This window comes from Lemur catta, chromosome 4 (genome assembly GCF_020740605.2).
Source record: "Lemur catta isolate mLemCat1 chromosome 4, mLemCat1.pri, whole genome shotgun sequence".
NCBI lineage: Eukaryota > Metazoa > Chordata > Mammalia > Primates > Lemuridae > Lemur > Lemur catta.
The window spans coordinates 68,290,744-68,404,474 of NC_059131.1; the positions used below are offsets into that span (position 1 = coordinate 68,290,744).

A 113,731-nucleotide genomic window follows, 5' to 3' on the forward strand; every position below is an offset into this window, starting at 1 on the left:
CCGTTTCCAGGCTTGGGAGACTTGAAAGAGGTGAGCCACGTGGAAAAGCATCTAGCACACAGTGCGGGCTGTTGGTTAGGAAAAGCAGCCTCCCTTGAGTTTCCCTGGCAGTGATCTTGGCCCCGGGGCCCTGGGCAGGGGTGCTGGGCTTTCAGAATCTGTGCACAGCCTCGCCACCCCCCGCAGCCTGTGATCCCGAGCCAGGCTCTCTGATCCCAGCTGTCAACGCGAGCACACTCCAGTGCTTTCTGCTTTGCCTTTGGCCTCCCTCGGGAAGCTTTGAACACAAGTGAGATCATCATTGTCAAGCTCTCTGGGCCCCTCGTACAAGGGCAGCCTGATAAGGAGAGGCACGAGGTGCCAGCCCTCTGCTCCAGCCACCAGCCCCCCAGCCCCGCTCTGCCAGCTGCTGGCTCCTGCTTGGCTCAGGAACTGGAGGCTCAGAACAAAGTTTGAGTTTCTGCTTCTCTGATTCACCCCTTTCTCCTCCGCAGCTGCTGGCATGGAGCTGAGCACTGCAGGGGAGAATTCAGGTAACTTGTAGGTGGGTGGAGGGAAGTGGTGCCTGTGGAGGCCTGCGTTGTTTGGGGTGCCATTGTCAACTGCATAAGGACCAGGCTCACAGAACTGTCCCCAGACAGCACAACACTGGCACATGGTGGACCCAGGAAATGGATGAGATTCATTTGATATCGTGAAAATGCATTCACTCATTCATGCCTTATAACTGCAAAGAAGCTGTTGATATTCCATTTTATGGAAAGGGCAACTGAGATGCAAAATCGCTGAGGCAGGAAGTAGCAAAACTGGGGCTTGAATCCAGAGCAGTCTGTCTCCAAAGCATGTGTTCCTTCCACTGCAGCCCTTGGCCCCTTGGCGCCTGTCCATCAGCACGAACAGCCCTTGTTGGCTTAGGGCCCCTGATGCCTGAGGTACCTGGGGCCAGGGACGGCAGAGATCTGTGTTTCCTGCCCGACCTTCTCCTAACCCTCCTGATTCGGGAGAGGGGACCCCACAGGGTACTCCATTCGTTCATTTCTGGGCTCTTTGCCCTTGATATTGTCCTCTAGCTCTGGACGTCAAGCTGTACCACTTCCAGTCCCTCAACCGCCACCCTCTGCCCTGCTTGGGGCTTTGAGGATGAGGTCACGTGCCTCAGAACCTCTCTCACCTCAGCCCATAGGGCCCCAGCCATACCTGCTCTGCTCCCCTCCCCTCTGACCCTCCAGCAAAGTGGGCATTCTCTGGGGACCTCATGTCCAACCCTGACAAGGAACAGAGCCCAGGGGAAAGAGAACCAGCTCCTGCTCTCCTGCCATGGACCAGCTAGATGACTCTGGGCAATTCTTTCTACCTCTCCAGGCCTCGGGTTTCTCAACTGGAAAATGGGAATTTTAAAAAATCCATGCCTAACCCCCAAGGCTGTGCCGAGAACCAATTAAGGCAAAAGCTGTGAAAGCACTTTCCAAATGAGGAAGCCTCTTGTCCTTCACCTCCTTCTGATGGCAGATCCCCAGCCTCCTTCCCGAGGTTCCTGCCCTCCCCGCGCCATATGCACATGATCACTGATTCCAAGATGGGATCCTGAGGACTGCAGATGCCTTCCCACCTTCCTGTCATGAAGAACCGTGGCACGTCACCATTTAAAACCCAAACAAAGACTCATGAGTGAACAAACTAAACAGAGGCAGAATAATGCAGTGACTAAGAGCTCTGGCAAGAGAGAAAAATCAAGTTTCCAAATTCCAGTTCTTCCACTTACTACCAGTGTTAACTTTGAATAACCATTGTACCTCTCTAAGCCTCAGCTTCTCCATCTATAAAATGGGATAATAATAATACCAGTTTTATAAGGTAAATAATGCATATATAACACTAAGCACATATTAAGCACCCAGTAAGTGGCTAGTACTTTTATGTCCCCTTATTTTTGTCTTGACTCCTGAAAAATGAATCAGTCGCCAAGCTGTGCAGCTTCTTACCTCTTTGTCATCTGTCCTGGTGCCAGTACCTCAGTGCATCTCCTTGTTTTCTTTTCCTTCAGTGATGACCACAGCCTCCTCCCCCAGCCTTCAAACCACCCATCCCTCTGGTCTGGTCTTATGGCCACCTTGGATTCCCCGGGTGCCAGACACAAGAGGAGGAGGGGAACACAGAAGAGGTGAGGGGACCTGCCGAGAGTCACAGGGATGCTACATGGGCAGAGCCCTGGCAGGGCAAGGAATTCCTGGCAGCCCGGAACTGCTGCCCACTGTGCACCCTCCTCCTCAAAGCCCCGTGCAAGGTGCCCCCTCCACCCCTGCTGGAACCCAGCCCATCCTTCCAGCCCTTCCTATTATCCTGTCAGGTCCCCGACTATCTCTGCCTGCCTGCACGCTTCCTCCCAGTGGTTCCTTCACAGCGCATCCGTGGGTGCCAGGCCCCAGGCTGGCTCCCAGGGACAAAGGAGGGTCTGAGGTACAGTCTTTGCTCTCAAGGAGCCCCAGTCTAGTGGACGCCACTTGCCCACTGTACCTCCCACCCAGACCCTCCAGCTCCAGCCATCTCTGTGAGTCTCTGAAGCCCGCCCTCCTCCACGAAGCTCTCCCGGGTTGGCTGACTGGTTGCAGACTGTTTCCCAAATCCTCCCAAAGGGCACCGTTCCTCTTTGGAAACTACACGCATGAAGTATTTTTATCTCCTTTTTAAAACTGTACCTCTCTCTCTCTCTCTCTGTTGATATATATGGCTGACATTTTAAAGTCCATTTTCAAAAAGTATACTATCTCGTCTGTGTTTGCTGAATATGGAAGTCCACATCACAGTCTGAATTGCATTTTAAACCCCTGGAGGCAGGGCCCTCAGTTCTCTATGAGTCTCAGAGGCCATAGCAGGAGGGGACAGCAAGGCCTGACTCTGAGAGGAGAGGAAGGAAGTCACAGGGCTGCTAGAGCCATGCAGATGCCATCAGAGAAAGGAGAAGCACTGTGGGTGTTAGGGAAGGAAAAGACCATTTCTGGATGTGGAGAATCCGGGGCTGTGCCCATCCTTTGAGGATCAGCTCAAATGCCATGCCTTGCACAGTAGCTTCTCTGATCCCTGAACTGCATTTGAACTCACTGCATTTGAAGCCTTCTAAGGAAACACCCCACTTTGCCTCAACCTGCTTTGTGACACTTGGTGGATTTTCTGTGGGAGTCTGGGACAGTTACAGCTGTGCATGACTTTGCTGTCTCTCTCTCTCTCTGACTCACTTGGGCAAATTCTTCCTGAAAAGAGATCAGAATCTATTGACTTTTGTATGACCTCCCTCTGCAACACCCTTTCATTTAATGCCTGGTACTTAGTAGGTGCTCAGTAAATGGTTGAGGAGGGGAAGAAAGGAGGAAGGGAAGAAGAGAAAAGAAGAAAGAAGAGAGGAGGGGGAGAAGAACAGAGGAGAGAAGGAGCATGAATGAAGGGATGGAGGGAAAAAGGGAGGGAAGGGGGAAAGAGGAAGTGAAGGGAGAAGGAGGAAGGGAAGGGCATGCTCTCAGGTGGAAGCAGTCCTCTACAGACAACACTGGCTCTTTTCTGTGATCCTGCAGCATGTGTCCCCTCTCCCTCCCAGTGCCAACAAGGGGGCCTGGGGAGCAGATTTAATTTCCCATTGTTGCCCTGGGAATAGAGCCCCTATCTCCTCAGCACCCTGTGTGGAAACCAACACTTTATGGATTGCACTGAGAATGTGCTTCGATGAGAAGGAACAGCTGCAAACTCATTTGGATGATTAAGATGGCTCAGATCAACAACCTTGAGCAGGATCCAGTAAACTATAAGAAATCCATCAGCACCACCACCCCCTTTCAGAACAGGAGGTTGCCAGGCAGAGGGGAGTGCCAGCAGCCAGGGTCCGCCGGCCCAGACACAACTGGAGCTTCCAGGTGAGAACACAGCTGCCAGATGGCAGACACATGGCGATGGCTGGAAGGTCTGGGGGCTTTGAGCCTCATGCAGGGGGTAGCAAAAATGCAGCCCACTGAAGTGTGAACCAAATGGAACTGTATTCCCACATTTCTCTTCCTTTTTTGGAGAAGTGGGGGACCTCGGGTTTCCATGCTCATTTCTCTGTAGCAGGGTAGGGATTTGCCACAGAATGCCAGGGTGAGACAGGCCCAGGAAGGGCAGCAGGCCGGGCCAGAGGCCTTGGATTCTAGTTCCAGACCTGCTGCAGCAGACAGCATGGCCTTGGGCCATTTGTTTGCCTGACCTTGTCCTCATCTGTAAAACCTATTTTCCCATTCAAGGCGGTCCCATGTCCCAGCTTGTCTTTACAGATGCTCTTCTTGGGCTAGAAAGAAGCTTCAGTGGGATTTGGAAAGATTTTTCTTTTTTCCAAGAAAAGCCTTAGGTGGCAGCTCTCTTTATTTCAATTCAGGATGAATTCTTCTCCCACTCCACACACTTTGGTCTCTCCTCAAGTGTTGCCAACCACAGAAGAGTCTATGCTACTCTAACTCACCATGTCCTCTGTGTCAAAGACCTGGTTACTCTTCACAGACTTTCAAAAATCTCCAGCTATTCATTCATTCAGCAAATATCAATATTCTATTGAGTACATGCCGTAAGCCAGGCTATAGGATAAACAAAGATGAGTAACAGTCCCTGTCTTGAAGAAGCTTCTTTCCAGGAGAAAGAATTTAGACAAATGAGTAAATTATTATATGTATAGTATCCTGCATTTCACATAACATAATGCCCTAGGATGAATGTCAAAGTTGATTAAAATTTTAGAGGTCATCTAACCTTTAAAATATACGATTCTCATGAGTTGGCCTAACAAATCCCATCACAGGGTCATCTTTGCACCTAGCGTTTGGAAGGCTTATGTTTTGTGGTTATAGAAAGAGATCAGAGCTGCTTTATTGAATTGCTTGGGAGACATGCCTGCCCTTCTTGGTGTCTCCATGCCTGTCTCTATCTTGCTGGCTATTTTAATCCAGGGTTCAACCTCCCCCGGCCTCAGTTTTCTCCTCTGTTAACCAAGAGGGCTGGACCACATGGCTTCTGAAACCCTTCCAGCGCTAACGTTTTATGATCTATGATTAAGACTGAGATGACATTGTTCAGCCCGCTGTCCAGAGGGTGACCCGCCAACTTTCATAAAAACAATCATCATTAACCTATGTTAATTGGTCAATAAAACCATCATAATTTTATAGCATGAAACTTGGGACCTGCTGAGATTAACGCTACTGATGAGCCCGGAGGAAGTTCAGCCTCAGAAATGAAAATAGCTGACTGGTAACCCCAGTGTCATAGTAGTCAAAGTGACATAGACTCGAACTTATTCTTCTTGAAATAAGAACAGTTGACGGAGAAGCAGAGTGACACAGGAAACAATCTCGGGGTTGGAAGAACACAGGCCAATCAGACTGGGGAGGTGGGCTTCCTGGGCTAGGGACTGGTACAGAGGGCTTGCTTAATCACAGAACTATGTTCCCGTCTCCTTAAAAGACCACCGCCATCACCACACCAGGGCCCAGGCAGCCTGTGCTCAGTGGATCAGGGCTGGAGCCTCCTAAGCTTCTTCAAGCTTAATCCTTTCATCTGGCCCATCTCAAATTTGGGAATCATCTGTCATCCTGACTCTCCACTTTCCCCTTGGACTTGCTAGAATTCTGCCAATCTTTTAGGCTCACTCTCAAGGTTTTTCTATTTTATGCCACCCACCTTGTTCCTAATAAAATAAGAGTTATTAAGTGTGCCATCCATTTTGTGCCAGATGATTTATGTACTTTACCTTACTAAATCCTTACAACAATTCTATGAAATTAAAATTTTTCTCACCATTTTATAGGTTAGGAAACTGAGGCTCACAGAGTTTAGACAACTTGCCAAGGTCATGCACTAGTAATTCGTGGAATCAGGGTTCAAACTGAGGTCTGCTTGCTTCCAAAGCTCTTTCTTCAACATCTAGATTCCTACCCTATTAAGTACCTGGCACCCCTCAAGGAAAAATGAGTTAGGCACACTGTGAATTATCAGTAACTTCACCTTGTCCAAGAGGAGAGACAAAATGTCAACAAGAGGGAAGTAGGGGTTGAAAGCTGTGAGTTGCATTTGAGTGGCAAGACAAAGGGCCTAGACAAAAACCATGAGGGCACAGAAAATGAGTTTGGGAGTCACCAAGGAAAAAGGAGCCAGAGAGTGCAGGTGAGAGCTGGCAGCCTGACAAACCAAAGGCAGAACGTTTGAGTCTGCAGTGAGAAGTGGCTTTAAGCACAAGGCATGTCCTGCCAGGGAGAGAGAAGTTCATTAGGATGCTGCACGTGGCTGGACAGGACGAGTCCTTGAAGATCAGCAGCCCAGTTTCCACCACCCTGGGTCATCTATGCCAAGAAGGCTTCCAGACCAGCGCAGAAAGCCAAAGTCATTCCAGTTATACACAACATTAGATATAGACCCTGGTAACTACAAAGTTAAAAAGACAAAGTATACACGTAGACTTACAATCTATACACCTACCATCTTCTCATATGAAGACAGGAAAATTGTTGTCTCAATGTTCAAAACTTAGCCCTCAAATGCAAATTCATAAATGACTTGAAACTGGGTACAATGCTGAACACCTGTAGTCCCAGTTACTCAGGAAGCCAAGGCCAGATGATCACATAAGCCCAGGAGTTCGAGGCCAGCCTAGGCAACATAGTGAGACCAGTCTCTAAAGAACATAAAAAATAAATAAGTAGAAGACTTGACAACATATTATAGGCTCTGCTTTAAGAACACTTGTTATATAAATGTGTAAATGCATCAAACTTTGTTCTGAAGGAAGGGTTCTTCAGGTTACCTGTACATTTGGAGTTGCCCAAATTCAACTTGGACTTGAGCTTTCTAGAACATATCTATTGTGTAAAGTGATGATGATCTGTAAGTATACAACCCTGGAGAGGTTTGCAGATAGTCACACTGTGATAATCTGCCCATGCCACTGAAGGTGCTCTTTTCAACTTAATATAGCAGTAGTTATTCTTGCTATTGTGATATCACTGACTAGAAATACTCCAGAAACCTATGTTAGGAAGTTAAATAAGGATATGACTGGTTATTATGTACATATTTAATTAATGCTTCTATTTATGTAAGATATAACCTGGTGTTATAGGTGTACTTGAGATGCTTGATTAACAATACATAATATTGTTAATGTTTTAGCAAGGGATAATAAGATGGTCTTTCCCAAGCACTCACATTGAACAAAGTACCTAATATGTGAAAAATGTTAACTAGGGACCACAGGCTTTCCACACTATGAGGACAAATTCCGTCTCTGGTTCTTTTGAGTTTTGTGATGTTGCTCCAATTACATAACCTCTCTGAACCTCAGTTTCCTCCTCTGTAACTCCCAGATGGGGTCCGCCTCCCAAGCCCCACATTCCCCGTACTTTCCACACAGGAAAGTAATTCCCTATGCTGGGAGTAACTTGAAGTCCAAGTTGGCCCTTGTCTTCATGCAAGAAAGAATTCAAGAGCAAAGCAAAAATGAGTTTTATTTAGGAAGTAGAGAAAATCTACCGCACAGAGTAGAGGCTAGTTCTCCCTGCGGAGAACAGCCCCATGGTTCCTTTAGCGCCCTATTTAAGCAACATCTTAATTTAGGCTAAACAAGAAGATGAATATTCATGTTATTTCTTAGAAAGGGGTGGCATTTCCTGGAATTAGGGTGACACCTCCTTTTGACTAAATATGGTCAAACCAGAAGTGTCATGGGGTCAGGTGCATGATGAGAGTGGGAGGTTTTCTTAGAAACTTTTATGGTAATTTATGGTAATGAGGATATAATGAAGCTGCAAGGTCAAGAAGCAGTCAACTTGTCTGCCGTCTTGGTTCTGGCCAGTTGGAACTTGTCCTATCCCCATCTTATTTTGATCAGGGTAGCTGGAAACCTCCTGAAACATCCTGTTTTGATCAGGGTAGTTTGAAACTTTGTTTAGGGACTCCCTGACTCAGGTAAGCAATGCCTGCAGTTCCCTATCTCACTTTCCTCCCTTCTTAGCGATCCCCACCCTCTCCAGGTGCCCTCCCACCTTGCAGCCTCTGCACCTGCCTCCCACTCTGCCTGCTGTTCTTCCTTCTCAGCCCACTCAGCTCCTGTCGTCCTTCAGGTCTCAGTGCAAGCATTATCTCCTTTAAGAAATCTCACTGCAGAAAGGACCAAGTCAGACCCCTCCACCGTCGATCACATTCCATCGCATTATTAATGTAGATTTCCGTGAATTTTCATGATGATTTGAGTGATGATTTCATTCCTGTTTGTCTCCTCCACTGGATACAAGCTCCTGGATGCAAGAGAAGAAACATCATGTCTGTTTATACTCACCACTGTACCCTAGGAGTTACAACATAGTGGGAGCTCAGTCCATGTGTGTTGGCTGAGGAATAAAATTAATCAATCAGTTGACATAAAATGGGATGGCACCCACTTAATGATAATAATAATAATCATCATAATAATAAAAGAATAGCTGACTCCCACCACCACTATGCCCTCCCCAGTACATGACCCCAACCTTCAGGAACATGTAATATCAAATTATAGACACCTGACCTTGCAAGTGTTTCATTCCTTCTTCCATCTGCCCAGCACCACCACTGATTTACCCAGCCAGCATGTCCTGAATGAACAGCACCCTTAATGTCGGGCATTGGTAACCTTCTGCCTCCAGGCTTCTCCTCCACTGCTTCCTTTCGTTTCCCAAGTAAACATTTTGTCTTCCTTCCCCCTTTCTCTCTCTCCTTCAGGATCTAGTGCAGCAGAAGAACCTAAACTGTTTTGTTTATCAAATCAGCCATTGTTTAGTATCTTTAAAGAAATCTGGGTGTTTCCCTCCTTCCCTCTCATTTTACTTTTCCCCTCTCATCATCCTTCGCCCCCTCCCCCCCTGCCCCACCATCTTCTCCGTCTAGTCATTCTATTTGCGTGTCAAAAATTGACTTTAATCATGACTGATAAATGCAAGAGCAGTGCTCAAGTGATCCATCCAAACAGATGAAAAGGAAGGTGGAATTAGATGTCACAAAGAAATGGTACCACCAACCTCGTAAGCCCTTGAACATGCCCACATCCTTCTCCAGAGTCCCTGCAAAAGTCTACCCCTTCAAAATCCCCTAATCAAGTCTATTGCTTCAAGAGGTCAGCATTCAGGGTAAATGCAAAAACTATTTAATAGTAGGTTCATTTTTCAGGTGCGTTGCTTATATGTTGGTTCATTTCATTGTAGGTGTGGAAGGTCTTATCTGCACTGTGAGCAGCTGATTAGGGAATTCTACGGGCGATTTATAATATTGTTTCTATGCAAAAAGTCTGGAGCTCCTTTGTAATTTTCATCCCCCTATCTGAGAAGCAAACTGCTAATCATGGAGAAGGTCTAGCAGTTGGAGGTAAGAGCACCCAGATTCTAAAAGAATACTGGTAATAGCCTGAGAATGTATGGTCTTTGGTTTAGGATCTAGACAGAGCTTCCAAACATTTGACCTGGAACTAGCTTTCAGCAGCATGGGTCTGGGGATCCATGATAAATTAGGCTCATGCAAAGTCTGCAGCGGCAACAACAGTAATACTTCCCAGAACTCCATCTCCACCGCCCTGTGGGTATTTGCTGTGCCTGAGTCCTCTGCCTGTCTCTCTGATAGAGCTGGGCTTCCCCTCTCTCACCATCCAGCCCTCAGGGGAGCAGGAGCCAGCAGTGATAGGACAGACAGTGAAAATCACAGCAGCAGCAGCAGCCACAGCCATCTTTCAGGAAGTGAATCCAGAGTTTTTGCCACGCCCTTTGCAACCACTGCCAAACAACCCTTAAGGTAGGGATGGCTGTCCCCACTTATAGATGAGGAGACTCAAGTTAAATGACAGGCTGGGCCAGAGAGCTGAGGTTTGAGCATTTCTGGCAGCTCTCTTTAAGCCCCCACACCTCCCTCCTGTCTATTCTCAGTCCTGAGAGCTGACATTTGTTCCTTATCCAAGGGGGTACGTTATGCAGAATCCAGAGTAGACAAAGTGCAAGTGCGAGATGCTTACAGAAGGGAAGCCAAGGTGAGTGCTAGAGAAAAACAACCAAGGTCCAGTCAGAGGCATGCAAGGTAAGGGGCAGCCATGGGCCTGGAGCCCGGAAGCCGGGGAAAGGGGAACAGAGCAGAGCAGGCATCTCCAGCCAAAGACGTGGGACTCAGGGTGGGGGCCATGGAGAAGGCTGGGGCTCCACGATGCACACCTGGTCAGACATGTCATGGATTTCAGGACAACTGGGACACCAAAGTGCCAGAAAAGGAGCAGCCACTTGCAGAACATGCAGGCACATACAGCTTCATGTAGTAGGTGGGGCTGTGAGATATTTTAGAAAGGGACCAAGTCCAATTTTCAATGCACCAGGGAGAGTCACTTGTTAAGAGGAATAAAGGAATTTAAGATGACTAAATAACGAGCCATTCCCAGCTGTCCTGGCCTGTAAGCTCGTGTTCTCCCAAAGCAGGTCTTCCTGAAGTGGGACAGCTGGGCTGACCCTGGCAGATACTTTACAGCCCACCTGGTTTCTGATGAGCAGCGAACCACTGATTATTGCCACTGATGGCTGCTGTGTCCTATTTGTAATGGTCTCCAGGGAAGAAGATCCACTATGTTCTTCTCAAACTCATTCCAACTCCTAACCTCCTTCCAGTCAGAGTCTTCTCCTCTGCCACCAATCCCACACCCTCCCTTTATGATGAACAGAAGGAGTCACCATCCCCTGTGGTCCCTTTGTGGGCTGGCAAGCCATTTCAGCTTCATAATTCTGCTTTTGCTTCTTCCATGGGATGCTCAGGTCTACCTTCTTCTTCCCAAAAAGAGAACTTCCGGCTAACGAGCAAGGCATTGGAGCATAGGGTTGGCCCAAGTCAGACTCCTGGGTGGGGGTCCCAGCTCTGTCACTTATCAGCTGGGCCAGCTTGGCCTTGTGACTTGACCATTGTGAGCCACAGTTTCCTAATCTGTATAAGGTAGACAGGAGCAATTGCTACCACGCAGGGGTCTCAAGATTACAGAAGATCATGTATAGGGCACCGTCACAAGGCAGCTGGGACTATTACTGTGTCAACCTCAGCTGCCCCCTCCCCACTCCATACACTAGAATAATCTCTTCATGTGGTTAGGTTTAAATCATGTTGGCAAACTTCCACTGTGACCTGCCACACTAAGCCAAGGCACTATTTGGGAAATAAGAATAAAATATTAGACGTGGTGCTTGTCCTGAAAAGCTTCTAGGTGATTTGGCAGAGACACCCAGATACACACACTCTCTTCCATGCCCCTGCAGCAAGATGGCCAGGCTAGGTTGTTGAATAGAAGCTGGCTCTCGGGGCAGTCTGGCAGAGTTCCTTCCCTCTGGTCCTCTGAGCTCTCTGTGAGATCTGTGGATTGTAACCCCTGCAGATTTACCTGACATGCCAAGCGGACATTCCTTACCCAAGAACAGGAGGTGAGAGGATGAAGGGGGAGGAGAAGGACCTAACATCCAGTGGGCACGTTCTCTGCCCTAGTCTCTGTACTGTATGTGCATTCCAATCATTTACCTTAATCCTCAAACAACACTGCAAACTATTACAGTGGGCACTGTCCTGCTTCACCCTGACCCCCCTTCAAGACTAAAGGACCCATTTCCCAGCTCTCGAACCTCTCTGGAACTGCCCTTGGCTGGAGAAAGCCAACTCACCCAAAGTCAAGCCCCACATCCAGTGAGTGGTCAATATGGGGCTTTAAAGGCCTGGCCCTGTTGCCCCAAGTCAGGACAACGCTGCAGAGATGCCCAGCCTCAGAGCTCTGCATAAACTGCATTGCTGTTCAGCTTCTTTCCCTGCCCAGCCCTGCTTCCTTCTCTTCCCCCACAGGTGCTGTCCCTGAAGCACTCCACAATAAACGTCCTGCATGCTCACCTCCCTATCAAGAAACAGGCTCACAGCAGTTAAGTAACTTTCCCTAGGTCACACAACTTTTAAGTGACAGAGCTGGGCTCAGACCCAAGTTAGTATGACAATAAGACTCTGTTATTGTCAGCGCACAAGATGAAATCCTCCATTAGCCTTTAGGGATTCAATATATCCTTTGAAGTCTAAAACTCTTTGAAAAAAGCAAGATGTGTACTTCAGGCCAGTAAAACCCAAATGTCTTCAGATCTTATAGTTTAGAACAGATTATGACCTTTAGTCCCCTCCCCCATTGTGAAGCTGACCGTCCCTGCAGGCTGTCTCATGTGACTAACAAGTGTAGGAAGGCCCAGCTAGACAGTCTGCAAGAGAAGTCCAAGGACCCAGGTAGCAGTGCCCACCCAGCCACTTACTATTCATGTGACTTTGAATGAGCTACTCTCCTTCCCTGGGTGGACTTCAGTTTTCTCACCTATAAAATGGAAATAATGGCTCTGCCCCAAAACTGATTTTAGGGTTAAATGACATGATAAATAAACGACATGATAAATATTCTTAAACTACTTTGAAATACACAAAATCTTCCAGTTCAGTGGGAATGCAGAGGCTAGAAAAGGTGGGAATAAAAGGGCTTATAGCCAGAAACCCAGGCCAATTCCACCAGCTTCTCCTTTTGCCAGCCCTGCCTTGGAAGGCTGTTGATGCTCTACATCCATGGCCCACCCTGGAGCAGCGTGGGACTCTGGGGTGCATAGGGGGTTGGGGGTCAGGAGACCTGGTTTGCGGTCCTAGTTTTCTCAAAAATGAGTGCTGTTAACTTCATAAGCCACCTCCCCTCTCTGGTCTGGTTTTCTATTTATTGCAATGAGGAAGTTGGACGGGATGCTCCTTAGTGCCCCTTCCATCTCAGGCACTCAGAATTCTATGATGCCTGGTGCCTCCTAGAGAAAGCGATCCTCCTCTTCCACTCCACCCCTCACATTCACCAACCTTCAGGCTCCACCTTTCCCCTCAGGGGTGATGTCCTTACAGCCCAGGCAAGAGGCCAGGGGTGGCAAGAAAGGGAGGGAGAGGACAGCCAGCAAACACAGAGTCACCCAGAGTCCCTGGTACCCCTGGACAACAATGAGCCAACGCTGGTGGCTCTTTCCAGGAGGACACTTGAATGCTGCTTACCTAAATGCCAAGCCCTCGCCAGGTGGGTGTGAGTGTGCACTGATGTAGCCAGTTCCCACGTGCTGCCCAGTCGTGCATTTATATCAAGCCTCACAACACACCCAACTGTTGACCCTATAGAGTATCTAAGGAATTGCAAGTCTTAGAATAAGTCAAAGCAAACACAATTAGGAAGGAAAACGTACCAGAGAAGAGGTGAATGAATACACACCAAAGCAAAATAGACCACCATTGTTCAGAAAGTCAATTTACAAAGTTAATAACCAAGAATTCTGCCCATGCTGGGCCCTGCTGCCTCACCCCTGTGCACCTTGGCACGTGGCGCAGCAGGAAGAGAGAGTGGCTATAACTGTCACCCCGTGGGGGATTGGTGCCCCTTTCCTGCAAAGCCCCATTCTGTGCTTCCCAGAAAAAGCAGGTGAGTCACTTGGTTTGCAGGCACAGAGAATGTTCCTACAGCAAAAACTCATCACCAACGTGCTGCAGCTTACAGAGAGATTGTTTTCAGTCTTGAAAACATTTTTCAAGTAATGGGAAGGTTTCAGAAAAAAAATGCAGAGCACTGAGATGCCAGAAAAGACTGGCAGGGCTTTCAGTTCATTCATTCTTCACTCATTCATTCAAAAGTGCTTGGTAAGTACCTGCTACACACAGTTTACTGGACTGTCAACCAAAATGGTGTGAATCCCCACATGATTTCAAATTGCTCTTTTAGGAATTTAAGTAGAAAAGTGACGATAATGAGTAACTTTTTGTGATTGACTTCCAAGGAACCACTTATGGATTTACTTTTGTGCCAGTATTATGACAATAGGGCCATCAGACATTTTGTATTATCCAGGCCACTCCACATGGCCAGTAGAGGTGATATTTACAGATGATGCTGTAAGGTCACCAGGGGAAATGCATCATACGTGTAAACCCAAGCCATTTGCTAGTGTTGGGTTTAATCCCTCGTCTAGAGATGGTCGAGGGTTAATCTTATGTGGCAAGTCCACAGACGGGGCTGCTGTTGAGGTGTATTCTGAGGCCATCCTGGGGCAGCAGGAAAGAATGCCTTGGGATCCGGGAGAGAGAGGGAAGCTTGACATCCCGGCTTTCTCTTTCAAAGGTTGCCTCCCAGCATCCTTCAGGCCTGTTGAGCAGGAGGGATCTCCAGCTGTTCGCTGTCTCCTAAGACGGCATTCAGATTGAGGGCTGGGCTCTTTCTTCAGGGGAAGATCTGAGCTGGAGTGATGAGTCGCACAGCTAGAGCAAGGTGCTCAACTGCTGTGGCCCACACTGTCTGCCACTTCCCTCTCAGTTCTACAGGGCCAGCCACGGAAGCAGCTCTTCCCTCCCAGCGGAGAGCAAGTGTCAGGTGTGGCGTAGGCGAGGCAGGGCAAGCCTGGGAGTGGTGGAGGGGACCCAAGTTTGGGTGGACCCATTACCCCCCACCCCAGGATGTGAAAAGCCTGTCCCCCACGTTTGGCTGGGAGCTAATTGCAGAAGTTGCAGCTCCTTGTGAGTTAACTCCAGAGACAGCTGCACTCCTCACCTCCTATCTGCATAATTAAGCAGCAGTTGTTCCTGCTTTGTGGAACATGGACCAGGCAACCCCTGTGAGGTCCTGTGGGGATGTTCTCAGTCTGATTGGCAGACAGTTGGCAGGCAGGCACAGCTTCTGCAATGCTCCACTGCAGGGACTAAGGACAATCCAATTTTTATTTTCCCCACCTCAAATCACCCTTCTTCTCCTCTGCCCCCTTCCTCAGGACCCTCTCAGGGTAACGAAGTCCTGCCCTGCTGGATGCTGATCCTACCACTCCCCTAAGCTGGTCCAGCTCAGCCCTGACGTCTGCTGCTGGATGGGAATTTGGATGGAATCCTCAGAACGTTAGAATTACATATTCTAGCATGTCTAAGCTGGAAGAAATCTTAAATATCTTGAGGACAATCTCACTATTATGCAGAAAAGGAAACTTACCCTTGATATACTCAAGTATACACATTTGGCCAGGGCAGGGCTGAGGCCCACTCCCACGGCTGGTCGTGGCCAAATTCCATTCACATCTGATCCTCCACCAAACCCTAGAAGACATTCAATCCACAGTAATCTGGACCATATGATCTCCCTAGATAAGCCTCACTCTGTTATTTTAACTCCCATTTCTCTGCCTTCAACACTAACATCTTATTTAAATTTCAGACTTACTTTTTAGGTACCGAAGGCCCCTCAGATGTAATCTACTAGAACCCTGTTGCCTTCTTCTTTCCTAAACCTACACATTCTTCTGTGTTCTTGCCAGTGTCCATTAAATTCTGGATGTGGATCTCTTCTGGGAGTCAAATGAGGTACCTACTCCTCTGGGAGGCAAATGAAACATGTCACCTGGCCAGGTGGCCACAGGGGAAATTGCTATGGGAACCGCACGTTGGATGCCACGATGAGCACGAGGCCACCAATGGCTTCCGCTAGTGGATTCCCAGCGGGGTGGAAACCCAGAGGTCTGACATCTCTGTCCTTCTCCAGCCCCAGCTGTCCACATTCAGGGACTGAAATCCCTTCCTCCTGGTGTGGTTCAGTCTATTTCCAAGGCAGGGAGGGGTGTTAGAACCTAGTTCTTGCTAAGGCTGAAATGAAACTGGCCTCTGTAAATTCCACAGTGCTAATTACATCTTCCATGTGATTGCCTTTCTAATGCTTAAACGTGGCCCAGGTCCCCAGGCCATGTAGCTTCTCTTTTCTGGACCAAACATCTCCAGGTCCCAGTCCCATGGGACCTAATCCCCAGACTACCTCGGACACACACGCTTTTATGTTCCCAAATGTCAAACCCTGCATGAGGTGCTCAGACCAGACCTGGATGGAGGATACTGAACCATCGCCGCCCCTATTCTAGCAGTAAGATCTATCCACAGCCCAAGGCTGTGTCTGGGCAGCCAGGCCCACAGGACCTCTTCCCTGTCCTCTGAGAAAATGGGGCCCAGGTTCCATCAGCAGTATCTCCTTCCTGCCCTCAGCCAGGACGCCTGCCTTGTCCTCTCATTACTTCTCCTATGCTTTGTTCAAAGTCCTTCTCCAATCCCTCCTCTTCTGTGAAATCTACTCTATGTGAGCCTCCTCTCTGGGTTTGGGAGTGTGGATCGCTCCTCCTACACATTATCTGTAAAACCAGGGAACGGAGCTGGGTGATCCCCCCTCATATCTCCTGTTGTTCCATTGCCTTCTCCGTCAAGTTAACCCAGCTTCTGGTTTGCCTTCCTTCTTGGGGCAGGATCGGATTCAGTTTACTCATTGAATCGGATTGATACGTTCTGAGGAGTGGAGTGGGCTGGGAGAGAGCAGAGAGAGATTACGATGGCCATGCCTGGTGTGTAGGATACAGGGTTAGGGTGGTAATAAAAAAGAGAAAGATTGAAGGGCAAGGTGTTTGCTCGTCATTAGTCCAGGAGCTTCAAAAGCAGGATTTACAATTCACTCACATCAACACTCTGAGCCTCAGTTACCTCATCTGCAAAATGAGAAACTGGGACCACAGCCTTCAAGTGTCAGGAATGCAGGGTCCCAGGGTGGGACTGAATGGACATCTGACCAGATCCCCAGGTGAGGCTGTGCATGCTAAAGTGTGAGAAGTGCTGCCCTGGACGGCCTCTCTGAGACTCCAAAGCAGAGATTGTCAGAGTGGGAGGTCAGGCTTCAGTGGTGCTGAGAATCTGCTGCACCACAAAATCGCCCGGGGAGCCCTGAAAGTGCCATGCCCGTGAGAGAACTTCCTGAGGTGGATTATTCTATATCTTCACTGGGCCAGTGGTGACATAGATATATATATTAAATATTTGTCAAAACTCATGAGCTGTGCTCTTTCAATGGGGGCATTGTAGTATATTGCAAATTATACCTCAGTAAAGTTGATTTAAAAAGAAAACTGTCCCCTAAACCTAAATCATTTACTTATAGTAAAGCCATCGTAAAGAATACTATATTCAAGAATACCAAGACTGCCTTAAAATACTGTCTATTTCTCCCCCAAGAGAAGGGCTATGCTCAGGCATAAATGTGAGTTGGCATATTTCCTAAGGATACAAATCTGTGTTTCTTCACCTGCATGTTAAAATATTCCCACCTGTCACTCGCACCCAGAGTTCAAAGCCACAGCCCATGGGTAATGCCAGTGGGCAGCAGGGTGAGAACTGGTTGAGAGCCTCTTGGGTGTGTCGGCCATCAATTCTTGCAGCTTCCTTGGGATCCCCCCGAGTGCCCAGCACAGGGCAGGGTGCAGATGGCAGAGAGACAGAGGAACGGTTTGGAATACAAGACACGGCCCTGCATAAAGAAAAGCGCAATTATTAATATTACTGAAGCAGGGCCACGTCCACAATTCGGAGAGTCCGAGTCACCCGCAGAGTGGTAAGGGCATGGCTACTTCGGAGGTTGCTTTAAGGAGTCCTCCTCTAGGATCCCATGCCCCGCAACCCCTGCTTTTATAGATGAATACATGGAGACTCAGAGAGGTCAAGCAGCTTCCCCAAGGTCACACAGCTAGAAAAAAAGAAGGAAAACCTTGAACCCATGCCTGCTGGCTCCAGAGCACATGCCATATGCTTCCCATCAGGCAGCAGGCTGAGAGCTCCCCCCTTCCTTATCGATTTGCCAGAACCGATCGATTGCCATACTCTGCGGAAGTCTGACCAACTCACAGTCCCCAGGACATGGGAGCAGAAAAACAAGTCAAAGTAGCGGTGGTGTGTGTCGAGGGGGAGGGGGTCTCTGGGTGACATCCACCCAGCGTGCAGCCACAGGGAAATGCAGCCATCAGAGGGCACAGGTGCCTGGTGCCTCCTCAGAAAGAGGAGCCACCATGTGCGAGGGGAATAATTCAACTCCAGGAGGCGAGGGCATGGCGTGCCCCGCGGCCCCTCCTCCTTTGCCAGGGCAACGTAGGATGTCAGACAACACTGTGGCCGCCTCATTATTGGGCTGCTCGGCCATTGTCCCCGGGACAATGGTTTCCGGCCCTGGCTTTGTGTGGGGCTGCCGGCCGAAGTTATTAACCACAGGAGCTGCCTTTGAGGGACATCCAAGGGAGGGGTGAAAGGTCACCGGAGCAGCGAGGGGAGCGGAAGTGGGAGGGAGAGGCAGCACAAAGGAAAGGGATGAGCCTCTGTCCCCCTCCCCCTCCCCCTGAAGGAACCCCAAACAGAGCTGCCCCCGCCTGGAGGGAGGCATGGGGGGTGTCAGAGGAAGTTCTTGCTCCTCTGCAGGACATAGCAAGCCTGGGAGGTGCCAGCTTGGGTGGGGACGTGGGCTACCTGTGGACAGGACTGAATCCCAGGGGTGGGAAACAGGAGGAGGCAGCAGGGGCTGCACTTCCCAACTCACTCCTTAAACAGGTGTCTGCCACCCCAGCCTGTGCCCTGGCCCTCAGGGAGGCAAAGGAGATGGACCAGGATGTGGTAGAGAAAGCTGCCCCCGCAGGTCTGGGCGGTGCTGGTGAGGACACCATGGTTTAACCCAGTCTGGGCAGGTGTCCATGGATAGAGGTTTGTTAGTCATCTGGTGACAGCCCCCTTTCCACAGGACGGGGAAACTGATGCCCAGACAGGGAGAGGCCCCTGTCAAGGGCACAAACCCAGTGATGGGCAGAACTGGAACCTGGTACACTGTCCACTTCCTGCCCTGGGGAAAAACTGGGTCTCAGGCTTTCGGCTGGAGCCTCCATCCTTGCCCCCAACTTCCCAGGTTCCCTGGGTTCCCAGGCCAGTCCCAGCCTCTTGGATAATGTCAAAAGGCACAAACCCCTTCCCTAAGATGCCAGGCCCCAAGGAAGACAGGGCCTGTCCTGCCTCTCAAACCAGATGAAGGCCGAGAGCCAGCCCCAGAGCTGCCAGGGCTTCCTCCCGCTCAGCCCGCCCTGGAGACACCCCGGCCACAGTGTGGCAGCCGGAGCAGGGCTGGAAGGCCCAGAGCTTCAGGTTGTGAGGCCCAAGGAAGCCTGTGGCTTATCCAAGGTTGCAGGGTCAGGGCCAGAGTCGAAGCCTCTCTTCCAGCCAGCACAGGAAGATGGGAGCACAGGCACAGGGAGGGGGCAATCAGTTGAATTATTACATAAGAAAAGCATTAATAGCTTCTCTATTAAATATAAGTTTGGGTAGGTACAGACTTTTGACAGGAAAGCATGAATTATTCCACTCAACTTTTATATTTAAGGTTATATATATTTTAGAACCAGGAAGAATGTTTCAGTCCCAGGACATGGTTGCTTGGAGGAGAGGAAAAAAAGAAAACACCAGAAAAAGAAAATAGTGCTGCGTGGATACAGGACATGAGGATTCGGTGCGGCCCTGGGAGAACAGAGAGCGGCTGGCGGGGAACGTGGAAGGCCCGGGTCCCATCGCCATTCCCCACGGCCTCGTCCCAGATCCTGTTTCCCTGAATCAGACTTGGTGTCCCCCATTCTCCCCTCCCTGTGTGCCGCCCTGCTGGTCCTCCCCAGCTCCAGTGCCCACTCCCCCACCCCAGTTCCAGACTTTGACCTGGTGTCCTCCCTCCCCACGACTCCTCATCCCCCAGGCTCTGGTTTCCAAACACCAGCCTGGGCTCTGCTGATCTCTTTGCCCTCTCTCCCTGCCCTACTCCCGGGCTCCCCCTGCCTGGTGAAGGCTGCCCAGGGGACCCCAGAACTGCTCTTGCCCCGGCCAGCGTGGCTGACCTTAGGGGGTAAGCATGCAGGGGAGGCCTTCATTTTAACAAACTCAGAGCGAGCAGATCTAGCTAAGGTACAGGTGGAGCCCCCACCCCTCTCTCACACACACTCACACAAATGGCTGCACCACACCCCACAGATATTGCCTCCATTTCCTCAGTTGTTCTGCCCATCTTCCTTGTCTGTCCAAAGCCAAGGACACCATGCTCCTGCCCTCTGTGCTAAATTTCCTGTCCTAAACCCCCAAAGTACTGTGACCCTCATCTAAAGCATGCAGCTACCCCAGACTGCAGCAGAGGATACAGGGACTTCCACTTCCTCTCAGAATGCTCCATCCTTTAGAGCACACCAGCTCCAGGGGCACCAAGAGCTGTGCATGGGACAGGGCTCTGCTTGGGGGCCTCGGTCCAACTACTGCCCAGACACACCTTGGCACTCTCCTCACTGACCCCCAAGAGGCCCAGACATCCCAGGGTTTGGCAACAGATTAAAATCCAAGCCAACAACAACAGGACAGGGTGGAGTGAGTAGAAAGCAAATGAAATATTAGGAAAAAAATTAAGCATACTTGCATTCTCATTAGTAGGAACATGTGAGATGAAGCACGTTATGTTATTAGGCATTCTCTCGATTCAGTAAACACAAGCTGAATAAATTTATAAATATCAGCATTAAGTGAGATTTAACGGGGAGCTGTTTATCTTCTGCCTGTCAGGCAGGAGGCGACGCTCTCCATGTATCACTCGCCAGCCGTGCAGTCTCCACTCGCCTGCCCAGGTAAGCCGGGCAGAGCCTGCTACGGCCCAGCCTGGTGGCGGGAGGAGCCCCCCCTCCCTTCCCCTTCCTTTCCCTCCCCTCTCTCTGCAGGCTGTGAGGCAGCTGGTGCACGGATGCTTAAGAGCTTGGTGCTGCATCCCACTCCCCCAGCAGCACCCCAACATGTCCTGGGTGACTTTGAGGACGCTATTTAACCTCTCTAAGCTAAAGCTCCTCAGCTGCAGCATCAAGAAATCAGCGCCTACCTCCTGAGGCTGTTGAGAGCATCAAATGCTGCTATTCGGCAGATGCCCGGCACATAGTAGGTCCACAAGCAAATGGTTTCACCGCTTGCATCATTCCGGCACAGAGCTAGAGGAAAAGGTGGGGTGCACGCAGCCGCTAGGCACTGCCGTCTTTCATGGGAGCAACAAGACAGCCACCGGGAGGACGTGGCCTCATGCAGCCTGGGTGTGCGCCCCGACCATGCTAAGACTACATGTCGGTTACTCTGGCTCCCTAAGCCTCTATTTCTTCCTGTTATATCTTTAGTGTCCCACTGAGGCCAAAGCCTATGTGACAATTGCCAAATGAGTCCATATGCAGTCAGTATTGTGTTGAAGGAGGACAAGGTCACCGAGGGCTGTGGAGATTTCTTCTAACAGGTGAGACCTGCATGTTTAGTACATGGAGGTCCCTGGTCACTTTGTGTCTGATGCCTGCCTCTCCCTTGCCTGGGCCCCACCTGGGCTCAGCACACCAACAGCTTAGATTCCAAAGGCCTTCCCAGACCACTCCACGTGTCCTGGAGCTATCCACTCCCTGTCGAGCCTGGACTGTAGACATGTCTGGCGCCCACTCCCCCGCCTCCCAACACATATTTACGAATAAAATAAATAAAATATCAGATGACTTATGTTCTGCACTCCTGCTCTGGCTTGCTGCATGTAACTGCTATGACAATACAAGGCACAGTGGCAGGCATCCAGTAAAGAGCTGTCGAGTGTGTGACTGACGCCAATTTTCGGCCATCCAGGAAGGCTTGGACCTTACAAGGCCCGAGAAGAGTCCTTGAGAACAGTTGCGAATACTTGTGTCACATATGAATACAGCAGACACCCAAAGGCTTGTGTTTCCCCACACATGACCACCCCTGAACACTCCTTTCCCTCCTCCCTCTGCTGAGGCCTCCAGACCCCAAGGCTCCAGCCAGGGCAGTCTCCCCAAAGGTACCCTGAGATACTCTCCCGCTGGCCAGCATTTCCATGGAGCTGTGGGTGGATGTCACAGGATGAAAATGTGCAATAGGACTGTACCTCCCACCAACACACTGCGAGCAGTGGGCTCAGAGAGCATTCCCTCTGCCCATCCTGGGAATGGCCATCTGAGCCCGACGCTATCATTTCTAAGGAGAAAGTATTAAAGGCAGGTACCATGTAAGGAGGCCCCAGGGGGACTGTGGGGATATAGCCCTTAATGCCTCAAAGTGTCTGCCTCTTTGTCGATGAAATGAAGGGTTTGAAGCAGGTCATCTCTAAGTCCACTCCAGCCTGAGTCCTAAGCATCACCATTACTGTGCTATCTGGCTGTGCAGGGAACGAAGGTTCTGGGAGCTGAGTTGCAGAGAAGCAGCACCAGCTGCCTATTTACAGATCTGTGCATGCAAGTGTACTGGGTTTTGTCGCTGAGATTAGCACCCGGCAAATTCCATCATTCAGCCACATTTATAGGAAGCTGGCTGTGTGTGAGACTCTCCCAGAGGCTCAGAAGAAAATGCAGAATTCATGTAAAAATCACATATTCCAAACGTGTGAGAGAAAAAGTGTCCAAGGATACTCCTGGGTCACATTGGATCTAAAACCAGGATTAGAGTTGTCTAATTGTCTAAGTCAGTTTAGGCTGCTATAACAAAAATACCATAGACTGGGTGGCTTAAAAACAAACATTTATTCTATGCATTTCTGGAATGTACCAGCATGATCAGGTGTTTGGTGAGGGCCCTCTTCTTGGCTTGTAGGTGGCCATCTTCTTGCTGTGTCAGCACATGAAAGAGAGAGACAAAGAGAGAGAGAGAATGAGAGGAGACAAGCTTTGCCCTCATAACTTAACTACCTCCCAAAGGCCCCATCTCCAAACACCGTCCCACTGGTAGTCAGAGTTTCAACATATGAATTTGAGAGGGACACAAACATGTAGCCTGCAGTGCTAATACCCCAGGTTGTCTGCCTACAAATGCTTTTGATAGTGTTGCTTTGAGGTCAGACAACAAAGTCAGGTGTAAATGGAACTTTCCTAAACTTTGCTAGGCTGAGTCTAAAGATTGGGTCACAATAATGGCAATAAGCCATGTTTCACTAGATCGACCCCACCCAGTCCTTCAGGAGTCTATCTACATTCAAAGTTCTACAAGTATTTCTGGAAGTCTCAGAACAGTTTCCCAAAGATTGATGTGGATATAAGAAAAACAAAGAATGGATAGATGGGGTGTGTATATGTGTGTGTGTGTGTGTGCATGTCTGTGTGTGTGTGTGTGTGTGTGTGTGTGTGTGTGTTTAGGCAAAGAAGATGTGTTGTGTTTGGGATATATTACCTTTGAGCTCTTCAGTGACAGTGCTTGCCCTGAGCTCGGGAAACAGGCCAGGGAGATATATCTGCTCCCTTCCGAGAAGAGAGCACTGACGCATGAAGGTCGGGAGGAGGCCGGAGGAGAGTGTGTTGAAGGAAGAGAATATGACCAGGGCCCCAACATTAAAATGCATCTTGAATTGGAGGTGAGGGAAGAAGGACAAGTCAGAGAAGAAGGCACACATGGAAATATCTGGAAGATAGGAAGAGTCACATGTGTGCACAGTGACCTGCATCAGGTTAGTGGAAAGGAGGTGAAAAGGCAACCATGACAAATGCTGTAGGACAGTCACAAGACAGGGATTGAGAAAAAGCCATTTAATTTGGCATGGATGACCTTCAGGGGAGCCATGTGAGGAAGAAGATGTGGAAAGAAACCTGAATTCAAGAAGCCAAGGAATGAGTTAGCAGTAAGGACACGTAGGCAGTCCTCTGGGTTAAATCATGTCTCACAAAAAGACACGTTGAAGTCCTAATCTCGGTACCACAAATGTGGCCTTACATGGAAATAAGGTCTTTGCAGATGTAATCAAGTTAGGATGAGGTCATTGGGATGGGTCCTTAATCCACATGATCTGTGTCCTTGTAAGGGAGAGGAGAAAGCCATGTGAAGACACAGACACACAGAGGGAACACACCCATGTGAAGAGGGAGGCAGAGACTGGAGTTTTGCTGCCACAGGTCAAGGAACCCCTTGAAGCTGGAAGGAGTAAAGAAGCATCTTCCCCTAGAAGCTTCAGAGGGAGCAAGGCCCTGCCAGCATCTTTGTTTTGTCCTTCAGGTCTCTAAAACTGTGAGAGAATAAATTTCTGTTGTCATAAGTGACCTGACTCATGGGACTTTATTATGGCAGCCCTAGAAATCTATTATAGGCAGTAAGTATAACTTTATAAGAAATTTGTTCATGGAGAGATGGAATTAAACACTTCTAGTAAAGAGAATGTTTGCTTTTCATGGACATACTTGAGTATGTTTATAGACTAAGAGAGAGGAAACCATAGAGAGAGAGAAGTTGAAGGTTCAAAACAACGGAAGAATGATTAATGAAACACAGAGGAGGGAGAAAGGGATGGAAAGGAGAACCCAAGTGACATATTGGCCTAAACAGGTGGGGGATGCTTTGTCATCTGAGGCCAAGTGTCTTAGCCTGATCCTATGGAAAACAGAGCCTCAGGCAAAGACTGAAGTGCTGACTTCAGTCTGGAGGAGGGGTTCAAGCCCAGGACAGCGAGGGTGAGGAATAAATGGGAGCCAGGAAAGGGAAGGTGCAAAGCCCTGTGATGAAACGTGTAGTGTGCTAGTGGCAACTTCACAACAAGCTGTGAAGACGCTGTATTAGTCAGAGTTTTCCAGGGAAACAGAACCAGTACAACATTATAGATATAGATATAGACACACACATAGGTATGTAGATATATCTCTCATATATGGATCTAGATAGATAGATACAGAAATACAGAGATAGAGAGACACAGAATGAGACAGAGAGAGATTTATTTTAAGGAGTTGGATCATGTGATTACGGAGGCTGAGAATTCGCAGGATCTGCCATCTGCTAGCTGGAGAACCAGGAAAGCCAATGGTGTAATTACAGTCCAAGTCCAAAGGCCTGAGAACCAGGAGAGCCAAAGGTGTAAGTTTTAATTCAAGGGCAGGAGAAGACGGAGGTCCCAACTGAAGGAGTCAGGCAGAGAGAGGGAATTCTCTTCTTCCGCCTTTGTTCTATTCAGGCCTTCAATGGACTAGAACTTTTACACTGGGGAGGGCAATCTACTTATTCAGTCTACTGATTCAAATGCTAATCTCATCCAGAAACAGCCTCACAGACACCCCCAGAGATAATGTTTAGCCAGGTATCTGGGCACCCCCTGGTCCAGTCCAGTTGACACATAAAATTAACCATCACAGACATACAACAGTGACTCCTGAGACATGGTTGCTTGCCAAGCTGGGTTTCTCTGTAAGATTTTCAAGGAGAAGCCATACCTCGAACTACCCGCTAGAAGGAGAAGGGAATTTATCTGACCCTCCCTCTCCAGCCTCCCTTTTGCCACCAGCCAAGATTTACCCAAAGCGAGCTAATGCCCCTGGACTTCTGGATCTTCCAGTCTCCATCCACCAAATCTCACGGTGTGACCAAGTCTGGAAGAGGAGGGATAACTCAGAATGGTCTGGGCACCAAATAAGAGACAGGACGGAGTCAGTTGAAGGAATCCAAGAAAGCACGTGATATTTGTGTCCAGTATACCAGGGGAAAAGAGAAAAATGAACGGGTGAAGATGTGGAGACATTTCTTAAATGAAGAGGAGAGAAGCTGAGGAAATGGACTTTGAGTGGTAGTTGATGTTAAGACACAGAGCTCAAATCAGCTGGGGGAAAGGAAGGGATGGGAATGGGTTGTGACCCCAAAGCCTTAAGGAACTAACATAAATAAAAAGTAAGTAAAATAAGCCTGTTATAAATGCGATGCTGTGGACTCCTAGAAATGCAGAGCTGGGCATTAGAAACCACTCTCCTCAACCCATTCAGCTGAAAGATGAGGCAACAAAGACCTGGAGAGGATTAATGATAAGTAACATACATACATTTCCAATGCTTGCTGTGAAAGAGCCCTTTCTGAGTACTTGGTATTTTGTGAGTATGTGTTTAGACATAGTTTTAAGCATGGTGGTTAAACCTGTCTCTTCAGTTACCAACACCTCTGGGACATCACTAGTCCTTTGGTTGTAATCCACACACTCCTCCACCTGGTGGCACCTGCCTAAATTACAGGCAGAGTCCAAACAATGGAAAGAAACAACAGAGGATGATCTTGAAATCCCAGAGGGAAATTTTGAGCGCTGAGACCTCCTTCCCAGACCCAGACCAGCCTCCATGGGCTTGCCTTCATGCTCAGGGACTCAGCATGCTTCCTGCCCTTCTCCCCGACTCTGTGCTCCCTCCTCTGCCTCTCTCTTTCTGGTGAGAGGAAATAGGAGCTGGAAGAAAAGTAACAAACAAAACATGCAAGGTTGGACCAGGGTTGGTCCTGGTCTCTGATTCTTTGAACACTTCCAAGATGCGAGTGGAAAGAGCATCCACACCCATGCACATCCAGATATGAAATGCAGGGACTAAGAGTTGATTGACCACCTCTCTTCTTTTACTCTGAAAGGGGAGGTCTCCCTTCATTGGCCACCCCACCCCCTCAACAGCCACACTTTCTGATTTGTCTATAGAAAAGACCATGTGACCTCTCCCAGTATAATGCAACCACTGGACCCAAAGGAGCACCACTGATGTTTCCTCGCTGGTGCTAGGAAGATCCTTTAGTGAATTTGATCATAGTCACATCTAAAATGCCAAGAACAAATTGAGGTGTGCATTTACCAAATCTCAGTGTCAGCACTAGATGCAGGTTTAAAGCTCAAAAGAAGTCAGTTTAGGACAAAGAAAGATAGAAGTAAAAATTCTAGTTTCTTCTCTAGCTATGAAAACATACTCGAGCAGTCTCTGAACACTCTCATGGCCAAGAGTTGAGTTTCTCAGAGCAGATAGGAGAATAAGAGTCTAGTATTAGTTTTCTACTGCCGTGTAACAAATTATCCCACATTTAGCAGCTTAGAACAACAGATATTTATTCCTGGGGGTCAGGAAAGCAAGAGCTGCACAGCTGGGTGATTCCAGCTGGGTGTCTCATGAGGTTACAGACATGCTGTCCACCAGGCTTGCGATCACCTGAGAGCTTGACTTGGGCTGCAGGATCCACATGCAAGACATCTCATACTTGTTGACTGGAGGCCTTGGGTCCCTTTTTTTCTTTTCCTAGAGACAGGGTCTCACTCTGTCGCCCAGGCTGGAGTACAGTGGTGTGATCACAGCTCACTATAACCTCAAATTCCTGGGCTCAAGTGACCCTCCTGCCTCAGCCTCCCAAATAGCCAGGACTACAGTTGTGTGCCACCATGCCTGGCTAATTTTTTAATTTTTTTGCTGAGATGGGGTCTCGCTGTATTGCCCAGGTTAGACCTTGGATTCTTAATGGCTGTCAGCAGCAGGCCTTTGTTCCCCACCACATGGGCTTCACAGGGTTACCTGAGTGTCCCCTTGACATATCAACTAGGTTCCCCCAGGAAATATGATTCAAGAGAGAGCAGGACAGAAGCCTTGTCTTTCATGACATCACCTCAGAATTGATATACCAGTATTCCGCTGTACTCCAGTAGTCCTGTAGACTAACCCTGATAACATGTGAGGAAGAACCACACAAAGGCAGGAGTAGTAGAAGGCAGGGATCCCTCATCTTTGGGATTCTTTAGGGGCCACTGGTAAGACCGGCTACAACATAGTAGATGATAAATGCAATGGAACTCATCACTCTAATGCATAGACTAAAACTAACCATGGGATTATTAATAAATACTGAAGATTGGTGGTCCTCAGATGTGAGTGGGCATCAGAATTACCTGTTTTAATACACAGATTGCTGAGATCCACCACCAGAGTTTCTGACTCAGCAGGCCTTGGGTGGGGCCCAAGAATTTGCATTTCAAACAAATTTCCAGATGATGTTTCACTGGTCTGGGGGCCACATTTGGTATAGATAAATTCATCAAAATTTAGTATTTGAAGGTACCCTAAAGGTCTTCTTATTCAATGGTTCCCAAATCCAGATGATCATCGGAATCACCTGGGGGAGATTCTAGAAACCAGAGCACTCTCTCCCTCCCCTCAGCTTAAGAGTCCATGATTTTTTAAATTCCCTCAAGTGATGGCATGATCAATCAGGTTTGGGAACCTTCCATCCCAAAGGTCTCCTCTGCCCAGCACCCCAGCATCCAGCCTCGTCTTAAAGAAGACTCTTAGCTATAATAGGCCATTAACACCCTTCCCAAGCCATGTCTGTGCCAGTGCAGGCAGATCAACTGCCTCCAAACTTCTTGCTCAGACTTAACCAAAACCGACTTGTCCAGAATGTCTGCACACTGCTCACCAAGCACATGGATTCTCTCTCCCCATAGCCACTGTCTAGTGTCCTGGAGAGGACTTTCATTTCGCCCTCAGTCTTCTTGTTTCAGGCAAAATATTCTCTGTCCTTTTAATTCATCCTCAGTGGGCATAGATTAGAGTGCCTCATGCTCCCTAGTCCCCTCTGTGTCATTCCCAGTCTCCTTTTTAAGTAGTCCTCAGAATGGAGTGCCTCACCCAAGAGTGGTGTGACTCAAAGGAGCATGGGGGACATCCCCACCTTCTACTGTTAGTACCACCTAAGAGTATGCCAAACTTTTAGTCAGCCCCCGTGCACTGGGTCCGTAAATTGTGACAAATGGGTATTTAGGACACTCCCAAGTCTTCTGAGAAAGCATCCTTGGTGAGTATCTTTGAGGTGTCTAAGCAGCCCAAAAGACCTTGACTTCCCTTTCTCTGAGACCTGCAATCTCCATTCACAAAGATGAACCCCAATAGCCTCAGTGAGAGCTGACTGGACCAAAATGTCCATCAGCACAGGTAGGGGCAAGCAGATTCTCTCTGATGAAGGGAGAGTGGTCTCTTTTGTCATGAGGATCTAATGGGTAGTCTCAGGACCTGCCTTGTGCATGGTGGAAAAGAGAAGTTCTCTGCCAATACAGAGAGAAAACCCAGTGTTCTGAAGGCGAAAAAAGAGAGAAGCAATGGCAGCCAGCCCAGTGGCTTTCTGGGCCCTGGTTTTGATCATTTCTGAAGCTTAGCTGCATTCTTGACCCTGAGTTCCATAACCCATCCTTGCATCTCTAACCCATCTTTTATGTTTTTTTCCAGTTGGTCCTAATTGGTTGCCTTTTTTGCAACTAAAGAGTTTCAATGAATACTACTCCAGAGACCTTTGGCACTGCTTATGTTAGTATGTCGATGCTGGGTGGTGACAAGCCTCCCTCATGTAGGGTGGGTATTTCTTGGGCCTCTAGACCTGCCCAGACCTTTCCTTTCACCTCAATCAGGGAAAAGCTGTCGACATTCTACCAAGCCAACACCTTTACCACGCTCAGCGCAACCCTATCCAGGCCAAGCCTAATTGGATATTCACCATTAAAATCAACTAAACCTTTTAAAACCTTTTAGAAAATGTCCTTTGTGGAGGCCAAGAAGGCACCAAGAGAAATTGGGGCTCCAGTTCATGCTGATACACATGCGGTCCACCCCACTCCCTCTCTCACACAGATCCAGTCCCAGATGGAATTCACCTCCACAAAACCTGCCTTCCAGGCTCCTGTCCTGCTCCCATACCTTCTCTCTCAACCAGTTCTTCTTTGAACATTCAATTAATACTATTTCTTAATATTTATTGAGAACCTACATGTGCCAGATAGTGAGGATGCAGAGGAAACAAGGCAGTCCCAGGCTCTGCCCCCAGAGAATTCCCAAGGCTGCCCTCCTTGCAGCCCTCAGAATCCCTCCACTCACAGAGCTCACTGCTCAGACCCTTGTCCTCATCCCTTCCCATCCCCAGCCCTCCATCAAATTGTACTTGCCCTAAAGCTCTATCCCCTGAGGGTCATACTTTCTGCTATCTGGATGACAGCTAGCTTGCTGAATGGCCCACTGTCTGCTAACAACTCTGTTGGGCCTTTGGGTTGATACTGTCACACTCCTGACCTATTAGATGCCATTTCAAGCAAGATGCTTACCTTGTTCTTCCAGCATTCTATTCAGGAAGATTCCAATTTCCTGACTCCAGTTCCCTTCCAGATCATCTTCCCCAGTCCCCCTAGTCTCTGGAACCAGAGGGCCAGGGTCCAAGTCCTGATCCCAACACTCAGTCATTAAGTGACATTGGATATATTATTTAGCCCATCAGAGCCTCACTTTGCTCATCTGTAAAACAGGTCAGCACTAACGTCACTGATTGCTCACGGGGATGATATGAGGTAATGCTATTAAAAAGTGTGTTGGGGAAGTTAGCGCTGCCATTATTCCAAGCAGGGTCCCCATGTTCCCCCAACTCAGCAGAGCACCCAAGGCAAAGAAGCTGTGAGGAAAGAGAGCTCACCCCACTCCAGGGTGCATGGCTGAGAAAGTGCTAATGAAAGACTTTCATCTTCTGTGTGCTTCACCAGCTGGCAGGGAGAGAGAATGAGAGACTGACAGTGCACTGAAAACACACTTGTAAAATAAATCCTGAGCCCATCCTGCCCTCCTCTGCCACTAGACCTAGATCTAGATCTACCTTGGACCTAGAATAGTGTTAACTGCCTGTTTGTCTGTCTTCCTGGGCTGACTCCAGAGAGCAGAGGAGGTCCCTCAGGCTCCCAGTGCCAGAGGCTCCAGAGAGTAAAGTGAGAGGAAACGTTGGCTGCTCTCCTCGTGGTATCACAGGAGGGGCTGACGGCACGTGAGCCCTGGAAGGCTAAAGAATTAGTGGGAAGTAAGTGAGTGAATCAGGGTTTCCACATTCCTCCCACATTTTTGTCCACATTCTTTCCTTCTCTGTCTTTAGCGTGGGAGTCTAGGTCTACTTCTGGGCCCCATCTAAGACCCGTCCACCCACTCATTCAGTGTGCATTGGCTGTCTGCTCTGCAGCGAACACTCTGCATGGGGCTAAGACACAGTAGCTCCCTTGGACCAGAGTGCCTGTCTCCTAGTCCGAGGAAGAGGGGCTTGTAGAAAAGAATGATCTGAACCAGCTCATGGAATTGGGGGCAGGGGGTTCTGAATCGGTCTGGGATAAGGGATAAAAACATAAGCAGAGATGAAAGAGCCCTCTCTGCATCTCCCTTTCCTTATCTGTAAGAATCAGGCCCCCTTCCTGCTCCTTCCTCCTTGGCCCTGAGACCCTGGGGCAGCTGGAGGGGTGGATCTTGGCCTGGGGCTGGAGAAGCACTGGAGTGGGCCGGGGGCAGGCTGGGGGCAGGTTACAGGGAAAACCAGTCTTGGGAGGAAGCGGTGACTCTGGAGTCTCCCAGGTCTGTGTCTGGGCCTCCATCAGAGCATGAGCACCTGGATGGAAAGGAGTCTGGTCTCCCCACCATCGGCTTCCTCTCCTGCCTGGGCCTAGGTTTAAACACCCCGCTTGCCTGTCACTATCTATATGACCTTAGTGAATTTGCCTGATTTTCCTAAGCATCAGAATCGTCATAAAAAACAAAACAAACAAAAAAAAAAACCTAATCTATAAGGATCTAGCACTGACAGTTCATGTTTTGCTTTCCTCCAATGGCCAGTGCCCCATTGTGTGAAACCTTCCTGCAGTTTTTAACCACCTTCTACCCAATATCATTGTTTTTTGTGTAATCTCCAATACAAATTTCTCCTGATTAGCTGTTTGTTCTGCGCAGGAGCTGTGACTGTTCATCCCTGAAATACCGACGGGAACTCAGTCCAGTGTCTGGCGCACATAGGTGACCAGAAAACACCTGCCTTCCTCGTCCATTCACATACGTGCCAGGAGACCCGCCCCGGCTTTAAGGACGCACGGAGCCGAGGTCCCTACCGCGCCGCGCAGCGGGAGGCTGGGGCCAAGCCAGCGCGGGCTGGGGACGCCTGCGGAGCCAGGCAGGCGGCGGAGGGGCTGGAAACCTGACAGCTCCCCGCCCGCGCCCGTGACAGCTGCTGCCTGCGGAGTCCCAGGGGGCGGTGCGGGGAACCAGGGCGCGCGTGCTCGGCCCGGTGTCCTGGGATGCGGCACGACGACGCTCCGTTAACCTTCTGGCTGGGTCTGATACCGAGGCTGCATAAAGGGAAGTATCCATGCAAATGAAGGCCAGTGTAGCGGAAGGCTAAATACTTTTAATTAAAGGAAGGCACCTGGAGACCCAGCCAGTGGGAGGAGGGAACTAGAGCAAGCCGGCTGCGCGCTCCTTGGCGGGGAGGGGGAAACACAGCCTGGCCCTTGCGGGCTCGCCCCTTCCTCAAGGGCGCTTCTCCACACCCGCTTTCTCCTCTCTACTCCCCCCACCTTCAGCAGGCAGAGATGACCCAGAGGAATTCGGGGTAAGGCCTGGGTGCCTGGAGAAGAGCGGTCTTTCTGTCCTTTGGAATAACTCTGACATTGTGCCACTGGCCCGGAGCCACCAGGACTCAGCCCTCAGACACCAGAACTGAAAGTGTTCTGAGAAGTGACTGGTCCCAGACCACCAAGCAAGTGAGAAATGAAGTCAGGTCTCTCAGCACTGCCAGGGCCTTTCTGCTGCCTCACTGGAAAGTTCCAAGCAGCAGTGAAGCCAAGGATAACATCTAGGGGGGCCTTTAGAGTTCTCCCTATCTCACCATCGTCATCATGATCATGCCAAAAATTTGCCCAGCCCTTCACAAGCCCTGTGCCATGGGCTTCATCATTTCATTTAATTTCACACAACCCTCGAAATGTAGATGTCCTAATTATACCCATCTCACAGGGGAGGCAACTGAGGCTCCAAGATGGCTAAACCACTTGTGAGGGCCCTAGAGTGAGTGGCATAGAGGAGTGTCCGAGACAGTCCAGCTCTAAAGTTCAAGGTCACAGGACCCTTTTCCTTAGGGGTAAGGGTATCAAGAATAGTGAAAATGGTGGACACACAGACACCTTGGACAGCAGCTTACACATAGTTGGTGCTGTGCTCACAAAGTAGGTACTCAGTCATTGTAATGCCCCTCCTCCCTTGCCCAGACCTCCCTTTGCGTGGCAGGGGTATGTGTGCTTTCATGGGGATGACTCTTAAGAGACAAAACATAAGAAACAAAAAATCACCTGCTGGGCCCCAAGAGCCAGGGTCATGGGCAAGGGCCTCTCAGGTGCCTGGGTCTCGACCTCTAAAGCAATGTCTTTCCTGCTGGGGAAGGTGGTAAAGTGTGAGAGCTATCACTGTCTCTTCCTCTCTCCTTGTTAAAAGCTATGATGAGAATTGAGGACAAAGCAGAACTTGGGATCTCTGAACTCATAACAAATATCCAGGACCCAAAGTGGCCCTGGTTGGCCTTAAGAGTCTTGATTTTGATTCACCTCTTTTTGGTACTCACTGCATACAGGGCACTCAAGAATCTTGCAACACGCCATGCAAAGGACTATTCCTTCTTTGCCTGCCTGCTAGAATCAAAGCTGCTGTGGCCAAGCTGAGTGCTTCCATATCATGCCTTCTCCTTTAGAGTCACTTGCCATGAAAAAACTAAACAACCCAAGCAGAGTAGGACTTCCTTACAGTCACCTAATGGGCCTGTGGAGTGAAATCCACCGGTGTGCTTTGAGTGCTACAGGGCGCAAAGCCCTGTAGAACTCCTTGCTTCTAGGAGGACAGTAACAAATGCACTCTTGTTGTGCAGGACAATACTTTGTAGACCTCACCCTGTTTAAGATCATCTGCAATTGTGTATGACAGACATCATTGTCCCTATTTTACAGATGAGGAAACCTAAGGCTCAGAGAGGTTAGATGGCTTGCCCAAGGCCACCTGGTTTAAAATTGGAAAAGCCGGAATGTGTTTCTTCCCAGTTCTGTTAGCCTCTCCAGAAATGCACCCACTCTGCAAGTTTGGCCGGGGTCACTCAGAGTTCAGTAGCCCCAAATCTCTTTTTAGTGGCCTGCTGAGAACCAGTTCTGTGAAGGAAGATTCCCCTCCAAGAGCAGACAGTGACTTGACGGAAATGTCTGGACCCAATAATGACAGGAGGAAAAGACTTCTAAAAAATCAGTAAGTGCTCAACAATTTTCACCACCCAAAGCAAATGTTGGGAGAACAATGGTTAACACCAAACTGTCACCAAGAGTCAAACAGTAATGGTCTTGTCAGTGACTGCTACTCTTCATAAGTTCTGGAGCCAGAATGGGCTTATTTATTCCATCTCCCATCTACTTCTCCCTGGATCTCAGAGCAGGCCACAGTCGGTGAGTCCTGCAGAAGAGACCTCATCCTCCCCCAGGGCCATTTGGACACCTCCCCCAGTATGGGGCCCCTATAAATCAAGCCCCAAAAGTGTCTGGCAGTGCTGGAATGGGGTGTGGCTTGGCAAGCGGATCTGCATGGTTAGTACAATGACCTGATTGTGCAGGTTGTTCCAACCCAGCAGTGCTTAAGTGGTCACATGTTCCCCGGGCAGCAGGTGCTCTAACCTTTGGCCAGAGATTTGGAGCCCTCGGTGGCAGGACTGAGTGCCAAAGACGAGGAAGATGGTCCGGCTGTCTCCCACTGCCCCTGGGATCTGGGGAGGGCCACTCCCTGGCCCTGCCCATGAGCTGTGCCCAAATCCAACCAGATTCCACTCAGAGGATCCTCAGCTACCCAGAAAAAAAGAAGAGAGAGGCAGCCAGCATCTCTAGGTAAAAAATTAAGAGCTACAGAGTTTCTACTTCTGCTACTAGCTGCCAGGAACCAATGAGGGGCAGGCACAGCTGCAACTGCAGTCCAGTGTTTGCCTTGTTAACTGCTGTGTGTCTCGAACCTAGCACCAAGCACCACACCATCAGGAGAATCGTTGTGTCACCCTTGCTGCTCACGTTCATGCCATCAGACACTCATGCAAGCACAAGTGCTTATCAGTTGTTGCCAGTGTGTCAGGCACTGTTCTAGACACTGAGGGTACGGCAGTGAACAAAACTGACAAGAAAGCCCCGCCCTCGTGCAACTTACCTTCTACTGGGAAAGTCAGAGGATAAACAAAGAAGTCAAGCATGTGATGTGTCAGATGGCGGAAAGAACTAAAACAGAGTGACAGGGATAGACACTGGGGGGAGAGGTTTGCAAGGGGAAACCGGAGAGGAGCTCCCTGAGAGGGTGATCTCTGAGCCAAGGCGAGGCGGTGAGGGGTGAGCCTCAAGCTAACTGGGCCAGGAAGGGGGCAACAGAGCAAGTCTGGCATGCTTGAAGAAAGCAAAGAGGCCAGTGTGGCTGGAGCGGAATAGAAGAGGGGGAAGCAGAGGGAAATGTATTAACGGGAGGAAGGTGTTGGGGGGCACACAGAGCTTGTACTTAGGGAAGCCAGGCTCCGGCCCATCAGAGGACATGGGAAGCTAGAATGGGGCTGGCGCTTACACTTCCTCTGCTCTTCACAGCGCTGCGGCCTATCACCATCGGCCAAGGATAGAATCGAGAAGCAAAAGCTGACTATGGCAGTATTTCCCCACCCCACCCCAGCACCACTTCCCTCCGTCCTTGGGGAATTTTGGGAACACGTCCCCCACTCCACCCCGCCTGCAACCTGGCCTCCTCCGATCTTCAGCACACTGCAGCCAGGAAGAGCTTTCCGAAACCTAAGCCTGTTCCTTCCCTTTCCCCCACTAAAACCTCTTTGCTATCTAGTACAAAGTCCACATTTTAACATGCTGCAAGGAGTCCTGTGATCTAACCCTGCACTTTCCCAGACCCATCTCTCAGCTCTCACCATACACACACCCGCCCCCCCACACAATACACACATCCTATTATTGTACTTTTTCCCCCACTATAGTGAACTTGGTTCCCTAGATATGCCTGGCTCCCCTGGTTTCTGGGCCTTTTTTTGCCCACGCCAGAGCATTCCACTTTCACTCCTCCCATTCTTCTGTTCGCCTGGTTGATTCCAACTCCTCTGGTCTCTGCCTAGAGGTCTCTTTTTCCGAACAGCCAAGAGACTGTGGGGTGTACTTCTCTCCGCATGCCTCCCACTCTGTACCCCGGCCCTATCTCAGAGCGCAGCACACCTCCCTGCAGGGCCCTGTCTATTTGTTGCATGAGGGCGTGGTTCTTGTTCCAGTCACCACTGCATTCTCAGGTCCTAGCAGAATGCCCAGCACTTAATAGATGCTCAGTAAATGCTTGTACAACTAAAATCAGAAGGGAGGGAGGAAGGGAGGGAAAGAGAAAAGGCGCTCTTGCTGAGGTGGCCCTGGTACTATATTCATCATCAAAAGTCCCTCAACGTCATCACCCCTGACATTTCTCCATTTCTTAACAGTACACAAATCACTTTTGCATCAGCCTGCTGATAGGATGTGGATATTGGTTTTACTAAGTAGGAGGAGCCTGAGAATCTGAGTGACTTCCCCAAGGTCACACAGCTCAGAGCAGGGCTGTACCACAAACACAGTTCTCTCTCACTTTTGTGTCCAGGGTTCTTTCCATAACCCACAACTCCTCAGGCTCTGGATTGGAGAGACTGAGTCCTGAGCATGAGGGCCCAGCTCTCTTGAATCCTGAAGGAAAGACCACAAGACTGAACTCAGTCACCTGTAAAGGTGGCCGTAGGATCCTAGGGGGCCGAGGTGCAACCATGCTTTATTCCCTGGTCACTTGTGGGCAGTTGGGGATGCTTTCAGGATCAAGGGCATTTCCCAGTCAGGACGCCCACCCCGAACTTCTATACCCCTTGGCCACTGCCTGGAAGAGAGTAATGGCCCTGCATAAGTGAACTTCTCCAGGTACCCCCTTCTTACTCTGCCCTCCCTGCCTACCTCCCATCTTTAAAGAGATAATCAAGAGCAATGAAAAGAGAAAGACTAGGCTTGCGGGAAGCCATTTTGCCCACGCTGTTCTAAAGGTGCCCAACCTATGCTCCCACAATCCCACCTCTCCAGAAAAGTATTCACACAAAGAGCTCAATGCAGAACAATTTTGATAAGAAAAACTAAGAGACATAAATAGCCATTGGTTATTTATGGTTAGACTCTATCATATCCACACTTTGGACAATAATGGAGCAGTTCAGAAGAGCTGGGTAAAGCTTTCTTATTCTGACCTGGAAAGATGGTTGAGACATTGCTGAGTGAATAAAAGTAGCTTGCAGAGCAAGACTTACAAACAGGATGCCACTATTTATGCTAAACACACAAACCCCAAAACAAAGGTCATAATTTCTGTGGTAACAGATGCATGAGTATAAACAGAAAAAGGTCTAGAAGGATAAATATCAAATAGATAACAGGGTTACCTTAGGCTAAGGGCTGGAAGAAGGGCTACATTAATCATTTGTGTTTGCATTATTTATGATATATTGATATTATGTATATATGCTAAAAAATAAAAAGAGAAAGAAAACTAGAGAAGATGTTGGCTTCTCAGTGATTGTGATGAATTCAGCTTGGCCAGACATCGGCCAGTGGGAAAGGCAGCCCAGAGAGTCACAGCTCTGGAAGCCACAGGAATGGTGTTTTGTACTCCAGACTCCACTCTCTAAAGACACAGGTCCCTGGTGGCATGGAACACTCTCTGGGAGGAGAGTTCCCAGGGTGTAAAACTTGGTGGCCCATGGAGGTGATGGAGTAGGCCGTAGTCTATGTGTGTAGTCTTGGCACTCTGGAGGGCAGAGGCCTGAGCCCCAGCGAGTGCACACTCAGAGATCTGGGGTGGACAGAGAGGACACAGCTCACACACACCTGGGAGACCTCGTCCTCTGTCCTCCTTCTCCCCAGCCCCCTCATCCCATTGCCACCTCTGGGACTTTTCAGTGTCTCCCCATGTCCCTAGCATAATGACAGTGATGCCACACCGAGGTCTGTGAGCAATACTCCTCTGTCGTCTTTATCGTGGCAGTTTCACTCTTAGTCACTAACATTTACTGAGCACTTACTGTGCTCCAAGCACTTTGTCTGACCTAAACATCACAATATCATGCAAAAGAAGTACCAGTATTAGTCTCACTCTTAACTTAGAAGCTTCGGCTCAGAGAAGTTAGGCAATCGGCACAAGGTCACACAGCCAGTACAGGAATATGCCAGGATTCCAGCTTCGGCCACTAGCTTCCCAGCCCGGCAGTGTGACTCCTATGGCACCTTTGCTTTATGGAAGAACAAGTACCAGGATCCACATGGGGAAAAAACCCTTCTCCCAGGACTCCAGGCTCTCTCTACTCTGCCAAGGGATTCTACTTGGAAAAATGCAATCTCAGAGCAGATGGGATCAAAATCTACAAAGCGACAGGGAATGTGGACAAAGTGAGCAGAAATCACCAGGGCCACAGCGCACTCCATGAGGCTCAAAGGAGAGGTGTTTCAGGACACATAAAAGGAAATGCTACCTGACATGAAGACAGCATGCCTAAGAATGGAAAGAGTTTTACAACAATGTTTAGAAAATGTGTAAGTGGATGGCTCACTCACGTTTGCCACGAGTGTGTTCCGTGTCTGTGCTTTGCAAGTGCAGCCGGAGTTCAGCTGGGGAGCAGTGAGACTCGCCGTGACCAGACTCTTTGGTTTTCTTTTCGTTCTTCATGCGCCCAGCCTCTCTGAGGGCCTAGGTGGTGTAAGTCTTGTTACTAGGGGTCAAACTTCCTCCTCACAGGCCACTGGTGGACTCTGAAACTGGTAGAGACCCTTTTTCAGTTTATTTTCTAGTTGATTCCAATAGCTTTCTTGGAGATATGAAGGTTGTCCACATCCCGGACAGACCCCACGGGGTAGTGGACAGAATGCTGCTTCAGGTGTAGACGGGCCTGAGTTCAGATATTGACCCTACTGCTCAGCACCTGGGTGACCCAAAGAAACCCCTGAGCCCCAGTTGTCTCCCTGGGTGCTGTGAAAAATAGATGGAGCTATACATAAGGCTCACTACGGTTCCCAGAGCTTAGTAATACTTAGCAAATAGCAGGAGTGGCAGCTGTTGTTATTAGAAGGAAATGCCATGCCTAGCACTCCCTTGGGGTAATGGTATGCCCACCCTGATATGGGGGCCCCAGAGTGGCAAGGATGGGCACTGCAGCATAGAGGGAAAAATGGGGGGCTGGAGCCCTGAACCCTCAGGGATGATCCTCCAAACACAGGGAAGGCGGGGGCTGTGTGGGCTACAGCACAATGCAGGAGTCTCACCAGCAGGAGATTGTCTTGAAGTGAGCCCAGGCCCACAAGGGAGTGGGCAAAGCCCCTGAGATTGCTCTGCCTGGAATGTGGCAGAACAGAGAAGGCTGGGGACAAAAGGCAGGTTAGAGCTCTTGAATCTTCTCTATCCCTCAACCTCTTCCCCATACCCCTTGCCCCACCCCAACTACTAGGGTCCCTGGTCCTTTTATCAGGATCCTGGGCACTGCCAGGGGTTGGGGAGGAGTTGGCCCTGTTCTGTGGTTTGTGCCAACTGCAGGAACCTCTAGCATTCCAAGGCCACAGAGAACAAAGCCAACCCGAGTCTGATGAAAAGCCCTGGGTCTGGGTTTTTCCCTTGGCGGCTCCCCAAGCTGTCGGGAAGGCAGCCCACTCCAGTGCCCTGGCGCTGGCCGGAGGGGGTTCCTGTGTCCTGACTCCCGCTGCTCTGGGCTGGACTGCAGGTGTCCGGCTGAGGGGACGGAATTCCTGCCCAGTGGACTGCTCTCCTCTCCTGTGGCAGGAAAGTTTTCCAGCCACAGGGGTCTGACCTCACTCTGGCCACTCCCTAGGTTCCAGAACCTTCCTTCCTGATGGGAGAGGGGTAGACACTGGGTAGTGGGAGGAACCAGACCAGAATGAGCAGAATTTCCAACCTTTAAGGCAAGGCCTGGGTCACTAGTGCTTATTTGGCCACCAAGTTGGCCACCTACCAGCTGGAGGACCTTGCTCATGTTACTTACCTATCCTGGGACTCGGTTTTCTCATATGCAAAATGGGTTGCCAAAAGGGCCTAGCTCATTTTGTGTAACTTTTAAAAAACTATTATTACTAGAGAACAAACTCTATATATCCTCTATATATCCCCTCTATATATCCTTCCTTTCCTCTCCGCCTGTCACCTTCCTTTCTGCTTTCCCAGTGATGTTTTGTCCCACCCTTCCAGAAGCACCAGGGTCTCCTCCTAGCAGCCAGGTGGCTGCCACCAAGAGGCCTCAGGGTGGGCAAAGAGCCCAAGAGACAAGTGCCCAGGACACATCTCCAACCCAAAGCAATTGGACAAATTCCATGGGTGGCTTTTTCCAAACTGTCTTCCGCAGCCGGTGGCCCTTTTCCTTTCACCTGCCAGGACCTGTATTTCTATTTCTGTGTTTTGAGAGCCTGGGGGGTGGGAGACATGGAGTAATTAATGATTGATTCTCAGGAGCAGCCACCAGGAGGCCCCAGGGCAGGCTGTCGGCCATTTCCTGAGTGCAGGGCCAGGGTAGAAATCCTGTGTGGCCCTAGCAGGACTGGGCAAGTCTGTGAGGGGAGAGGATGGAGCGAAAACTGCTGCAGCCCCGAAGGCTTCTGCCCGCTGCCAAACGTGAGGTCGCGCTGGAAGCTCTGCCTTGGCACCAGACTCCTCTTCTGCCACAGGCTGTCTCCCCTTTCTGGGTCACAGGCACCTGTGCCCCCCCCACCTCTGCACCTGCCCCTGTGCCCACAGGCACACAGCCCTCTCTCCAAGCTCAGGCAGCTATTTGCAAAGCTCACCGTGGTTGGGGAAAGGGATTAAAGGAACCGGCTTCCACAGCAAAATTTCAGAAGCATGTTAACTCTGTCCTTCTTGGACGTATTATTGCCCCTGCCTTTGTTGTCTAATAATAATTAACTTTTGTACAGAGCTGTAGTTTTCAAAGGGCTTTCACATTCATAATTCTATTCATCCTCACAACAAAGCTATGAGGTGGGTCTTAGCCTCCCCACCCTCCACCTGCACCCACATCCTACTAAAGAGGAAACTGAGGTTCAGAGAGATAAAATGGTCCCATTCCACACAGACAGGGCTGGAACACTCACATTCTGATGCAAAGCAGAGAGCTGTTGTTTTCTTCCTGAAGGATGCACTGCACTTTAATCCCAGCAGTGGTTCATCATGTAGGGGAAGGTGGCATGGCAGGTAAGCAGAGAGGGTTGTTGGGGGCAGAGGTTGTCCCCCAAGGTTGGCCCCTGGGCAGTCTGCACGGAGAAGCTAGGCCACAGGGGAGTGAGGGGAAGAGACCCACAGACCATGCCGGAGTTCAAGGGGCTCAGATACCTGAGCAGGCAGGTGGTAGGATTCCACCTGTGCAATCAAACACCCACCCCAGAGTCAGTTGAAACCGAACTGCTTATAAAAGACCCCAAACCATCCCCCTCCCCTGTTCAGCTAGGATGACCAACTTATCCTGGTGTGCCCAGCACAGTCCCAGTTTAACATTGAAAATCTCACATCCAGGGCAAACCAGGACAGTTCACCCTGCCACCAGCCCGGTGGATGTCAGCTGAACCTGGAAGGAAAGACCATCTTTTGAAGGCTCAGCAGACCAGCACAGAATTTTTAAAGTCACAGAATATTACGCAAACTCAAAACCTTACCATAGTTAGGCAATTACCTAGGATTGTTGGAATTTAAACCTGAGAGAATATTCATTTCCACAAAGAAACACTCAGATCTGGGGCCAGGGCTTTCACATTTTTAAAAGCAAGACAGAATTACTCCCTCCTCTCTACTTACGTATTTCAATACTGGCGATGAATTAAATTTCCTCAGAAAAACACTGAGTTAAAAAATTGTAACAGCCAGTTGATTAATCTTAGTATGAAAATCTTAGGGGCATCAGGTCAGAGAAAAAGAGATAGAGAAGGTGTTGGTTTTAAAAAGTGAGTTCTAAATTTCCCATGGAACTGGAAATCTCTTAGTCATGACGCAAATTTATTTTGAAATTTCCAATAACATCAAAGGAAGGCTTGTGATTTTTATGTTTAACTAAAAAGATCTTGGATTTTTTAAAGTTTGAAGAAAAACCGTGAAAGAAGGCATTTTTAACAAATGTATGTGTTTCAAACTCTTCATTTTGCAGAGGAGGAGACTGATGCCAAAGAGAAAGAGTTAAGGTACTGGTTAATGACATTTCCTTGGCCTTGGTCTCAGAGAATTAGGAAGTACCAACAACCCAGGCCTGATTTCTGATTGTAATAAGAAAGCAGGGTCAGTCCAGGAGGCCCATGTTTATCTCTGAAGCAGGGGCTCCCTGGGTTCTTACTGCTTGTTGGTTCTAGAAGATTTCTGCCGAGTCTCCTGGGCATCTGCTGTGTCACCTGCAGTCTGGAGAAGGGTTTCTCTCAAGGTGTGTGCGTGTGTTTTTCCTTGAGGAGGAACCCTGAACAGTTGCATGTCTGAGTTTTCATATTAAAAAGAATTTTGTCAAATGAACTCATAAATGGGACAGGAATGTTTTGATAACTTGCTGTTTTTGTCCTCTGAGAACTTTTGCCCAAAACGGGGAGGGAGAAGGGAGCTTTGTTTTGTTGGTAAGCAAAAGCAGTGGCAAGAATGAATGCAGGAGTTTAGATGGTTATCTGGTACCTATCAGACCCTTGGTTTGGGTAAAACCTCTGAGGTTTTTGGAACTGTTTGGATGGGGGCTTGTGGGACTCACCCTGGAGCTCTGCTGCCTCCCTGGTGGGTCGGGAGCCTGGGTGAATGAGGACAGTCTCTGTTGTGGCCTACACACTTCACTGTTCCCCCGCAACAGCCAGGGTGGCAAACTGGCCCCTGGGGTCAGCAGGACCTATGCCAAGATGCGTTTCCACCCTGATACCCTTCGATCTTCTTTCTCCAGGGGTGTCTGACCAGAGAAGTTGAGGATCTGGACCTTTGGAAACCACACAGCAATTTTAAATAACAATTTTGGAGAAATATTTAAAACAATAAAACACTGTTTTTCTTTAGAGTCCTTTGCAAATGTGGAGGATCCATTTAGGAACACATGCATTCTTTTTCTTTTCACAAAATAATTCATTTTTCTTCAACTCAGAGATGAGAAAGGCTGGGTGGAAGGAGGTAATGGATTAATGTGAAAGATAAAACTTTTTCTTTAAGTAAGCAAAACTGTGTGTTTTCACAAATCCCTGGCTTGCCCCCCCTCCCTCTAGAACCTTACTTGGCCTCTGTGTCCCAGAGCAGCTGCACCAGGCCCACAGAGCTGCCTCTGAAGGGAGCGGGCTGTCCTCTCGGCTGTACTCCTGAGTCCAGAGATTGGGTCTGGCTCGAGACTGGGGGAGCACCCAGGCTTTGCTCCACGTGCCTGCAGATGCTCCAGGACATTTGCTCGCACACACCCGCACAATAGCTTCTCTGTACCCCAATTTCCTGGTAGAGAGAAACACCATAAAGAAGGATGGGGCAGCGTTGGCCATCACTAAGGGCCTCTCATTGGCACCCAAGAGACCCTTTCTTATGCATACCCAGGCCCCCACATTGCCAAGGCTGTTGATCCTGCAGACCAGGCCGGAGGTCAGCTCAGTCCTGTCCCTTCCATGTGGAGGTGAAATCTAGGACCTCACTGCCCTTCCCCTGAACTCTTCTCCAAGTTCAAAATCCTCAAGGAGCAAAACAGAGGGCAGGTGGCTGTGTGTGTTAGGGAGGAGAGAGGAGTCTGGGTGGAATGGGTGTATGACCACTTTATTGACCCAATACAGTGACGGTTCGGATCTTGTCTGTGTGGTACAGAGGGGACCAGTTTCAGGGGCCGATCAGGGTTCTGCCCTGGAAGAGGGCACACCTGTGGGGAGAAGGGGGGACAATCTTGCCTGCAGTTCTGTGAGCAGGCTCTACTTTAAGAACCAGGCATAAACAGAAGTTCCCTCCTAGAAAAGAAAAGGCCGCATCCTGGTGAGCAGACCAGCGGTGAGGGGGACACACAGGGTGTCCTAGAGAGACATGTCTCTCACTTCTGGTGGTCAGTGACCCCAGGAGGACCCACAGAGCTTCATCCTCAGGTCCTGAGGCCTCCACCTCCTACTCCTCGAATATATCCAGGCCTGCTGAGTTGGGGCTCAGCTGCCTTCCTCTATTCCCTTCGCTGGAAACAGAAGCTCCAGCGAATGTTTCTAACTCCTGAGTCCACTCAGCCATGTCCCCCTTGCAAAATCCTCCCCTTCCTGCACCCCCCTGCACCCAGCCAGCCAATCCGCGGCCTGCGAGCCTCGCCAGACCCATCTTCCAGGGCCTCGGCGGGATAAAACCGGTCGGCGATGCCGGGTGGATGGGAACTAACTTCGGACGAGGAGAGACGCGGGGCCCAGGGCACCCTCGCGGGAGGACCCAGGCACTGAAGGCCTGCGGCCGGCTGGCCAGGTATGTCGCCCAGGGGTTAGCAGGAAGGTGGTTGGTAGAGATGGGGGTTGCGAGAAAGGACAGGGTCCCAGGAAGCCTGGCAGCCTTTTCCCTCCCAAGCTAAACGGGATAATGCTGAGGCAGCGGAGGGAGAGGGCATTCGAGCTGGAGTTTGGCGCTTCCTCAGCGCACCTTCAATTTCGGATCCTCCGGGCAGGCATGATAGCTAGGCCAAGCTGAGGTTGCCCCAACTTTCCCTAAAAATCCTCCTGGCAGGCGATGAAAGTCTAAGGGAAGGACCCTGGGAAGGGGGTCTAAGGTTGCAGGCATCGAATCTCATGTCCCTTCTCTGGGTCTGCGCAGGGCAGCGGCGTGGCGGCGGGCGCGGCCAGGACCTGCATCAGTAAGCCCGGAGCCCTCTGCGGGCTGCGAGTGACTCCCGGCGATGCCTCACAACTCCATCAGATCCGGTAAGAACGCGCCGTGGCCAGGACCCCGAGCCCCCGCGCTGCCGTGCGTCTGTGCGTGCGCCCCGGCCGCTGGGGCTGGGAGTGTACGCGCAGGGCTCACGGGATCCACCTGCGTGGGGGCGCAGCTGGGGGCGCCTTGGGCCTGGCTCTCCGCTGGAGCTCCTGTGCTGTTTTCCAGCATTAGGGTCCCCTTGGCCAGCTGAGCCTCCCTCCCCAGGCCTTGGTTTCTGCGGACCACATGGAGCGGTGAGGGGCTCTCTGTGGAGTTATAGGGGGTGTCCGCGCCCCACGCGCCGTTTTGCACTGCCCATTAGGGTGGACATCCTTCGCACTCTCAGTTCCTGGGCCGCACCGGTGCTGGACTTGTGGCTCCCCTGCCCCCGACCTCCCAGCCCTGGTCCTCGGGTGCGCAGTCCTTGCCAGTGGCTCTCCCGGCGGGACTGTGAGCTCCCCGCATCTCTCAAGCCAACGGGAAAGGAGCCTGTGGTCAGGGCCCTAGGAGCCCGGAGCGCACTCAGACTCTCGGACTCTTCCTTGCCCAGCACGGGACAGGCGGGGAACAGCGAGCGAGCGAGCGGGGCATCTCCCTGGTAAGGACTAAACTGCCCGCCGAGCCGAACCCCACGCCCCACCGGGGCCCCGGCTCAGGGCCTTCAAAAGCGCTCGAGCTCCCAGGCCGCGGTGCCTGCTCTCCCCGCTACTAGCCAGGGCCAGGAGGGGTCTTTGCCGGGAAGGAGCCCCAGGGTTGCGGCCGGCGGGCACGGCCGCCCTGGTGCGAAGAGAGTGCGGACAGCGGGCGGAGGCGCGGTCGGCTGGCGGTGATGGATGGAGCCTGGCCGGCCGCGGGGAAGACAATTTATGGGGCCAGGGCGCATCGCTATCGATTTGGGCCGGCGAAGTGAGAGGAAATCAATATTTCAGATGAATTCTCGGCGAATATGAAGTCCCGCTCGGCAAACGGGACATTTATTATAATAAAGAGGGTCGGATCGGGCGCGGCGCCGGGATCTGAGATCTCTATTTAGCTGAGTGCGCCACGGGGTCGGGCTGTGTGGCGCAGTCTCGGGTCCCAGGGCTGAGGCTCCACTAGAAGGGGAACTCCCTGGGGCGCCAGAAGGTTTTCACCCGTCTTCGCGCTAGAGCCTCATACCGAGTCAGTAGAAGGATCCCTTCCTGCCCCCCAAACCCCTTGAGAGCGGGGCCGAGCTGTCCCGCCGCCCTCAGTTGCTTCAGGGGCCTCGGGTAGAGACCCAGTGGCTCTTCCCTGGAGCCGCGGGACTGGTGAGCTCAGGGACAGAGCGGAGCGGAGCTGCCTGGCACCCCTTTCCCCTCCGCACTCGAGCACTCCTGGGCCACTTTCTAAGGTCAGGACCAGGTTTTAACCCCTTAGTTTTTAGCCACACCGAGATACAATACCGGACGTCGCCCCGCCTCATGTTCAGGAGAGTCCCCGAGGCGGAGTGCGCGGTGCCGGTACCGGATCCCACGGGAGGCTGGTCCCGGCCACTTCTGCTCGGCTCCGGGGTTCAGTCTTTTCCCCCTGACCTTCCCCTGACCTTTTGGGTGGTGGCAGGAGGAGTGGATGCTTTCGGACCTTGAATTTACCCGGCTGGGCCAGACTCTTCTCCTCTGACGCTGCCCAAGAAATAAGACCGTGTCACAGTCACTCGGGTTGGCTTCTTATTTTCCCCCTGGCTACTTATTTTTATTCTAGGAGCACTCATTAAAATAAATGGGAATAAAAGGGGAAAGATTTAAAAGGCACAATTTATTTTTACTTTAGTTTTAATCAGTATCAGTCCCAGATGATGAGACATCGCGCTTTCCCATTAGTGCAGATGCAAATCGCCCTTGGGTTTGGGGAGGGAGCCATCTGCCCCTGGCCCTGCCAGGTATTTTATTTATTTATTTACTTATTTATTTACTTTTATGTCTGGGGGAGGCAGTCGGGCTGCTTCTACCCCCTTCCCAAAACAAAGAAAGAAATAAAGCTGTGAGGGAGGATGAGATTTTCTTCTTTAGTTTAATTTAAATGCTAATAAAACAGAAGAAAATTGCCTATAACACAGCACAGACGGTTCAAGGCCATGCCCTGTTTCTTTTCTGAACCATTTCTTGGCAAACCTGAGCAGGAGACCTTCTGTCTTTCTGCGCAGTTCACTTGGCACTGTCGCCTATATTTACAACTAAATGCATAAGCTGACCCCTCTAGTTTTTTTTATAAGCACATTCTCTCTTTCTCTCTCAGGTTTTAGCAGTTTTCCTCTTTTCCTCAGGCACTTCCATTTCGGAGTTTGGCTGTGCATTTAAGTTTTCCTCTGGAGTAGAATCGGGGAGCAGGCAGCCGCGCGGCTTTTCGTGGGAGCGAGGCGGAGAGCGCACCCTTTCCAATAACCCCAGACGCTCCAGAAAAGTTTCCTGCGCTGCCTCCGCCGCCCAGGCCGCCAAGGCTCATCCTCGCTCACCCTTGGCCAATCTTGCTTTGCAAACACATCTCACTATTTTTCTTTTCTACAGCTTTATTCTGAAAGAATGTTGAGAGCGAATTATTTTGATGTCCGCAGGTCAGCGATGGCTAAACGTTCGGTAGAATCCGCTGGGATTTTTGTTGTATCAGGGAACAAAATCTTCTAATGCAAAAACCTTTTCTAAAAATATGCAAAGATGCATAAGAAGTGACAAATGCCACATAAATATTAAAGTGGAAAAATACTGTATCAATGAGGAAGAGAGTTTAGTAAAAGCAAGCAGGTTGTCATTAAAAGTTATGTGAAATAATGTGTCGCAACCCGCTTCCTCTGGTCCTGAAAATAGGTCATTCAAGTGGTAAAATGAGACTTAAGATCCAAGAGGGAAGATGCCTCTAACTTCCCAGATCTGAGATCTAAAGCCCCTTTCTCTCCTCTTGATTTTAGAATGGAGGAAAGGGGAATAAATGCATTTGGGAAGAATCTGTTTTCTTCCCGTGTTTCTTGCCTGGGTTGAAAATACGGTCTTCTGGGGAGGGGAACCAGTCTTGAGGAACATAAAGAGGTATTGGGCTTCCTCAATTCATCTTTGTTTCAAGATGGTCTATCCTCCCACCCTCCTCAATGCAAGTTAATTAGGAGATAATTTAGCTACCTTGTGAATTAGTTTTAAGATAAGTATCTTTTCAAGCTTTGTCACTTTAATTGCCCCATTGATTGATAAGAAGTAATTATTTCTAATTGACACTTTTTTGATGTCTATTGGAAGCATTTATTTGGGACTTTTTGGGGGGTAGAAGGAAAGTTAATTAATTTTATCGGTCTGTACCCAAAAGGACTCTGCCTAATTTTGCTGAAGAGGACAAAGGAAGTGAAGGAAACAAAATAAAAATCAATCTCACAGAATTTTAATTACTAAGAGATATTTTGGTTCAAATTAGAGGGGATCTACTAATATAATGTGTCAAAACTTTCTATTTATGGCCCCAAATCTCTAATTTTAATGAGCTGCATGTTTCATAGGTATACTTTTTCCCATGGCTATACTCAAAAACGCTGTATGTGCTTCCTTCGTTTTGGAGCGGGTTCCTCGGCTTTGTAATTAATATTCGTGAAAAGTAAAATCAATAGAACTCAGTGTGCTCAGAATAAATGAAATCATTTTTGTAAGAGCTAATTGTAAGAAAGATTTACTAATAGTTATCCTTGTTCTGTAATTATTGATGGAGTTGGGTTTAAAGGTGAAACTTTACTTACAGTGACATGCCTTTTCATACCTAAACCTTGGAGTAAACAGTTTAATCATTCACATCCTCCAGAACATTTTACTGGGAGAGAGAAAGAAGTGAAAGAATAAAGAGAAAAAGAAAGACACTGAAAGAAGGCAATGGGGGAGGGGGAGGAGAGAGAGGGAGAGAGTGTTGGGAGAGAATAAAAGGAAAGCACTTATTTCAGAAACTAGGGTAGCCAGGTGCATGGCATCTCTGCCATTCAATGTAATAAAATCAAAATCCTGCTTTCCAGGTACATTTTTTGAATGCAAAAATCTCTACCACAGCCTTTAAGCAACCCCTAACCACCACCACATACCCCCACTTTTATATGCGTAAAAAAGAGGCAGAGACTTCTTCCAAAGCTGGCCAGTCCCTGATCTTGGGTGTTTGGGTGTCAAAATCATGATTTGGATTCCATGAAAAGGAAGCAAGAAAATACACATTGTGCTCTGGGAACTTATAAAGAGATTTGAGGACTGTTTATATTTTTATTTTATTATTAAACACCCTGTGATGTTCTTCCTTAGTTGTACGTACATGATCTGTTTATGGATACATTTGTGACTTAGTGACACAGGAAAACATTCCCACATTAACCCAAAGGGGAGACACCACACAGGCACACACACTCATGCACACCTAGAATGGGAGAAACACAAGCACACAAGAGGCACTCCTGTCAGGTTAATTTCAGCCCGTGCCTTTTCCAAACATTTATGTATAAAATCTTGTCTGCTTTTAATGATGTTTCTCCCAGATTACATGGAGCTGCAAGAATGAGGAAACATTTTAAATGAAAAAGAAATTTAAGACATACAAACAGCAGATAATATCACATACCAACCTCACTATTAGTGAAACTGAAAAAATATATAAATAATGCAAAAAAAATCAGCAAGGGAGAGTTTAGTAATGGAAAATTCCCCTGCAATTAAATGAAACAGTAATTTAGTGGAGATATGCCTGAATGAATTAGCATTTATTAATTGGTTCTCATAAAAACAATTTGTGTGTATATGGGTGTGAGAGAGAGAGTTGGGAAGGGGGGTGTTTAAAGTATGTATTTTCCATAGGAAAAGTTCTTGAAATGTTCATATCAAATTATGTCATTATCACATTCTATTTTGTGAAAAATCCCAAATCTTTCACTGGCAAGTTTTACCTGCTCACAGAGAGCTTGGGGGCAAAGAAAAGGAGCCCCTTTTAGATCAGAAAGAATGAAGCTGGTCTCCCCCTTTTCTTGGTACATTTCCAAAAGTGAAACCAGTGGGACGTGCTGGCAGAGTCTGCTCTGCGTAGGAACATACAAACCAGGTCCCGGGAAGACGCCCCAGGGACCCAGCTCCTCTGGGATACAACTGAGGCAGAGGAGGCTGCTTTGTGGTTCTGGTCCCCTCAGCCCACTCCAGCATCCTCCCCAGCTCAGGCAGGAACTGCAGTTTGTAATCTCAGCGAGGAGCTTGCTAGGGTTGACTGGTGCATGGATGTGTTTACTTTCTCTCGCCACAGTTGGTCTGTCTTCACTTCTAAGCATTTTAAAGCTGCTCTATTTATCAGTCCAAGAGGTGCTGAGTTCTCGGTTGAGCTGAGAAGCTTTGAGCTCTGTGATTCTGAGTACACAAGGAGCCAAAAGATAAAAAGAAACCGTTTCGTTTAAGGGAAGAAAAAAGATGATTTAAAGTGGGGGAAGGCGGGGGGGGGGGGTGGGATACAGGAGAATAAGCTCCCCTTCAAGACTGTAGATTATTCTCGCTTTTGTTTTAGTTGAGACTTGGAGAAAGGCTGAGGCATTGACCCCCAAAGGTCCTTACTCTCTTCAGAGGTGGAATTTGGGGGTGGGGGGGTGGGCATGTAAAAACACCCTCTGTAAGAGAGGAGACTGTGCCCCCATGCTCAGAGTTCTTTGAGGGAGGGATTCTTTCTGGGTTCAGATAGGAACACCTTAGTTAGCCCAGGTTCGTTTGGGAAGAGAGCTAAAAGACATTCTGTCTAGGAAATGTTTGCAATGACTGCTTCCAACTGGGGTGCTAGACGTTGCTCTTTAGGGGAAGGAGTACAGAGAACAACGGGGTTGGGGGGGTGCTCCACGCTCCCAGGCCAATCCTAGTTCCTCCAGTCCACAGACCCTGAGTCTCTGGATAGGGGTGGGGTGGGCCAGAGGCATCCACCCTTCTTTATTTATTCACTGTCATGACACTTGTAAGTAGATCTTTGAGGGTCCACAATTATTTCCTCTGGTCCAGAGTTAGAGCTGACGAGCCCATTTGGGTTGCTGAAAACCCCTCCGGCCCCCTCCCCTGGCCAGATGGGGACATGATGAGCAAATGTCTTTTGTATGCTCCACCAGGCAGAGAAAGCTTCATGGGAAGGTTTCTGTTTTACACCCGTAGTTCACATCACTGAATCTGGGCTTTACCTTGGCTGGGGGTTCTTCCCCAGGAATGGGTCTAAATAGAAACCAACATCTTTTTACTGAGGCATGTCCAAGACCAAGGGAAGGGAGGTTCAGGAGTCCCCCAGGGTTACCTGGGTCCTGTTTCTGTGTTTATTCCTGAGGATCTCCCTGTAGTCCCAAAAGCCATGTAAGATGCCAAGTATGGCCAGGGCTCAGCACAGCTTCCTGCTTTGCTGTTGCTACTTCAACATTCAAAGAAAGAACAAGAGCTGAGCACACCCTGGCACTTAGTGAGCCCTCAGTAATGGAAGCTGTGATTCTCATCTCTGAGGACGGTTACAAGTGTGGTGTTGTGCTGATGGCAGGCGTAGCCACCGTGTCATGTAATGCTCACCACTCTGCCAGGCAGGAGTACGAGGGACCTTTTGTATAGAAGAGGAGGGAACTGATGCTCAGAGAGGCTGCTCTGACCCCTTTCTGCTGCCCACCCAAAGTCCAGCTCTCTGCAGCCATAGATGGTCCACACCTGCAATCCTGGTGGAAACTCCACCCAGAACCTTGGTCAGAAGACGCAAGTGCCTGGGGCTGCAGCGACAATCTATCAGCTTGTTTTCTTTATCAGTGTCTCCAACATTCCAGCTTAATTAAAACACATCCCTTTTCAATATGGTTCTCAGTCTTCCCATCTGTGAAATGGGGGAAGCAGTTCCTATCAGATGTCCCTCCTGGAAGCTGGCTGTGAAGAGGAAGGAGATAATGAGCCACTAGGACAGGCAGAGGGAGGGAGCCTTCCTTTAACACATTCCCCGAGGCAGCCATGTCTCCACCTGCACCAAATTCAAGCAGCTATCCTCGGGCACCAAAACAGGTTGAAGGCCCACAGGGAACTTGCTTCCCTCCCTTGGCATCTCCAAACCACACTCAACCTCCCTGCCTGGGTCCATTTTGGATGTGATGAAAATAGCTTCAGAGTTCCCGGGAAGTCCTGCCCACGCTGTCAGGGGCCCACGGGGTGTCCCGTCCATGGCAGTACAGCCAGGAGGTGCTGGGTGTCACTTCCTCAAGGTTAGCTCATTCCTTCTGCTGATCCCTCAGGGTCCCTCTCACTCAAAGACTCAAAACAAAGGCATCTGCTCTTTTGGAGCCTCTGCAGAGGTTCAGTTGGTAACGCTGGCTTGAAAGGGCTCTCATTTTATGTTTTCACTTTTTCTTTTCCGTGTAGAGTAGCTGCTTAACTCCTGGGATGATTGCATTTCTCCGATGAAAACCTGTCTTTAGTTTAAGCAGAGAGAGAGATTGAGAAAGAAAAAACATTTTTCTCCCTTTTTTAACTCCTTTCTTTCTTCTGTCTTCAGGCACAATGCTCGTGGGGTTTGTCTTCTTTACTTGTTTTGCTAAGTGGCCTTGGAGTGACCTGAGTAGTTAGTGCTAATTAGTCTGCTGGAACATATTGTCACTGTCAGGGCAGCACAGCAGAAAGGTCCAGGAGCTGGTTGGGTGACGCACCTAAGGGAAAAATGGCTTAATTTGCTGTCATCATGTGAATTGTGTGTTTGCACACACCAAGGCCCTCTGCGTCTTGCATTTTTCTTCTCCGGTGTCTCCAGGAAGACAGTTGAACTAGTATTATTACTGGGATAAACTCAGGGGCTGTGAGGTATCAAGAGGGTGAGATGCTTTTGAAGATACTATGAAGCTAGGGCCATGTCACAGCCTCATTATCAGGAAAGCCCCCTGGCCCTGCAGGCAGAAGGAGGGGGCTGAGCCTTGGAGGCTTTGCTGTTGGCCTAGACCTTGCTGTTTTCTCCCTGTGTGACATTAGGCAAGTCAGTTGTCTCTCTGGGCTTGCATTTCCTCATCTGTATAAAATATGGGGATGTAGGGCTTCTGGGAAGTAATGTGAGTAAAACCAGTATCCTCACCCGGCACAGGCAACCACTCCAGACATCTTTTCCTGCTCCATATGTTAGTGACCAGGGAGGAGAGTCTCCAGGGCACATTCCCAAACGTCCCATTGACTTAGTGTTTCCTGCCAAACTCACCGTAACTGAAAGCCAGTACTGAAACTTTATTCCACTTAAAATTTAGGACAGATCTTTTAATATTCCATGTGTACAAAATAGTAGGTCTACCACATAGAGGTATTGGGATTAAATTAAGGGACACATAGAAAGTGCTGGCTAGGATCCCTGTGGCCATAATCAGCTGTTACTGTAGCCCGATCTGGAAAAGGATTACTTATTTCGTTTTACTGGAAAACCCAGGCACAGGGGAAGCACTGGGCTTTTGATAGAATGGGTCGTCCATGGACTTTATATTGGAATCCAGAACATTCTAGGGATTCAGTAGAATTGGTCTTAGAGCAAAAATGAGCTCACATGGGTTTGTCGTTAGGCTCTGTGTGCAGCTAAGACAAGACCATGGAAGACTTGTCTTGGGTACTTGTTTTTAATTAGCACATAACCATACACTGATTTTAAAAAATTAAGATCCTCTAATCCTCTGCCTTCTTCTCTCTTCTCTTTTCCTACCTCCCCACCCAGCTCTGTCATACATTTTCCTGCTTTGTATAATAATAATCCAGCTTTGATATGATAGCAAACCCCGGTTGATATTTAAAAGTCTCTGTGATTAGCTGAGCACCAAATCTCTGACTTAAGCTCTGTTTTGCTCTTTTGCTTTGACACTGAGATTCATTCTTGAAAAGTGTCAAAGTGGAGGTGGCAGGAATGGGGCGACCTCCTGCCACTTACTGGGGCCCATTCTGTGACGAGTGTCTGGCTGGGACTTCGAGGTGGGAACCAGGAGGAGGAATGAGGTTGGGAGGAAGGGTGTCAGGGCGGGAAAGGGGCTGGAGTCAAGCAGGGAACCAACTGCGATCCTAGGGTCAGCAGTTTAATGCAATTTAACAAGCCCTCATGGAGTGACACTCGCCATGGGCAGAGTGTGATGCCAGTGATGGTGGCATTTGTTCCCAGGGCAGTCAAGGTAAATGACTGGGCTTCAGTCATGAAATGAGGTGAGAGGCACCTCCTCAGTGCAGGGAGCTGGGAGTCTTGTGATGCTCTTTCAAGAAGACAGACCCACAGCACCGGGAGAGGAAATAATGAGACAAAACAGTCCGTGGCGGGATGAGGACTGAACACTAACAACTCGGTCGGTGGGAGCACCAAAGGTCATTGATCTTGAACAGCCACCCAACCACAGCTATGTCATCACTGCTAACAGATAAGCCTCGTCTGACTTTCTTGAGTCTGGCCAATCCCTGGAGCCTCCACTGTTCCATCAGGGCAGCATGTGAGCCTGTGTGGGATCAGCCAATTGCATGGGGGTCTACAGTGGGGCTCCATCTCAGGGGGGCTGGCCAGCTCCTGACAAAATGTGGCAGAGCTGTAGGTGCAAGTGCCATGGAGACCTGCCCACGTCTGCCAAATCAAAATGCTTGCTGGACACGTCTAATGTTCATCCCTATTCCTTGATAGATGTGCAAACTTTGTAGGTCTTTCCCCCTCCTGGCCTCCTATCTCCTTGGCAGTGCGGCAAGGCCTGGGTCCTTCCAGCCGTGGGGACCTTCCTGGGTCCCTATATTCCCTGAGGACCTGGCAGTGCCCCATAGCAGGGAGGCCCCTGTGCCCCGCTTGCCACACCTCTCCTGCTAGCCACAGGGTTACTGGATAGGTGCCCCATACTGCAACAGGCCTGCCTGGGCCTCTGGGCTCACACTTTTGCAGGCGGCACCTGCTCTGAGGAGTCCTGTTGAAAGTGACATAGCTGCTGTCCTCTCCTTTCCTCAGGGCCTGGCTGGATCCTGCTGGTGGGAAGGTGTCCATCGCCCTGGGAGATCTGAAGCCCAGGAGCACATTGTACACCTGCCCACGCAGCTCTCCATCCCCAACTCCCTGGAAGTCACTCTCTGTACCCGTAAGTGTAGACACAATTATGCACAGCCTTCTATTGTTTGCAGGCTGTTTTGCCTGTGTCCATCAATCTGCCCCACTTAGATGGTGCTGTCCTGAGGCCGGGGAACCTATCTTTCCCCTTTGGTGTGGGATAAAGGGAGACACCTCTGGCTTTGAATCCCCTGTTCGATCACTTTCCCCTGTGTGGCCCTTTCCCTCGCCAGTCAAGTGGGGCTTGGCCTGAGGGCCGCTATGAGGACGGGTCCAGGCCTGTGTGCAAACACTTGGTCACATGCTCCCCAGTCCAGCTGTCCTTGTCTGGCCCAGCTCCAATGCCGCCTCCCCCTACAGCCTTCCGTGACTGCTCTTCCTCCTCCCCACCTCCCCAAGACTGCCTAGCGCTCTGTTTGTATGGCATGGTTTGCAGTCTACTTTGCATAGGAGTATTTCTCTCTGTGGCTCTTGCCTTCCAGACCTCAAATACTTAAGTGCCTCACATATCTCAGGAGCTTCACCGGTTTTCTCACACCAAACAGTCCACCTAGACCCAGCGTTGTTGGAGGCTGGAGGGGACTCACAGATGAGGCCCTGTCATCACATTTTACCTCGAGGAAACTGAGACCCAGAGATGTATGCATTGCCCCAGGTCCCACTGCCCTTGGGGAGAGCAGGGACGGTGTCTCATCACCAGGGCTCTCTCCATGACCCTGGGTGCCTTCCAGAGTATGTTAAGGGTAGAGTAAGGGCTGACCCAAGCCGAGGGAGTACTGGCTGTGGCCCATTCTGAGCAAGCAGGACCCAGGGGAATGAGAAGGGGAGGCCTCGCTCACCTGCTGATGGAGACTGGGAAGCCCAGTGAGAGCTACCAGGATGGACAGACAGACACCCCCCACACACACTCACATGTGTGCACACGTATACACGCACTCACATCCAAACATAGAGACACACGTGTATACACAGCCAGGCCTGAGACCAGGGTGAGGCATGAAGGCACGCAGGGTGCAAAATTTAAGGAGGCTGTCCCTCTTGGGCTCATGCAAGGCCAGGGTTGGCCCTGAGTGCAAGTGCCTCTAGAGACTTTGTAGCCTGAATGCCTGGCTGTCCTCACTCTAGTCCCCTGTATGTGATACACACACTCACGTAGCCAGTTACTCCCACACTCGCGCACACACCACAGTGCTCACAGATATACACATGCACACATGCATGCGATACCCTCTCACATTCACAGACGCACTAGGAATAAGCCTTTCCTAGGTACCTGTGTACCTGCAGACGACTGTCGTAGGTCTGTGGGTGACAAAAAAGAAGACCAGAGAAGCTCCTGATCTCAGAGACCTTGAGAGATGCAGTTGGGAAGTTACAGGTGCAGTTGATGAGTCCTGGATGAATCCTCCATGGCTAGGAAGGAAGCAATAAGGGATGTGGTCGGGAAAGAGGGGCCTGGGTTATCCAGGGAATGTACTCTGTGTTGTGGGTCCATTTAAGCATGAGGTCACCGACCTGTGACCTCCTGTCTTTGCAACTATGGTTTGAGGTCTGAGTAGAGGAACACTAGTGTCCAGCCATGACCCTCTCCATATCCCCCAACTGGGCCCCTCCTCTCACCTTAACTTTCCTGATAAAGCCCCCCTTCTTCCATGGCACATGGTATAGCATGTGAGGGTTGGTGATTTAAGGGCCCGGGTGCTTTGTGGCAGAGTGGGGACACACACAGCAAAGGTGGGCTACTGCAGTAGGGTCTCCCACTCGTTACTCAGCATCTGTGGAGCACACCTGGAGCATGACCTCCTCCGTGAGATTTCCTCTGAAGACCCTGTCACCCCTGAAGTTTCCTTCACAGCCCCCCACAGAAACCATGATTTCTTTTGTCTCCTTCTCAGGTGCAAAGACTTCTTGGCTCACTACTGGGAAGGCGTCTTGCCCCCACCCCCCACTGTCGTCTGGTAAACCTCTCTCGCTTCCCCTGGCTCATTTCTCCCCTAAGTGAGTGCTCAGCTTGCACCGTGTGGCCAGATCATGTCAGGTTTCACTCCAGCTTTGAAAGAAGCACCCCATGCCCCTTCACTGTCTCACCCTCACTGCCCAGCACTTTGGCCTTGCTGCCTCTAGTGCCTGGAGGTGACCTGTGCAAATCTCTCACCCCAAACCCTGGCAGGCCCGATCACCCGCAGTTTTTATGACATGCCCTCACCCAATCATGCTTCCCCTGGCCACACAAGTTCTAACTCCAAATTATTTCAAAGAGTATTATCCCTCAACTATTCAATGCAATAAATAAATGTGTACCAAGCCCTTCAGTGTGGCAGGTGTGGAGTTAGCTTTGGGGTTTCAGAACTCAAGAGACTGCGCCTCTGCCTTCATGCTGACATTCTCAAGAGAGAGGAAAGCAAACTGGACTTTTAACCACAATCGAAGAGTGAAAGCAAAGGCTTCAGTGCAGATAGACACAAAATGTGGAGCCAGTGGGAGGGGAGGTGCTGGGCCGTGGCTGGGTGGGTGGAGAGGGCGGCAGGGGCCAGCCCTGGCGGACGGGGAGTCCCAGGAGGGTGTGCAGCTTCCAGAGACCAGCAGTCAGCCTTGTGTGAAGCAGACAGCAATGGAAAGATGGGTGGGGTTCAGCCCAACTGTGGGGGCTCGACAAGAGGAGCCAGGCCACGGTATTAATTCCAATCTGCCGTCAGAATGTCTGAGTAAAGTGCACTCAGTGTACGTGTTCCAGGGCATTTTACTCACTTGTGCGGGAAACTTCCATCCTCACCTGGCTTGACCTCACACTGCTGTTGTCAGCAATTTTCTTATCCCTTTTGGCTCTCTTGCCAAAGCCTCATACCTACTGACTCTGCCCTCTTTGGGCTTTGTGATGTTTTTATTAAGTGGAACAGCCATGGCAATAATCGGTGATAGCGAGGTTATTCACATCATCAAAATGTTCTGATTTCTCTCCTCTCCTGGCTCTGTTCCAGAGAAACTTAGCCTGGTGATTTTCCAAAATAATCTTAGATTCCTGCTTGTACTTCCTTTTCATCCAATCATTAACGAGTATTTTCAGGCAAATTGCTGGGGTCCAATCCAAGAAGTCTCTATCCCACCTCCCTGACTCTAATTCCTACTATTTCCGTATGCAAGCCCATGTTCCAGCCAGCTAGTCATTGTTTCCAAAACACACCGTGTGCATTCTCACCTCTGTGCCTTTGTGTGTTCAGTGCCAGCTGCCCGAACCCCATCGCCACTCCCACCCCTTGACAAAGCTCCGCTCAGGCTCCCTCTCCTTCAGAGACCCTTTCAGACACCCTCGGCCTTTAGTGACCCTCCCTTCTGACCTCCCACTGCACCTGCCCTGTTGGTAGTTTTCACTTAATTCTCCAATAACATGTTTTATTGTTTTTATTGGTTGACTTAACTCACATATTTGATTTTTGTATATGAAGTTTTCCCAACAAGAAGTATACCTGATCTTTTCCCTTGATGTTGCTATAATTACTTTTCTATTTTTTTTTCCCCAAGCACAATGTCTTAGGAAAATCTATTTCCTTTATAATAACTGGCAGCTAAGGGACTGAGGAAACAAGGAATGCCTTCTTCTAGGGAACCTGATGCAGCCCTTGAGACCAGAGCTGCCCCAGTGGGACACCCGCCTGGTCCTGGGGACATCGTGATGGCACAGAAGCCCAAGCTCGAAGGCAAGGCAGCCCGGCTGGCAGCAGAGGCCACCGGCAGGCCTGGGAAGTTCTAAATCGACAGGGGACCTTCCTGGTGGGTGCTGGGTGTCAGCTTGGCAGGGTGATCAGTCAGATTTAGGGTGAGAGCATCTGTGGGGACCAAAGATGACAAGATTCTTACAATTCCTATAGGCGGAGAAGAAAACTCCTAACAATATCTAGCATGCAGTAGACATATACTAGATACTTCATAAATATTTGTTAAATAAAAGAATCTTTCTTTTCACCCTCTTTCCTTCCCCTCTTCCTCCCTTCCTTCCTTTTTTTCTTTTTCTGGTTTTAGAGAAGTGTTTCCCAAGTGTGGTCTCTAGTCTGGCATTATAACCTCCTGAAATTCTGTTAGCAAATGTGGGGCCTTGGATTCTGTACCCTTCACAAGCTCCCGGGGATTCTTCTGTGGATAAGCATTTGAGAAACTCTGATCTAGAGCTGGCCTGCCTGAGGCCCAAGCAGAGGCCTTTCCCGTGTGGAGTCTGTCGTGCCAGCCCACTGGGGACACAGCCCTTCTCTGTGGGGCTCCTCCTCCCAGAGACTGCTCAGCTGGCTGTAGGCGTGAGTGGATCAGACTCAGATGTGGTCTCAAGTCTGCCCCTCGGTGGCTGTGCACAAGCCATTTAACCCTCCAATATGGTGCCTTTATCCATAAAATGGGCCAAAGTGCCAGCCCCACATCCCTCATAGGGTTGTTGTGAAAACCATCCCTGATGCAACCAAGGCATAACTGGCATTTGTTGATTTAAATTGAAGAACCACTTACCCAAAAGCACTTTGAAAGGGCCCTGTGGATGGTAGGTGAGTGTGTAACCAAACTTTAGACTGGATCCAGGGTCGGAAAGTTCTTGAAAAGAAGAGAAGCCTGGAGGTCCTGGTAGACTTCGGGGAAGACAGCCTGGCATGGCCAGAGTGGTGGACGCCCGCCTGGAGGCTTTGCTGTGCTGATATGTTAACGTTCTTCTATTAAAGAAAAAAGTTGCCATGTGATAAAAGGATCAAGCGAGGAGACAAAATGGTGGCTCTGCAGTGGGCATAGTGATGTCAAGAAAGCAGGTGTGCTTGGAGAGGGTCAGATGTCAGAAAGCATTTCAAAACTGCCTAACTGAAACCTCCTTATACTGAGGAGTCAGGTGGCGGGAACTAGAGGGGCACGTGGCTTGGGAGACTGGCCAATTCCGGGTTAGAGCCCTGTCAATCTGTGCATTGGTTTGCCAGGGCTGCTGTGACAAAGTACCACAAACCGGGTGGCTTAAACAATGGAAATTTATTGTGTCATAGTTCTGGAGGCCAACAGTGTCTAGTCACTGTGTCAGCAGGGCTGGTTCCTTCCAAGGCATGGGAGAATCTGTTCATGCCTTTCTTCTAGCTTTGGTGAGTCTCTGGCAATATGGTGTTCCCTGGCTCATGGTGGCATAAATCCAGTCTTCACGTGGCATTCTCCCTTTCTCTCTATCTCTGTGTCCAATTTCCCCTTTCACAAGGACATGGTCATATTGGATTAGGGGCCACCCCAATGACCTCATCCTAACTTGATCATCTGCAAAGACCCTGTTTCCAAATAAGGTCACATCCTGAAGTACTGGGAGTTTGGACTTTGACATATGAGTTGGAGGGTAGGGGAAGACACAAACTCGTAACAACCTCAGTGTTGCATGTGGCTGATCTGGCCCAGACCCCACACAGCCCTGACCTGATCCTTAGCTGCTTTGGGTGCGAGTGACACCAGCTGCAGAAGCCCTGGTTTGGGACTGACAGAGGGGAGGAGAAGCTGACACCCATCCTCCAGAGCCTTTCCAGCTGCTCCCACAGAGGAGGGGACTCTACCTCCCAAACCCAGAACCCCCAAAGGAGAGCTTCAAGTCTGGGTTCAACACTCAAGAAAATAAAAATGACAAGCAAGCAAGCTGATAAGAGAAACCAGAATCTTTCAGAGTGGGCCTTGCTTCAATTCTGCACAATCCCTGCCACCCTTGCTCTCACCTCTGCCAAAATGGCCCCAATTGAGGTGGCACTGAGGGGCCCCTGGGCTGACAGAGGGAACAGGGACTTGGGTCAGAGCACTGAAGTTCTATCTTGGTTCTGCCATAAAGTGAGTCTGTGGCATTAAACAGGTCACCTCTCCTTCCAAGCCAGGGACACTCTCAGCAGTGCCCTGCAACTCTGCCACTCTGTAGACACTGCGCATATGCCCCTCAGTGGTCTGTTAGCTGAAGGGGCCTGTCTGTTACCATGTGGGTCATGGGGCAGCCCGCAGGGCTGGACACATATTCCTAGGGTGGCCTCTGGGTCCCCCTGGTAGTTTGCTACAGCGTTTCCCCATAGAGCTTTGTCTGCATCCCCTTCTGGGGGTCTGGCCTCTGTTCTCTCGACCGAGGGCAGTCCTGGGGTTGTAGGTGTTAAAGTTAGGAGGATCACTGGCTTCCAACAGACCAGATGACAAAACTGAGGCACAGATCAGCAGTGTCACAGAGTGGGCACAGCCCAGGCCTCCTAATTCTCAGCACCCTCTGTGTCTTCCCCTGAAACCACAACCTGCAGGCTGTGTATGTCACCCTCTGTGCCCTCCCCTTTCCTTCTGCGGCAGTGAGGGTGGCATCTAGAGTGGATAATCTCCTTTGCCACGCTGCCTGCTGCAGACAGGTGTGGAAACTACAGATGCACGGTTTTGTCACAGATGTTGTACATTTGTTCTTACCTGTTTTGCTCCTCAGGATGGCCAGGCCCCCTTCTGGCGCCCACCCTGGTGGCTGTGCAACGCGCGCGCGCACACACACACACACACACACACACACAGTCAACCTTCCTAACGGTGCCTCTAATTCAGGCTAAAACCCACCCTGCCTCCTCCCTGAGCCAGTCAATCAGATCTTATCTTAGCTAGGATCTCAGAAGGAAGGATCCCAGAGTGAGAAGGAACCTTTTGAGGTCATTTAGTTCAACCTCTGGGTGAGGGAAGAGTCCTTGTGTAACTTCATTATGGAGGATCCCCTCATCCCCTGGCCCTGCAGTTGCCCAAATATGCTGTTGTCCCCCTCTTCCCCCAACTCTCATGTATTCCTGTCCCCAACAGGGGCTCTTATAGCCACCTCTCTGTTTCCCTCCTGACCCATCTCTGGGTGACTTTTAAATCAGTGCCCACTAAACCCACATTTATAATGTCATAACTTTGCACTCTGGAACCCAGAGGTACCTTATAACATGCGTCATCGGGACCTGAGTTATTTACTGTCCACTCCCGTCCCCAACACACACACACACACACACACACACACACAGACACACATGCTCACACACATGCTCACACGTACATGCACACACAACCTCACGGTATTCCACGGGCTACTTGTGGAAAGAACTGAAGGAGATAGGGCGTGTGGATGGACTGAAAACCTTTAAGGTCCTGTAACATGTCAGGGGCTATTAACTTGTAAGTTTCTCAAGGGCAAGGACTTTCTTCTACTCAGAAACCATCTCCCCACATACACACAGCCTGGAATATTATTAGACATAGAGTGGGTGCTCACTGATTTGAAATCTAATGAACTGAAAATTGCTTTAATATCAACCCATTTTTTTAAAAAGCAGTGTTAATAGCCATAGGCCTCTGACCCCAGGGAGAGTGGAGAGTGTAGCACAGTAATGTGTGCAGATGCTGAGCTAAATGTGTGTTCGGCAGGTGCTGGCATGCCTGCCTGGCACGTGCCCCCTCCCACCAAATGCAGAGGCCCCAACCTTGCTACTGCAGCCCAGAGGGTCCCTCCTCAACCCCAGGAGTCTGCAGGTGTCTAGCTCAGTGGGAAGGAGCTGGGGATAGTGACCTCTAGCAATCCTCCAGGGAGCACTGGTAAGCTCCATTTGCAGCCCTTGACTGGAAGTTCATGTTTAATCAATCAATTATTGCTTTCTGTATATGTTTATTGACATCTACAGAGTGGATATAAACTCTGGGAAGTCCACAGAGAGCTTTTTGTAAGTGCAGTTTCAGGGACACCATGCGAAAAGATTCTGACTGGGGTGGGAAGTTACTGAACTGCCCAGGCGATTGCAGTGTGCGGCTGGGGTGGGAAGCTCTGCTCCACACCTGCAGGGCACGTGGCCGTGGCCGCAGGTAAGATGGTACTGCCCTCAGGGAGCTGGCACCTGGGGGCGGGCCTGGATGATGACACTCAGGGAGAAGGCAAGGCATGGGGAGGCCGGTGGGAGGATGGAGAAGGTTCCTGAGTGTTGATCCTAGGAGTCTTCTCTTCCTGGGCACATGAAGGCCATAGTGCTGGGCATGGATTAGCCACACCCAAAGCCACATCCACAGAGGGGAGCTTCATCTCTTCGGAAAAGGAGTGTTTCCCCTGGTTGGGAAACAGTGCCCAGTCTTAGCCAGAGAGAGAAAGTGCTCCATTTGCTGTTTGGCCTGCTGATATAATTTATAGGATCTCAGAAAGCTGGCAGAGGCCTCCAGAAATCTTTGAGAGAGCCCCAAAGGCGACCCTACCCAGGGAACCATTGGGCCTGGTGACCTTCAGGCTCAGAGCAGCCCCTGTTTGTCCCACTCGCCTCCCGCTCTGTGGCACCTCTGTGTTCCTGAGGTCTCTGGACTGACTTCAGGAAGAGGCAGGGCCTCATGTCAAGCAGGACTCTTCTTAGGGAGCTTGGAGGTCTATTGACATGTGCAGCAGCTCCATCCCTGGAAATCCACACACTGAAGCCCTTCCTGGGAGGGAGGTGACAGGGTTAATCTAAGGACCGGGGGAGGCGGAGAAAGGCCTTGAAACCACACAGTGAAGCCAACCAGATTAATAGAGGAAGAGAGAGGGGGGTAGACCATTAGGAAGACAAAGAGAAAATCATGCTGGAGCAATAGAAAGGGAAATCTAATATCAACTAGGGAAAAATAAATGGAGATTAGGGCAAACAAATTAGCTTTAATGGGTTCAATGCTAATACAAGAATAACAGCCGAACTGCGAATGCCTTTGAGGGGAAGATGGGATAAAGAACCTGAGCAGTCATGCAGGCGATAAAGATTATGCAGGGAAGGGGCTGGCCAAGGAGCCTGGGAGGGAGGGAGAGGGCAGGGAGACTGGGGTGAGCGGCAGGGGAGAGGTGGCCTGGGAGGGGGCTGCCGTGGACAGGAAGGGACAGGGCAGAGAGCAGGAGAACTGAGTGGAGGTGAAAGAGAGCATGCAACTAGGAGAGGCTGAGGGCAGGAATAAAAGCCCAGGCAGGAAGGACTGGGCAGAAAGGAGGCAGAGATGGAGGTAAGCAGGGGAGTGGGAGAGAAGCAGCCAATGTGGAAGAATGAGGGAAAATACAAAGGAATAGTGTTCAGTCTCTGACCAGAGAAAATCAAAATAGGAAAAATTAGTCCCCAAGAAGATGAAAACCTGGAGAGCATTTTGAAGTGGGCTTTGGAAAGGACCTGCACTGCTCAGGTGGCTCGAAGTGGTGCTTGCCCTGAGGGAAGGGTCTGGCTGTCCCTGGAATGCCATGCTGCTGCCAGGGTGCTGCCAGGACGGGGTGGGCAGGAGCTCAGCAGTGCAGAGACCTCAGCTTGAGTCTCAGGTCCACCTCTTTGTGCTGGTACAACCTTGGGCCAGTACATGCTGTCTCTGCTCCTCGCCTTCCCATCTGTGAAATGGGGATGGTGTGCTTCCTACTGCAAAGGGATGTTATGAGACATAAGTGAAAAGATGCTTTTATACTGCTCGACTTGGCTCAAGAGTAAGTACATCCCATAATACTGGCTAAAATTATTATTTCTATGCATTGACTAGCTGGGGAAAGGGGCTGAATCCTGAAAAGAGATCTTCCTCCTTTATTCTTTGAGGTCCAACCTTGGTGACATACCAGCCTAGTTTGGTTCTTTCCCAGCTGTAGTCTAATCTAAAGGAAACCTCTTTGTCCATCCCTGTCTCCCTCCCTCTGCCCGCAGCCAGGCCTCTCTCCCTGTTGGGGATTAAAGACTAGTGCTAAGCCTTCCCTTCTCAGCCACCCTCTGGGCTGATCTAAGGCAAGAGCATCCAAGGAAGTCAAACTTCTTATCCTGCTGGGAGACCTTCTTAGATTTGCCCGAGCCTCAGAGTATAGGGGACAAGGAGCTGGAGCTGATCCCCATGGCCACATGTCCTGGGGTCCTCCTGGGATGCATTACAGAGTATGGACACCGTACCCGAAGAACAGAGCCCAACAGACCAGAAAAGCACAGCAACAAGAACAAGCCCAGGAGGTGATGAGTAAAGGCCTGGTCATGGGCTCCAGGAGGGGGAAGAAGGAGCTGGGATAATCTCCTGCCCCTCAGGGCATCCCAGAGCCCTGCCCTTTTCTCATTACTCAGGATCTTGCAAGAGTGAGGACAGAAAACAATCCTGGCAGAAGAGGGGAAGATGGGTGGGGAGCTTTGTCACTTGCTAAGAAATAAGTTAAGTAAATTGAAAACATTACAAAAAGAACCTTCCCCTAAAATCATTACCTCCAAGAGGGCGGAGACCCATCTGTCTGATCCTTCTATATCCCCAGAACCTGGAGCAGTGCCTGGCATGGAGGTGGTGGAGGTCCAGGTGGTTATGGTGATGGTGAACACGTGTGGAGGGGCTGCTGAGGCCCAGGCACTTTGTCACCTGTCAAACCTGCACCATGTTCACCAGATCACACAGCACACCCAGGAGGAAAGGCAGAGAGAGAGCTGAAGTTCATGCCAAGGTCGTAAGTTAGTCAGAGGTGAAGCAGGGATTTCTGAATCTCCACCCTATACAGCCTGAGAGAATGAAAATAAATGTATATATGAACCTTACCCACTCATCAGGGCAAGAGGACAGGTTTGCAAGCTGCCTCTCACTTTGGGCTTCTTTGAGGAACTGCAGGTGGCAGAAGGCTGGAGGATGGTAGAGAGACTTCCTTCTTCTTATTGCGTATGGTTATCAAGCCCCAGCTCCACAGGCCCTTCCTCCAAGCATCTTGGTTCTCATAACTCTAGCCTCTTCCCTTTGCTTTCTCCAGGACTAGGGCTGCTTGCTGTAGCTGCTTTCTCAGAGTTGCTTCAGTGCTTGCTTTGTGCTCTTACACAACTCTGCAACACCCAGATAACCAGTTCCCTATATTAAAGTCCCTCTGTTGAAATACCTAGGAATAGGTTTCTGTATTCTGACTGGGCCCTGGCTGATAAATGCTTGAAACCTGAAGAGGTCTGAGGAAATAGGATTTTAAGACTCGATTGGTCATATACTTGGCCTTGAACACAGCACTGAGCTGGTTGGCAATGAGAGCTGGGAACCAATTTCCTTCTACTGACTAGACCCTGGCAGACGTAAAGAAGAAGCACTGAGTCTTGAGTCAGAAACTTCTCCTCAAGTGGATCTCTGAGTCTGGGGTGTCCGAGTTCTCAGAAGCAGTAGCTTTTGTTGCTGATCCTCTGCCCTCCCTAGCTTGAGCTGTCTCTCATGGTTCTTTCTCTTAATGCATGTTGAAATCGCCCCAACAGAGCCGTAAACCCAGTGAGGGCAGAGTCTGAGTAAGTCACCTCCCATCATTCTTCATACAGCCTCTAAGGCTTAGAAGAAAAAGGCTTCTTGGCTCAGAATATGAAGACCTGAGTTGGTGACAGTTTCCAAATTGGTGTAAAATGATGACAATAGCACTCATCTCACCGCAGACTCCTTAAGAACACACTCCTGCAGAACATGCTGCCACATTCCACCGTAAAGCTCCTCGCAAAAGCATGAGCCTGGCAAGTGCTGACACTTTTAATATAGATGTTGAAGGCTTGATGTAAAAGCCAGCGGAAAGACCTCTGTGTTCATCTCCTGACTCCTTCAGAACCAGGGCAAACCTCTCTTTTTCTGGGCTGTGACATCTAGACCCCCTTCTTTAAACAACTCTTGTCTATGAGTATGTGTCTATGGAAAACAGAATTCTGTTTAAGGCAAAGAATGTGTGGGCTTCACCAAAGTTTTTGTGGATCTGTCTCCCTCCCTTCCTCCCTCCCTCCTTTCCTCCCTCATTACCTCCCTTTTTCCCTTCTTCCTTGTTTTCTTCCTTCCTCCCTTCCAACCCAATCAGCTTTTATTGGGTACCTACTGTGCACAAAGCATCATGCTAGATGTTAGACTTCCAGAGATAAAGAAGCTTGTCATCCTTCAAGGGCAAACAATCTATGCGGCAGGACATAGCCAGTAAAGAGATAACTTATATTCTGCTGAACGTAGTGGTAGAGATTACGCCCTGCCTTGTTTAAAAGAAAGGACAATGAGAGCAGGCAGGAAATGGCAGGGAAGACTTTCTGTAGGAGGGAGCTTCTTGAACTTCCTCTTGAGATGTGAGTAGAAATCAGTCAGGAGAAGGTGAGGAAGGGCACTCCGGGCAGGGAGGAGACACAAACACAGACCCAGGAGAGGATTCAGATGCTGTGAGAGAAGAACGGCAAGCAGTTCCGTGTGGCTAGGGCATCAGGTTCAAGGCTCAGAAAGGTAAGAAATGGGGCTAGAGCGCTAAGGCAGGGCCAGGTCATGGTGGGCATTGCTTGCCAGATTTTGTAGCTTGGACTTGACCATAAAGGAGATGGTGCCAGGCCATGCAAGGACTCTTAACCCTGGGAATGACATGGCCAGACTTGAGTTTAGAGGTGTTGCTTCCCAGCTGTGAAGCAGAGGGTCATTTGTACAAGGTTGGATGAGGAGACCAATGAGCCCAGATGACTAGTTAGATCTTCCACTCAGATTATATGTCACTTAGAGAAATCTTCCTGATCATGTTGAACTAATTCCATTTCTCACCCTAACCCATAATTCTTTAACACTGCACCCCGTTGTGTTCTTCTTAGCATTTATCCCAATTAGTAATTATACATTTATTTGTGTGTTCACTTTTTTAAATATATAGCTGTCCCTCGGCTACCTGTCCCTGGACTGGGAGCTCCATGAAGGTAGGAATCAGTTCTGTGTAATCAGTTCTACTAAAGTGCTTAGGACGTAGCAGACACATAAAATACATGTTGAATGGAAAATGAATGGATGGATGTGTGGATTCTGGGGAGAACTAGGAAGGAAGTGGTTAGGTAAATATTTAAGAGGTAAAAATGACCCAGTCTTGTGATTATTTCATGAGGGAGAATGGAAGAAGCTAAAGCCTGTTAGTTAATTCATGTTTCATATATTTATTGAACATCTAATATAACTTTAATAATGCACACATAGAAGCATTCTTGCCTTCATGGAATTTCAATCTGGTGGGAGAAGGTAATCATTATTTATACGTATAATCATGCAAAGAAATGTAAAATCAAGATCTGGACCTACAAATGCAATTAAATTCATCTACCATGCCTCCCCAGCCACGCCCCCCCCACCACCAAATTCTTCCCTTGACTATGAAACTCTTTTTTCCTCTTGTTTTCAACCAAATTTCTCAAAAAGCAGTCACACTTGATGTACCTTTTGATGAATGCGATGCAAAAAAGGTAAAGGATGTTAAGAGAACATCTAAGCAGAGGCCCAAACCTACTCTGTAGGATAAAGCAAAGCCACCTGAGGAAATGACTTAGTGCTGAACTCTACAGCATGAGTAGGCGTTAACTGGGTGAGTAGGAGTTAACTGGGTAAGAGGGCAAGACAAGGCTCCAGGTCATTCCAAGGACATGCAGAAGGGCAAGATAGTGCAGTACAAGATGGTGGCAGGTGGCTTGCAATGAAGTGGAAAGGGCAGGCTCTGAGCCTGCATGGCAGCTAGTGTTGTTACCAACCAAGGTGACACTGGAGGGGGAGCCTCCTTAGCAGCTCAGGGGAGGTTTCCATAGAAGCTGAATATAAAAGTTGGGGGGAAGCCCTGGGATGCCGCTGATGCCATCAGGAGTTGGGCAGTGGGTACAATGAGAGTGGGAGTATTGCCAAGGATGGCCGTGAAGAGGGAGAGGAGCCCTGTGAGGTGAGAGGAGCCGGGAGAACCAGCTATAATGGAGCAAAGCATGGAAGGGAACCTTATCAAAAAGAAACAGAAAGCCTAGGCTGAAGGTGTAGGGAACCAGGAGAGGGTACAGTCATGGGAGCCTCTTCATGGGGAAGAGCACAACACCCTGCACCCACTCACCCTCCGCGCATGATGGAGGTGTCTGAGCACATGCAGGAGGCACAGCGCTGAGCTGACCACCGAATGGGAAGGGAGGAAATTGAAGAAATAGGAACTGCAAGTATGATGGCTTTTTGAGAAATTGGGTTGAAAACAATAAAAAAAAAAGAATTTCATAGTCAAGGGAAAAATTATTTTTATATATTTGTTTTGTGGGCGGGGGCTGGTGAGGCAGCATAAATGAATTTAATTGCATTTGTAGGTCCAGGAGAAGGACCTAGCAGAAAGGAAGGGGTAGACAATATGAAAGAAACGGGAGGGTTATTTATGGAGTAGGGTTCCAGCACAGGCAGAGGGCGAGGGGTCAGTGAGAAATCCAGGTGGCAGCTTTACCTAGCTACCATCTCTCTGCTAACGTGTCCAGGTAACCCATAACCTTGTGGATGCTGGAGTGATCCAGTGTGCAGACTTGGGACGCTGGGATTCTATGGTCCTGGGACACTTTCTTCAGGAGCAGTTTGAGGCAGAGACCCTGGCCTTTACTTTAGAAAATCACCGAGCCAAGGGGAGCAGCTGGGAGGTTGCAGAGGGAGATCACAAACCCGCACATGAGTGTGTGGGGAAGAGAACACCACCAGGCCGAGCACGGCAGAGACTCGCACGGGCAAGACTGTTCCTTCGTGGGGCGGGAGAAAGGCATAGCTTGATTTCAAGGGCACCGCACCACACTTCTCACTATAGCCCTGCCAAGACTCAAATTCCCATCTTGACACTCTGTGGGACTCAAGCAAAAATCCCCAGGTAGTTACATGGAAACTTTTGCAGAACATCACATTGAGTCGTTATCACTTTAGGATGGGCAGAGCTACAAGGGATCAAGCAGATGGTAAACAAGGAAAACACTGGACTATGGGATGGGGGTGTCCCACAGTGGGGGATCCTGGGAATCTATGTGACAACTATCAAAATGTAAAGCATTTTTCTGTCCAAGTGTATACTAAAGCACTAATGAAACTTTGTGCTCAATGCTAGGTAGACAAAGACAGACCTCTACCCTTGAGTAACTCATATAGGAGTCTGAACAGATAAAGTTACTGTTCAGGGCAGTCAGTGCTATGACAGGGACTTGTGTGAAGGACTGTGGGAGCATGGGAAAGTATCCCCACATCTTACAGGTTTGGATATCAGGGCATGTTACAAGAATTGTGAGCCATGAGCCTCTCTCCTTTCCTTCTACCATCCCTACTCCTTAGCACTCTAGAAGGGTAAAGAAATTATCAAAGAAAGTCCTAAGAGTCCATATGGTCTCTTTTCCAAAGGATACATTTCTGGACAGCAAGATTCACCTAGAGCTTTGCGGATCTCCAAAGTCCTTTACTGTAAGATAAGTCCTCTCTGACACCAGGAAGCTCGCATTTCCTTGTCTGAGTTCCTTCACACTCAGAAGCCTGCTTGCAACCTGCCAGGCAGTCTTGTCTTCCTCCTGTACGCCCACCCCTCCCGCCCACAGTCCTCTAGACATTCAAAGGACCTTTGCTTATGAGGCTCCAAACCTCTTCCTGGGTCACACCTACCCCCCCACCTCCCACCTCCGGCCCAACCAGGGGGCTCCTACTCATTTCTGGCTTCCAGCCTCAAGGCCAACCCTGTCCACAGCAGCATAGAAAGGTGGTCAACCCAGTGGGCGCCAGGCCCTCCGCAGTACAGGAAGGAAGCCTGCACCCACCTCTGGGTGTCTGGTGGTGACTCACCCAGAGGAGTCCACTCCCCCACACCGGACACAGGAAAGACAAAAGTCCTTCCATTACAAGGACTCAGTTCAAAACCTCAAACCATAGGAGCCATCTCTGTCTGCAGCCAGCAGCCTCTTTCTGAACTCTCCTTCCTGCCTGTCCTACAGCCACAGTAAATGTCTTTCAATTTCTTGAATGCACCAAGACTTTATGCATGGAATTTTTTCCAGTGACAACTTCTTCACTTGGTTACCTCCTTGTTGTTACTCCCTACGGCCTCCCTCTGACCACTTATGGGCTCCCCAAGCACGTGGACTTACCTTTTTCAAGACACTTCTCCCTTAACATGGTGATTTCTGATTTATCTGATCACATCCACAAAAGTTTTTAAGTTCATTGAGGGTCAGGATTCCTGTCTTGTTCAAGGTTGTATCACCAATACTTTGTACTTAAGTCATAGAAGGCACTTGGTCAATATGTGTTCAGTTGAAAAGAAATGAAAACCATAATATACACACAATAATTATTATTCTTAGGAGAAGGTCAAGTGGCGGGTTGCAGGTGGAGGGTTGGTACAAGAAGTTTTTCTCTTAAATTTCTTTATCAACCATTGCCTGGCCTAAACCAGGGGTTCTCAATGTGTGGTACCAGACCAGCAGCATTAGCATTATCTGGAAACTTCTTAGAAACACACATTCTCGGTTTCATCCCAGACCTACTGACTCAGAAACTCAGGGCACTGTATTCAGGAGGCTGTGTTTTAACAAACCCTTCAAGTGATTCTGATGAACACTCAAGTTTGAGAAACACCACCCTCCTCCTAGGGCCAAGCTTGGGCCATAACATCCAACCATAGAAATATTACAATTTAGAAAAATTTTATATTTATATCAAGATTTTTAGCTAGCCAAACATGTCTTCATCCTCACTCCCCATCTTATTTCAGTAGTTATAAGTCAGCAGCAGGCGTTAACAAGAAGTTTTGTTAAGCTCCGTTCAATAGATAAAAATGCTAACATTGAAAAAAAAAAGCCACTTTCTCAAATGCTAAGATTAAAACAGGCAGAGTCAAGGCAAGAATCTGGCCCAAGGCTCTTTCCACAGTAACATAAAGTCATTCAGAAGCCAGTAAAATAAATAAAGCACCAGAGAATTCACAGTTTAGGGTCCAGAAATGTGAATACATCTTTCCCTGCACTCTGATTGCTTGCTTACATGGTAAATAACCTTTTGGGAGGGTTCCTGACAGTTCGAGCTTCTGAGGAACCTGAGTCAGTCCTTCAAGATAATTTAGGATAATAGCCCACAAAGCTTACATTGAAGAAACAGAGTAGACTTTTTTTTATTATGAAAAAATACACAATACCCAATTCACGTCACCAGAAAATGGCATTTGTTTTTTTAAAATCTGCTACCTTGGCCGGGCGCGGTGGTCACAGCTGTAATCCTAGCACTCTGGGAGGTCGAGGCGGGTGGATCGCTCAAGGTCAGGAGTTCGAGACCAGCGTGAGCAAGAGCGAGACCCTGTCTCTACTAAAAAAATAGAAAGAAATTATCTGGCCAACTAAAATATATATAGAAAAAATTAGCTGGGCATGGTGGCGCATGCCTGTAGTCCCAGCTACTCAGGAGGCTGAGGCAGTAGGATCGCTGAAGCCCAGGAGTTTGAGGTTGCTGTGAGCTGGGCTGACGCCACAGCACTCACTCTAGCCCGGGCAACAAAGCGAGACTCTGTCTCAAAAAAAAAAAAAAAAAAAAAATCTGCTACCTTTCCAGGGGTGAAGAGACTCCACCTGTAAGAAACCTCGCTTCCAGATATAGAGGTCCTAGCACAAACATCCAGGCCTTGGTAGACACCACAGCGAAAGTTCTGGAAAAGGACAAAGCGGGTCTGTGCAAGGCCTGGTTGGGTTTGAGTGGCTGTCTGGCGCCCCCTTGTGTTCAGTGTCTGGACCCAAAAGAGCTGGGTGGGCAACAATGACGTAGTGAGGGGCAGGTGGCTACAGAGATTCTCCACAAAGCCAGTGTGGCCAGTGAGGCGCCAGCAGCACAGGCCCTGGAGGGGGCCGCGGCCACTCTGCCCACCACCTGGGCTCTGCTGACAGCCCCTGCGGACACGCTTCCAGCCCTGGTGCAAGCGCTCGCTGGACGAGCTGCCTGGGAGCTGTGCCCAAGCTCGCCCTGTTGCCTCCACCAGGACGACCGGTCATTGCGTCCCTCCTGCGGGGTGTTTGGCCAGCGGGCCTTTCCTCCTGACTTACCGCCCAGGGCAGAGGCTTATAGCCCTCTTGGTTTTTAAGGGAAATTGACTGTTCTGCTGAAGACAGCTTGGGCCCCTAAGGAGACATTGCAAGGCAGTTCTGAATGTGCTAAGTCAGTGGGTGGTAACGGGCACTGTGTGCCCAGCAAAGGCACTTTCCACCCTCAGCCATAAATAGTCCTTAACTGGTTCACTGGAGGGCCTGGTGGTGGCCTTTCCTTCTCTCCTGCCCGCTCCCTCTGGCTCCCACCCCGAGGCCTCTAGCCTGTCAGCCGGATCACCAAATCCTGCCCCTGGCGTGAAGAGGTGTCTTTCATGCCTAGATCACAGCCCCTTCAGCACAAGACTGCAAGGCCAATCCCAAGCTTCCAGGGTCAACGCCAGCCACAGAGCAAGGCCCTCCCAAGGAAGCAGCACTGGGCTGAGCTGTCATTCAGGGTGGATCCCGGCTTCTCCTCATGTAAGCTCAATCAGACAAGTCGCAGAGATCAAGTCACTCTCTGAGCCCCAGTACTCTCAATGGACAAACGGAGATCTCAGCCCTGAAATCGGCCCAATATGGATCTGGGGACTTTATAGGGTTGAGTGTGTTGGTAAATCTAATAGACAATTACCCTCTTGCCTCAAAGCCTTTGCGTGTGCTGTTCCCACTGCCTGGCACAGTTTTCTCCCTTCTCTCCCTCACTTGGCCAGCACCTCTTTATCTTCAGTCTCAGCTTAGACTTCTCCAGAAACCCATCTGTGGTTCCCTGAGACAGGGCCGGGTCTCCTCCACTGGTTCCCATCACCCTCTGCATGTCCCTAGTCCTAGAAGTGGTCACAAGGTATGCTAACTGGCCGCTTGCTGGTCTGGACCCTCACTCTAATAAACCTCGCAAGGCAAGAGCAGGGATCTTGTCTGTCTTACTCACCTTGGCATCCACAGAGCCTGTACAGTGCCCGGCACAGAGAGACACTCGATCATATGGGTTTGGCTGGCTGGCTGGGTCCAGAGGGCAGTGGCTGAGTCAGGAAAGCAGCTAGAGAAACATGTGCACATATCCATGGTGTGTCCATGCTCTGCACAACTGCCTGCGGCCCATGGGTCAGTCCAGGGGTACGTGTGCCTGTGAGGTCCCTGACAGCCATTTGTGGTGCTCTGGCCTGTTAGAGAGAGAGGAAACCTTGGGGATCATTCAGGCAATGAACCCACAGACAGGGCTTGGGCACACTTTGCCCCAACTCAACCAGAAAAGTTCTGCTTTTATTCTTTCGTGTTTGTGTTTCTTGATGTGATTGTGTTTAAAAATCTGGTTTAAGAGGAGAAAGAGAAATTTGAAAACCACTGATTTTGTCCTGTGCCCTCATTTTACAGAAGAAGAAAGGAGACCCAGGGAGGACAGGGGACTTACAACTTTTCAGAGGGAGGGGAGAAGATGGTGGATTATTTGGAGTGAAGGGCAGAGGGTTTGAAGGATACTGAGCAGGCCCAAAGAGCCCCCAGACCACAATGTGCCCCCCTGAAGCCATCACATGGTGGAGGGGTGTGGTGACATCACGTACCACCTGTGCCGGCCTTCCTGGGGCTGGGAAGCGGGAGGGATGCAGAGGGAGCTCCTAAGGGCCTGACCGTGCAGTCCACAGTCACACACACACACTGCCCTGCGCTCTCGGCTAATCCCCACCCAACCGCCTGCCTGGCCCCTGACACCTGTCCCTGGGAATATTATCTCCTCAGGCCATGGAGGGCTGAACCAGCTGGGAGGGGCCTTTGTGAATGGCAGACCCCTGCCCGAAGTGGTCCGCCAACGCATTGTAGACCTGGCCCACCAGGGCGTGAGGCCTTGCGACATCTCTCGCCAGCTCCGAGTCAGTCATGGCTGTGTCAGCAAGATCCTTGGCAGGTAAGCACGAAATTCACCACACACCACCTTGACTGCAGGGCCTGCCTTCTCCGCTGACCCCAGGGCAACATGACCACTCTCCTCTCCCCTGCCCTCAGGGACTGGGGATTTGTTTCCAAAGTCCAGATTTGGTCGCGAGACCTGAACAGGTGTGTGGTGGTACTTCTGGGCCTCTGCCCGTCCACTGCTCTTCTGTTATTTTCCTGCCTTTTCCCCTTCTTTGTTAATTTCTCCTTCTTTTAGTTTCTCCCTCTGCTTTCTCCTTTGTGCCCCGTCTCCTTTGCTGGAGGTTTCTCTGCTCCAGAGGCAGAAGAATCTTCCCCAAAGGTCCTCCCCCAGCTGAGTCAACCAAGGGAAATGGGGCCCATAGGCAGGGGACACACAGTCAGACGTGGCTCCCAAGGTGTCTCTAACCCCTGCCAGAGGGACGTCTGAGTTTGTGCTTCTCAAACCATAATTCTCAGGGCACCTTCAACAGAAGCACCAGGGCTGTGTGCTGAAATGCAGATTCCTGGGCCCTGTCCAGCCTACTGAATCAGCCTCTCCAGGAGCCAGGCCTGGATGCTGTGATTCTTACGAGATGACCCGGAGACACTCACAAACACTAAGGAGTGACAGCCATTGATCTGCAAGACCCCAGATCAGCACTTCACAGCCCTGGCCGTACGTTAGAGTCCTCTGGAGAGGCTTGATTTAAGAAAAAAAATTAACATTTATGCCCCAGCCCAGATCAATTAAATCAGGTGAATCAATTAAATTAGGGGAATAGGCTCAAGTTTGGGGATATTGCTAAGCCCACCCCCCATCCCCACAAGTGATTCTAATTCTCCATAGCCAGGGTGGAGAACCACCGACCCAAAGGTTCAGGGGAGGCCGGGAGGTACAAAGGCCTGCTTCTGAGCTGACGTGGCCACATATTCTAGTCTGGACAGACTCTTCCATCAGAAACGCCCCTGCGCCAGAGCTTTGAGTCAGCTCCATTTACACGTACCTGTCCCCCTCCTCTGAATCATACGTGGATTTAAGAGGACCCTGCCTGGACCATTCATTGAACCATGAAAAGCCCTGGCTCCCTGACTGAAGTTGTTAGGGAAAAGTGTGGCCCTCTCCTGGGGTTGGAAGAGGGGATTTCTGAGCTAGCTGTGGTGTCCCAGAGAGGAGACAAGCTCTGGACAGTAGTGACAAATGAAGAGAGTTTTAAAGAGCCAGATTGTTTTTCACGGCAGAGAGACCAGGGAGTTTCTACAGCAAGGAGGGGCGGATAGCCACTGATCTGCCAAAGCTGCCAGCCGGGGGCTGGAGGGCGGGGAGGAGTGGAGACCCTGGAAGAGAAGGCTCAGCTTAACAGGCAGGGCCCAGTGGGGATCCAAGCCAGGCTGGGATTCCAGAGTCCCTAAGGAGCAGCTTCCACTGGAACCATGTAACCTGATAGAAAACCAGTGACCAGGGGTGAGGGATATGGCTCAGGCTGGGACAGAGTGAGGAGCAAAGGTGAACCAGCAAGACAGGGAAGAGGGCCCAGTGACTACAGCTGGCTTCCCAGGTGGCCAAGGAGAAGAGTCAGCCAGTTGTGCTTTAGCCAAGAGAAGCTGGACAGAGCAAACTGCTGTCCTTAACCATCGTTCATACAGCACAGATGCCAAGATTTCCTTCCTTAGAAGGGAGGTCTTGTGCCCCAGGTGGTGGCTCCTGCAGGTGCTTGGACACAGCAGACTGGTCAGAGGGAAGGGTAGGAGAGAAGCCAGGGTGCAGCCTTTACAGAGGGTTCCAGGTTGGCAGTGGTGTGTGCCTACCCAAGCAAGGGAAATGGACAGTTCTGGAAACATCAGGTGTTTGAGGCCAGCCTTAGGGGCATGTTTCATCCCCATGTCCCTCCCCAGAAGCCTGAGGGGGGAGAGAGGCCCTGGCTAAGTTCCCCCAAAGAGCCCACCTGCTTATTGGGTAATTCTTTGGGGTTCTCTATTGGAGTAGGTACTACGAGACTGGTAGCATCCGGCCTGGAGTGATAGGGGGCTCCAAGCCCAAGGTGGCCACCCCCAAGGTGGTGGAGAAGATTGGGGACTACAAGCGACAGAACCCAACCATGTTTGCCTGGGAGATCCGAGACCGGCTCCTGGCTGAGGGTGTCTGTGACAATGACACTGTGCCCAGCGTCAGCTCCATCAACAGGTGAGCCTCTGGAGTCAGCTGGGGCCCCTGGGCTTTGGTCAGGAAAGAGACTAGAGAAGGGCCTGGGTGGAGCCAGGGCTGGGAAGGGGCGTCATACTGAAGAATCAGGCAGGGCGCACCCCAACACTGGGCAGCACCACCCCTCCCTGCCCCTCACTCGCCCCATGCTCTGGGGCATCCCCCTCCCGGCCCCTGCCATGGAAGCTGATAGAAAACCAGCCTTCAGGGCAGGAAACTGTGCTACCTACAGTTTCCTTCCTCAAACACACATCCTCTTTCATTGAATAAAAGAATCTTCTTGAATTTATCCTCTTATGAGCCACAAGACCCCTAACCTGGCCCACATTCAAGCGTTCCCTCATTTGTTTAGTCCTTCAATTATTCACTCACCACCTCAATCACTTATTTATCACTCATTTCATTAATTCATTCACACATGCTTCACTCATTCACTGTGTGCTAGGCCCTGGAATACACAATTCCTGTCTTTGCACAACTTGCTGTCAAATGAGAACATAAGCACTAATCAAATACCCACACAAAACATTGTATAAATGCAGCTCTACATCCTGCTAAGGGGAGGAACATGAGGCTATGTGGCTCAGGAAGGTGATGAGAGGCTTCGTCTGAGTAAGAAACAACAAATAAGAGTTAACTAGGTGGCTGGGCGCAGTGGCTCACGCCTGTAATCCTAGCACTCTGGGAGGCCGAGGTGGGCGGATCGTTGGAGCTCAGGAGTTCGAGACCCGCCTGAGCAAAGGCGAGACCCCGTCTCTACTAAAAATAGAAAGAAATTATATGGACAGCTAAAAATATATATAGAAAAAAAATTGGCCGGGCATGGTGGCACATGCTTGTAGTCCCAGCTACTCGGGAGGCTGAGGCAGAAGGATCGCTTGAGCCCAGGAGTCTGAGGTTGCTATGAGCTAGGCTGATGCCATGGCACTCACTCTAGCCCAGGCAACAGAGTGAGAGACTCTGTGTCAAAAAAAAAGAGTTAACTAGGTGAAAGAGGAGCAAAAAGAACTCCAAGACAGCACATGCAAAGGCCCTCTGGCCAATAGGGTCTTACACAGGAAGCTGAAAGAAAGCAGTAGATAGAAAGGGAGCATGAGATAGGCTGAGGTTGGCAGTGTCAGCAGGCTGCCCTGTAGGAGCTGGGGGCCAAGACATACTCGTCTTTGGCCTTTGAGCAATGGGAAGCCCTTGGCAGATCCTAAGCAGGCAGCTGACTGGCCTTTCAGAAAATCCACTCTGGCTACATGAGGAGGAACCAATTATGAAGGGTCAGGAGTGGATGGGGTGGGCCGGGGAGTGACCCTGGAGGGGAAAGAGCTGGTAGTGGCATGCACTAAGGTGTTGACAGTGACATGCAGAGAGGGGTCAGCGCTGGTGAGGTTTACAAGGTCAAACACAGAACTCGATGACAGGTTTGATAGGAAGGGAAGGGAGGGTGGCAGATGTTCCCCCATCTAGATTTCTGCCCTGAGTGACCGATGGTGCCAGTCACAAAATGGGGACACTGGGAAGGACCAGGTGTGAGGGTGAGGTCATGGGTTTGACAGTGGAAAGTCAAGTTTGCGGTGTTTTGAGATACAAGAGTGGGATGTCCAAAAGGTTACTGGGTCTGGGCAGCCGTGAGTCCTGTCTGCTCCTCTTCGCTCTCACGGCCTTTCTTCTCTTCCCCACAGAATCATCCGGACCAAAGTGCAGCAACCATTCAACCTCCCCATGGACAGCTGTGTGGCCACCAAGTCCCTGAGCCCAGGACACACGCTGAGTGAGTGCTGAGGGCCCTGGGCGCACACACACCCCCTTCTGGGTACCCACATACACACAGAGGCACACAGAGGTGCCCGTGTATAGGACTCACACACCCACATGCAGACCAAGCTGTCCCACGGCAACAAAGCCTGACCTGGTTCCCAGGGGACATTCCTTGAGCTACTGAGAGGTGGGAACACCTCAGAGGGCGTTGACTCCAAGAACCCCCCACCAGCGGGCTCCCCGGGAATGGCCTCCAGCCTCTCCAGGGCCCAGCACAGGTGTGGCTTGCTGCCTCCTCCACGGTGGCAGCAGGTGGAGAGAGGGGTGTCGCTCCCACATCCTTACCCTCTGCCTCTCGCCCCCGCAGTCCCCAGCTCAGCTGTAACACCCCCGGAGTCTCCCCAGTCAGACTCCCTGGGCTCCACCTACTCCATCAACGGGCTCCTGGGGATCGCCCAGCCTGGCAGCGACAGCAAGAGGAAAATGGATGACAGTGAGTGTTGGGCACAGGAGGGCAGCGTGGGGGTACGGAAGGGCAGTTGCTCAGGCTTTGATGGGGACAGACTCCCTTACGGCCCAGGACTTCACAGGGACTCTGAACGCCTACCTGCAGTCACCTGCCCTGTCTCTCAGGCAGCCAAGGCCCCGGGCCCAGGTGTCTGGCCCTTTCCCTCCCTCCACAGCGACAGTCTGTCCTCTGCTTTGGCCTGGGGGGTGGGTAGATGGGTCCCCTGAAAGCTTTCTCCCTGCCTGGGGGCGCCAGGTGACCAGGACAGCTGCCGGCTGAGCATCGACTCACAGAGCAGCAGCAGCGGGCCCCGAAAGCACCTTCGCACGGATGCCTTCAGCCAGCATCACCTCGAGCCGCTCGAGTGCCCGTTCGAGCGGCAGCACTACCCGGAGGCCTACGCCTCCCCCAGCCACACCAAAGGCGAGCAGGTGAGAAGCCGGGCCCTGGGAGGTGAGCAGGGGTGGGCTGGTAGGGGTCAGAGCAAGGTGTGTTCTCCTAATGAGCCTGCAGTCTGGCCACCAGAGCAGCCAGAAGTCACTTCCATGGGCTCAGGGCACGTGCCGTCTGCAGCTCCAAGCCCAGCACATGCTTTATTTCACCAGACACCTTGGCATCGTCCTCTCCTCCCAACCCTCTTGGGTTCCTGAAAACCTTTGAGCCTGGCTCTTCAGGGAGGGCAACACCGCCTGGTGGTGCCATCCCCTCGCCATCAGCGTCTTCCCCAGACCGTAGGGTCAGGCCTCGCAACTCTAATGTGGTGTCACGAAGCCTCTGAGTGATGACCTCAGCCACCACTTCCTCATCCCCCTCCGCACTGTGTGCCCCAAGGCCCTGCATTACTCATGCCCCCGAACTCCCCGCCCTGGCTCACACCTCTCTGCCCTCACACGCCGTGTGCCCTCCTCCCAGTGCACCTTTCCTCCCACTTCTCTGCCTGGAAAAATACCACTTGCCAGTGTGACTCAGCTCCGGCATCCCCCTCCCTGAGAATCCTTCCCGCCCCTCCGACACGAGCCGCCTCCCCAGCCTCCCTCTGTGCTTCTGCACGTCCCCCAGGCCACTCCTGGTAGCTTCTCACAGTGTACCCTGACGACTTAGCAGACAGGTGTAAAGACACGCAGGTTTCTTAAGGACAGGGCTGCCTCATGAGACACAAAACATCGTTTTTTATCCTCAGCACCTAACATGGTGCCCCTCTCATGAAAGATACTTAATAAAGGGACACCGAATGAATGGACAAACGGATGAGTTGCCAAATCCAGAACAATCAATCACAAGCCACCTGTCCCGTGCTCAGGACAGGTGAAATGAATTACAGTGGGCTGCTTCTGAGAAAAGCCGGCAGAGGTGTGAGAGGTCCCACCTGAGGCCAGCAAAGGCTACACTCTGAGGGAACCACCGAGCTCTCAGTCCACAGCGGTGATGTCCCCCTCCTCTCACCCACCAAGCCCCCAGCTGAGGATTGTCTTCAGGGTGGCGTCTGCCTGCCCCTCTTTGCTCTCGCTGTCATCTGATCTAGGAGTGAAGCGAGCCCACCCGCCTGTACGATCTGAGTGGGACCGTGGTGACAATGCCAATAATCAGCTGAACCATTGCCAATGCCCGTCTGGGCTGCTGGCCCCCTGCCAGTACCCGCAGCTGGGCAGGCAATCTGCGTCAGCGATTTTATCAGCTTTGGCTGTGGCAACCACGAGGGTGCAGGGAAAGCCAGCCGTCAGCAGACCTGGGTGCTTCTCTGAGAGTCAGCACACGGCTCCGGGAGGGAAAGGGGGCCGCAGTGGTGGGCCTGCAGGAAGCCTGCTGTGTGAGGGTGAGCCTGCAAAACCCATGTGCAAGCACCAGCCACCCTGCAACAGTAAAGAAACCCTACCATTGAGCTCCTGGGAACCTGCTGGGTCCAAGAGCCATTTCCTGGCTCCACCCCTAAGCCCTCCAAAGCACCCTGCTTGGCTGCAGAGAGCCCCTGTGCCATGCGGGCAAACACTCATGGAGAATCCTGGAATGAGAGAGTCTTAGGGCTAGCGGGGACCTCGGTGACCATGTAGTCCAGTGTCTCCAAGTGTGTGGAGACATCCCAGGCCCAGGGAGTTCAGGGAGGGCTTGGGGAAGCAGATGGATGGCTGTGGAGCTCAGGCCTGCTGGCCCTGGTTTCATTCACACTGGCCTACTATCACCTGTTTCAGATAGGGGGCTTCTATGTATGTTCTATTTGACCAGAAAAACAGCATTGAACTGCTCCAATTGCTCATCCTACAGATGGGGAAACCGAGGCCCAGCACAGTGCCCATAAATTATTCATTCCCTTGCTCATTCATTCTCCTAGCATGGTGGGGAGGGCAGGGAGAACCAGCCTGTGCCTTTCCTAGCTTTGGTGATGGACTGTGCTGCCAAAGGAACACTGTGTTCTCTCCGCTGGGCACGGGAAGGCCCTCTGGCCTGGGGAGCCAAGAGAGAAGCACAAGGGGCATAGACAGAGCCATCTCTTTGTAAAGTCAACATGGGGAAAGCGGTCAACAGAAACGTCATGTGACCTCATTCCTGGCTGCTATTTCACTATGGGTCATAGTCAGGAGTCTGTACAGCTCTTGTTCCTCTATTTTACAATGTGCACCAAGAGGCCTATCAACAGAATGTAAATATTATGATGACAGTGACCAAGAATTTGGCAGCTTCTGACTCTTCACATAATTCTGAAATAATAATACCTATGATAACTACTTATTGAGCATCTATAGTCAGAAAGCAGTCTGTGGTAAGCACTTTATATAAGTATATAAAATCTCATCAGCCTTGCAAGGTAGATTCTATGATCCCTGTTATACAGGTGAGAAAATCAAGGCTCAGCAAGGTCAAGTACACTAAAGCTACTTAGCAAGTCATCACAGAACCAGGGCTCAAACTCGCTTAAGTTCTGGAAGCATTGTGCCGCTCCGTCCCCAATTCAAGCTCAGTCCCAGTAAAAAAAATCCAGTCATCACTGGAATGTTTAAGCCATTCAATACAAAATTGTCAAAATGTTTCACGACTTTTTTTCATCATTTTTGTCACAAAATTGCCTAGATTTTGGAAGAACTATAGGATTCTGAGTAGATATTTTGCTAGCCAATCAACACATCCATAAGGCATTTTAAACTTTTGCTATACTCTCTAGAAATTAGGTATTTTGTTCAATTTCATTAAGCTGAGCTCTAAGCAACTCCACCCTGCCTCTAAGTGGGCCCCCTCGGAAGGCATGGAACCAGAGCACCATTTAGTCAGTAATTGCCGCTATGCGCTAATGGTGCCCTGGTGGCCTCCAGAATTGACTGCAGCTTCCAAAAGTGCCCGGCATGCAACCGGAAAGTGCTGTGGCTCTTTGGAGAACCCGGCTCCATGGAAATCAGTGCAAACAACTGCCTTTAGTGGAGCTGTTATGCAACCACAGAGCTTTCCCTGGTTTCAGTTTTGCACAGTCTTTCGCATAGTGCGTGTATGCCGTGTGACCATATGTGGGGAACAAGTGTGTGCCTCTGTGTGCTATCTTGTCCTCTGGTGGGAGGGAGCCATTGTGAGGGGGTAGAGTACACTTGGCTTTAGTTAAACAAATTCTTTTGGAAGGAGCACCTGAGGCTATAGCTGTGCTTGTGCCAGGGGAGGCCAAGAGGTGTCTAAAATGAGGTCTTATTGAAGAAAACTCCCAGGCACTTGATAAAGAGCATTTCCAACAAAATAACTCCAAGAATCATTTTCAAGCTGGACCTGCACGCTTCTATTTGTTTAGATATGGAGCAAGAGCAGAAGAAATCCACCTGTTCTGGTGGGTAGAGCACCTGGGGCCGCACCCAAAGTCCTGGGTTTAGTCCCAGTTCCATTATACAGCCCTGGGCCATTTACCCGTCTGGGTTTCAGGCTCCACATATAAAATAAACATACTATTACTTGCTCACGTCACAGGGCTGCTGAGGGACTCTATCTGGATAGCAGAGGCTCTTTGCTAACGTAAGAAGTGGTAATTGTATCTTCCAGTTTAGGGCAGTGATTGGGAGCAGGGGCGCTGGGGCCAGACTCCTTGAGTCTGAGTCCTGAATCCTGTCTCTTCCCGATATGGAAGAGTGACAGGTATCTTAACCTCTCTGTGCCTGTGTTCCCTATCTGGAGAGGAATACCTGAGTTAATAGAGTGAAGCATCTGGAGTGAAGCATCTGACGTGAAGTCACCCAATGGGGCTGCTCCAGCCCTTGGCACCGTCCTGTGCTATGTGGGCTCAGACTGTGGGGAGGCAGGAAGAAGACCAGCCGTCCAGCCAGGGTGTGGTCCTCTGGGGCAGATTCTCCATCCCGTGCCTGGGCTCCCATGCCACCAGCTGGCCTTAAATGCCAGGGACGAAGAAGGAGAACAGGGACCCACTGATGAGACACAGCCACCAGTTGAGAATGTACAGTAGGAAGGGGATGATGAGGAAGCTTTTCCTGGGGAGATTAAGGCCACAGGTGCTAAGACAGGCTGCAGGGGTCGGAGGAGGGCTTGCTTGCCCAGGGGCCTCTCTGTGCGCTGACTTCGCTTTGCTCCCCAGGGCCTCTACCCGCTGCCCCTGCTCAACAGCGCCCTGGACGACGGGAAGGCCACCCTGACCCCTTCCAATACGCCCTTGGGGCGCAACCTCTCGACTCACCAGACCTATCCCGTGGTGGCAGGTATGATGCCCGAGTCTCCCGGGCCAGCTGGCCCCAACTGTGAGGGCGGGGTGGAGGGCCGGGAAGGCAGAGCTCGGCTGGCCAGAGGAAGGTGTCTGGGGCCCTGGCCTGGAGAGGAGAGGTGGGCTGCGCTGGCTGGGCCTCCAGCTGGGTCAAGGGGGTCCTGCCTCCAATCCTTGGCCGCTCCTGGGTCTCCTCACTCCCTCCTTCGGGAGAGGCGGGGCACACACTCGCGCAGTCCCCCATCTACACTGCAAGAAGGCAGAGCAGGGAGGCAGAGCTTCTCTCCCTGGCCAGACCTGAGGACCACCCTCGCTCCCCACCCAACCCTGCGAGCAGCCAGGTCTGCCTGCCCCGCGCCGCCTGCCCCCTCCTGCATCTCATGGCTTGGTGTTGCATGTGCCCTCCCCGTCATCTCACACCCCTCTCTCCTTGTTGTCTCCCTCCCTCCGGCAGATCCTCATTCACCCTTCGCCATAAAGCAGGAAACCCCCGAGGTGTCCAGTTCTAGCTCCACCCCTTCCTCTTTATCTAGCTCCGCCTTTTTGGATCTGCAGCAAGTCGGCTCCGGGGTCCCAGCCGGTGCCTCGGTCCCGCCCTTCAATGCCTTTCCCCATGCTGCCTCCGTGTACGGGCAGTTCACGGGCCAGGCCCTCCTCTCAGGTACGACAGGGAGGTCCCGGGCCGTGCAGGCGTTTCGGGGGCGGGCGGGGGATCCTTAGGGCCAGCGCCTCTCCCCTCTTTCCTCTCCCCTTTCTCCTCTCTAGCCCCAGTTTTGTCCACCACTATTCTATTCCCTAATTCCTCTGGCAACTTTTGGAGGTGCCAAGGCCTGGCTCTCCACAGCCCTCGGAAGGGGCAGGCACTCTGGGGTGCCAGGAAGTGGGGTACATCACCCCAAAACCCCATGAAAGAGCAGGGATCCTAAGGCCAGGACCCAGGAGCAGAAAAGTGGAAAGGCTTGGTCTTGGTTAATAGTAATAACAATAATAATAATAAAAAAGAAGGAAAAATGACAGAAAACTTTGGAAGGAAAAAGGCATTGGCTTTAGAGCCAATTTCTGGATCAAATTTCTAAAAAGGACAAGGATCAGTCCCAGTTGTGTCTCCATCACGTAGCTATCTTCGTGCCCAGCTGAACAGCATCACCCATGGAGGACACAAACATCTTTTCAACACGATACACTCAGAGGGATTCAGCAACTGGAGAGCTGGGGGGAGTGGGGGACCTTCCAGCAGGAAGCTCATCTGCCTCGAAACGTTTAAAGCTGGATGCACCTTATGGAGCATCCCGAGCAAAGCTCTCTGCAGGCGCAGGGAGGAGAAGGGCCTGGCCATGGTCTCTGGCTGGGAGCGTGGTGTCCAGCAGGGTGAGGGCTGGGCCTGCACCCCCTGCGTCAGACCTCAGGTAGACCTGGGGCCCCTTGGCAGAAGGATGTCAGCACATCTAGCCGGGGCCTGAGGAATGGCTAGAAAACTTGGGTGTTTGGCTTGGGCAGGAGAAAGCCTGAGATGCAGTAAGGTGGGGGCAGAGGCCCATAACCGTCTTCTCTCATCTCAAGGGCCTCCACGGGAATGAGACTAGTTAGATGTGGGCCCAGGAGGGGGCAGGACCAGTGGAGGAAGCCAGCTAGCTCTCAGGTCAGCACTGGAAGACTCTCCTTAAATTAGTGCTGTCTCTAAGGAGACAGCATTTAGTGACAGAGTGAATGCCCCCCCCACTGCCCTGACCCCACCCCCACCCCACCTCGAGATGCTAGAACAGAGAGCAGTGGGGGGCGGGGGCAAGGACACAGAGACAGCCCAGAGTCAGACAGTGCATCTCCACCAGTGGTTTTCAAACTTGTTGGGCCTTGAAATGCTCCGGTGAAGTAAAAGCCTTACAGAAGCCATGTGTCCTGACTAGACCACTGAAGATCTGCTCTGTTTGAAGTAGGGGCCCTGCCCCCAGAAAGCCCTTGAACTTGAAAACCACTGCACCAGATGCCCAGAGGGACCACAGGGGCATCTGATTCAAGTCCATGTACTCTCGCTTGTGCCTCACTCTGCATTTCTGTCTGTCTGGCAGCCTGCATCTAATGTGGGAGGGCCTCTTGGAAGAGACGGGTGCCCAGTGTATGCGCAGAGAGACGGTGTTTAAGGATCTGAAGTAGGGAAGAAAATGTTGACTCGGAGTCTGAAATTTGAAAAGAGGGTGAAGTCAGCAGAGATGGGTCATTTATTTTGACCAAAGTGATTAAAGGAGAAAAATCTGTGAGCTGAGTGAAGTTATGTCAGCAAAAGAAAATGGCAAAGAGAGGGAGGAGAAGGGGGAGCAGAAAAGCCTCCTGTCCCTTCTGGGGTCGACTGCCTGATCACGGGGCATGCCTGCGTGTCTCACGTGAATGGCAGGCCAGGGCCGGGGCTGCAGTGGAGCAAGGAAGGGGTGAGGGTGTGGAGGAAGCTCGTGTTGATGGGGAGCAGGTCTCAGCTACTACACAAGAGGTGGAAAGGCTTGGTGGCACCAGCTGAGAGGAGAGGGAAGGGCTACAGCAGCTGGAAGCAGCTAGATGTATCAGAGTGGACAGTGGTATAAAGTGTCGTTGGAACAGCCCAGGGCAATCTCCCTGCCCCCAAAGTCCCCCCGACCCCACCAGTCATCTTACTAGAGCTATAAGCATCCCCTGTCAACATGCAGTTGATCAGGGGTGACACTTGCAACTACTGTCAGCTCTTAATTTAGCAGACATGCCCGCTCTCCAGGCCAGCTACAGGACTGGGAGGTCACACAACCCATGGGACAAAGCAGCTGGCAGCAGACACCAGCTGGTCATTCAGGCAGCAGGCAGCCAAGTATGCAGCACTGGCACATCCTTCAGGCAGGTGGCCCCCAAGCCAAGCCCAGCTGATGCTGAAATGCAGGTGTGAGCACCATGGAGGCTGCTCGCTGGCCCCAGGGCCCAGCCCGAGAGTTGACAATTCAGCACAAAGGCAGGGGCTCTGAGAAGAGTGAGAAGTGCCAGGCTTGGAGGGACAGGGGTCCAGGCAGGTGGCCAAGAGCAGGGAGCCAATCAGGACTGCAGCTCCCAGAGTTGAGCCCAGCCCTGCAGTTCAGGCACAAGGCAGGTCCAGCTGAGCTCAGGGTGTCAGCCCATCCACCTGAGGCCTCTGGTCAAGACTGGGCCTAAATACCCAACATGTGCCTGAGCCATGGCGAGAGTGCTGGGAATATGAAGGTTAGGAAGGGAGTGATTTCGAGAGTCTGGGAGGCTGCACACCTACCCAAGGGAGGAAGAGGTGAATTTGAAAGAAAGGAAAGAAGCAGAGACCAAATTATTTCTAGGTAATCCTGCAGGCAGGGGAGAGAAGGGAGGAGCCAGTGAGTTTCATTCCATAATCAGCTCAGCTTAACCTACATGATCCTTCTGAGCCCCTCTGAGTGATCCCTAAGGACCCTCCCTGCTGTCTCTGCAACCCCTTTACCTGCTTTGTAGATTTTCTCTTAGAGTCCCTTCTTCCCTCAGCCCAGTGGCTCTGATAGTATGATTTCCAGGGTTACTGTCCTTCCAAGTCTCCCCAAACAGCCAAGAAAGAGGAAATCTTGGGGAATAGCAAGATTGCCCCTGACAGTCCTGCCAGTTCCCTGGGGACACCCAAGTCTGGCCAAGAGAGCACCATCGAGGTCCTGAACCATCCTGGGCCTGGCTGCTCCAGGGCTGACTCCAGCTCAGCTGACCAGAAAGCTCTGAGTTAGGTTTTATCATCAGAGTCCATTCCCCTCCTCCATCCTTTTGTACAAAATTATATTTAGTCCTGCCAAGGAGACTTCTCGGTTGCCATAAATTCTCCTTGCTATCAGAGCAAGATAAGGAGTTGAAAAGGGGTTATGTGGAGAGCAGACATCAAAGAGGGAACATAGAATAGTCTGGAATCACCTCTACCCTCAATGGCTTTTGGATCCTGGTCTCCACCAATATTTAGAATACTTAGCAATATTTCTGGGGTGTTAGATCTTTCTTAGGGAACCCTGGTCCATAGCCAGTCACCATGGGCCCATGCCTTATGCCAACTTCTTAAAGACAGGGCTGCGTTGGAAGGATACTCAAGTGTAGAGGGGATGGAATTCACAACAAGGGTAAATTTATATGAAGAGCTTTAAAAACAGAGAAGTAGATAAGAGGGCATGGATAGGCCACGATGGAGCTTCTCCACCTCATGGCTGCGGTAGTTTTGTTGCTAAGAAGGTTGCAAGGTTCTTGGGTTTTTGGAAGAAACCATGTATTTAAAAATTTGGAGTAAAGAATTTTGTGGAGCTGTTAGGAGGGTTCATGGCATCACAGTCTGGGTGGGGGCTGTCCTGAAGATGGTCTTACCAGTCTTTCCAGGAAGGCCAGGTTTCATGGAAGGAAGCCTGCAGGAGTCTGCTCTGCTGTTTGATCCAGAAACCTCTTCCCTATTGAGGGGAGATGCAGATTAAAATCTCAGAATACAGGGGAGTGAGGCCAATGAATTCCACTGACAAGAGCAATGTGGGGGCTAGTTCTCATGGAGTGGGGCTCCATGGGGATGACTGTGGACTCAATCAAGCTGTGACCCTAATCTACAAGCTCCACTCTAAGCTGGTCCCTCCTGTGCTGGACGGGGAGCTGTGGTGCAGAGAATTGCGTGGCTTGTGTTTCATGCAGAGCGTGGCCTGGATCTAGAGCGCTCTCTCAGGGAGGAGGAAGTAGGGGGGGAAGCCGAAAGGAGAAGTTGTTGGGCCCTGAATCAGCCACCACCCCCTTCAAGTGTCGCTCCCCTCCTCACCACCCTCTGTGGCCTCCTGCTCTCACAGACTTCATGTCACTCCGCCCCTGTCTTGGTCCCCAGGTGCTTCATCCGAGGGCCACAGGGGCCAAGTCTGAGGGTTAACTGTACTGCAGTCTCCTCTACAGAAAGCTCAGGTCTTCCCTTGGTATCGCTTCTGCATATTTCTCCCTCCGCTTCTCAGTGCACTAAAATTCCCCGTTTCCCTCCTGTGTCTCCACCCCTTCCTTTGTTCCCCTGCTGACCCTGTGTCAGGGGAACTGAGCCTACCTCTAAATTCCAGAGGTTCCTCCCCATGTGAAGGAGCGCGGAGCACAGCTGGACACTGTGGTAAAAGGGAAACAGAGGAGAAGGTGGTGCTCAGGTTTAGCAGCACTTCACACGGGTTTATGTAGTCCACGCAGATGGCTCATTCACAGAGGATTTATTCTGTCAGAGTTCCACTGACAAACAACCATTTCTAGAATGTGCCCAATGCACTAATCAATGTCCTCGTGTAGCAGAAAACCCTGGCTCTGAATCATGCTGATAACCTCACAGTAATAGTAATAAGGTGTATAGGGCTACTTTTATTTTTATCACATTTTGCATGTTAAGAAACAGGCTTGGAGTGCGTAAGTGGCTGTTGTAAGGGCACTCAGACATAGAGGCGGCATAAGGACTCCAGTTCCTCTGGTTCCTGGCCCTTCCCTCCAGAGGAAGGACAGAAGTTGAGTTTGCCTGGTCTTGTTCGTTGACCCCCTAGGCTTGGCTCGAATTGTCCATCCCAGCCTGTGCCCCATCCTAATTAGTGTTTGGCCTTGCTCACTTAGCATTCTTTTTCTTTCTTTCTTTTTTTTTTTTTTTTGCTTTTATTTTTCTGACTTTGTTTTTTTTTAATTTTTTAAAATTTTTAATTATTATGGGTACATAATAGTTATATATCTTTATAGGGTACATGTGATGCTCTGATACAATCATACAATGTGAATTAATCAAATAGGGTAATTGGGGTATCCATCATCTCAGGCATTTATCATTTCTTTGTGTTAGGAACATTCCAATTCCTCTCTTTCTACTATGTTAGTTAAAGTATACCCTAACTTATTGGTGATTACAATCACTTTGTTGTGCTATCAAATATTGTTCATTCTATCTAACTATGTTTTTGCACCCATTAACCATCCCCACTTTATCCCTCCCTCCCCACTACCCTTCCCAGCCTCTGTTAACCATCATTCTACTCTCTGTCTCCATGAGTTCAATTGTTGTTAACATTTAGCTCCTGGCTAGGCGTGGTGGCTCACGCTTATAACACTAGCACTCTGGAAGGCCGAGGCAGGAGGATTGCTTGAGCTCAGGAGTTCAACAGCAGCCTGAGCAAGAGTAAGACTGCATCTCTACTAAAAATAGAAAAAAATTAGCAGGGCATCATGGCACACACCTGTAGTCCCAGCTACTCAGGAGGCTGAGGCAAGAGAATCTCTTGAGCCCCGGAGTTCAAGTTGCAATAAGCTATGATGATGCCACTGCACTCTACCCAGGATGACAGAGCGAGACTCTGTCTCACAAAAAAAAAAAAAAAAAAATATATATATATATATATTGAGCTCCCTCATATTAAGAACACATGAGATTTGTCTTTCTGTGCTTGGCTTATTTCACTTAACATGATATGCTCCATTTCCATCCATGTTGTTGCAAATGGCAGGATTTCATTCTTTTTTGTGGCTGTATCGTATTCCATTATGTACATGTACCACAATTTCTTTATCCACTCATCCACTGATGGAAACTTAGGTTGATTCCATATGTTGGCTATTGTGAATAGTGCAGCAATAAGCATGGGAGTGCAGATACCTTTTCAATATACTGAATTCCCAGGCTAAAGTGCAGTGGTGTCATCATAGCTCATTGCAACCTCAAACTCCTGGCCTCAAGCAATTCTCCTGCCTCAGCCTCCTAAGTAGCTGGAACTACAGGTGTGTGCTACCACACCCAGCTAATTTTTCTATTTTTTGTAGAGACTGGGTCTCGCTCTTGCTCAGGCTAGTCTTGAATTCCTGACCTCAAGCAATCCTCACACCTCTGCCTTCCAGAGTGCTAGGATTACAGGTGTGAGCCATCTCACCCTGTACCCAGGTGGTAGTTCTATTTTTAGTTTTTGAGGAACTTCCATACTATTTTCCACAGAGTTGCACTAATTTACATTCCCACCAACAATGCAGTTCGCCTTTCTCCACATCCTCGCCAGCCTTTGTTATTGCCTGTTTTTTGATAAAAACCATTTTAACTGGGGTGAAATGATATCTCATTGTCATTTTGATTCACATTTCTCTGATGACTAATGATGTTGAGCATTTTTTCATTTACCTGTTCGCCATTTGTATGTCTTCTTTTGAGAGATGTCTATTCAGATCCTTTGTCCATTTTTAATTGGATTATTTGATTTTTTCCTATTGAGTTGTTGGAGCTCCTTATATATTCTAGTTATTTATTCCTTGTCAGATGAGTAGTTTGCAAATATTTTCTCCCATTCTGTGGGTTGTGTCTTCACTTTGTGGATTGTTTTCTTTGCTGTGCAGAAGGTTTTTACTTGATGTGATCCCATTTGTCCAATTTTGCTTTGGTTGCCTGTACTTTGTGGGTATTACTCAAGAAGTCCTTGCCCAGACCAATGTCCTGAAGCATTTCCCCAGTGTTTTCTTTTAGTAGTTTCATAGTTTCAGGTCTTAGATTTAAGTCTTCAATCTATTTTGATTTGATTTTTGTATATGGTGAGAGATAAAGGCCTAGTTTCATTCTTCTACATATGGGTATCCAGTTCTCCCAGCACCATTTATTAAAGAGATTATAAAAAGCCCCACTGTATGTTCTTGGCACCTTTGTTGAAGATAAGCGCACTACAGATGTGTGGATTTATTTCTGGGTTCTCTATTGCATTCCGTTGGTCTGTGTGTCTGTTTTTATGCCAGTACCATGCTGTTTGGGTTACTACAGCTCTGTAGTATAATTTGAAGTCAGGTAATGTCATTCCTCCAGTTTTGTTCTTTTTGCTCTGCCTGACTTTCGTTATTGTGGGTCTTTTGTAGTTCCATATAAATTTTAGGATTATTTTTTCTATTTCTGTGAAGAATGTCATTGGTATTTTGATGGGAATCACATTGAATCTGTAGATTGCTTTGGGTAGAATGGTCATTTTAATAATACTGATTCTTCCAATCCATGAGCATGGAATATGTTTCCATTTTTTGTGTGTCCTCTTCAATTTCTTTCATCGATGTGTTACAGTTTTCATTATAGAGATCTTTTGCTTCTTTTGTTAAGTTTATTCCTAGGTATTTTATTTCATTTGTAGCTATTGTAAACAGGATTACTTTCTTGGTTTCTTTTTCAGATTGTTTACTGTTGGCGTGTAGGAATGCTACTGATTTTTTTTTTTTTTCAGCTCATCATGGGGGTACATAAGTTCAGGTCATATACATTGTCCATGTCCCGCCCATCCCCCCGAGTCAGAGTCCCAAGCGCGTCCATTCTCATTCTCCAGACAGTGCGCCTGGCACTCATCATGTAGTCATACCTCCATCCCCTCCCCCCCGCTACTGATTTTTGTATGTTGATTTTGTATCCTGCAAATTTACTCTATTTGTTTATCAGTTCTAATAGTTTTTTGGTGGAGTCTTTAGGTTTATCTAGATATAAGATCATATCTGAAAACAAGGATAATTTGACTTCTTCCTTTCCAATTTGGATGCCCTTTATTTCTTTCTCTTGTTTGATTGCTCTAGCTAATGCTCTAGCTAAGCATTCTTGCTTTCTGCTGTATCCCCAACAGCTTATAAAAGTGCCTAGTGCATAGTACTTACTCAATAAGTATTTGTTGAATGAATTAATTATCTTTAGGGAATCTCCAGAGAGAGAGGTAAGGAGGAGGTAGTCACTGTGGCATTGACAACTTACAGGGTTTCATGGGATGTACCTTCCTTTCCATCAGTACTAGGCACCCCTTGAAGGAGCTGAGGTACAAAGGACCTGGGGGGACTGATGGGAGGAAAGTTGGGCAAGGAGATGGACTTGGTAAGTTGGTTGACAGGGGCTCACAGGTGGCCCACATAAGTCCTTGGGGAAAAAAGAAACCCCCAACATGGAAGAGGCACAAGATAATTGGGTAAAACGGTCATAATCTAACACAGTGGTTCTCAACCAGGGACAATTTTGCCCCCGCCTCTTTCCCTCTGAGGACATATGATAATGTTTGGAGACATTTTGGGTTGTCACACTGGATGGATAGAGGTTAGGGATGCTGCTAAACATCCTGTATTGCGCAGCACAGCCTCCTACAATGAAGAATTACACAGCCCAAATGTCAATATTGCTGAGACTGAGAAACTCTGTAAACATCACTAAAATCAAGGATGACCAAATAATTTATCATTCAAACTGGAGCATTTTGAGAGTGAAATGGGTATTATTAAAATAAATATGCCAGGACCATGGTCATCACCTGACCAGACCTGGGAAAATGAGGATGCATTGTCACCTTGCTAAGAATCTTGGAGTGAGGGAGGGTCTGGTCAGAGCCTGCAGAACACAGGGGCTATGGGAGGGGGCACAGGTGAGAGATTATGTTTTTTGGCACATGGGTAGATGGGGAGAAGCCCACCAGGGCAGGTGGGGTCTCCAAAATGGGAAGGTTTGACTCCCTGATGTAGAGGAGAGGCAGAGCCAGGGAAATGGGGTTTTTGCAGAACTGCTTTGGTATCACCAAGACTTTGACTCGCAAAGTTTGACTCGCAAATTATAGATAAACCAAGAAAGATCAGCGTCTGTTTTGCTAAAAATAGTTCTTTTCAGAAATGGAATTGACAGAGGTATGACTCATGGTCACATATGAAAGGTAAATGTAATATCTCTCTGTCACAACTCCTTCCTAGGTCAGGGAGAACTGATAGGTTTCACGTCCTTGTCCCTTGCAACTTTGACAGATTGCATCCACCTGCAAGGCCAGCTGAGGAGCAGGAGTCCCCTCTACTCAGTGAGAGTGTGGCAGTTGATTAGCGATGTCTGTCACAGCCACGAAAATGATAGTGATAGGCCGGTGGGCCATACACCTGCCACCCGTTCACAGGGCCTTGTTCCTGGTTCCCCTCAGAGCTGGGGCTGAAAGGGGTGAGCTCTGAGTCAGGCGGCCTGGAGTGTGTTTGTTGAGGCCAGCTGTGCCTGCTGCCATGCTGGGTGCTGTGGGGCATAACAAAGACCGGAAGACATAGCCCCCAGCCTCCAATACCATGACATTTTTGTGGATGAATAACATTCGTATAAATAAAACCACTGGGGAACAGGGAACAGTACAGGACTCAATAGCAAGTGCTCCCTGCATGGTGGAGCATCTTCCCTGCAGAAAAACAGAAGACACAAGCACTGGGCTCAGAGGAGGGTGGTGGGAGGAAGTTTGGAGAATGGCTTTGAAGAGAGTAGCAGTGGCATGGGAGGAGAGTGAGATGATAAGGACAGGAGCCCCCGATAGTCCAACTGATGACTGTTTGCTGTGTTTTTCCAGGGCGAGAGATGGTGGGGCCCACGCTGCCCGGATACCCACCCCACATCCCCACCAGCGGACAGGGCAGCTATGCCTCCTCTGCCATCGCAGGCATGGTGGCAGGTAAGGGGAGGGCATTGCAGAAGGAAGTGTTGGAGGAGGGAGGGACAAGAGCAGGCAGGAGGCATGCTGTGTCCCATTCATAGAATTTCCAAAGGGCATGGTATGGACCGAAGCGGGTATTTTCTTGTAAACACCTGGAGAAAGTGCCCCAGTGCAGTCCTGGCTCTGTCATTAACTCGTCCCAGCTTGGTCTCTCTCTTCCCAGACAGACCTGTGTCCAAATCCATGCTCCCCAACTTCTTCCAGGACTCAGTGAGCATGAGCATAAGGGAGTGTCCCTGAGGGCCAGCAAAACGCTGTGAGCCGAACACGAGCCCCGTGTTCTTAAGCAGCCCTGGTCTCCCAGTGATTTAACTCTGGTGAATCTCAGTTACCCCTGCTGCAGATCCTGAATCTGAATGGTTTTGATGATGAGGACGAGGAGGGTGAAATGACTGAAACATACCCTCCTTTGCACATCACACTCGTCCAACTCTGCCTGGGTAGGACCCAGGCTCTAGGTACTCTAAGGGTGCTACAGAGTATGAGATGAGCTGCGAGTGTTTCTCTGTCCTCGTTTGGACTGCCCTGGAATACTGCCTGCCAGGGATTTGGGTTCCTTTGTCTGCCAGTCATCATCCGCTGGTGACCCAGGGTGTCAAGGTCTGGACAAATGAGGACAACAGGAATTTCTTTGTTCAAGTCTCACTCTTTTAGAGCCATATAGGAAAGACCTAGGGTGGATGAGGTAGAATTGAACCATTTCCACTGCCCAGAGAGACCTGGGGACCTGGAGCTTCTGGAAGGGGCTCTGAACTCGGGGCATTTGTGAACCCCATGCCAGCCCTGGCCCAGTCTCCCTGGCTCTGACCCCAGAGACAGCTCATTCACCCCGACCTGCTTCCCTCCCTCCCTAGTAGGGGTTAATCTTTGCCAGCCGCCCACTCTGGGCACCCTGTGCAGAGGCAGGTGGGCTGGGCTCTCCTGGGCAGAGGGAGGAGAGGGAGAAAGAGAGGGAGGAAAAAAGCTCCGTGCTCCCTGGGAACCTGCTGAGCTGGCACTTGTTGCTGCCTGGTTACCGTGGCGATGTGCTTAATGCAGCGTTGAAAATACAGAATACTGACTCCTCTCTCCCTCCTGGCCCCGGACTCCCTCCCTCTCTCCCTTCCTCTTCTGGACCGTGAAATGAGATTGGTCAAGATAAAAAAGGAAAAGATTCGGTTATTTTTTTAAGAGTGTGGATAATGGGGCCTCTCAATCAAAATCCCAGGCTCCGGTCGGCTCCCCCATTCCCCTTCCAACCCCTCCACCTTCCCCTGCCGCCTGCTTAGAGGAGGAGGAAGAAACATAAAGCACCAGGCTTTTCTCTTAATTATGAATCATTCCCTGAGGGCAAGCCCAGGGCAAGGGGTTCCTGGGGCCCAGAATCTAACCTGTGAGGTAGCTGGAAGGCTTGGGCCTCTCATCAAAGGCCCCCAGAAAGACTTCATCCTGAGTGGGTGCTGTGAAAAAAAATAGCACAACTAGGACATTGACTGTAAGTGAATTGCAGAAGGGAAGGCCTTGCCTTACACAGTGAATGGGCTCCCAGTAAGTTGCATGCAAAATCAGTTTTCAGAAAATGTGATATGATTTAAATGAATCACCTGGTTCCTAGGAATGCCATTGTGCAAATGAGTTCTTAAGGAATTTTTTTGTAGAAAAATTATGTGTCCTTCTCTTACCACTGCCTGTGATCTCCTAGTTGACTGAATGAGAATTCGTATCATTAGAGTCAGTAAACTTTCACTGAGCACCTACTGCGTGCATGTTAGGTACATAAAAAATGCTTAAAGCAAGGCATGCCAGTGATGTTCATCAATCAATTGTGGGAGGAAGGAGGTGATCATTTCTTATGCACTTCTGCATGCCTGGCCATTCATACAATTAGCTTTATTTCTCATTTTATCCTCACTATAAGACTGAGAGGCTGATATTACCCCAGTTTTATAGATAGAGGAAGCTGAGACTCAGAAAAGCAAAGTGATGTGCTCAGGGTCATAGCCATACTAAGTGGCCGAGTTGTGCAAACACAGGTCTTTTGATTTAAAATTTAGGGTTCTTTCCATTACACCATAAGCCTCCTACCATACCAGAAATAGACACAAGCTACAGGACAGTGGCTCAGGAAAAGGAGTAGGACTAAGTTCCCTTGTCTCTTCACCTTCTGTTTGTCTTCTCCTTTTTTGTTTTTTGTTCTGACCACACTAATGTAGTTAACGACCCTCATACCAGTTCTGGAGCAGAACCAACAGCTCCAGATATATGGATCCATCAAGCCATCTATCCATCTTTCCATCCATTCATCTTTACATATATTTTTCCATACACCGATGCATTTTCTCATCTATCCTTCCATCCTTTCTTCATCCATACCTCCATCCATCCATCTTTCCATTCATCTGTTTATTCATCTATCTTTCCATCTCTATCCATCCATCTTCCCATTCATCCACCTATCCATCCTTCCATCTATCCATTCACTTCCATCCATCCTTTCATCCTTTCATCATTCATTCTCCCATCCATCCATTTTTCTATCCATCCCTCTATCTTTCCATCCCTTATTCCATCCATCTGTCCATCCATTCATCTTTTCATATATCAGTCCTTGCATCTCCCTTTCCATATATCCTTCCATCATCCATTCATTCATCCATCTTCCCATACATTTATCTTTTTATCCTACTTTAAGTCTATCCTCTCATCCACCCATCCATTCATCATCCATCCATCTTTCTATATATCCATCCTTTTATCTATCTTTCCATCTATCCATCCTTTCATCATCAATCCTTCCACCATCCACACTTGCATCCATCCTTGCATTCTTCCATCTATTCACTACTTTTTCACTTAAAACAATATTGGTTGAGGATCTGCTGTGTGAGTGGCTGGGGATACAGCAGTGAACAGGTCAGTTTCCTCTATCAGTGGAGCTTACAACCTAATAGTGGAGAGAAACAGACAGTAAACAAGTCAGCCAACAAATGAATGAATGTCATAATTTCAGGTGGTGATAAGTGCTGGGAAGAAAATAAAATGGATGATATAATAAAGAGCCACAGGGAAGGAGATGACTACTTTAGATTGTGTGATGAGGAGGCCTCTCTGAGAAGGTGTTCAAAGTGGTCAGCCAAGTGGTAAACTGGGGCAGATCATCCCCGGCCCAAAAGAACAGCAAGTGCAAAGGCCCTAAGGCAGGAACTAGATTAGCATGGTAGCACACAAAAAGAAGGCAAGTATGGCAAAGAATAGTGAGTGATTGGGGAGAGCACTAAAGGATGAGAGAGGTTGTTAGTGGCTGGGTCAAGTTTTAAAAGCCTACCTAGTTTTCTGGGAAAATGGATTGTAGGCTGTCCAGAGAGAAGGCACAGAGACCAGATCAGTTGCAGCAGTTTTTGCAAGAGATAACAGTGGCTCGGGCTAGGGAGCTGGCAGTGAGTGAAGGAGGAGAAAGGACACTGAGGATATATTTTGGTAGTGGACCCAACAAAACATTCTGGTGAATTGGCTGTAGGGATGAGAAAATAGGGGGCAAAAGGATCACTTGTAGGGTTTGGGCTTGGGAAACTGTGTGGGTTTGGGGGACAAGTCTACATGTGGGAGACCAGGAGGGGCAGTGGGTGGCAGGTGGAAATCAAGAGTTCTGTTGGGCCATGTTTGGATGGAGATGCCCACTAAATACTCAGCTTTAATAAGTCAGTAGGCACATGATATAAGTCAGGAAAGAACCCTTGCTAGAGTCTAAATTCAGCCATTGTACAAAGCTGTTATTTCATGCCAAGGGATTAGATAAGATCACTATAAAGAGAATGTGGACAGAGATTCACAGATGGTTCACTGACCAAGCCTGGGGCGCTCACCATCACTTAGAGCTCTAGCGGAGAAAGAACCAGCAAGGAGGGCAGGTAAGAAAGACAGTGAGTTACGAAGCAGACCAGGACATGGGGTATCACGAACCCAGAAGCATAGAGTGATGAGCTAGAGGTCAAGGGAATTGTGGTCATAGAAGTGACTGTTGGGGTGGCCAGGTTAGAGGTTGTGGGGATTTGAGGGGACTAGCATTGGCTTGAGTGGAAGGAGTGAGAAAGTGAAGACAGAGACCATGGGGCGGGGAGTGGGGGCAGAAAGGGGCTGGTAGTAGAGAGGGCTGTGGGGTGGGAAGATGATTGCTAAAAGAGGAGATTGCAGAGTGTGTTTGCAGGCTGAAGGGAGTGAAGGCTTAGAAAGGGAGAGGCTGATGATGCAGGAGAGAGAAGGTAGTTGTAGGGGCCAAGTCCTTGGAAGGGCAAGTGGTGTGAGATGCAGAGCAGAGAGGCTGGGGTGGCCTTTCATGGGTGCAGGGACATTTCCCCTGGGGCATAGGGCAGGCAGGTGGACAGATCTTGTGGTGGGAAGATGCTACACTCAGGGGAGTACCACCTCCTGAACCCCGTCCCCTGCCCCAACTTCCGTGTGACTGAGGCAGATGGGTGCTCAGGAAGTGGGTGTTAAATAAATAAATAAGTGGATGAGTGAGTGAACGCATGAATGGGTGACAAAATGAGAGGACAAACACGTTGTGTTTTCTGCCTCTCTTCCTTGCCTGCCAGAGCTCCCAGTGTTTGGCACTGGGTAGGGTGGGCTAAAGGCCCAGAGCCCTTGCTGTGTAGCCCATGTAGAACTGGCTTCCTGCAAGGGAACACTGAAACCAGGGAGATCTGGGCCAAACAGGGACGATTCATAGGGTGGGGAACAAGAGAGCACTGGTGTGGGTTCAAGGCACCAGCCAGCGTCCTGGTTCATGCTGTCATTGAGCATGTGGCCTTGGGCAGATGTCTTTCTCTCTCTGGGTTGCAGTTTCTTTATTTGTTAAATGGATGGTTGGATTAGATCATTTCTTAGTTTTCTTTCTTTGTTTTTCTTTGCTTTTTTCCTTCTTCCCACCCTTCCTTCCTGTGCATGTGTCGTTTGTCTGGTCTGTGTTAGACTTAGTCCCTGCCCCTAAGGGGCTTACTGGTTCTTATTGTGAACTTACTGCTTGTCACTAGTTCCCTAGATATGGGGAGAGTCCAGGAACCTTTCTCTGCTTCCCACTCCTCCTCCTCACTTCCATTCCTCTCGTGCAAATGCCTACCACTCTGGCAAGGAGACTGCCCACTGACCCCAACCCAAGCCTTAAGACTGGCTGGATGATTGATTCAAGTCTACATTGAGCTTCATTTTAGCACCTGTTTCAAGGGAACTAATAAAAGTTAACATTTACTGAGTGTCTCTTATACTCCAAGCATGGTGCTAACATTTAATATGTATTACCTTGTTTAATCCTTGCCAGACACCATGGGATAGAGACAATAATTTGCCTCATTTTATAGATGAGGCTAGGTGACTTGTCCAAAGTTACACAGACAGGAAGTGGGGAGCAGGGATTCTACTCCAGACACACTGGCTCCAGAGCCAGGGAGTTTCAAACCTCCCCCCAGAGAGCCTGGGAAGGAGGCTAGGAGCCACAGAAAACATTTAGCTCACAATCACAGTTGAGTTTCTGAAAGACGGTGTGGACATTCATTGGCTCTCGGGGCTGGCAGGAACCTGGCCTTGTGAATGGAATTGTCTCCTGTGTGAATAAAGGGATTGTCTGGAATTTGGAGTCAAGAGCCCTGAGGTGGAGTTCTGCCCCACCATCTACCAACAGTGTGATCTGAGGCAAACTACGTAATCGCGCTGCACTCCAATTTCCTCTTTTATAAATTGGTAGTATGGGTGAGTACTTCACAGGAGGGTTGTGGGAATAAAGGGGTATAATGTGTGGGAAAGTGCTTTGCCAATATAAGGCTCTATACCTAGATGGTCAGCTTGACTTTGTTGTTGTTATGTAAGGGAATTCATTCTTAAGTATTTCTTTGGTAAATAACTCCTTTGGAAAAGCCAAGAATCCATGGACAGAAGGTGGTGATCTAATTTACTTTGTGTAAATTCATGCACTGAGTTTGCTTAAAGTGGTGGACCCGAGATGGAACAATAACTCCTCAGAAAAATTCCCAAGACACAACTTCCCACAGAGCTGGGTGCCCTCAGGGGCCCTCTTTCCTCTCCTACCCTTAATCCTGGGCACCTCCCCTCACCCCCAACGGACACACACTCAACACACTTGTACCTAGGGAGGCTGAAATGTTCACATATACTGATTCCCTCTTTGACCACTAACCACTTCACCTTGCCATGGCCCCCACCCCCAGAAAGTCCCTTCTGCTGATGGTCCAGGCAGCAGCAGAAGTAGCAGTTAGACTCTGGGCCCTAGAGTCACAGCACAGCTTCCAAATGCCACCAAACCCTCCAGCTGTTTGAGCTTCTGCAGATGCCAGAGCCTCAGTTTCTTCTTCTGGAAAGTGGGGATAATCATAACATCTACCTCCTGGGCCTCCTGGGAAGGCTGCAGTGTGTCAAGGCAGTGCCTCCAGTACCCGGGGGAAAGGACACTGCTCTAAATGACCCAGCCTGAGGGGTTCCCAAGGGGGTGACGGAGGGGCCTTCTAAGCTCCACTGTCCCTGCCCTGGCTCCAGCTGTCCCCCTGCCACCCCCAGAGCTTGCCCACTGCCAGCCCTGCAGACCTGCCCCACCTCCCCGCACCCACCTCACAGGCCTCTCCCCTGTGTGCCTCCAACAGGAAGTGAATACTCTGGCAATGCCTACGGCCACACCCCCTACTCCTCCTACAGCGAGGCCTGGCGCTTCCCCAACTCCAGCCTGCTGAGTAAGTCCCTGGGGCTGCCCGGGCCTTCTGCTGGGTGGGGTGGGGTGGCATGGGGGCAAGGCCAGGCAAAAAGTGTCTGAAAGCTGAGAGGCCCCAGGTTACATGGAGGGCCTGGGAGATAGGCGTTGTTTGTAGTCAAAGGTAGCAGGAGGCAGTGTACCTGGTTGTTTGGGGGAAGAGGGCAAAGGCCAGAGACTCCCTGGCATCGGTTTCCCTTGGGTCCCCAAGGCTGTGTCGATTAAACCTTTGTTTTGTGTAAGATTCAGAGCTCAGGACTGGAGGGGGAGGACCTCCTGCCTCAGGGGCTTCCAGTGCGACAGTGGCAGGCAGGACTCAGGGCGCCCCGCCAGCACGCGGCTCCCTCCTTCCTGGAAGCCGATCTCAAGAATGCCACCCTGTCCCCTGACCCCTCATTAACCATCTAAGTGGCTCACAAATACTCATGATTCAGCACCAAAACCCTTATGCAGAAACCCTTTGTTCCACCACGTTCCCCGTATTTGCCTGAGATGCGGACAGCAGTCGGGTCGAGGTCCAGACAGTGACCTTCAGGGAGCTTCCAGGCTGCTCTTCACCCCTCTCTGGCCCTGAGGCCCTGGCCTGGGAAGACCAGCTCTTCAGCAAAGCAAGCCCCACATATGGGGGGCTTGAGAGATCCCACTAGCCCCTCCCTGAGTGACCTTGGGGGTGTCAGAGCAAGCCCGAGCCAGAGAGAAGCAGCGGCCCAAGGGTGGCCGACCCCGAGGGCACCATTGCAGGCTGGTAGGACCATCCATTCCCCAAGACCCCCTCTCCTCCCGTTACCTCCTGGTGTTCCAGAAATCACTGGGAGGGTAGCTGACCTGAGCTCTCTTTGCCAGATGAGGTCAACGCCAAGCCACCTTTGTGTTCAGTTTAGCTAGGAAGGATGAGGGCAGCGACACACGCCGGGGCCAGGCACCTTCCCGCTGAGTGGCCCAGGCTGCCCCCTGCAGGTGTGCAGAGAGCTCTGAGGGTCCTTCCACCCCCAGGAGTCTAATCCCCTGCGGTTTTCAGGGGAAGAGTCTCTGGCCTGGCACTGTTAGGGCAAGGCTGGGAGGATCCCGAGGACCCCCAGTGTGCTTGGTTCTTTGGGGTTCTCCGTGCACCTGCTCCCTCCTGCCCTCCCCCTACAGCCAGGGTGGGGAAGGTCAGGGCAGTTGTGGGGGGAAGGGGCAAGAAGCAACTGTTCTTATTCTGGCCAGAAACTCAAAGGTGAGGCCAGAGAAGGAGGAAATGGGGCTGGAGAGGAGTTAATCTTTGATGATCAGATAGGCCAGAGGGATGAATGATTAACTTGTGTTGTCTTAAAGGTCAGCAGATGCAGGGAAGGCTATGGTGCAATTTCCCCCTCTGACCGGCAGTGTTGTTGTTATTTTTTTTTTTAACGTGTCCAGGTTCCCCATATTATTACAGTTCCACATCAAGGCCGAGCGCGCCACCCACCACCGCCACGGCCTTTGACCATCTGTAGTTGCCATGGGGACAGTGGGAGCAACCGAGCAACAGGAGGACTCAGCCTGGGACAGGCCCCAGAGAGTCACACAAAGGAATCTTTATTTATTACATGAAAAATAACCACAAGTCCAGCATTGTGGCTCACTCCCTGTGTGGTTAATTTAATGAACCATGAAAGACAGGATGACCTTGGAGAAGGCCAAACTGTCCTCCAAGACTCCTTAAGGAGGGGCAGGAGTCCCAGGGAAAGAAAACCATCCCATTCCAAAAAAGACAAAATTGGAGGAGAAATGGGGCCCCCAGCTGGAACCCACCAAAGGAGAGAGGAGGGAGCAGCTGGGGGCGGTGGGGGGAAGGTTGGGGGGATGGCGATTGGCCCTTACCTGGGCCCGAGGTGTGCACAGGGCACCTGCGTGGCCCTGTCGTCAACACTCTAGCAGCTACGGACTGAAAGCACTTCCTTCCAGCCCACAAGTCACAGCCTGGAGCCGAAGCTCTCCCCACCAGCCACCCTGGAGTCATCTCCCTCAGCTCCGCCTGTCCTCCTTGCCGAGGGCTGGTCCGGTCAATCAGAAACTCCCGGCTGTCAGCTGACCTTCCCTTGCCTGCTGCTGTGATGTGCAAGCCCCACCCCAGGTTCTCCTACAGTGGGTCATCCCTTTGGCAGCTGCGGTCAGCCGGGCCGGCCTCAAGCGGCTTGAGACAGACATTCCAAAGGGCCCTGTCCCCTGGGAGGTGAGGTGTGGACCTGCCCCGGCACAGTGAGGCGGGATTTCAGGGGACCCACTTCCCGCTCCCGACAGCTCCTGCCAAACCGAGTGTGTTTCCTGCAGCTCAAGCCCACCAGCTACCGAAGAGACCCCGAGGCAGCCCCTTGAAGCCAGCAACGGAGGTTCCCCCTCTGGCTCCCGCAGCTCCTGCCCCCAAGGCCTGACTGTATATACTGTACATGAAACTCTGTTTGGGTCAAACTTTCCTCTTTCCACCGCCCAGACTTTGGCCTCCGAGTGCATTGTCTCCCTGCCACGTTGGGCTTCTCTCCTTGACGCTTCTTTCTTTTTTAAAGACAACCCACCATTGCCATTGCCATGTGACTCAATAAACCATTACTCTCCATCTCAGGCTTTGGGGTTGGCTGGGGAAGGAGGCACCTGGGGCCTGGGCTTTTAGGGCTAAGTGGCCAACAAACTCACTTTGGAGCTGTGGTTGGAGGGAACTATCTAGTGACCCAGAGTCCTGACTTGGCATTCTCCCCCTGCCCTTAATAGATGTTTAATGCTCGGTACATCACTTACCCAGGCTTTGAGTGCTTCAGCACTGAGTAAATGTGAGGCTGGCACAGTGCCGGGCCAGTCACAGACCCCACACAAGTACTTGTGGTTATTAACAGGAAGCCAGAGACCCAGCGGGTGGGGTGGTGAAGGGCCCAGGGATGCTATAAAGTGGGGCCCACATCAACAGCTCTTGTGGCCCTGGTGGTGGGAGAGGAGGGGAGGGAGGACTGGGCTCTCCTGTGTGCCAGGCACAGTGTGGAGAGCTTCATATCACTTGAGTTGGAATTAGCCCCATTTTATAGATTAGGAAACTGAGGCTTAGAAAATAATGAAATTACTTGCCATGGTAGTCCTCTTAGACCTTTACCCAACAACACAGGACCCTCATCAGGGATGTCAGAGTGTTCTAAACCCAGTGGAGTTTCTAGAGCTGCCACTGAGAATCTAATTTCTTTTGGTTTGGTCCTAAAACTTTGACCTGACTGAGTGCTGGAAAAGCAAAGCGTTGGGGAGCCAGGAGGGGGTGAGGGGGACTGCAGAGACTTAACACAGCTGTCTCCAGAAAATTTGTGAGATACAATGTGACGGTGGGGGCTCTGCCCTCAGCAAGGTGCCTGGCCCCCAGGGGGCTGTGTGCTATCCAAGGGGACCACCTCCATGTGGGACCCATGTGGAACAAGGGGAGGGGGTCTACAACCTGGACATCCAGGTTAGTGTGGGCAGCTGGGCAGACAACTCTGGGGCTGAGCCAGGTAGAAGGGGGCCAGGAACTCCAAGGCTGGGAGGACAGGGCTCCTACCTCCTTCGGCCCCCAGAGGAGAAGCTGGGGTGCTCCTGGGCATGGCATGAGAACCATTGAGCCCGGGGGAGCCCTCCCATTAAGAAGATCCAATGCCATCTCTTCTGAGGGGATCTGAGATGAGACTGGTTTTTGAGTGACAGGACTTCCCTTACCAGCGGGACTCTGAATCCCATTGTATCCAAAGCTGTTCACGACCCCAAACCCTGGGTTCATGAGGCCCTAAGACCACCCCAACCAGGTTCCAGGGCCACAGTGAACCCCCACTCCAGAAGTATTTGGGGGGACATGGCATCCCCAGGGGTCTTCACAGCCATCCTTTGTGTTTGCAGCCAACCGCCCTGGAGACACCCTAGCAGACCCTCTGCAACTCATGATGAGCAAGGGACTTGGGCTGGGCTTTTACTGTGGAGACATGGTTCCAAACTCACCTGGCTTTCTTTGAGGTGATCTGGGCATCCCCGGACACAGCTCAGAGCAGGTGACTTTAGTGGCTGTGGGGTGTGGCCCAAATGCAGTGGGCCCTGGCTAGCACCTACCCGGATATTCTGTCTATGGTCCAGCTGAGGGTCCCCCTTTGGGGCTCAGAAAATATAGTCATGAGATGATTCGAGGTGCCCCAGCATTGGGGGTGGTATTGGGAGAAGCCAGGGTGGCACATGAAGTGGGGGTGAAAAAGAGGGTGTGAGGACAAGGACAAGGAGGCTGCTGGGCCTGAGCTGGAAGGCCACTTTCACCTGGCTGCATGTGACAGGGGGGTGCTTTCCTGTGCAGGGCAGTCAGGGGCCCCGTGGGAGGAGTTTTGTGTTGGCCGGAGAACTGGGGATGAGGCATGAGCCTGAGACCTTCCCAAGGCATCGAGGTCCCCCCACCCGCCACCGTCCTGCCACACACTGCACCTGGAACAACCCCTTTCACTACCTGTGTGGAGAGAACACCTGAGCTTTCCAGGCAGCTCTCCCTGGTCCAGACCAGCCCAGCGTGCTAGGAGCTTGGCGGAAAGCTGTGTAGACCAGGCAGCCCCGCAGGGGAGTGGGTTTCTTGCCAGAAGATGGGGCAGCCTGTAGCCTGCCTGGGGCCCATGAAATGGACAGAACTGCCAGGGCCTCTGGCCCCTCCCCCGCAGCTGCAGGGGTGGGGATGGGGGAGCCGGGAGCCCTGTCTCCATAGCCAGCCCAGGCTGGTTCCAGCCCCTCCCCTTTCCCACCTTCTCTCACTTCTCCAACATTCTTGCTGTGAGTTACCAAGAAACATGTATTTTCTGCCCCCGTGTGCCAGACAGACACTCAACCCTCGAGACAACCTCAGGCAGGAGGAGGTGGTGGCCACAGTCTCCAGATGGGGAACAGGAGGCCAGAGAGGCTGAGGCCCTTGCTAAGGTCTCCCCAGTCCCACCTGCCCTCCTCATCCTCCTGCTTCCATCACCCAAAACACACACGCTTCCTCCCATCCGGTCTTCTTTGAGATAAGTCCCCGTCGCCCTTGTCCTTTGGGGGTGGGCACAGGAGGGGGACTGGAGACCTCAGTGCCCGTGGTCAGCGTGTGTTTCAGCAGCAGCCCTGTCAATCAGGGGCAGAGGGGGCCAGCGGGGACTGTGGCTCCCTCCCAGGCCTGTCACCCACGTCAGCCTCGGAAGTTATAAGCGGCCTTTATAGGGGCTCAGTTTCTGTTTGAGTACAAAGCTCACTCGCTGATGTCTCAGATGCTGAACACTGGCCCCATTTTGTCTCACACTTGGGGAAACTGAGACCAAGAGGTGACTTGACTTTTTCAAGGTCATTCGGCTAGTCAGCAGAGGAGCTGGGGCCACAGCCCGACCGTCATCTGAGGCCTACTCTGCATCCCATTCCACGGCCGTGGCCAGGCTTCTGCAGAGACCTCAGACACTCTTTGCTTGGTAGGGAGGGGCAGAGGTCACTTAGCCAGTTAGGGCCACTGCCACATGCTCCCAACTTGGCAAATAGCCCTGGACACAAGGCCCAGAGCCCAGCAGAGGAGTGCTGGGGCCAGGCTGGGCCGTGCCAGGCCGATCCCAGATGCCCCTCCATCTGTGGCCCTAAATCTGCCCCCAGGCCGCCCTTGGGCACCCCCACCCAACCTCTAGGGTCATAAAGCGTCTCCATCTTCCACAGGCAGCGATGGCTCCTCTGTCTCAGGCTGTTGTGTCACCTTCCAACATCGAGTGACTGAACTGCCACACTTCTCTTTCTCACCTGTTTCTCCTTCCTTCGTTCACTTCTTTTAGTTTCGTATTCCTCTCCCTCTTCTGCTGCCTCCAAAACAATTATTCCTTTCCCACCCTTTGAGAGACCTTCTCGTCTCCAGGGCTCTGAAGGGTAAGAGAGAAGGGATGTTGGGAAGAGCTTCGGGTCTGGGATGTGCTCAGGAAATGCAAGCAGCCCTTTGCCCCCTCGCCCTCTCCCTCTCTTCGGCTTCTTGCTCTTTTCATTACTTTCTTCTGTTCCTTTGGCTCTTTGGGGGCTTCTGGGACTCAGACGCTGGAGCTCTGTGGCTTCTGGATGGCAGACACCTGTCCCCACGGCTCCCTGCTCCCACACGCACACTCAGCCGCATTCCCCACCAGCACGTCCTGCGGGCGGAACCAGGGGGCCCAGTTCTTCCCAGCAGAAGCTGGCAGGGGCCGGCAGGGTGACAGGTCTCTCCCTCCGCTCCGGTCAGCATCCTGCCCTAGACCACACCGTTGCTCCTACCCTGAAGCAGCAGCAGGACTAAGGCCCGGCCGTGGAGAAGCTGCCTGGAGATTTGGGGCACGGGGCTCGGGCCTCGTGGGAGGGGGAGGCGGCAAGCGGGGCTCGGGTGGGGAGAGGGGCGGTGGGAGGCCAGCTCCTCTGCATCTGTGCCCGGTGGCAGCCGGCCAGGCTGTGGAGTGAAGCGCTGCCTGCGGCTCTCCCAGGGAAATGTGATTTCCCCCTGAGTGAAGCGGACTGTGCAGTGTGGAAATTGGCTCTTTTCTGAGCGAGCTGTGGCTGTTGCTGCGGAGTCAGGGCGGGCCGACTGGCCCCTGGAGTGAGCCGGGAGCAGCCATGTGCTGAGAACTCATTAGGGATAAATCAAACTAGTAACAGCATGAAGCCAACACCCTCCCCCCCACTGCGCCTCCCTTCCCCACCCCCTCCGAGACCCCCCACTTCCTTCCTCCTCCGTGGTCCTCTCCCTGCCAGCCTCCCTCCTGCCTTCTTCCCAACGAAGTCATCTCCTAGCCAAGGCTCCCTCCCCTCCCCCAGCCAAGGCTCCCTCCCCCAGCCAAGGCTCCCTCCCCTCCCCCAGCCAAGGCTCCCCCTCAACAAAGATACCCTCCCTAGCCATGGCACCCTCCTCAAGCCATGGCACCCCCCAGCCAGGGTGCCCCTCAGCCAAGGCACCCTCCAGCCAACGCACTCCTGCAAGTTCCAGAAGCCCAAGCCCACACGCCTGCACACAGCCACACAGACACACACACACCCACACCTGCTGCCCAAACTCCAGCAGCAGCCCTAACTGAGAGACAAGTTCATCTTCAAATACAGCTTTTTTTTATTATTATTTTGTTTAGTTTTGTGGTGGAGGTGGGACCCCTGATAAGGAGCTTACGCGACAGCCACAGGCCTTGCTAGAAGCCCAGACCAGGAGCCCACCATCCAGGCCCCTCTTCTCCCACCTTGGTCCCATCATTCCCTGCCCCGGCTCCTACGGAGACCCAGGGGCAGCCTCCCAGCTGTGGGCCACGTTGGGTCCCCCACATATGTCCCCGGAGGAGATGAGATGAGAGCACCCTGAAGGCTTAACTACAGCAGGAAAGAAATTGTCCGTAGAACAGATGAGCATGGTCGGAATGGAAACCCATTTCCTCTCCAAAGGAAGGAAGGAAGAGAAAGAGCAAAGGAGGAAGAAAGACGGGAGGGGTGGGGTCTAACTCACGGGCTCTGCGTGGTCCTGAAGGCTATGGAGGTTTCTACCTGTACAAGTGTAGCCCTTTCTTCCCTGGAACCGCCCTCTTTGCTGATGCCGGGGGAAGGGGCCTCTCTGTCATTCCAAGTTTGTGGGTGTTGTGAGAATCTGCAGTTACTGTCATAATAACGAGCCCCCGGCCATCACTGTTGTTTCCCCCCTTTCGAAGAGAGTGGCCGAGTGATGCGTGATGTTGCTGAAAGAGCCCAGGCCTGGAGTGCAGGGCTGTGACCTGGTTTCTGTCACCTTCCTGTTGGCGACGCCAGGGGACTCCTTCTCAGTTTCCTCAACTGTAAAATGCCTGGCTTGCGCCAGAGTGACGTCCAGCTCTCACACTGTGGCACGGTAGTGACCTGGGCCAGTGGAAAGCAGTAGGGCCTCATCTGACTGGCTTAGGTATGAAGCCCTCTCTCTCCCAGATTCCCCAGTAATTTTCCATCAGGCAAACACCGTATTTCCATATTTGGAATCTGAGCTATGTTCGGGGTGGAGGTGGGGCAGCTTCTAGTGTCCCACCCACCCGAACAGGAGCTGGGGTCCTGACTCAGCTTGCCTTGCCGCAACTAAAGCCAGGCTCCGGAAGGATCCCAGGATGGGGCAGAAACCAGAGGGGGACCAGCTAGCCACGGTTAACACAGGCTGGGCCTGAGGATTCTGCCGTAGCCCTCCTGGTAACTGACTCATTCATTCAGAAGTCTTTCACCAACCACCTGCTGTGAGCCATTCCCTTTGGTAGGCACTTTGGAGAAAACAAGAAGGAACCAGATAGGACAACCCCCTCCAAAAAAAGTAAATAAATAAAACCCAGCTCAGAGCTTAGCGATGAGATTGTATAAAACTGCAGAGCAAGATAGGAGAAAAAGGAAGGCCGTAAGAGAGCTGCACATAGAGGACTGTTGGGTGTCAGATGATGGTTGCCAAGTCCCTCACGCCCAACCAGGGCTTTCTCTGGCGTCCCTCCCTTCTCCAGCTGCTGGGAACCCCAGCTGCAAACCCTAAACCTGAGGCCTCAAAGTCCCACCTCTCTTCCTGGGGGACAGCCACTCGCTGCTCTCCTGTGCTCGTGTCTGGGAGGAGTAAGGAGGGTGCTGGACAAGGAAGACTCAGACACCCCCTCCCCCGTATTCCAGTCGCCCCACCTTCCAGTCTTGCCCCAGCCCTGGCTAGCTGGACGGGAGCATGGAGTGGAAGGCCTGGGCCTCTCTCTGAGCTCTGCTTTGTTCCTACACCTGGGTGAAGACAGATCAACAGCTACCCCTCCCTGCGAGGCTTGGCTGGTCCCCTCCTTCCCATCTCCGTGGTCCCCTGCACCCAGGTAGGGCCAGCCCAGCTCCCTGACCACAGGCCCCAGGACTGGAGGGCACAGAGGGAGAGAAGGCTCCTCAGTGGAGACAGTGGCAAATGACAAGCTCAGAGAAGGAGAGGGGCGGGTGCCTGGAGGTGGGGACATCACCTGGCTGTGAGTTCTAGGACTCTTTGGGGCGGTGACAGTAATCCAGGCCTTGGGGGCAGGTCTCACCTCCAGGATCCTCTCCACCATGTGCATTTTCTCAGAGCTTTCACTTAGACGATGGAGGGAGGGGATTTAGGGGCTGAAACACAATGATGGGGTGTGCAGTCCCCAAATGCCCAAGGGAGGGTGGGAGGGAAGAAGAGAGGGCGTCAGAGGAGGGGGGAGCAGGTGCCTCCTCCCACAGCCATCCTGGGGAGGGGGGTGCTGGGGGTGGGCCCAGACCCAGGCCAAGGCTCAGGGCCCATCTGAGCATGTTGCCTGCTAAGGAGGAGCGGAGGCAGGGGAGGGGAGGGCGGGGAGGTGAATAAATAATAGGAAATAAAACTTCATGAAGCAGAAAATAAAAGGCAGATTATACAGATGTGGCAATTTGAAGGATCATTGCCTCTGTCCTCTTTTTAACTGCTGCATCTGGAGTTTTGAAGCGGCTTATCCTCTCCCTCCCTCTGCCAGGTCCCCGCCTGGCTGGAGGCCCCCACGGGGCCAAGGCACGCGTGGGGACAGCACCTCAAATGCTTCAAAGGCTGGTGGCATTTCCAAGCACCACGCGTGGCTGCCCAGCCGGGGAGGGGCTTGTGGGCGGCGGGAAGGGGGTGGAAGGGTGGGTGGGTGTTTGGGGGTGAAGCTCTGAGCAGGTGTGGCTGTGGCTTGCAGGTGAGAGAGTGTGAGTCACGCTGGTTAAGGGGGGCGAGCCTGCACAGTCGGGAATGGGGTGAGGATGTGCGAGGCATGAGGAAGGGGACCCCTGGCCAAAGGGGGTCTGGCTGACTGTCAGCTGGAGGATGAGGCTCAAGTCTCTGCAGCTTCTTTCTGCTCTTCATCAAAATTCATTTGTTAAGCCTCAATTTGACACTGTGCCAGGTGCTATATAAACAGACATGGTTCCTGCCCTTAAGGAATTTCCAACCTAAAACACACACACACACTGACATTTTGTTTATTTTATTTTAAATATTAATGTATTCCCCACCTTGTTCCAGGGAGGATTTGAGACAGCTCATAGGAAATGCATGCAGTAAACCAGTAAACTACAAATAAAAGAGAAAGCGTCAGGACCACAGAAGACAGACCATGGGTGGTAGAGTGGGCCCCAAACAGCCGCAGAGTCAAGCTGGAAATTGGCCTCCATCTCTTGGTGGTCGAGTGGAAGAGCCATCACAGTCACTTACGTGGCTCTCGCTCACAAGACAACGTGCCAGCTCTTAGGAGACGCGGCACTTTTCCTAACACTTGGCTGTAAAGGAAATTACTCACCTTGGCCCCAACAAAGGAGACTAACTATGGATAATGCGCTCAAAAACACAGCAGCAAATTCAGGTCCAGTTTCCCAGGGCAGTCTCAGGCAGCGTCCCGCAGGGAGAGCTGATCAGTTAGAGCACTGAAATTCAGAAAATCTTGAGCAAAGGAGCACTCTGTATCCTCAACTCTCCCTTTGGCATTAGTACTTCTTTCAGGTGGGTTTTGGACCACAGATTAGCCCACGGTGAGACTACAGTCTCAGAGGAAATACGAGTAGCTGATGTCAAGATTCCAAGCTCGGTCCAACGCAGGGTCAGGGTAGTGAATGCAGACCCATAGTGGGGAGGGACTGGGAGGCATGGGCCAGACTGCTCAGCAACCCTGAACGAGGGAGGTGTCCCTTCTCCATCCACGTACCTCCTCCTGACCCTGTGTCACACCACAGATGAGGACAATGAGATCAGAAAACCAGAAGTTTCTATCCTGATACCAAAGGTGAGGCAAAGGCCCATCTGGGTCAAATCTTGTGTATCCTGGTGTGTTGTCATTCAAAGCAATGGACCAATCATTGCAGAATCATTCATAAAAACAGGCAGTCAGGAGAGGACTAGTTTTGGGGAGATGACACTAAGTTGGGTCTTACAGGTAATAAGTAACCCTGTACAGTACAGTACTTTACAGTTTCCAGGGAGATCTACTGTGGGGCCACATCTTACAGACAGAAGCCCAGGTCTGAAATTCAGAACAGAGGTCAGGTCTGAGGCTTCGATTTGGAGACTTCAACCAGAAGCTATCCCGAAAGCCCTATAGGCGGCCAGCTCTAAGGCTGAGGCTACACATTGTGGAAAGACTTGAGTTTAGGGGTGGGAAGAGCAAGAAGGAGTAGCAGAAAAGATGGAAAAAGAAACTGCAAGAAAGTAGAAGAGCCAGGAGAGCGCACAGTGCTGCAGGCCCCAGGAGGACAAAGTTTAATCAGGTCCCGGGAATGCAATGGAAACCCACAATCCCGGTTCCTGCCTTGGGGGAGTTGATGTTGCTCTGGGAGGAGAGAGGAGAAAGGAAGGGAGGGGAGGGGAGAGGAGGAGAAAGTTAGAGTTTGATGTGACAGAGAGTAAGTGGGGGAGGAAGACCCAAGGAAGGCTGTGTAGAGGTAACGACATCTAAATATTAGTCAGTTTTCTCCCTGTCATCTGTTCCTTCTCATCAGTCCTTTCTCATCAGTCCTTGTAGGTCTCAGAATTGCTCAGCAGCTGGTCCTGTTCCCTAGGCTTTGGGCCATATCGGCTTCAGCCCCACCATCTTCAAAGGTGGGCTCTGATTACTAGTAATTAGCTCAGATATGGGCACATGGCCCAAGGCAGGCTGCTCAAGGAGACTCTATTCCTAGAATTCAGTTTGAAATTTCCAGGAAGCTAATAGTCTCTATCTCGATCTGCTAGATTTGTACCAAGAAGAGGGATCTTGGGAGCTACTGGGGCCATGTTGGTACCATGAGGGTTGCTCCTGCCTCTTGGGCCTGGGAGAAGGAGCCTCAGAGGAGCTAGAGAAAAGAGGGGCCCTGGTCAGTGTGGAGCCCTAGATGAAACCTCACCTGGCTTGGACACAGATTATCCAGTGATCAGATAAATCTCTGCTAATGCCCATTTGAGCTAAGATTTGTTACTTGCAAAGTCCAGCGCGAGGGAGAGCCAAGTGCAGAGGCCCAGCATCAAAGCAGGATGGCATGTTTGAGGGCAGGACTCCAGCTGGAGCCCAGAAGAGGGGAGGGTGCACGGGGCAAGTCCGGCAGGCTGTGTGCTAATAGCTAACCTCACCAGGCTTTCCTTCTGTGCCAGGCATTGTTCTGAGGTGCTTACGTGCATAATTTCACTCAGTCCTCACGAGGATCCTATGACATAAGCAGTGTTATTATCCCCATTTTATAGAGAAGCAAACAGCACAAGAGCCTAAATAACTGGCCCATGGTCAGACAGCTAGGAAAGGTACAGCCGGGACTCAATCCCAGGCAGTCTAACCCCAGGGCCTGGCCACTGGGGCCAGATCAGCTGGGCTTTGGTGCAGGGGCTGGCAGGCCATGTGGCCAGCAAGGCCAAAGGTCGCTGATAGGTGAGGTGGGGTAAAGGCTGAGAAGACAAAGGATTTGAGGGTTGAAGGGCATCAGTGGCCCTCAGGGTGGTGTTTCAGGAAGGCGTGGGGTGGAAGCCAATTTGCAAGGTGTGAATGGGAGCCAGGTACGAATGGGAAGCAGGTGAGGGAGGAAAACAGCTGGCAAAGCCCTCGCATCCTGTGAGTTCATCACATGAAGGCGGGAAGCAGCAGAGCCTAATGTGGGCTTTTATTTTCTTTATCCACGTGAGGTCTTCCTTGAAGATGTTTGCCAGGCAAGACAATGGAGGGGGTAGAGAGTAGGTCCAGAGACTCCTGGGGGACCCCTGAGGGAGAGAGGCCCAAGGCAGGCACAGAGCCCCTCCTCCTCCACAGGAGGGAAGAGGAGGGGAATGTGGCTAGATGGTGAGGGGTGTGGGTACCCAGAAGAGCTGGGGGCAAAGGTGTTGGCAGAGGGGCTGGTGGGCAGGAGCCATGAGAGAGAAGAGCCATTCGGGAACCTGTGAGCGCCTGTGCCCGTGCGGGCACGGCAGGAAGGCAATGGAGGAGGAAGGCCCAGCTGTAGCCAGGTTTCCCAAGGTCCCAGGCCACTGTCTTTTTTTTTTTTGTTCATTTTTTATTTTGAAATATTTTTTTTGGATTTACATAAAAGTTGCACAAATAGCAAAGCGCATTTCCAAGACCTACTCTAACCCTCCCCATTGGCCTTACTTATTCAAATCATCTCATCATAAAGCTCTCAGGCTGTCTCCCAGGCTCTGAGCTGGTCACTCTTCTGCTTAAAAACTGCACTGCAGGCCGGGCGTGGTGGCTCACGCCTGTAATCCTAGCACTCTGGGGGGCCGAGGCGGGTGGATTGCTCGAGGTCAGGAGTTCGATACCAGCCTGAGCAAGAGTGAGACCCCGTCTCTACTAAAAATAGAAA

At 50.6% G+C, this 113,731-nt stretch overlaps 1 protein-coding gene and 3 long non-coding RNA genes across 8 annotated transcripts in view; 2 read left to right on the forward strand and 2 right to left on the reverse strand.

Moving 5' to 3' along the window:
* LOC123636462 overlaps window positions 1-1,782 on the forward strand; it is a 2,826-nt gene extending 1,044 nt beyond the window's left edge. Inside the window, exons 2-3 of the long non-coding RNA XR_006734546.1 lie at window positions 495-533; window positions 1,363-1,782. This is a non-coding gene — a long non-coding RNA (uncharacterized LOC123636462). The remainder of the gene's footprint in view (window positions 1-494; window positions 534-1,362) is intronic.
* Window positions 1,783-22,532: 20,750 nt separating this feature from the next.
* Window positions 22,533-40,751, reverse strand: LOC123636463. Of its 2 annotated transcripts, none has more exons than XR_006734547.1 (3): window positions 40,697-40,751; window positions 38,162-38,362; window positions 22,533-22,569 (listed from the first exon to the last, which is right to left on the reverse strand). It is a non-coding gene; the product is annotated as an uncharacterized LOC123636463 (long non-coding RNA). The 2 variants fall into 2 exon arrangements; XR_006734548.1 differs by lacking the exon at window positions 40,697-40,751 and adding an exon at window positions 40,391-40,418.
* Window positions 40,752-43,899: 3,148 nt separating this feature from the next.
* PAX8 (paired box 8) lies at window positions 43,900-103,043 on the forward strand. Of its 4 annotated transcripts, none has more exons than XM_045550060.1 (12): window positions 43,900-44,018; window positions 44,361-44,467; window positions 73,985-74,150; window positions 76,119-76,319; window positions 78,011-78,099; window positions 78,454-78,579; window positions 78,850-79,025; window positions 83,150-83,270; window positions 83,727-83,933; window positions 93,595-93,696; window positions 100,365-100,451; window positions 101,867-103,043. In XM_045550060.1, the coding sequence occupies exons 2-12, from the start codon at window positions 44,443-44,445 to the stop codon at window positions 101,941-101,943; spliced, it is 1,377 nt and encodes a 458-aa protein (XP_045406016.1). In that variant the 5' UTR covers window positions 43,900-44,018; window positions 44,361-44,442; the 3' UTR covers window positions 101,944-103,043. The 4 variants fall into 4 exon arrangements, with proteins under 4 accessions (XP_045406016.1, XP_045406017.1, XP_045406018.1 ...); XM_045550061.1 differs by having other exon boundaries at window positions 43,917-44,018; window positions 76,122-76,319; XM_045550062.1 differs by lacking the exon at window positions 83,727-83,933 and having other exon boundaries at window positions 43,917-44,018.
* On the reverse strand, window positions 62,535-65,259 carry LOC123637164. Its single transcript, XR_006734758.1, has 3 exons — window positions 65,010-65,259; window positions 64,688-64,844; window positions 62,535-63,874 (listed from the first exon to the last, which is right to left on the reverse strand). It is a non-coding gene; the product is annotated as an uncharacterized LOC123637164 (long non-coding RNA).
* Window positions 103,044-113,731: the final 10,688 nt, after the last annotated feature.

Bases quoted from the DNA above. Each gene is read 5' to 3' on its own strand.
- PAX8 (XM_045550060.1), top strand. From the start codon at position 44,443: ATGCCTCACAACTCCATCAGATCCG. The intron at 78,580-78,849 runs GTGAGTGTTGGG...TGGGGGCGCCAG, and splicing joins CAAGAGGAAAATGGATGACA to GTGACCAGGACAGCTGCCGG. The intron at 93,697-100,364 runs GTAAGGGGAGGG...TGCCTCCAACAG, and splicing joins CATCGCAGGCATGGTGGCAG to GAAGTGAATACTCTGGCAAT.